General features: G+C 51.8%; 4 protein-coding genes and 1 long non-coding RNA gene across 13 annotated transcripts; 4 read left to right on the plus strand and 1 right to left on the minus strand.

The window, feature by feature from the left end:
* Positions 1-2,974: 2,974 nt before the first annotated feature.
* Znf574 (zinc finger protein 574) lies at positions 2,975-8,728 on the minus strand. 4 transcript variants are annotated; one of them, XM_021250926.2, is made up of 2 exons: positions 8,554-8,728; positions 2,975-5,929 (listed from the first exon to the last, which is right to left on the minus strand). In XM_021250926.2, exon 2 carries the CDS (start codon positions 5,913-5,915, stop codon positions 3,222-3,224), a length of 2,694 nt encoding a protein of 897 aa, XP_021106585.1. In that variant the 5' UTR covers positions 5,916-5,929; positions 8,554-8,728; the 3' UTR covers positions 2,975-3,221. The 4 variants fall into 4 exon arrangements, with proteins under 4 accessions (XP_021106585.1, XP_004873106.1, XP_021106587.1 ...); XM_004873049.4 differs by having other exon boundaries at positions 8,550-8,728; XM_021250928.2 differs by lacking the exon at positions 8,554-8,728 and adding an exon at positions 6,151-8,366.
* Positions 8,729-12,769: 4,041 nt separating this feature from the next.
* Positions 12,770-70,592, plus strand: Grik5 (glutamate ionotropic receptor kainate type subunit 5). 4 transcript variants are annotated; one of them, XM_087200688.1, is made up of 21 exons: positions 12,770-13,351; positions 16,840-16,968; positions 17,247-17,411; positions 20,224-20,321; positions 20,417-20,582; positions 22,689-22,867; positions 24,432-24,485; positions 24,578-24,739; positions 25,337-25,489; positions 25,912-26,016; positions 26,129-26,236; positions 36,293-36,496; positions 52,113-52,226; positions 52,416-52,525; positions 52,839-53,012; positions 62,515-62,680; positions 63,495-63,720; positions 64,039-64,113; positions 65,578-65,706; positions 65,810-65,931; positions 69,615-70,592. In XM_087200688.1, exons 2-21 carry the CDS (start codon positions 16,890-16,892, stop codon positions 70,041-70,043), a joined length of 3,018 nt encoding a protein of 1,005 aa, XP_087056814.1. In that variant the 5' UTR covers positions 12,770-13,351; positions 16,840-16,889; the 3' UTR covers positions 70,044-70,592. The 4 variants fall into 4 exon arrangements, with proteins under 4 accessions (XP_087056814.1, XP_004873107.1, XP_087056815.1 ...); XM_087200690.1 differs by having other exon boundaries at positions 13,165-13,351; positions 16,840-16,946; XM_004873050.3 differs by lacking the exon at positions 64,039-64,113.
* A 3,437-nt stretch (positions 70,593-74,029) lies between these two features.
* On the plus strand, positions 74,030-95,288 carry Atp1a3 (ATPase Na+/K+ transporting subunit alpha 3). 2 transcript variants are annotated; one of them, XM_004873051.4, is made up of 23 exons: positions 74,030-74,531; positions 78,559-78,645; positions 78,739-78,798; positions 78,942-79,145; positions 79,794-79,907; positions 80,004-80,138; positions 80,612-80,729; positions 80,852-81,120; positions 82,914-83,112; positions 83,189-83,298; positions 83,379-83,513; positions 85,940-86,132; positions 86,518-86,693; positions 86,776-86,912; positions 87,592-87,742; positions 87,884-88,052; positions 91,939-92,093; positions 92,164-92,287; positions 92,907-93,052; positions 93,489-93,619; positions 94,110-94,211; positions 94,524-94,615; positions 94,903-95,288. In XM_004873051.4, exons 1-23 carry the CDS (start codon positions 74,526-74,528, stop codon positions 94,929-94,931), a joined length of 3,042 nt encoding a protein of 1,013 aa, XP_004873108.1. In that variant the 5' UTR covers positions 74,030-74,525; the 3' UTR covers positions 94,932-95,288. The 2 variants fall into 2 exon arrangements, with proteins under 2 accessions (XP_004873108.1, XP_021106581.1); XM_021250922.2 differs by having other exon boundaries at positions 74,383-74,531; positions 78,520-78,645.
* A 6,009-nt stretch (positions 95,289-101,297) lies between these two features.
* Rabac1 (Rab acceptor 1) lies at positions 101,298-104,110 on the plus strand. 2 transcript variants are annotated; one of them, XM_004873052.3, is made up of 5 exons: positions 101,298-101,483; positions 101,783-101,995; positions 102,280-102,377; positions 103,575-103,676; positions 103,747-103,997. In XM_004873052.3, exons 1-5 carry the CDS (start codon positions 101,431-101,433, stop codon positions 103,833-103,835), a joined length of 555 nt encoding a protein of 184 aa, XP_004873109.1. In that variant the 5' UTR covers positions 101,298-101,430; the 3' UTR covers positions 103,836-103,997. The 2 variants fall into 2 exon arrangements, with proteins under 2 accessions (XP_004873109.1, XP_087056872.1); XM_087200746.1 differs by having other exon boundaries at positions 101,305-101,483; positions 103,791-104,110.
* Positions 104,111-115,343: 11,233 nt separating this feature from the next.
* On the plus strand, positions 115,344-115,914 carry LOC110347266 (uncharacterized). Its single transcript, XR_002391776.2, has 2 exons — positions 115,344-115,515; positions 115,843-115,914. It is a non-coding gene; the product is annotated as an uncharacterized LOC110347266 (long non-coding RNA).
* The last annotated feature ends 17,821 nt before the right edge of the window (positions 115,915-133,735 follow it).

Below are 133,735 nucleotides of genomic sequence, written 5' to 3' on the forward strand. Positions count from 1 at the left end.
TGATCAACCTATGACATGCGTGCCGCAGGTGTTTGTTATCATTCAAAGCTCTAGAAGGTTCACCATCACTGTTTTTTTTTTTTTTGGTACCGGAGATTGAACTCAGGTCCTTGTGCTTGCGCAGCAGGCAGTGAAACCACTAAGCTAAATCCCTGGCCCTGCCATCACTGCTATGGACCATCCTGTGACAGGGAGTTGGCACACTTGAGGGGTACCCTGGGAGCACTGCCTCAACTACATATCCACCTGTAACTATCGAATGTGTGCATTCTACATGTCCCACCTTCTACAAATACTCTTGGGCCTCCTCTTGTCAAAAATATATTCGGAGGGCCAGGGATTTAGCTCAGTGGTTCTGGTGCCGGCCTTGCAAGCACAAGGTCCCAAGTTTGATTCCCGGTACCAAAAAATAAACAAAAACAAAAACATATTGGGAAGTGGACATAGTGCCACACACCTGTAATCCCAGCACTCTGGGAGGCCGAGAAAAGAGAATTCCAAATTCCAGCCCAGCTTAAAGAGACCCTGTTTCAAAATAAAAGGGAAGGGGCTGGGGATTTAGCTCAGTGGTTCCACCACCTGCCTCACAAGTGCAAGATCCTGAGTTCAATCCCCAGGACCAAAAAAGAAAAAGAAAAAAGGGAGGTAGGGTGGTAGATGCAGCTCATTGTGAAGGCTCTGGGTTAAATCTCCAGTACTGCTTAAACAAAAAACCTGAACAAACCAAAATAAAACAATGAATTGGACACAAATGGAGCAGTGTTCTAGCCCCTATTTTGCTTTCACAAAACCCATTCATAATTTGCAGTGTACAAAATGCTGACTCCTGAATCTTATCCTAGATGTGTGGAATCCAAACCCCAGGGGAATTGCCCCCACCACATACACACTCACACTAAAGCTTGAGAACTTTTGCCTGTCCGCTTTGAACATCAGCATCCAACAAGTGATTAGTGCTTTTTTTTAGGACAAAGGTTCAACGACAGTCTGTGAAGTTTCAGTAGGGTAATAGGGAACAAGTCCCCTGAATTTATAAATGTGTTTGCACACTTAAAACTTTCCTCAGAGAAGTCTAAGCTTTTATTATAGAGTCCAAAACAGAACAATGGAGGGAGAGTTACTCCACCGCCACAGAGCTATTCTCTGCTGAAAGTACCTTTTATCTTGTGCCCAAACAGCATCCTAGTAGACAGCACCCTCTATTGTCCCTTTTCTTCATTCTGCCTGATTTTAATCTGGTTTTGCAGAGATAAATTTTTCAATTGTACTAAGCACTTATGTGACATGACTTTCAGGATATTACAGCTTTTTGAGAAGGGGCAGTTCAGGAATGTTTTTTTTCCTGGGAACCAGGGGATGGATTTGGCATGCTAGGCTACAATGGCTCAAGTGCTTCCTGCAGGGTATGTGGTTACTAAAGATGGTGTCCATGATCAACACACCCTGGTTGGAAACAAAATGCTCAATAAAGAACTAATCTTCATTAGGAGCTGCTAGAACACTAAATGCATAAAATGCTTTTTCTTTTTGAGATTAAAATAAGCATGTTGTTTAAAAGTTAGTAAAGAAGCAGTGGAGTTTGAAGAGCTGACTTCTAGTTCTGGTTCTATTGCCTGTGTGACCTTGGTAATTTTATTCCCTCTCTGACCTTTCTTATTTAAGCAACAGATTAAACCAATGGTTTTTCAAACGATGTCCTAGAGCATCTGTCCCCACAGAGGGCCAAAGACCTGAAGGAGGTGAAGGGGGTAGAGTAATAGGGAAGCTCAGCAGGCAGGTCTAGGTCTTTCCTTTCCCTGTGTCAATACCAAACTTCCCTTTTACCTCTCATGTACTGGGGTTCCAAGAGTTCTTTCCAATAGAAAGACCTTGAAAAATCTTGGGGAGTCTTAGAGGCAAGACTAGCAGAGCAACTGAGCCACCAGCCACAAGCTTCCCAATCTTGCTTCTACTGCCTTCCTCCAACTATGTCAAAGAAGCAGAGCAAAGAAAAAACCATACGGGTGGTTAAACTAAATGAAACCATGCTTAAATTTAAGCCCTTCTGTCTGTGGAGCTGACAAGGCAAGTCACCTCAATGCTTTTGACTTCAGATGCTTTCCCTGCAAAACGTTCTCTTCATGGGATAATGTAGTATTATTTAACATAATGTAAGAAAGTACTTGAGACACACTAAAAATTCAAACACTGGCCAGCCAGCCAGCCTAGCACTCCCTCTTCCCCAAAACAAAAATCTATTTGGCCCCGGGGATTTAGCTCAGTGGTTCTGCTGCCAGCCTTGCAAGTGCAAGGTCCCAGGTTTGATCGCCTGGTATGAAAAAACCCCGAAAACCCAACAAAAATCTATTGGCTATGCCAATGTCCAATTCCAACTGGCAGCGGCAGCAGGGGGTGGTGGTGGTGGAATGGGAGGGTGTTCAAGGAACCTCATGTTTCCTACCCCAGCTATACACACTATTCTCCGACTCCACTGCTGGGTCTGGCCCAGGAGCTACCCTCCTCTATTGCCCCAAAGATCATGCCTGACCTGTCAGCCTGGAGGGATCCAGTGAGAAAACCAGATGGCCTTAGGGAACAGGCCCACATCAGGACAGCAGTGGAGGACAAAGGTGATAAGAATCTCAGGAATGCTGGGCATGGTGGTACTTCATAGTGAGACTCTGTCTCAAAAAAACAAAAAACTCAAGATTTCTCTAAATGTTCCTGCTACATGCAAACAGCTTCAAGCTTGGGTGCAAGGACCTCTACTGGCAAGAAAGCCATACTGTCTATCTAGCACTACAAAGACATCCCCTTCTGAGAGCCATGCCCAGAGACTCTGCTGCCTTCTCTTCAACCCAGAGTTTACTGAGCTCCTACTACCCACTGGGCCTTGTTCTGGATGTTGGGAACACAGCCACAAGAACTCAGACCCAGTACCAGGTCCCATGACTCCCAAATTCCACTCTATACAACTGGGGCTGGCAAAAAGACATAAATGTTCAACTTAAGTCTTTATTGACTTCACTTAGGGGCCACCAGGTGGAAGAGGGGACACCTTTAAGCATAACAAGGATCCCACAGCATCCCCTTCTAAAAATAGAATATATCCAATTTTACAACTTACACGGCAGTAGGAGAGGAGGAGGAAGGGGCACAATATGTACAGAGGCTTAAGCAGATGTTAAAGGGAGAGGGCCTTCGGCAACAAGGTAAGGTTGCAGAAGAGGAAAATGGGGTAGTCAGCCACTGATCTGGACCCCATCAGCCTCAGCCAGAGGGTAGATCTCAATGGCTTCTACCAAAGGCAGTGCTTCCACTGCAGTCTCCATCACAGCCAGGCCAACAGCTGCTTCTGCCTCTGCCAGCTGCTGCTGCACAGCTGCCTGATGCTGCTGCTGGTGGGTTTTGCGATGCTTCCAGAGGTTAGAGAAGGAGCGGTAGCTCTTGCCACAGTCAGGGCAGGAGTAGGGCCGTTCACCAGTGTGGATCCGGCGATGCTCTGCCAGACGCATGGAGATAGCAAAGGCCTTGCCACACACTTCACAGGCAAAGGGCCGCTCACCTGTGTGCAGGCGCCGGTGATCTTTCAGGTGAGTACTTTGACGGAAGGCCTTACCACAGTCTGGACATGGGTATGGTCGCTCGCCTGTGTGGATGCGTCTGTGTACCTGCAATGACGTCTCTGTGCTGAACAGCTTCTTGCACTCACTGCACTCTAGGCCCCGGCGTCGAGCAGGAGCTGCAGGGGCTGTGGTGGCAGTGCCTCCAACGGCTGATGGGGAGGCAGTGACTGGTGTGCGAGTGGCCCTCGGGGCCCTAGGAGCTGGGGGCTCCTTAGCCAGGACCTCTCCAGGGCCAGCAGCTGCATGAGCTGCTTCGTGTGCCTGCAACCGTGCAGCTGAGCCCACTTTCTTGCCACAGGTCCCACACTCAAAGCGCTGTGGGGCTTGGGCAGCAGCTGCTGCACAGCGGTGCTCTCGAAGCCGTAGTGAAGAGGGGAAGGCAGCTCCACAGGATGGGCAGCGGTGGGGCTGGCGCCCAGCATGAGCCACAAGCTGGTGAACTTCCAGTAGCCGGCGCAGCAAGAAGGAGCGGGGGCACTCACGACACTTATAGGGATACTCACCTGTGTGGTGGTAGCGGTGCATGAGCAGGCGGTACGGGCGATGAAAACGCACCCCACATTCCTGGCAGCGGTAGGGGAAGTGCTGGGCATGCACCAGGCGGTGCTGCCTCAGTGTGGAGCTTTGTGTGAAAGCCTTGCCACAGTCCCCACATCGGTAGGGCCGTTCCCCTGTGTGTGTGAGTCGGTGACGAGCCAGGTTGGCAGGTGAATTGAAAGGCTTGGAGCAGTCAGGGCAGGGGAAGGGGCGCTCTCCTGTGTGGGTACGTAGATGGTTACGCACATGAGACTTCTTCTTGAACATCTTGCCACAAATGGTGCATTTATGGCGCCGCTCCAAGCGGTGCACAAAACGCTGGTGCCGGGTCAGCTGCAATGCTTTGCCAAATTCACGGCTGCACAAGAGGCAATGGTAGGTGCCAGAGGCAGCAGACTCTGCTGAGCTCTCCTCAGACACCGGGGGTTCTGGGGGCTCTGGTTCTCCAGTCTCTGCTGGGGCTGGCTCAGGAAAACTGATGACAGGCTCCTCTGGTGGGACAGGTGTTGTGGGCAGAGGGACACCCCCTGCTCCATGGGTACGCCGGTGATAAAGGAACTTGGTGAGGTTTACAAAGGTCTTTCCACATGGACAGGAATGCAGAGGATTTGGGGTGTGGGCGCGCCGGTGGGCCAGGAGGAGGGCCTCTGTACCAAAGGCCAAGCCACAGTCTACACACAGGAAGTGGGACTCGCTACTGTGGTCTCCAAGGTGCTGGTCCAGACTAGACGGGCTTGGAAAGACACGACTGCACAAAGGGCACTTAAAGACACCCTCCCGGTGACTCCGTAGGTGCTGCTGTAGCTGGTGGGGTGACAGAAAGAGCTGGTCACAGGCTGAGCAGGTCAGCTCCTGGGTGGCTGTCCCACCTGGCTCTCCACTGTTGTTCCTCCGCGCCCTGCGCCCACGGCGTTCTCTTCCGATGGCTTCACCATTTCGAAGTTCATAACTGTGGTCAGAGGCTGGCAGAGGGTCAGACTGAGACACAGGTATCTCTACAGGTGAGGGATTCAGAGTCCCTTGCTGTAAGGCAGGCTCCTCTGACTCTGGGGCAGGAGCAGGGAAGTGGGTAGCCTGATGCTCCAGGAAGTCAGCTGGCAGCTGGAAGAGCTGGGAACACTCCGAGCACTTATAGAGAAGCAGCTCCACCTCAGTCACTACTTCAGTGGTGGTGGCAGCTGCAGATGGGACAGCTGCCCCTTCCCCACCCTCTTCTGCCTTTCGGTAAGAGTGCTCCACAGCCACACGGGCCTGGCCAACAGGGGGACCTAGGACAACTGGAGACCCCAAGACCACTGGGGCAGGAGCCTTGGTAGGTGTGGTTCGGAGGTGGGTCTGCCGGTGGCTCAGCCAGAGCTCCTGACTGGCAAAGAGAGCCTTGCAATCCACACACTCATAATGGATGGTGCTGGAGCTCAAGAGGGGTGCTTTGGGTGGTGGCTCAGCTGGCACTGCCTCCTGGGGTGCCATCATTTTTAGGTGCAGCTCCTGGTGCTCCAGGAGCTGGCTGGGTGACATCAGCAGCTGCCCACACTCTAGGCACTGGTACTGACTCTCCTGTACTAAGGTCTGATAGAGGCCTGTGCCTGAAGCTGCCTCTGTGGCAACAGTAACACCAGGGTCAGCCACACCCACCAGCTCAAAGTGCTGCTGGGGCACATGGGAGTTCTGGTGCACAAGCACCTCCTCCAGGGATCCATACAGCTGGTTGCACTCAGAGCAGACATAACGGTGCTCAATGTACAAGACCGTCTCTTCTGACTCTTCAGTCATGGCAGCATCAAGGCCTACAAAAGGGCAGAGCAGGGACAAATCAGTTCTACAAGGGGCAGTTCTTTCCCCTACCTTCCAACATCTTACATATACTTCTTCCTTCACTGTGTTCCACTCCAACTCCCCACCCTAACAATCCCTTGTCCCTTGAACAAAAACATCAAACATGAAATCTTCCCCACACTCCCTCTACCCCAATCTCACCTCTCAATAACTCAAATCAAACATCACCCACCTAAGGGCTAGGGATTTAGCTCCGTGGTTCTGCCACCTGCCACACATGCGCAAGGTCCCAAGTTCGATCCCCAGTACCAAAAAAAAAAAAAAAAATCACCCACCTGATCCTGTCCACTTCCCTCATCTCTCATACCTCACAGTAGGTCCCCAAAGTTCTACCCCATACAGAGGACTGCCTTCTCCACTCAGAACTCAGACCTTCTTCCACTAACTCCTTACTAACTTCTCCCTATTCCCTCACCAAGGTGCCCAAGAGAGTTCACACATAGGCCTCTGCCAGTTGTTTCTCCCAGTCACACACTTCCCATAGCTTCTGGGTTTTTCTTCCAGGTTCTACTTATTTTTACACCCAGATCACTTGAACTTCCCCAACGCAATGCCACTTCATTTTTTTGGTTTTGTTTTCATTTTTGAGACAGGGTCTCACTATGTAGTCCAGGCTGGTCTCAAACTCACTGCAATCCAAAACAAAAACAAAAACACCTCTTTGCAATCTTTGCTTCTGCCTCTCAAGTGCTGCAATTACAGGCATGTGCCAACACACCTGGCTGCCAATTCACTTTTGACAAGACCCCTCTTCCTTTACACACAACCCCTGCAAACCAAACTCTCCCTCTGGTGCCCAGATTCTCCATATCAAACCAAGCCTTCCCCTAATCAAGTTTTCTCATATCAGCCTAACCCATCTCCACATTCAAATTTTTCCCATATTAACCACTTCCTAATGATACTCACATCCTCCTCTTGAAATTACCTAACCTTTTCAACAAATTAAGGCTCTTTCCAATAGCCAAGCCCCTTAGCCAGAATATCTAAATGCATCTTCACAAGAGCCTAATCCTTTCTTCATACCTAGACCTTTCCATAATCCTATGACATGTTTCCCGGGTACCCAGACACTCTTCATGTTAATCACTTCTCTGTACTAAGAGCAAATCTACAATTCTAATGTCTTCTGGGAACCTTCACATCTATTTAAATCCCTCGTCTCCTTTTCTTTCTTTCTTTTTTTTTTTTTTTTGAGACAGGGTCTCATTATGTAGTTTAAGGCTGGCCCCGAACTCGCTATGTAGCTCAGGCTGGCCTTGAACTCAAGTGATTCTCCTGCTTTTGCCTTGCCCTGAGATTATAGGCATGTGCCACCATGCCCAGATACTAAATCCCTCTTCTTCATACACAGCCATTCTATCTGGGAATGCCCAAATCTCTTATCAACGCAGACCCCTGTTTATGTAAAAGCCCATGGCAACCCTAACTCATTCCAGGGATTCCCACAGCCCCACTCCATCATCAGAAAGAGCCACTCCTTTACGAAAAGGTCCCCATACAGTAATTTAGTCTAGGAATATCCAGTCCACTCTTTACAATGACTTGAAACTCCCTTTTTACTACCCAGAATCCCTTCAGGGATACCCAGATCCCCCAAATTCATCTCATACAGACCCCTATCACCATTCTAACCCAGCAGACAGGTCTCTCTTTCCTTTACCCAAACTCCTCTCACCAGCCTGCTACTACGGGTGACCCAGACCCCTGACTCCTCTCATCCCAGAAATACCCAAACCATACCTCTCTAGCATAGATCTCTTTGGGATACCCAAATCCCATATTCACCTTGGCCTAGTTACCTGTACTTTAAAACAACAAAACAAAGCAACGACAACAACAAAACTACCTCCCTCCAGGTCATTTGCCTGACACAGAGACATTCTTTTCCCATGAACATAATCCTTTCTAGAGAGACGCTGCTCAACACTTCCAAAGGTTATCCAACCCTACTCCATTACCATTACTTTTGTTTAATGCCTCTTCACATTAATTTAACCCCGTTCTTCACACCTGGACCTCTCCCTTTAACTCTAATCTCCCTCTGAAGGATATCTGTTTCCTAATACCTTTTCACACCAAGACCCCTTTCACCGCCTTAATTCTTTCCAGGCATAATTAATTCCCCCTCCACGTTAACTTAATTACCTCTTTTCTTGCTCCCCGAACACCCACCCCACCGCACCCCCGACACCCAGAAGCCCTCTAGCCTCCTCGCTTCAGTCTTGGACTAGTCCTACTCAAGTCCTCTGCCCTTGTATCCCACGGCGCCTAGAAGCCTCCTCCTGAACAGCTATAAGGCCTTCTCGTCCCACCCAGGATCCCCCTACTCCCCGCCATTTCGCAGCCGGAGACCCGCCCCTCCGAGTCCTGCACTCGATCCTAGCCCACTTCCCACCCTCAGCCCTGCCCGGCCCCCCTCCGCGCGCCCCGCAGCCGTTGGTGCCGCTCCGCCCTTGCCGCCCGGCGCGCGTCCTCTTGGGCCCTCACTGCGCAAGCCAAGAGATTAGGGCAGGCCCCGGTGGCAGGGAAGGGGCCGAGCTGGTCCTCCGCGGGCCAGCTGGCACTTACTCGCCTCAGCCGTCTCGAACACTCCAGGCCCGGGCCGCGGCTATACTCGCACAGACACCTTAGCGCTGTGACCTCTCTAGCCCCCGCCTTCTCCTCTCGTCTGCTCCACCACCTAGCTCTCGCCCCCGGCCGCCCTCAACGACGCCCCTCCCACCTTCTCGGCCGCTGCACAGACGGCAAAAGGTGCCCAATCATAGCCCGTCTGGCACCTGCCGTTCGGCCAATCGACGCTCACATCTCTGAGGTTTGGGCCAATAGTGCAGAGGGCCGGGATCTCCCTCGGCCCCCAACCAATCCTCTATCGACGTTCCTTCACTGGCCAACCCTCAGGTTGATAGTGTCCGCCCCTCCAGCCCTGGAGGATGCTCCTCCTCCACCCTTTCTTCGACTCCGCCTCTGACGGCTCTAGAGAGGAGCACACGACGGAGGACAGCGCGATGACGTCAGGAAGCGGAACGAGGCTGTGGGCGCCATCTTGGGGGCCTCAGGCTGGAGTTGGCATCGGGGTTGGGTGGAAAGTGTTGGCAGTTGAGGCTTACGTTACCTCGACAGTAGGAGCAGGGGACTTGAACCTCTGGAACCCCCTGAGGACCTAAGGGAGAAAGTGAAACACCACCCAAAGTGAAGGAAGCGGGGGGGGGGGGACGGGGACTGGTATCAATCACAGGAAGGGAGTAAACGTGAAAACCGAGATACCAGACTGATTTTATTAGAGGCGAAAAGAAGGCAAGAAGGAAGAGGAATGAAATACGGATCGGGGCTCAGGGAAGGGTTGGACACAGTGTGTTAGCAAATTGAGGACTCAGGGAACGAGGAAAACCTAAAGGATAGGGGAGGAAATGGGAAATGAGAAAGGAAAGGCAGTCAGGAGGTTTCGTTCAAGAAACCTGAGGAGAGGATCTGGAAACAATCCGAGTGAGAGGCTGAAGGAAGTGATCCCGTAGCAGGAGACAGTTTTGCTTCCTGTCACCTGTCAGAGTGACTGACCTTGCATAGCTCAGGGAGGATGGGGCCATGTGTGTCCAAGGGGCTTCGGGGCCAGCACTGTTAGAAAATTTTCAGAGAGGGCTAGGGTTGTGGCTGGGTAGAAGAGCTGAGCACTTGCCTAGCCCACGCAAGGCCCTAAGGCCCCGGTTTAGATACCAAAACCATCACCACTACATTTTTCAGAGAGCTACTCCCAGAACCCAAAGACAGAGGAGTTGAAAAAAATGTACTTGGTGAAATCTCTCCTCCTTATTCTCTCATTTCTCAGATGAGGAAATTTCAGAATTATTAATCCATCTGAAGGCAAAGAGGTACTTAAAAAGCCAGTCACTTTTGCTTTGTCCTTCGTTACTTTCTAACTGGATGTCCTAACTTTCACTAAACTCCCTAACACTAGATCCATGTGATTATACAAGACTGCCTGGCCTGGAGTCCTGGCCCTTTCACTTCCTAGCTGTGACCTTGAGCAAGCCAATTCCCCTTTGCCTCCGTTTCCTCATCTATGAAATGGGGTAATATAACAGCCACTGTCTCAAAGGGTGGTTACGAGGCATGGAGCAATGGCTATGTATTTTCATTAATGTCTCAAGGAGCCTAATATTAATAGCTGACATTTTCTGAGTATGTTATGATATGCTAGAAATTATGCTCAGTGCTTTGTACGCATTATTTAGTTTAATCCTCTCAACAACCCTCTGAGGAAAAAATTATTATCCTGCGTTTACAAAGAAACTGAGGCCCAGAGAAGTTAAGTAACTTGTCCAAGTGCCTATAATTAGGAAGAGACAGAGCCAGGATTCCAAGCCAGGGTTGATCCCACCCAGGGTCTGCACTCTTGGCCCCTAGGCTCCTTTGCCTGGCAGGCAGGATGGTCTCTAGTTCCTTGCTGAATGGATGCACGGCAAGCACAGCAAGAAGTTGGTGGAAATTAATGGGCTCTTAAAGCTAGGGCCTGCGTGCACTCAAGCAGTCTGGGTTTGCCCTTAAGGCAATGACACTGAGTGTGGGAGGCAAAGAAGTGGAAACTGAGCTTAGCCTTGAACTGGTTCTATGCACTTGGGCAGCTTTTTGCTCCTGTTGAGGCCTCCTTTTCCCTACTTGAAAAATCAGAGGGACAAGTTTAGCTTCTCAGGCCCCTTTCCACTAGATTAGAACCTTCTGCTTGGACTTCCCAATTTATTTGAGTTGGTGAGATCTTTTCTCTTCAGATAATACAGGAGTAAGTAAAGTGAGACCTGGCCAGACATGTTGGGGTTTGTAACAGTGGACTAGGACTTCTGGGATAGGTTGCAGTTAGAGAGGATAGGTGTTCTGTGTTAGCGTCCCTGCATAAGCAAAGGCCTAGAGTTGGATGGACATAAGTCTGGGCCTGAGGCCTGGCTAGAGCTGTAGGAGGTGCTAGGAGGATGTAGGTGTTCCCCAAGTCGGTGAGGAGGTAGTGTGTGCAAAGTTAGTGGTCCTTTAAGGTCAGATGTATGTATCACATGTATGATGGGGATGGACCACATGCCAGCTGCAGAGGGCTCCCTGTGCCAGGGCCTGTGTGTGGTCTTAGATTTGCCATGTGCCAGGTGTGTGTGCAAGGCATGTGGTCACGTGTGCTGGGGGCTGCACGTGAGTGTGTCAGTGTCTCCTCCCCATCACGAGCATGGGGGTGGTGATGAGTCACGGGCTCAGCCTTCAGCACCAACTGTCATGTTCCTTTCCCCCAAACTTCACCCCCCCATCCAGCCATGCACCACCCACCCCCATTACAAGATCTGTGTTGAGATTTTCTCTTCCATCCCCCTGCCCCGCTCCTCTCTTCAGGCAGCAGAATGTTTTCTGGGAGGGAGGGACTTTCCAGCTTTGGCCTTTCCTTCAGGTCCCTACCCTTCCATTGACCCCCTTTCCCACAGCGTCTCTGCTCTGGTTACTCTGGTTACTGGCGAATGAAGCCCTCTTCTTCTCACACATCCCTGTGTGTCCCAAGGATTTCTCTATGCAGTATGGAGAATTCCCATATTTGCCACCCTTCCCCTGTACGGGTGCTATTTCTGTTTCTGGGTGCTTTTCCCTCATCTCCATGGGCCAGCCACTCCTGCCTCAATGGGTCTCCTGTTTCTGTGAGTCACATCTTGTCTCTGTGGGCCCCGGATGTCCATGGGTCTCCCCTTGCCCCATTTGTTTCTGTGACCTCCTCCAGATCTCTTGGCCCTTTCTCCCTGCTTCTCTGGTCTGCCTTCCTGTTGCTCTTCTCCGGACAGCTCCCCATGCCCAAGGAGCGCTTTGTGTTAGTGTGGGCCTCTCTTGTGTCTGGCCTGTCCCCATCTCAGGAGCCTCTCTGTCCACAAGCTGGCCCCTGTCTCTCTTTGCTTGTCTCCGTGGGCCTTTCTTATCCCTGGGCTTTTCCCTGTCCTTGTCCTTGTGGAGTTTGTGGGGCTTGGCCCACCTCCCTGGGTCTTGATGTCTGTCTTTCTATTTCCCTGCATTTTTCTTCATCTCTGTAACCCTCTCTCCCCATCTCCACGGCTGTGTCCCCAGGTCTCCTCACTGCCTCTCATCTCCGTGGGCTCCTGTGCCCAGGGCTGCCTGGGCAGGGCGGTGGCATGGTGTGGTGGAGGGGGTGGCCCGGGGGTGGGCCCTCCGTCCAATGCAGCTCCTTCCTCTCATCAGCATTCTCCTCGCGCCCCCCCCCCAGCCCCTACCAACCGACCAATACGGGCTACCCCTCCCCCGACTCCCCTCCCTCCTTGCTCTCTGCTCTCTGCCTGCCTCGCTCCCTTCCTCCTGCCCGCCCTCCTCCCTGTCTCCCCCCCCCCGCCCCCCAGCGCGCTCCAGGACCCAGCGCGGGCGGCGGGCGGCGGGCGGCGGGTGGGCAGGCGGCGGCCTCTGTAGGGAGAAGGAGCGGTGGTGGCAGCGGTGGCGGCGGCCGGCAGCGGGCAGGCAGGCCCATCTGGGGACACGGAGCCTGCAGGGCTGCTGCTCACAGGGGACAGGAGTCGGTGGCTTGGCCCTCCCTCCGAGGCCCTCTGAGGGCCGCCCCCGGACACCCCACCCTCCTCCGTCTTCCTCTTCCACCTGCTCCTCTCCATCTCCCTCCGCCCTCCTCTTCCTCCTCTCCCTCTCTCCACCTCGTCTGCCCCCTTCTCGGCCTCTCTGGGGCTGCCAGTGCCCCATCCTCCCCATCCGATCCACTGTCTGGCCTCTCCCTGTCCCCAGCATGCTTTTCCCTTTGGGGCTGAGGGCTTGAGGACTCCAGTCCCTAGCCTCATCCAGGGTAGGGCTAAGGCTCTGGGGGGAGGGGGGGAACGGGGTGACCCCCTCCCCCCCAAGAAGCCCTCCCCTCCCCCACTTCTCCCGATGGCCACCTTCCTCTTCTCCACCCAGCGCTCGCCCCCAGTGGCCCCCCCAGGCCGGCCTGGCTAGGGGAGGGGGCGGGGGCCCTTTCCCGGGCCGGCTTCCCCCTCCCCCGGCTTTGCCTGTGCCCCCTCCCTTCCGTTTTCACCTTCTTCTCCTCCTTTCCTCCCTCCTTCCCCTCCATTTGCTCCTTCCCCCTCTCCTCTCTCCCCTTCTCTCCTCCATTTTCTCCTTTCCCCTTCCTCCCCTCCCGGCCGGCCCTCTCCTTTTCCACCTGTCCTTCCTCCGGGCTCCTGGGGAGCCACCGTTTTGGATTAGTTGGGGGCCACTGCCGGCGGCGGGGGAGGGGGCCCGTGAACTGCCCTCTCCCCCTGCCCCAGCCACACCATCACCCAGAGCCAGAGGATCTCCCGGTTGTCGGTTGTTGTCGTTCCTCGGGCCTCGAGGGAGCCCAGCCCTCTGTCCCACCAGGATCCGTGAGTGTCTGCAGGGTGGGGATCGGGCTGGGTCCTGGGTCCTGGGTCCTGGGTCCTGGAAGGCTGGGCTCACTGGCCGCCTGGCAGGGTCCCCATGTTCCCTGCTCCCCAGACGGTAGGAACCTCCCCGACTAGGGGCCTGCTTCGTGCCCTCCTTCTCCCCAACCTCCACGCACCGCGCCGCGACCTTTTCCCACCCCTTCTCCGAGTACACAGTTCACACCTGCCCCACTCTCTTGGGCTCCTGGGATGTCCCTACCCCTGCTTTTTCTGAGCTCTGGGTCACGGTCCCACACCAGCTGCTGCTCGTTCTCACTCCGTTCCAGTGTCTCAGTCAGTCTCCCTCTCTCTGCCACATCCTCTGTGCCTGCCACAGGCTCTGTCCCCATCCCATCCTGCCTCTGTCTCCTCGAAATGTCTTCTTTCTGCTCTTGAGTGTCCATTTCGTGTGTCTCTTGGACCTCTCTCTGACCCTGCCCAACTTCTCTCTTCTTTGCTGTTAGCCTAACTCTGCCTGTGTGTCAAACTCTCACTCTTCTCTGCTGGAGGTACCCATGCCCAGTCTAGCCACCTTTCTGCTTCTGTTTTTCCGTTCAGGGCTTCTTCTCTTTCCAGCTCAGGCTCAGAGGCTCAGAGGTTGCCTTTTGACTCACTTTTCAGCATCCCTCGCCCAGACACACTCTGAGTTCCCAGCCCCTTCCTCACACTCTAGCTGCCCCTCCACTCCCTGATGCCTGGTGGTCTTGCTCTGCCGCCTTCCACCCTCTTTCCCTACTTCTGCGTTACCCTTGTTACCCGTTACCCGTGTGGCCTTTCTGCTTCATCCCTCCCCACACCTGGGGGCTTTCGGGCTCTGGGATCTTCTGGGCCCCGGCAAGCACCCTTGAGTACCTGCCAGGCGGTTACACCTCTGTGTGGGCTGCCTGTACCCCACCCCCGGCACTTTCATGCTTTCTCTCGGCCTCAGTTTCCCTCCTGGCTCTCCTTGTTCCTCTGCTTTAGTCTGTGAGCCCATCTTTCTCACTGTGTGCTTCTGCTTCATACTTTTTCGTTCATGCTTCTGCCCCTCTGGCCCCTTCCTCTTCTTTAGGCTGCTGTGCATTTTTTTCATGCATTTTTTTCAGCATTCATTTTCATGCCCTGTCCATCTTTCTCAGGTGAGTCCTCTTTTCAGAGTTTTGCTATTTCTCTCCTTATAGCTCTTGTACTTACTGTTATTTGTCATTTTGGGGGGCCCTCCCTCTCCCCCTATTTGCCTCCTCATCTTTGCTGTATCTTTCTGTTGTTGACTACCTTGGCCCCTTCCCCTCTTTGATTGACCGTGTTTGTTGGGTCTGTGGTCTCAGGCCTGCTTAGAGCCCATACCCACCTCTCTCACATCCTCTGCTCTCTGCCTCCGTATGTCTCACTTCTAGGGTGCTTGTCTGTCCCATGTAGCCCTGTTACCACTTTTGGGTTATCTGACTTTTAATCCATACCTTCCTGACCTCTGTGTCCATTTGCTGCACCCAGACCTGCACTGTTTCTGTCCTGTGTCCACCTATGCTTACCACCTGTGGGTCCCTGGGCTTCTGTCTCTTCTCTCTGGGTCTTTCTGTGTCTAGTCTCTGCTGCCCATTTGCCCCAGATATCCAAGGATGACCCACCTCCCTCCAGCCCTCTCCTAGGCCTTTTTTCCACCCTTCTCCCTGTGAGCTCTCTCTTTAGCTCTCCCAGTGTTGCTTGCTCCTCCACCCTTGACAAGCTCCCACCTTAGGTCTAAATTACAGTCTGCAGTCACCAGCCTGTCCAGCATGCCCTCCTGCCCCCTAGCCTCTCCTTTTCAGAGACCAAGAGAGTAGTGACTTGCTCAAGGTCACACAGTGAGGCAGGGGCACAGTTGGGACTTATGGGGTCTACTGTTGCCCTTGCCTGGGCTTTCCCAGCCCTGTCAGATGATCTGAGGAGTTGACCTGCGCCTTTGCCTATTCCTAGCAGTTCTCATTCTGGCATCTTAGAAGCCTAAGTCCTCTTTCTGTGGGGACTGGGTGGGGTGCAGGGAGACATGAGGCTCACCTCACAGCATTCTGGGTTTTACAACAACTCTCTTCATGGAAACCCAAGAATTGTTTCCCTTGGGGCACAGCCCTCTGCCAAAGAGAACTGCACGCACATCTGGTCAAACTCACCCTGCCCAGTGGTTACCCTGAGAAGGCCAGGCGCAGTCCTGGAGCAGTCCCTCCACTCTAGCAGTCCTTCACGCCCTGGAGTGGAGAGTTGTGAAAAGGTGCACTGTCTCTTTTTTCTCTTCAGCCCCCTAGGGCAGGGTGGGGCAGTGGTTTGGCATGCACTTCTGGCAGTGAGCTCACTTGCAGCCTTACTCACTTTCTTTTGACTCTCCTTTGTTGCATTTTGAGTTAGTGTCTCTCTGTGGTCTGTGTCTTCATGTTTTTGTGCCTCCCCTGTGCCTTGGTGTCCCCTTGGTCAGCCTGCTTTGCTGTCTTCCTCTCTCTGCTTCTGCCCTTTCTCTGTCTCCACATCTCCCCATCTTCCTGTCTCTTGCCTTTCTCTCTCCTAGTCCCGTTCTTAGCTCCGTGCAACTCTTCTGCTTTTCTCCATTTTTATCTACATTTTCCTGTTCCTTATATATCTGCCTGTTTTTCCTTACTTCTTTTTCTAAGTCTCTACTTTCCCCTCTTTAAGTCTCTGTGTTCTTTTACCTCACTTTTCTTCATTTTACCTTTTTTTCTTTTTTTTTTTTTTTTAAGGAGCCATTACTATGGGTCTATGCATCTGTGTGTTCTCTCTTTTTTCTTTCTCCATCTCTTCCTAAGTTTTTTTGTTGTTTTTTTTTTTGTACCCGGGATCGAACTCTGGACCCTGCGCTTGTGAGGCAGGCGGCGGAACCACTGAGCTAAATCCCCGGCCCTCTTCCTAAGTTTTTAAACTCATGGATAACCCCCTCCCAGACCCCAGATGTCCAGGCCTCTCTCCTCATGGGATTATGGGAACTAGGGACGTCAGAGAGGTGGCAAGTGAGGCTTGGGATGGAGTTGCCTAGCAACCACTGCATCCTCTCCAGCCGGTTTCTGTTGCTTAGTAACAGCTGCCTGCCCAGATACAGGGGTGGGACTGGGTGGGGAGAGGAGTGTGTGGGGTGTGTGATACTTCCTGGTTTCCTATTGGGGTGAGGCTGGTTCCTGGAACCACTCCTACCTGAAATCTCTAGTTACCTCACTCCTGCTTAGATCACTGTGCACATCTAGCAGTGCCTGTCCCATCAGCTCAGTGCTGTGAACTCCTTTCTAGCACCCCTCTAAACCTGGGCTTCCCTCCTAGTAGTGCCCTAGTACTATTGAGCTTGGAGTCAGATCAAGTCCTTTGGAGCTGTAAATTCCTCACCAGCAGTGTCCTGGGGGCTGTGCTTGCCACCCTGTCCAGCAATCCTCTTAAGGGACTATGTCCCCCTATATCAGCCATCTCCACTTGGGTCGGGGGTGTCCCTGCAGGTGGCGAGTGGGGGCCGCGGCAGGTGCGTCCCCATGAGGAGGGGAGGAAGATGCCGGCTGAGCTGCTGCTACTGCTGATTGTTGCCTTTGCCAGCCCCAGCTGCCAGGTGCTCTCATCACTGCGCATGGGTGAGGCCCTACAGTACCCCTGGCTCCACAGAGACCCTCCCACCAAGCCCTGGGATGCCTCTTTGGGAACTCAGGCATGCCAGTCCCCCGGGACCCAGGATTCTGGGCCTCAGTTCAGCTTTCCTCAGCAACAAGGAGACCCAAGCCCCTAGATCTTTCCAGCCTCAGATCCAGGAGTCTAGACCCTTACTCTATCTCCAGAGTCCAGGAGTCCAGGACCCCAGACTCTATTTCCTCAGGACCCAGGAATCTGGCCTCCAACCCCTGTGTCCCCTCAGCTGCAATCCTGGATGACCAGACAGTGTGTGGCCGTGGTGAGCGACTGGCCCTGGCCCTGGCCCGGGAGCAGATCAACGGGATCATCGAGGTCCCAGCCAAGGCCCGAGTGGAAGTGGACATCTTTGAGCTGCAGCGGGACAGCCAGTACGAGACCACGGACACCAGTGAGCAGGGCCGCGGGGGTGTGGGGTGAGACAGGGCAGGCTGGGCCCCTCAGTCCATCATTCTGCCCCTGGCCTCTTTAGCTCTGCCTTGTTCTCTTCTGGCTCCTTCTTCCCCCTTCCTTCCTGTCTGTCTCTGCCTTCTCTTTCCCAGAGGTGGTACTGCTGAGCCAGGGGGCTCAGGGGCAGGTCAGTAAAGGCTAGACTGGAGCAGAGCTTTAGCGGGTGAGCAGGATGTAGGAAGGGTAATGTTGTTTCCAGTATGCCCAGTGGTACCTGACTTGCCACTGGTAGGAGTGCAGAAGTGTTTACTGACTACAGACAGACTGAATGAATATTAACAAGTGCTAATTGAACAGATGTGCTAGGTCATAGACCTTTGTGAGCTGCTGCCTTAAAATATGTTTTAGGGTTGGGGGCATAGGTCAGTGGTAGAACACCTGCTTGGCATGCATGTGACTCTGGGTTCTGTCACCCCAAAAAACATGTTTTAGACAGGTTTTTTGCAGACCTTATCAGAAGCTTTATTATATTTATGTGTATTTGAAGTTATGGGGAAGGAGAATGGATACATTATTTTCCAGATTTTCTTTTAGGTAGTACTGAGGATCATCCCAGACTTTTATTTATTTATTTATTTATTTATTTATTTTGGGGCGGGGCTGATACAGAGCAATACATTATCCAGGAGAAGATTGGCTAGTGAGGAGACAAAAGGTGTTGCTGGCATGAATTTAGAGCTGGAGGGCATGGGGAAGAGTCTGGAGCCAAGAAATGGGGTGTAGGGTTCAGACCATCCTGACCGTCTGGATTTAGGGCCTGTTTGAGGGGATTATGAGTGACATCTGGGATAGAGTGTGACAGGGCACTGGGAGGTAAGGCTGGGCAGCCTGGCAGCCTGGCTGAGGGGCTGCAGTGCCAGGGTTGTAAGATGCCACCCGGAGCCAAGACCATAGGGAGCTGTCAGTAGGGAGACTGGATTTGGGTGATAAGTGAGGGGGCTGGTAGAGGTTGAAGAGAAGGGGACGGTTGCGAGAAAATCTGTGGACAAATAAGGGACAGGACTCGATGACTAATGGCTATTGGGAGAGAGAATGAAGGCCAGAATCATTTCCAGTCGTCTGGTCTATGTAAATGGTAGGACCTTTAGCAACTTGGAAGTCACAGAAGGAACAAGTTTGGGAGAAGATGGGATGCTCTTAGTTAGTGTGGCAGAAACTCAGCTTAGCCTGCTTTAATGAAAAAAAAGAGACACAGTGTTTTTGCTGCCTGCTGTGCAAGCGCAAGGACCCGAGTTCGATCTCCGGTACCAAAAAAAAAAAAGAGACATTATGACTGGGCTAGCTCAGTGGTAGGGTACAGTGGTACCTTGGCTTATGAACTCAATTCTTTCCACAATTCTGGTCACAAACTGAATTGGATGAGAACCGAATCAAATTCAGTGGGTGTTAGGTTCAGTGTTTACCTTATGGAGAAATTTGATTCAGTTCTCATCCAATTCGGTTTGCGACCAGAATTGTGGAAAGAATTAAGTTCATGAACCGAGGTACCACTGTACCTGCCTAGAATGTGCAAGGGCTTGGATTCAATCCTCAATACCAGCCCCCCTCCAAATAAATAAGCAAACAAACCCAAAACCCGTACATTATGAGATCATGTCACTAAGAGACCTAGATAATACTTTCGGGCATGGATGGATCCGGGTCCTCAAATGATGTTCCAGGATTGTTTCAGAAATGGCTGGATCCAGATGTTCAGATGATATTCCAGGAGACACTGTTTTATCTGTAGATCTTGCTTTCCTGTGAGTTGACTTCATTTTCAGGAATACCCTTCCCATGTGGTGACAAGATGGCCCAGCAGCTCAAAGCTCACATCTCACCAACTTAGCAAACCCAACAATAATTTTTTTTTTTTTGATACCAGGGATCGAACTCAGGTCCTTGCGCTTGCGAGGCAGGTGATGGAACCACTGAGCTAAATCCCCGGACCCCCGACAATAATTTTTTTTTTTTGGTACCAGGGATTGAACTTGGGTCCTTGCGCTTGCGCAGCAGTGGCGAAACCACTGAGCTAAATCCCCAGACTCCCGACAATAATTTTAACAGAAGATACAGGGAAGGCTCTCTCTGGTCTGATTTGAGCCCATACCCATTTTTTAACCAGTCATTGTGGCTCTGTGACTGGCTAGGCCTGAGCTGGGTACCAATCAGTCCTAAGAAGCACATGGACTGAGGGACGGGGCAGGTCTCCTAGGAAAAGTTAGGGATCTGCCATGAGAATGGGCACTGGGTGGAAAAAACACCAGCTGCCCACATTGGAGTCTTTTGAGACACATGTGTTTGAGAGGAAGAAAGGAAAAGAAGGAGCAAGTAGATGCAACAGAAGGGTATGTTTGGAGAATAGAGGACCCTGGGGCCCTTGGCTGGGGCTTCAGGATAAAGGAGTCCTGGGTGCCTCGTAGATAGTAGCATGGCTGGAAAGATTGAGAAAGATAAAGGCAGGGCAACTGGCACTGGATTTACAGGTCAGAAGGAGGCCCCTGGTGTCGCTTTTTCTTTGTCCTTTAATTTGTTTCCCTTGGTGTGACCTGTCCCTCTGTGGCTATGTCCCCCTGTCTCTCTGTCTTCTTCCTCCTTTTATACACTGCATTGAGCAGGGTCAGGGGTTGGCCCCTGGGTCTGTGGTGGTGGAGAAGGATCAGGCAACTGCAAGTGTCTGATCCTTTCCTGGACCAGGGTGGCCCTCGGTTGAGTGGGGCAGGGAGGAGACAGAGGGTTCCCTGATTCTGTGACCTCTTCTCTGTCCCTTGCAGTGTGTCAGATCCTGCCCAAGGGGGTCGTATCGGTCCTGGGGCCCTCTTCCAGCCCAGCATCTGCCTCTACTGTGAGCCATATCTGTGGGGAGAAGGAGGTGAGGCGGGGGAGTGTGGGGCAGCGAGGGAGCCATTCCTGGGAGGCAAGGCCGGGAAGCAGCAGGATGCAAACAGAAGTTCCCTCTCTATCCAGATCCCCCACATCAAGGTGGGTCCTGAGGAGACACCCCGTCTTCAGTACCTTCGCTTTGCATCTGTCAGCCTGTACCCCAGTAATGAGGACGTCAGCCTGGCAGTCTCCCGAATCCTCAAGTCCTTCAACTACCCTTCGGCCAGCCTCATCTGTGCCAAGGCTGAGTGTGAGGGAGGATAACTGGATATTTTGTTTTTGATTCCCCCAAACACCCCTCCCTGACCACTCTGGAGACTCACACAGTCACTCAATGCCCCCTGGTTAGAGCCCCTAGGTGACCCGGGCATGAGGCTCGCCTAGTCTCACCATCTCTTCCCTTTTCAGAAATTGAGATCTCTGGTGCCACAGACCCCTCCTGCCCCCAGGGAGACGCATTTGGCCCACAGATGGTGACTAGGGACCTACCCGTCTGGCCCCTGCTGGGCCCTGGGGGTGTGGCAGAGACTAGTGCTAGGCCTGGTTTCTGCTTTCATGGGACTGTAGGTCCAGGGGAGGCCATGGGTCATTGAGCTCTTGAGACAGAGTGATACATGGATCACCAGGCCGTGTGTGGGGATTCTGGGAGGGGCTCTAACCTATCTAGAAGGTTCAGAGCCCACACCCTGAGAAGGGGACATTAAGCTGAACCTGAAGGGTGTGGGGGAACCTGAGGGCCAGTGGAAGCAGAGGTAGAAGGCTGAGGACATGCGACCCCCACTGAGGCTCAAGAATGCTCCTGTGAGGGCGGGGGATTTAGCTCAGTGGCACCACGCTTGCCTCACAAGCATGAGGTCCTGTGTTTGATCCCCAGTACCGCAAAAAAAAGAATGCTCCTATGGTCAGAGTGTGGGAGAATGAAACAGGACTGAAGTTCATGTGGAAGCTTTCCGAGCAGAGTGGGGCTAGGGAACATGGCCAGAGTCATGTTGTAGAAAGACCGCAGACTGGAGAAGGACACAAATGTGCCAGGAAGACCAGTGAGAGGCAGGAGCTGGGAGATGAGGGCTTGGGCTCAGGTGGTGGCAGTCGAGTTAGAGACCCAGGACAGACTGAGGAGGAGAGTTTGACGTGAGATTTTTGTGGAGAGAAGGAAATCAGTCCATTCAAGGGGCACGTGCTGAATGTCGCGTATCTTGGAGACATTCAACTGAGATGTCCAGTACACTGGTGGGTTTGTGGGTATGAAGTTGAGAGAGAGCAGACCATGCCTCACAACCTCTGGAAGGAATTCCTCTTTCCAGAGAGGCTTGCTGAGCACCTGTTATATGCCAGACTGTTGGCATTCAGGAGATGGAAGAGAGTGGAGCAGATGGGAATCTCTGTTCAAACCTCCTATTCCAAGGATAGGAGTTAAGCAACAATTAAGCAACAAAAGCTATAAATAAGTGTGTAGTTATATTTAGTAAGTTGTATGGAGATGTGGCAGCAAGTAATAAGAATTGGGAATCAAGTGGGAGACAATTTTAAATGAAATGGTGAGTGCAGGCCTCACTGAGAAGGTAACAGGTGGGTAACAACCTGGAGGAGGTGAGGGCCTAGAGGAAGAGGGTTCCAGGTAGAGGGAACATCCAGGACCAAGGCTGCAGGACAGAAGTGAAACCGTTGTGTACACAGACCAATGAGTAGGCCAGGGAGGCCTGTGTGGTCAGGGCCTAGGGAGGGAGGAGATGTGGCGCCATCAGAGGGCTTGGCACAGAGTGGGTGCACATCTGTTTTCATCATTCTGGCTTCTGTGGAGGGAACAGACTTGGGCAAGTATGGCCATTGCAAAGGGAAGAGATGACGGTGGCTTGGGCCAGGGCGGTGACAGTGGCATGGTGTGATGGGCTCTAGTATGTTTTGAAGGTAGAGCCTAGAGGGACTGGGGTTGGATGAAGGAGAGCGAGAGAGAGGAAGCCAGACTACCTTCAGGGGTTCTGACCTAAGTGACTGGCAGGCTGCAACTGCTGTTTGCTCAGCGGGGGAGACAGGCAAGGGAGATGGTGGTTGGGTCAAGAAGGAGTGTTGAGTGTAATGTCAGACATCCCAGTGAGGGTCAGGATGGAGATAGGTACAGGAGTCTGAAGATCTGGGAGGAATCTAGGCTGGGATTTTGCTTGGAGCAGACTTAGGCATTGGGTCCTTAAAGCCCAGTATCTTGAGGTCCCCAGCTGCCCCAGAGTGTCCCTCTCTCCCTGGCATGTCTGCCAGTCCTCTGCCCAGGTTTCCCATGTTGGAGAGGAGAAAGGAGGGTATTCCCTGTACTAGGCACCCAGAAGGTAGAGCCCTAAGTTGAGGCCTAACCCTCCCTCAGGCCTGCTGCGATTGGAGGAACTGGTACGTGGCTTCCTAATCTCCAAGGAGACACTGTCCGTGAGGATGCTAGATGACAGCCGGGACCCCACACCGTTGCTCAAGGAGATCCGAGATGACAAAGTATCCACCATCATCATTGATGCCAATGCGTCCATCTCCCACCTCGTCCTCCGTAAGGTGGGCTTCCCCTCCATCTCATTCTGGAAAGGGTCAGAGCAGCAGTCACCTAATACCCAGGGGCCTCAGTAGTGGGGAGAGATTATCAAGACCCTCTTCTTATTTGCAGGTGCTTTCATGATCATAACACTTGTCTGGCAGCTTGGCCACTTCCTGGTCACGTAGCCCTGGAGGGCATCTCATCTCTCTGTAAAGAGAGGACAATGACAGTTCCTACCTCAGTGACTTGTCATGAGGGTTAGTAAGTAAGCGGAAAGAATAGCGCTTAGTGTGGTGTTGGCCCAGGGTGAATATGCCCAAGCCATGGCCCTTAGGAGTGCTCTTGGGCTCTGAGGTGAGGTGCTTTGCATGAATCCTTAATTTCAGATATGCTTTTTTTTTTTTTTTGGGTACTGGGGATCAAACTCGGGTCCTTGCACTTGCAAGGCAGGCGGTGGAACCACTGAGCTAAATCCCCGGCCCATGAGTCTTTAATTTGGCTCTCATCCTACCTTGCAGGGCTGGTGTCCTGAGCATTTTGTGGAGGAAGGAGCTGGGTTCAGGTGGGGGACTGGCTCAGGAGCACACACAAGGAAGGCTCAGAGCACTAGGACCTTCCCCTGTGGGCCTGGCACATTCTTTCCACCAGTGATCCCACTCATTAATCATTCATAAGCTTCCCTGCTCTTAATTTTTTTCATAATCAAATTCGTATTATTTTTCTCCACTTTTTTCTTTTTCCTTTTAATTAAAACCATATGTCACCACTGATAGTGGCCCATAGGAAGAAGTGTGAATGAGACAGGACAACTTAGGGACAAGGTTCTGGGCAGAAAGCAGGCCAGCCTGGGCAGGGGTCTCAGCTGCTTCTTCTAGTCTGACTTTCCGCAATGCCCACATGGAAGAGCCCAGGTCATGTAACTCAGGAAGTGGAAGCTGGCCCCTTGTAATGTTGTTTGTTTTTTTTCCTTTCTTTTTTCTGGTAATGGGAATCGAACTCATGACCTTGTGCTTGTGAGGCAGGCGTGGCACCACTGAGCTAAATCCCAGGCCTGGTACCTTGTAATGTTGCATTTGTCATGGGGGTCAAGATGGGACACCTCTGGCATGGAGAGGGCTTCTAGCCTTGTTCTTCTCCAGGACTGTGAGAAAGGGGACTCCCAAAATGAACCTCGAGATTTGAATTGAAGAGTACTTTTCTGACGTGTATGACCAGCCTGTGACCCACTTGATAGCAGCCCTTTTGGGCCATGTCGGGGTTAGGGTTAAGGTTCATGTCCCCGCCTACCCCATCTCTCTCGAGAAGGAAGTATGAATGCTCTCATGAGAGGGCCCCATTCTCTTCTCCAACAAATCTGTCCGCCCCCACCCACCCCTACCCCAGCACCAGCCAGCATGGTGGGATTCAAGGGACCAAGTCCCTCTGCCCTCACTTGTTTCCTCCCTGTCTTTCTGTTCTGGGCATCTCTTACTGTTTCCACTAGGTTTCTACACCAGGCCTGTCTCTAAATCTCCCTTGCTTTCTTGAGTTCCCCACCTTTGCCTGCCTCTCACACTGCCTCTTGGCCTCTCCTATGTTCTCCAGGCCTCGGAGCTGGGAATGACCTCAGCGTTTTACAAGTACATCCTTACCACCATGGTGCGTACTCCCTCTAGTCCCCATCTCCCTGCCTCCATGCCTGTCCTATGTGAAGCCCAGCCCAAGGTCTCACCACTTCTTCTTGGTTCCAGGACTTCCCCATCCTACATCTGGATGGTATTGTGGAGGACTCTTCCAATATCCTGGGCTTCTCCATGTTCAACACGTCCCACCCCTTCTACCCCGAGTTTGTGCGCAGCCTCAACATGTCCTGGAGGGAGAACTGTGAAGCCAGCACCTACCCAGGCCCAGCGGTGAGCACATACCCAGACACACTCAGACACAGCTTCCCCAGACACTTATAGGGGATCTCACTCAGATTAGATCATGCACAGAACTACCTGGCACTTCCAGAGGCTTCATGGTATAGCTCAGGGGTATGTCTGACCCATGTTTCCGTCCTCTCCACTTACTGTGCTGCTACAGCCACACCAGCTTCCTCTGGTGCCTTGAGGCCCTAAGCACAGGTGCACTTTCATGCCTTTGCACACGCTCTTCCGTCTGCTTCCCATGCACTTCTCCACAGAACAGTGGCTGCCCCTTCATTGCCAGGTTTTTGCTCAAATGTCCCCTTGGTTGTGGAGGACTCTTCCAACATCCTGGGCTTCTCCAGACATAGTCTTCTTGCACACATAGTCTGGCAGAGATACTCCCATCAGGGTATGAGCAATGCGCACCTCTTTCCCACTGTCTTCCATGTGTCCCAAGAAAGACAAAGAACCTCTTCCTCCTTCCTAAGCCATTCCTGTGAAGAGTTGTCCAAAGGCTTGGAGTAGCACCACAGGGGTACTTGGAGGATCCCTGGGCTAAGCTGCCTTTTTCCCATGCCCCCCACCTCTGCCCCTCCCCAGCTGTCTGCTGCCCTGATGTTTGATGCTGTGCATGTGGTGGTGAGTGCTGTCCGAGAGCTGAACCGCAGCCAGGAGATTGGCATCAAGCCGCTAGCCTGTACCTCAGCCAACATTTGGCCCCATGGGACCAGCCTCATGAACTACCTGCGAATGGTGAGCCAGGACAGAATGGAGCAGGGGAGAGTGGAGAAGCGGGGCAGTGACCACCTCAGGTGGGGGCACTCACTGTGTCCACCGTGCTGCCCTCTGCCCTCTCCCCTCCCTTCATTTCCACCTGCCCCTGCCTCCGGGCTTCCTCCTCATTCTTGTGTCTCATCTGTCTACTCTCGCTGTCCTCTACCTGTCTGGGCTGCATGCTACCTTTGGGTCTTGATCCTTGTCTGTTCCTTTGTGCCATCTGTCTCTGTTTCTTCATGTGCTGTCTTCTCTATGACTGTAATCCTTCCTGGTCCCTCTCTCCTGTCCCCTCCACCCCTGTCTCTGTGCCTTTCTCTGGATGTCTGGTCCCTCTGGGCCTTTCTGCCCATCTCTGGGCCCTGCTACCCCTCCCTCTGCCCCGCCTCCTGCCCTGCTAGGTAGAGTATGATGGGCTGACCGGACGGGTGGAATTCAACAGCAAAGGGCAGAGGACCAACTACACCCTGCGCATCCTAGAAAAGTCTCTGCAAGGCCATCGAGAGGTGAGCACGCCCAGAGCAATGTCAGAGCCCTGCTGGGATATGGCTGGGGTGGCCTAGAGGCTGCCGAGTCCCTGGGTAGTTCCTGTGCCGACAGTACTCTCTCTGCCCTCAGATTGGGGTGTGGTACTCTAACCGGACCCTGGCCATGAACGCCACCACCCTGGACATCAACCTGTCACAGACATTGGCCAATAAAACGCTGGTGGTCACGACCATCCTGGTGAGTGGTTCAGAGGAGAGGAGAGGTCGGTAGGGGAAGAGGTCCAAATGCAGGGCCTTCTGAGCAGGCCCAGCTTTGTCCTAGCTCCCCATGATGTGTGCAGGGCACTGTGGACTGGCTAGCAGGGAACATGACTAATGCATCCAATGTCCCAGACTGTGACCAAGGCGTTACTATCCTAACCACTGCCAGAGCAGGGGAAGGCACAGATTCTGCCATAGGAACTAGTTCAGCTCCAGGCTCCTTGCACAGCATCTGGCCCATGGGAGGCCCCCAGTAGTCATGAATGCTAGAACGGTCATTTTGTCACACTTATCAGCCTAGAGTGTTGGTACATGCCAATTTATGTAGTTTCCGTCTTGCTGATGTGGAATTTGAAGATCAGAGAGGTGAAACAACTAGCCTAGGATCACATGGCAAGTACATGGCATAGCCAGGACTGGAAGCTGTGTCTCTAAGGCTCCAGAGCCTTAGTCTTTAAGTGAAATGGTCTGAAGTTCCAGTCCTCACCATACTAGAGCCCAGCTAAGGACTTTGTCTGGTAGCCCCAGGGTTGCCATTCCTGGATTTACAGAAGCAGAGAAGAGGGGGTTGAGGTGTGTCCATTGTTCATTGAGCATCTGCTCTGCACCAGGCATGGTGTGAAACCCTTACCAGGTGTTGCTCTTAAAACCTCACAGCTAGCCCCTGAGGTCTTTATTTTCCCCCTTTTGAGGATAAGAAGACAATCACAGAGTCCCTGGGAGAGCCTGTGCCTTTGCCACTGTGGCCTGTTGCCTCCTGCCAGGTACTGTGGTCAGGGAGGTGGTGACATACAGGGCCTAGAGAGCAAGGGCTTCCCTGAAAAGCTAGGCCTGGAGGCTGGATATGCCAGGCAGCCACACTCTGCACTGCAGTCAAATCTGTGACCTACTGGCTTCCCTGATCCATGGGAGCCACTCAACAACACTGTGAGATGAGTCAGATCAGAGTTGGGGGCACTGACATTCAGAGAGGGTTTCTAGAGGGTTCCACAGGATGTCAGAGGCCCCTATAAGCAGCAAGTCAAGAGTCATTCCCTAGGGAGCTCCTGATTTGGAGTAGACCTTGTCCCTCTGGACAAGGGCCAGTGAACCTGTTGCGGAGGGACAGATGGGCTGCAGACAGGAAACCAGACTCTTGCTAACAGCCTCACCGAGGGGTCCAGAGTGCTGGCTGGCTAGGAACAGCTGGCACCTCTGCATGTGGTGCATGGTCAGTCCCTGAAGGTGGGGAGCAGGGTGCAGAAGTCAAGGAGAAGCAGTCAGGAGAGTCCGTTTCTCACACTCTCCTTCCCTTCTCCCCAAGGCTCAAGAACTAATGTTTTTCTTCTCTTCATGAGGTTCATTCTTCTCTTGATGGATTGGTTCACTCATTCATTCCACTAATATTTACTAAAGCTGCTGTGTGCCTGGTCTTACACAAATTCTGGAGGCACAGAAATGAGTCACGGGTGCTCTCAAGTGGCACTGGGGGAGGTGATCCCAGCCTGATGGAGGTGACGCACCTGGACATAGTCATTCTTACCCAGGGTAATAAGGAGTTCCCAGAGAAAGGAGGGACTGACACAGCTTTAGAGGTCCAAGAAAGGCCTCATGGAGGAGGTGGCATTAGACAGGGTTTTAAAAATTGTGCATAGGGAACATCCCAGGCAGCAGGAGCAAGGGCTCAGGAAGTGTTTGTCAGCTCAGTTGGGGAGGCAAGCAGCCCTGGTGTGTATAGCCCAATGTGCTTCATTTCATTCAACAAAAAATTTTTTTTCCTTTATCTTTTGCAATACTGGGGTTGGAACCCTGGGCTTTATGTGTGCTTTTAAACTGAGCTACATCCTTAGCCCTTTTTGTGTTTTATTTTGAGATAGAGTCTCACTAAGTCACCAAGTTGCCTAGGCTAGGCTCAAACTTGTAGTAACTCCTGCCTCAGGCTCCCAGAATGCTGGGATTACAGGCATATGCCACCAAACCCAGCTTTGTGTCAGCCTTTGTCATTATCACGTGCTACAGTATGTGCTCTCTTTTGTCTGGCTCCTTTTGCTCGATACTATGTTTATGAGATTTGTCTGCATTTTTGCATGTGATTTAGTTTCATCATTACATGTTCTGTGATGTGGATGCATCTACAGTTTACTTATTCATAAAATGTAGATGGACATCTGAATAGTTTCTGAGGGTGTTTTTTGTTGTTACGAACAGTACTACTGAGAACATTCTATGCCAGGGGTGTGGACCTATACCAAGCATGTTATTTGTTTTTCTTTTAAGACAAAAGATGTTAATGTATGAGTTGTTTTTTCTAAACTAACTCCTCAGTATTCAGGTTTAATTGGAGTGTTGGCACTTTGGGATAAATAAGTGGGTTTTGGGTTGCAATTTGACCACTCATCTCTAAAAGGTTCACTATTACTGTTCTCTGCCATGACTTTTGGGGATCTTGTATTGGTGTTTCTATTGGGTATGTTTCAGAGAGTGGAACTGTTGGTTGCAGGTGTGTCTTACCTTGCACAGATGCTGCTGAAGCATTTTCCACAGTGATTGTACTACTTGGTTCCCCTCAGCAATGTGTGATTGAGAATTTCATTTGTTTTTCATTTTCCCCAGTGGTGAGTGTATAAAGATACCAAGATATGTGGTAGTTTTCATTTTCATTTGATCACCTTTTTGTGTTTATTGATTATTTAGAAATCCTCTTTTGGGAAGTTCTTGCTCAAGTTTTTTTTTTTCTGTTTTTTTTAAAAAATGGGCTAGGGTTCAGGGATTTAGCTCAGTGGTTCCGCCACCTGTCTCACAAGTGCAAGGACCCGAGTTTGATCCCTGGTACCAAAAAAAAAAAGGCTGTATGATCTTTTTATTGATTTCAGAGTTATTTATACATTCTGGATACACTTCCTTTGTCAGCTATATGTATTGACAAGCCCTTTGTGGCTTGCCTTTTCACTCTAAGTTGTATAATTTTATAAAGTGACTGGTGTTTTAATTTTACTAAAGTTCACTTATCAGCTTTTTTCCTTTGTGGTTAATACTTTTAGAATTTAAAAATCCTGGGCCAGGGATTTAGCTCAGTGGTTTCACTGCCTGCTGCACAAGCGCAAGGACCCGAGTTCAATCCCCGGTACCAAAAAAAAAATCCTTTGCCTTTAACAAGTTCATGAAGATAGTCTGTTTTTTTTGTGTGTGTGTCATGCTCGGGATCAAATCCAGGGCCTCACACATGCAAAGCAAACACTATACCACAGATATATTTCCAGCCCCTTCTCTTACTTGTTTTCTAAAAACTTATTAATTTTTCCTTTTACATTTAAATCTGCAGCCAGGCATGCTGGTTTATGCCTATAATTCCAGCACTCTGGGAGGCTGAGGCAGGAGGAACATAAGTTCCAGCCCAACCTGGGCAACTTAGTGACTTAGTAAGACCATGTCTCAAAATAAAAAATAAAGAAAGGGGGTGGGGATGTAGCTCAGTGCAAAGGCCTTGAGTTTAATCTCTAATTTGGGATAAGGGTGGGAGGGACTTTTAAAATCTACAAACCAGGGCCGGGGATTTAGCTCAGTGGTTCCATCGCCTGCTGCACAAGCACAAGGGCCCGAGTTCGATCCCTGGTACCAAAAAAAATTAAATAAATAAATAAATAAATAAATAAATGAAATCTACAAACCAGCTAGAATTGACTTTTATGAATCATGTGAAGTAGGGGGTGGGGATCAGAATACATTTCTTTCATATGGATGTTTAATTGAACAGCACCACTTATTAAAACAATCATTTTTCTCTCTTCCTCACAGTTTTATCTTTGCTGGAAATCCATATCCATTTCTGGATGGGTTTCCTAACACTCCAGTCTCTTGTCCATCTTTAACACCATGGTGTTTTAATACCATAGCTTAAATTAAGTGTTAGTAGGCAGGGTAAATCTACCAATTTTGATATTCTTCTTTAGGATTCCCTTGGCTCTTCTTGGTCCTTTGCATTCCCATATACGTTTTTTGTGGGGTTTTTTGGTACCAGGAATCGAACTCAAGTCCTTGCGCTTGCAGGGCAGGTGGCGGAACCACTGAGCTAAATCCCCGGCCCTCCATATACTTTTAAATATACTTCAGTTTTTAAAAATTCATGGCACTAGAGGATGGACAGAAGGTAATATAAGCCTAAGTAGAATAGAAATCCAATGATAAAGGGAGTAAGGAGTGAAAAATCAGCCTCCTTTCCTCTGGTCCCTCATTTTCTTTTCTCAGAGGGCAGCGTCATTCCAGAAATGTCTGCATGTACAATCATGTCCCTGCTCTTTCTTCCACAAAGAATAGCATATTGCACACCATTGTTCTGTAGCTTGTTTTTTTTCCCTCTTAATATATCTTATAGACTTTGCTATTTTCGTAGTTGCCCGGGATTCTTTTATGACATCGATGATCTCTTTAACTTGTCCCAAATTAGGTTGTTACACTCTTTGTTCCCATCCTGAGCACTGCTGCAATGATTTTCTTGGGCCTGGATTTTTGTGCATAGATACACAGTGGTTGGATTCTTAGAATCTGACTTAGCAGTATTCCACTGCCTGTCCACAATGTTGGACTTCCACACAAGATTCTCTTTGATGATTAGAGGTGCCTTGAGAACCTTTGGTTGTGAGGCCCCAGTGCTCTAAATTGAGTCCTAGATCAGTGCTTTTAGATCCTGAGTTCTGTATGAGGCCCCAGTCTCTGTTTTTGTTTGTATAAGCTCAGGTCCTGATTCTGAGACTTTGAACCCAAATTCCTCAGTCTTGAATTTGGAGATCATCTTGGCATAGTGGAAGGAATAAGGGCTTCAGACTGTATAGAAACAGGGTTGTGAATTTCAGCTCTGCCCCATCTCCCTTCCCACAGCCCTGCTTTAGCTGTCTGGCCTTGGATACTTTACCCCCCTGGGCTTTGGTTTCCTCCTTTCTATATCAAGAAAGCTGTAAGAGGCTGGGCATGGTTGGTGCATACCTAATCTCAGCTTGGGAGTCAGGGGCAAGAGAATCACAAATTTGAGGCCAACCTGCGCAACTTAGTGAGATCGTGTCTCAGAATAAAATTTCAAAAAGTGTTGGGGATGTAGCTAAGCATTCCTTGGGTTCAATCTCCAGAAACACACACACACACACACACACACACACACACACACACACACACACAGAGCTGTATGAGAACCTTTCTGCTCTAGCATGTGTGCTTGGCTCTCAGATTCTTGATTTCTGATTCTCCAGCTTTGATACCCAAATGTGATGCCCCCTCTTTCTGTCTGATTTCTCTTGTGTCCACTGCTCTCTTTCTGTCCACTTGCATGCAGTTTAGCACAGGGTCAAAGAGTAGAACTTTGGAGTCAGACTGGCTTGTCTTTCTCAGCCACTTCTCACTTCACTTCTCTGGACCTGTGTCCTCATCTCTAAAGCAGAGGTAAGAATACCGACCTCCTACACTGATAGAAGAGCTGTCACACAGCAAGCCCACAAGAAATGCTAGCTGCTGCTGCTGCTATTATTAGTATTATCTCACATTCCTGCTCCCAGTTGCACAGTTTTGGATTTGGGAAGGCATCTTGGTAGAAAGAGAGAAGCACTGGTTTCTCTCCATCTCATTGTCCCTTAGCTGTTGGGCTCCATGGGATCTGGAGAGTCCAAGGCCTGTGACAGGACGTGGTCTCATGGTAGGTTATTATATCGTTGTGTAACAAACCACCCCAAATACCCAGAGACCTAACAGTGATTTATTTCTCGTGATTCTATGGGTCAGTTGGACTGTTTTCAGACAGTCTTACTGGAGCTCATGCAGCTGGTAGCCAGGCTGCCCTGGAGTGGGTGTAGGCCAGCTGCTGGCTGGCACACCCTCTCTACTCATCCTTCAACAGGCTGGCCTGGGCTCCCTTACACGGTCCTAAGAGCTGCTGTGAAGGCGAAAGTTCTGAAATCCACACAACATCATTTCTACCACATTCTTTGGGTCAAAACAAGTCACAAGGCTGGCTTGACTAAGAAGTGAGAAAGTGGACTCCATACATTGACAGGAGAGGAAGCAAAATATGTTCACATCTACCACAGAGCTCAGTAATTAGGAAAGGTGACAGAGGTCACTTGTCCTCTATGAGCCACAGTGTGCATGTTTATAGAACAATGAGTCTAATGATCCTTATTTTAGTGTATGGTCCCTGGGAGGAATTAAAGTGAGGTAATGGAGAGAACACGTACAGGGCAAGTGTTCAATAGACAGTAGCTGTCATGGATATTATTGCCAAAGAATTCTCCCCTGTGTCCTAAGCCTTTTTTTTTTTTTAAGTACTGAGGATTGAACCCAGAGCCTTGCACATGCTAGGCAAATGCTCTACCACTGACCTATACCCTCCAGCTCTTTTATTTTTTATTTTTTAATTTTTGGTACCAGATATCGAACTCAGGTCCTTGCACTTGTGCAGCAGGCGATGAAACCACTAAGCTAAATCCCCAGCCCTGAGCTCTTTTTAATTTTAATTTTATTTTAAGATGGGGGTCCAACTAAATTGTCCAGGCTGACGTCAAACTTGTGATCCTCCTGCCTGTGCCTCCCAAGTAGCTGGGATTACAGGCATCCACCGCTGCATCTGGCTTCCTAAGCCTTTTGTTCATTAGGTCAAAGAGGCACTGTTCTAACAACCATTTAGACAATAACTATATCAAGATAAGTTTTCCTTTTGTTATTATCATCTTCATATCCCTTATCTTACTAGCACTTGGGATGTTCTCTCTGCTTTCATGGTTCTTTGGCACACTGGGGTCAGTGAAGTATTGTGACTCTCAGAAGTAACCACCAAGGCAGAAGAAAGCCATAGACTTCAAACTGACCGGTGTGTTTGTTTGGCCTGCAAGACGTTTCTTTAAAAAAGAGTATTAGAATTTGAATGAGTCGCTAACATTTATAATCAGGAGATTTTACAAAACAATCTAGGTTTCCAAATTCTCTTGATGTTGCACCATCTGGCATCTCAAGCCTGCTTCCTTCGTAGTGGTGTAGGGCTGGAGATAAATTGTAGTGGGAGAGACACTCTAACCATTGGTGCCTCATGAAGTCAGTTCAGTGACTGCTGGCCCTGAGAAAAGGTGAATTAGGTGAATTAGAGCAGAATCAAAAATATCAGAGTGTGCTGCTCACGGTCAGTAGGGGCAGGGGCTGTTTTGTGGGGTTGAATTTAGTTGTCTGTGTGCATGTGGTGAGTGGGGGTGACTTGAGTTGCAAGGTAAACTGTATCTCTCACTGTGGGTCATAATAAAATATTTGGAAGTCCTATTCTAGCTTGGCACAAGTTCCCTCCAGTCTGGTTTTCTCTGAAGCTCTCTCCTGTCTTGTAGGCATTTAGGCTGGAGACCAATGAACGTCAGGTTGACTATGGAGATTAAAATGACTCCCTGCAATCTGCTAAAGGCTGGCAAGGTCCATGAGTTTTTTTCTCTGGCTCTCAGGCCTGTTGTCACTTTGAGCAATTTTTTTTTCCTGGTCCTGGAGATTGAATCCAGGGCCTAGCACTGAGCTACATCCCCAGCCCTTTAAAATTTTTATTTATTTATTTTTTAATTAAATAACTTTATTATCAAGCACACACACATACAAAAAATTAAAACCATTCGAAGAAGAATAATGCAAGGGGAAAAAAACTACAATAATATTCAAATACAGTAGAACTCGACCAAAACAAAACTGAAAAGCACCTAAACATTTTTTCATATAACTTAAAAAAGCATCTCAAGCACCAACAAGACGCCAGAGGATGTGATTTGTTTCAGAAAGGTCCCCAAGACTAACACTGAACAAATAATGATCTGGAAAAAAACTCCAGTTAGTTAGCAGACTCCACATAAGCCAAACTTCTACCATATTTAAATTTCGATACAGTCATATGACATGCGATGGAAACACAATCAGAGAAATGTGTTATTAGGCAAGTTTATCCATGTGTATCCTTAATTACACTCTCAGTTTCTCACACTAGAGAAACTATTCGGTATTTACACATGTGTGTCCTATTTATTTCACTTAAGATTATGGCCTTGATATGCATCCATTTAGCTATAAATGACTCTAGTTTTTCATTCTTTATGAGTAGTACTCCATTTTATAAAAAATACACATCTTCTTTATCCAGTCTCCAGTTGATGGGCACTTGGGCTGTTTCCAAGCTTTTTCTGTTATGAACTGTACAGCCATAAACATGGGTGCACATATATTGGTGTGGTATGATTCTTTTAATTCTTTTGTGAAGATACCCAGCAGGGGGATAGCTGGGTCGAATGGGACCTCTAGTCCTAGTTCTTTGAGGTATCTCCATACTGATTTCCACAGTGGCTGCACCAGTCTGCACTCCTACCAACAATGGAGAAGGGTTCCTTTCTCCCCACACCCCCGCCAGCATTTGTTATTAGATGATTTCATGATAGCAGCCATTCTTTGTGGGGTGAGGTGGAATCTCAGTGTTGTTTTCATCTGCATCTCTCGAATGACCAGTGATGTTTGTTTGTTTTGTTTTTGGTACTGGGGATCGAACTCGGGTTCTTGTGCTTGTGAGGCAGGTGACAGAACCACTGAGCTAAATCCCTGGCCCCGACCAGTGATGTTGAACATTTTTTTCGTATATTTATTTGCTGCTTTTACTTCTTTGTCTGAGAAATGTCTGTTCATTTCAGATGCCCATTTTTGAATTGGGTCTTTGAATTTGAGGGGTCTGACTTTTTTTCACTTCTTATATATTCTAGATAGTAGTCCTTTGTCTAAGGTACAGTTGCAGAAAATTTTTTCCCACATTGTAGGTTGTCTCTTAGCTCTGTTGGTGGTTTCTCTTGCGGTGCAGAAGCTTTTTAATAAGATAAGATCCCAGTTGTTGGTTCTTTGTGCAAGTTCCCATGCCACTGAGGTTTTGTTCATAAAATCTTTTCCTATACCAATGTCTTCAAGAGTTCTACCTAACTTATCTTCCAGCAAATTTAGTGTTTCTGTCCTAATATTTAAATCTTTAATCCACTTCGATCTTAATTTAGCGCATGGTGATAGGCATGGGTCAGATTTTAGTCTTTGGCAGGTTGAAATCCAGTTTTTCCAACACCATTTATTAAATAGGCTATCTTTCTTCCAATGAGGATGGTTGGCTCCTTTGTCAAAGATAAGATGGCTGAGCATATCTGTAGTTGTTTCTGCATCTTCTAATCTATTCCACTGATCCTCAGGTCTGTTTCTTTGCCAATACCATGCCGTTTTTATCACAGTAGCTTTGTAGTATAGTTTCAAGTTGGGGATTGTAATACCCCCAACCATATCTCTGTTGCCTAAAATTTCTTTTGCTACTCTAGGTCTCTTCTGGTTTCAAATGAATTTTTGGGTTGTTTTCTCTAGTTCTGTGAAATGTATTGTTGGAATTTCAATAGGGATTGCATTAAACCTATATAATAGTTTTGGAAGTGTGGCCATTTTCACTATATTGGTTCTTCCTACCCAGGAACAAGGGATATCTCCATTTTCTTATATCCTCCTCAATCTCCTTTTTCAAAGTGCTATGGTTTTCAGTGTAGAGGTCTTTTGCTTCCTTTGTTAGTTTGACTCCTAGATATTTCATTTTTTTGGATGCTTTTTAAAAGGAATTGTTTCCCTAATTTCTCTCTCAGTGAGTCTATTATTTGTATATAAAAAGGCTATTGTTTTTTGAGTGTTGACCTTATATCCAGCTACCCTACTGAATCTGTCAATTAAGTCTAGAAGTCTTTTGGCAGAGTATTTTGGGTCTTCTATGTAAAGTAAAATTTTATTTTGAGACAAGATCTCCCTATGTTGCCTAGGCTGGCCCTGAATTTGTGATCCTCCTGCTTCAGCCTCCTAAGTAGCTGGGATTAACGTTTCAAGCATTTTTAGGTGAAGAGTATATGAAATGAATCTGTCATCCCCCTACTTTGAGCAGATTCCTGTTCTAGCTGCCTGTTCTAGGTCCTCAGGCTCTGCCTGGCTCCCCAGATCCCTGACTCTGCCCTAAAATGCCCAGTCTGTAACTCCTCTTCTTTTTCTTCCCTAGGAGAACCCATATGTCATGCGCCGGCCCAACTTCCAGGCCCTGTCGGGCAATGAGCGCTTCGAGGGCTTCTGTGTGGACATGCTACGGGAGCTGGCTGAGCTGCTGCGCTTCCGCTACCGCCTGCGGTTGGTGGAGGATGGGCTGTATGGGGCGCCTGAGCCCAATGGCTCCTGGACTGGCATGGTCGGCGAGCTCATCAACCGGGTACGGCTGGGCTGGGGCTGGGCAAAGGGCCATGGAGCAGGCAAGAGAGGGAGGTTGGCCAGGTGGCAGCCCAGCATATAGCTCAGGGGGTCTCTCCACCAACCTGGCTGAGGGTACCAGGGCTGGGTAGCTGTTCCTGAGAGTCCCATGGAGCAGGAAGCCACCTGTGTCTCACTTTGTTAAATGCACTGGCTTAATTGTTGCTTAAAGATTTGTTGAAGCCAGTGTGGTGGCTCATGCCTATAATCCCAGCATTCAGGGGACTGAGGCAGGAGGATCTCTGAGAGTTTGAGGCCAGCCTGGGCATAGTGAGTTCAAGGCCAGCCTGAACTACATAGAAAGATCCTGTCTCAAAAAACAAAGACTTATTGAGTGAATGACAGTGATGTGGAGTGCAATCAGGCAAGGGTCTGAGGTGGTCAGTGGAGGCTTCCTGCCAGAGACAAAGGTAAAAGCAGGGAAGGTACCCTCTGTGAACTCCACCCGGTACCTGCTAGGGAGGGCTGGCGCACTGCAGATTCACATTCACTCGCTCAGTAGGTGTTTATGGAGCACCTATTGTGTGGCTCGCTTCTTGGTCAGGCTTGGTGAGTAGAGAGCACTGAGGATCTGGATCCTGCTCCCAAGAACTTCGTGTCCCTTTAAGGTACAGGAAGCAAACAACCCAAGCCAGAACCATGTGGGCTATGATGGAGGAAACTCAGAGGAGGGGCCCACTGACGGCACCTAACTAGGCATGGCATCCAGGGAGGGCTCCCCAGAAGAGATGATGCCCAAACTGATTCACAAAGGCTGTCAAGCAGCAGATGAGGGGTACGGGAGGTAGGAATGTACCTGGAGCAGAGGAAAGAGTACTTGTGACAGGGAGGAAGGAGAGGAGCCTTCATGTGGGTAGAACTTTGGTGGAGGTGAGGAAGGATGAGAGGCAGGGCCATGGGAGGTGGGAGGTAAGAGTGCAATGGGAAGAATGTTTGGGAGTCAGACCAACCTGGGCTGAGTGATTTCTCTGAACCTCAGTTTTCTCCTCCGTAAGGTGGGGCTAATACTTGATAGATCTGTATTGAGGTGAATGTTTCAGGCAACAGAGACAAGTTCCTCGCACATTGCTTGTCAGACAGTGGGAAGGCCAACATGTAGTTCCTCTTTTTATTCCAGGCAGAGAAACCAGATGGGGAGATGCCCAGAGGCAGGACTGTGCCATATAGGCCCCTGGCTAGGGCACACCCAGAGCTAGTATGGAGAGCAAGGAACTGCTACCAGGAGCAGTCAGGGTGGCCTTGACATTGGACTTTGCTGAGCACATCAGCGATTCTCACCTGCCTGTCTCTCCCATGCCAGAGTTTACTTCATCTAAGCTCCTGAATGTCACCAGAGTAGGCACGAGCAGGGCACTTTGCCTGACAAGGACATTTATCCCTTAGGGCACTGATTTTTAAAAGTTATTTTGAACAGCAGAACTTCTTCGATTGAAAGTTTCTTCAGAACCCTGGACAAAAGCGTAGCTGCCCTGGTGGAGGCGAGGGCGGGGGAGGGGGGCTCCCCCGAGTCAGAGTTGCTTGGTCTCCCCATCCTACCCCCCAGGCAGGCCCTGAGGCACTGCCCTGGGAGGCTCCCAGCTGGTTTGAAAGCTTCTGCTTCAGGGTGTGTTTTAAGGCCTGAACCCCAAAGAGGCCCCTGGTACAGAGGAGAGTAGGCCCAGAGCCAGTAGCCCTGCATCCACCTGGCAGCCAGGCTGCCCCATGGCCTGTTTCCGAAGCTGGGTCCTCAGTCATGCACGCTTAGAAAGTTTCTTACATTGGGACCCCCATCTATAAGCAGGCTCCAGGGGAGTAACCTCTATTCCAGTCCCTGTAAACGGGATGTCAGTTTATTCATCAACAAAGAAGAAGGCTGTCTGCAACAGTGCTCATTTACAGCTGCCTGACCTTGGGTCACACTTAACCTTTGTACCCCTGGGTCTATCCAGCAGGGTGAGGGAGAAGATTTGGTGCCTGGGGTAAGCTTTTGTGGTTGGTTGCCCTGATTTTGACCCCAGTCTTGAGTCCTGTTTGACTCTTGTCCACTGTGTATTAGCTTTGTGACCTTGGGCAAATTAACTTAACCTCCCTGTAACTTAGTTTCTTCACCTATAAAACAGGAGAAGGAGCCCCTGGCATGTATGTAGCACAGGTATGACCCCGAAATGAATGAGTCCACACCAGAACAGAACCTGGTGGGTAGGGGGCGCTATGTGCCTGTATCCTATGATTCCTTTTTTTTTTTTTTTCTTGTTACTGGGAATTGAACCTAGAGCCTTTGCACTGAGCTACATCTCCAGTCCTTTTAAATTTTGTCTTTTTTGAGACAGAGACAAGATCTTGCTAAGTTACTGAGTTCCCCAGGTTGAGTTTGTATTCATGATCCTCCTGGCTCAGCCTCCTAGAATGCTGAAATTACAGGCATGAGCCACCACACCTGGCTGTATTATTGTTCTCATTCCTGGCAGCATGGCCAGCTCATACATGTGGTCATGTGCTCATCTATCTGTTCATCACCCAGCTAGTATTTACTGATCACCTACTGTGTACCAGGTCCTGTGGTTTACCAGACAGTACAGTGAAAAAGCCAGACCTGACCTTCCCCTCACTGAGCAGGTTAAAGAGTTTGGGCCTCTTCAGGTCCATGGGATGTGCTCAGAGTGCTTTGAGCTGGCTTCAGTGAGAGGGGAGCATCAGTGGCAGCAGGACCAGCAAGGAGGTTCAGGGTGAGATGGTGGACCTGGGGCTAGGGCACAGCAGTGATGGAGACTCAGGGAGGGACTCCGAGCTCAGGACTTGGCGGATGCCTGTGTGTAGGGTGCAGGAGGAAGGAGGGGTGTGATGAGTTGGTATTCTTCCCGTGTCTGGCTGGGGCAGCTGGTGATGACATTTATGGAGAGAACAGTGGAGGAGGAGTGAGCTGGGAGCACAAAGAAGGGCGAGGCCTGGCCTTGCTGAGTCTGTTGCCTGCTGTAGGGTGGCCAGGCCTGTAGAGCCACATGGGAATTGTCATTGTGTCACCACAACAGCAGCAGCTGCTGTTGGTTGACTTCACACCATGCGCCAGGCACGTTCTAAGTATTACTTAACTTTGCCCTTGTAATGATCCTTCATGGCCCAGAGGATCGCTGCCGTCCTGCCAACATGAGATCTGGGGCTCAGCAGCAAAGGGACCCGCAGGTGTGCCTGTCCTAAGGCTCTCACCTGTCCCAGACCCCAGGAGGGACTTGGGAAGCCTGGGATAGGCCAAATCATGCTCACTATTGCTGATCAAGCGTTCAGGGCCAGCCAGGCCCTTGTCTAGGCTTCCTGACTTGTATTATTAACTCTTTAACTCCTCATAGCCCTCAGCAAGGGGAGGGACTAGTATTAGGCCCATTTTCTCAAATGTACAGAGTGAGGCACCAAGGTACCCTGTCCAGGCCACATGGCTAATGACTGAGAGAGCCAGGGCAGCACCCAAGTGGACTGGCCCAGAGCTGGAGAGTAACTTCCAGATGGAAGACAGCCCAGGGTACTGGCATCTCCCCACCCCAGCCACCTTTGGCTAGGGATCTTGGGCCAGTCTCAAATTATGGTCCATTTATTCCACCCAGTGGCTGCTGCTGGAATTGGCCTTCTCCCTCCCTGCCCTTCTCCCTGGCCTCCTCACTGGCTTCCTGGCTTCAGGTCTCTGTACTCCATTTCGTCCTCCAACAGGATCTCTCTACAGTGCAGATCTGACCTGTCACTTGGCTGCTTTACCAAAGCCCTGAGTGCCTTAGCAAAGTCTGCACCTTCCAGCCTGGCCCTCAAGAGCAGAGCAGAGCAGCTGCCTCAGGTCCAGGCAGAGGGAAGGGCTGAGCTGTGATGCAGTCATGGCTGGCCCTCAGCCTTCCCATGGCAGTTCTGGAGCTGGGATGACCTTCAAGGATATCCCCTCCCCTTGGAGACAAGGGGCCAGGCCTTTATACCCCACAAAGATGTCAGTGAACATGGCTCCCCTCGGGAAGGTCTGTCTTCCATTGATAGAACTGAGAGCCATCAGCCACCAAGCCTGGGCAGCTGGGGGAGTGAGTGCTGTGATCCCAAATTAGGGCCTAGGGGCTACCACAGCATCCACTACATCTAGGAGCCAGACAGCCGGTTCCATATTCTCACTGGTGCCCCAGGACCCCTGGCAAGCCACTTCATCTCCCTGAACCTCAGTTTCCACACCCGAAATGGGGCTGGTGTTAACCCCACCTAGAGTTTTGGGGGGATTAAATGAGAGAACATTTCCAAAGAAGGCCTGGCAATAGGTGGTCATTACTGATGGTCATCACTAATGAGATGCTATGTCTAGGAATGTGCTTAGAAGGATGGGCTTTGGAGTTGGGTAGCTGTGGGTTCAAATTTGGACTTGCTCCTTACTGGCTATGTGGCTTACAGACATAGGTGCCTGCTCCTGTCTCTAAAAATGGGGAGGAATGGCCCCAAGGGATAGATGAGATCAGTATAAAACGCAAATGCTGTCATGACCAGGACAATGCCTACCCAGTTTACTAGTAGCATCTTCCCCTGGGGGTGGAGCCTTGGCTGCTTAGCTCTTCATCTCAGCATGACACACAGTAGGTGCCCAATAAATTGCTGTTGGATAGAAGCTGGTTCTGTGGAGGGGTCTGTAGAACTGCCTCCACAGTCCCTCCATCAAGTGGGACACACACTAGCACAGTTTTTCCTCAGCAGAGCATAGCGGGTGATTTCAACTTTCTTGCTTACAGTCCTCGTCTGGCCCTGTCTCCAGGGGTTGCACCAAGTCCCTTATTGGCATTTTCAGGTAGCAAGTTGTATTTGTCTTCCAATTCCAGAATTTTTACTCATTGAAAAAAAAAAATCACAGGTAGGTGCAGAAAAGAGAGGGAATGTCACTCTAAGGTATCTCTGGTTTATGCTTTAAACAGTTATCTCATTTTATGTGTAGATTTTTGAACCCTTATTTTTATTGAACCTTTATTTTTAAAAATTGACATTCTATTATATTTCAAATTACAAAACAATATATATTAAGTATAATTCCATTTGCATAAAATGTGTGTGGGCATCAAAAAATACTGTAAGTGTTTCTGCATGTCATCAAAAGCTGTCACGTGCCTGGCTGGAGAAGCAGCTCAGTGGTAGATGTGTGCTTAGTATGTGCAAGGCCCTGAGTTCAATCCCTGGTACCAAAAACAAAAACAAAAAAAGTTGCAGCTGGGGATTTAGCTCAGTGGTTCTGGCGCCTGCTGTGCAAGCGCAAGGACCCGAGTTTGATCCCCGGTACCAAAACAAAAACAAAAACAAAAAAAGTTGTCATAGGCCATTTAGAAACAATCTTTTAGGGCCAGGGATTTAGCTCAGTGGTTCCACCGCCTGCCTCAAAAGCACAAGGACCCGAGTTTGATCCCTGGTACCAAAAAAAAAAAGAAAAGAAAAGTTCTGGAGATATAACTCAGTGTGAAGACCCGGGATTCAATCCCAGTACTGAGAGGAAAAAAAAAAAAAGAAAAAAAAAAAATATATATACACCCTTATTTGCCCTGATTACATATATAATACAGAGTGATACAAAGTCAAATAGTAGGGAGAAAGAGAAAACAAAAAGGGCTGAGAATTTAGCTCAATGGCAGAGTGCCTGTGGGTTGAATCTCCAGTACCAGGGCGGGGACCCACTGGGAAGAGGGTCACAGGACAGGAACTTTGTGTGCCTCACTTCTTTATCCCCATTGCCTAGCACAAGCTGACACTTAGCAGGTGCTCAGTAAATTCTTGCTAATGAACAGATGGGTCTGGGGAGGAGTATTTTCTGGCTAGAGGGCCGTGGGTGTAAAGCTTGGAGGTAGGAATGAGCTTGCTGTGTGCAGGGGGCAGTGAAGGGGCTGGGCCAGGGGTGAGTGAGGAGAGAGAGCAAGGGAAAGTAGGGGCAATGAAGTTCAAGAAAAGCCTCAGATCACTGCTTGGTGGGGTCTGGAAGACATAGGTAAAGATTTTGGATATTACTTTTATTGTGTTGCAAAGCCATTGTATAGTTGAAATGAGGAATGGACTTGATCTTTTTTCCCTCTTTTACTGAGGTGAAATTTATATATCATAAAATTAATCATTTAAAAGGTACAGTTCAATGACATTTGGCATATTCTCAGTGTTGTGTACCATCATTTCTATCTAACTCTAAAACACTTTCAAGACCCTCAGAAAACACCCTGAAGTCATTAAGCAGTCACTGCCCATTCTCTCTCTGTCTCCCCAAGCCCCTGGAGACCACCAACCTTTCTGTCTCCATGGATTTACCTATTATAGATATTTTATATGAATGGAGTCACCCAACATGTAGGTGCTTTCTCCTCCTCCTCCTCCTCCTCCTCCTCCTCCTCCTCCTCCTCCTCCTCCTCCTCCTCCTCCTTCTCTTTCCTCTTCTTTCTCTCTCTTGCTGAAAATTGCATCCAGGGCCTTCTGTATGCTAGGCAAGTGTTCACTACTGAAGTACATCTAGCCACAAACACCACCACCACCCCTGGCCTCCCCGGTTCTTATTGTTGTTCTCTCTCTCTCTCTCTCTCTCTCTCTCTCTCTCTTCCTCTGTGTCTTTCTTTCTTTTCTTCCTTCCTTCCTTCCTTCCTTCCTTCCTTTTGATGGCCTCCTATGTAGCTCAGGCAGGCACTGAACTTCATCCTACCTCAGCCTCCTGAGTGCCTAGCCTGGCCTTTTGTGTCTGGCTTCTTTCATTTAAGCATGATGTTTTCAAAGGTCATCCACATTGCAGCATGTATCAGTACTGCATTCCTTTTATGGCAAAATGAATGTACCAACTGGATCTTTTAAATCACTTAAAAATGATTATTCTGGCTGTTCTCTTGAGAAAAATAGCTGTAATGTGGCAAGAGAAGAAATAAGATGATCCACATAGGAGGTTGTTGGAGAAGGTATGGACAAGAGAAGTCACTGGGTGGGGCTTGAGTGGCAGTTATAGCAGGTGTGCTGCGAGACTGACTGTATACAAGGAATCAGGGAGACTGCAGGGTCTGGCTGGGGCAGCTGGATGAGTGGTAAGACTGCTTTCCACCATGGGGTAGTTGGATATGGATTCTTTGAGATGTTTGTTTGTTTGAAATTCAGAGGGAGAGGTACAGATTCCGCTGAGTGGCTGGAGCATGAATCATATAACTCATCCCATACTGATGAATCTCTGGGTGGTTTCCAGTTTGTGCTAGCATAGGCAATACCCCTATAAACTTGGCCTGTGGATTTGTGGGAGTGTTCCTGAGGGATACATTCTAAGAAGTGGAAGTCATGGGTCAAAGAGTATGAATAGCTTTTAAATATGTGCTGCCAAATGACTGTTCAAAAAGTTTCTATCAATTTATATTTCCAGCAAAAGTGCATGAGAATGTCAAATGTCCCATATTCTTGCCAACAGTGGGTATTATCAGTCTTTCAAAATAATCTTTGCCAACCCAAAAGGCCAAAATTAATACCTGAATATCTTGACCTAAACAGAATATTGCATAGATGTGTATTAATCTGCTTGTGGATGTGCTATTATTTACTTAACCATTCTTTATATTGAGTTTTTTCTCGATTTTAAAGCTTGTGCTATTATAAACAACCATAAACAAACATCTTTATGCACAAAAGCTTTGCCTGCATTGCAGCTTATTTTCTTTTTCTTTTTTAAGCCTGAGTCTTGCTACATTGCTCAGGCTGGTCACAAACTCTTGGGCTCAAATCATCCTGCTGTCTCACTCATCCAAGGGGCTGAGACTACAGGTGTACAACACTACCTCGCTTCTTTTCTTAAGATTGATTTTCTGCATAGAATAACTGCATGGCTGTTGTTATATATTGTTGAATTGCTTTCCAGAACAATGACACCAGTTTCTGTACAAGCTCCTTCTCAGCACTGAGTGTTTTGATTGGCTTTTAGTGATAGGCAACCCCGTCATTTTTATAGACAGCTAATCATTTTGATTGTTCCTGTTTTGAGTGGTGTACCACAGTCAGGCTTATGTGGTCAGGTGATAGATGGAGTCTGAACTCAAATTCAACTCAAAATGGGCCTGAAAGGGTCATGGACTCTCCCAGTTCCTGGCTTTATAATTGAAAGAGACATACATGGGAGCCAGCAGAATCCTACACTGGTGCACTGACCCATGGAGCCAGGGCCATTATGGTAGAGAGAGCCAAGTGGAAGTCCCTAGAATGCCTGTCTTTCCCAAGATAGTAATTCAAAAGCAATTCCGCATCCTTTAGGGGAATTGCAGAGATTAGTACCACTGTTAACAGCCCAAAAGAAGCATGGTAGTGACCCCACCCCCATTCAGTTTGGCCTATGCCGTAGGCAGATGGATCTTGGAGAATGACTGGATTATTGTCACTGTAATCAGGTGATGACTCCAATTGCAGTTGCTGTCCCAAGTGAAGTATCTTTCCTCGAGCAAATCAACATAGCCCTTGGTAGCTGGTGTGAGCTACTGACCTGGCAAATGCTTTTTTCTCCATACCAATTTCCAAGGACCACCCAGAAGCTAAGAGATTCATCTTCACAGATTTGCCTAAGGGCAACATCAACTCTCCCACTTCCTGCCATGATACAGGCTGCTGAGAACTTGATCTCAGGGGTCCCCACAGCGTCACACTGATCCAGATTGACAACATTATGCTGATCAGATCAGATGTGCAGGAATTAGTTTTGTCAGAGGAGTTGGCAATAAACCCCTTGCTGATATAAGTCTGGTCCAGTCTGGAGATGAAAATACCATCAGTTACTTGACTAGAATCATATTAGTTAGTTGAGCAAGGAGGATTTAATATAAAGAATTGTGAACTAAATATAAAGTTGTTAACCAGCTAACGAAGGATAAAAAAGAGTGTCAGACTCACGCAGTTAGCAACTGCAGGAAGCAGCTACCACACTTAGGGCTGAGGCAAGAAAAGGAAAAGGTTGAAAGGATGAAAACTTGGAAATCCAGAGGCGGGTCCTACAGAGCTCAAACTTCAAGCTCTGAGGAGGGGCCCTTTTGCTTGGTGCTGGTGACATTTGACAGGTTTTTGGATGTTGGTGGCAGCTTACACATTGGATTGTGCAGCTTCGATCCACTTGTCTTCCACTTGGTCCATACAGCTTTTCATTTTTCGTGAGGTCTAGAGTGTATGCTGGCTCTGCAGCAAGTCCAAGCTGTGTGCAAGCTGGTCTTCCCCCTGGGCCTGATAACCCACCAGATCCACAGATCTGCACAGTGCTGCTGGCAAACAGGGTGCTGTATGGAGCTGCAGCAGGCACCAGTAGGTGACTCATGGGAGCAGATCTCTGCCATCTGAGGTTAACTATTTCCCTTCGAGAAACCACTCGGGGCTCCTTACTAGGCCCCACTAGAGACCCAACATCTGCCCATACCTACGAGTGCCAATGTAGTCTGAGCTCATACCTGGACCTGGGTGTGTCTTGTCTGTGTCAGTCCAATTCTGCCAGGGGGACAAGCAGGTATTTGAGTGAAGAAAAAAATGTGTTCTAGGTATAAAGTTGTTAACTAGGTGAGTGAGAATTCCAAGTCAGGAATTGTGGCTCCTTCCTATGAAGGGCCAGGGAGTAAATGTTTTTGACTTTCATCCTATTCTGTCTTAACCACTCAGCCCTTCCGTTGTTTGGAAAACAGACAATAAACAAGTGGCTAGGCTGTGTTCCAATTAAACTTTATTTACAAATGCAGATGGGCTAGGCTAGACCTGCTTTCAGGTGTCAAGCAGAAGTGGCTGCGCCCCCTCTTTCTTTTAAACTAGGGATTGAACCCGAGGCATTCACACTGAGTTACATCCCCAGTGCTTTATTTATTTAAATTTTGAAGTGGCCTTGCTAAATTGCCCCGTTGCCATCCTCTTGCCTTAGTTTCCAGAATGCTGGGATTGTAATTGTGCATCACCATGCCCAGCTTCACATCCCTAGTTCTGACAGAACAAAGGGAAGAACTTATCAAATCGTTGGAAACTTAGAAATGGTGTGAAACTGAGGAGGGACACGCGCAGCTGGCAATGGTGTCCCCAAGAGGGGCTGGGCTCTGCAGGATGAGATGGGCTTGCAGGAAGATGCAAATTGGCTTCATCTGCTGCCCAGGAATGAGCCACTGCTAGGAGAAGTGCCTGAGCAGGCAGACACGGAAGGAGAGGATGGAAGGATCAGGCTCCCTCAGGCCTACAGTGTCCCATAACGCCCCCTACTGGCGAGCTGTCAGAGCGGCTGGCAGAGCAGGAAGGTGGGTTACATACACTAACCTGGTGTAGGGGTTGGGTTTGGAGCTGAAGAACAATCACAAGTGCTTTGACTGGCTTTTGAGCATTTAAATGATCCCCCTTACACTATCATTTCTTCCTGATTTCATTCCAAAGGTTAAACAACTGTAGGTATCCCACTGGGGTAAAATGGAGGTGTTTATTAAGGATGGGGAAGACTTCTCTAAAAAAGAGGTGTTTCTGCTGGGAAATGAAGGTGGACAGGGGGTGAGAGGGGGCCCTTGTCAGATCCTAGAATGGACTTGCATTTAAGGATCCCTCTGTCCTACATTCAGAGCAAACCCAAATTGATCACTTCTCGACCACCACTGCTGCTTCTAAGTCCCACCCCCAGCATCTCCCTGGGCATCTTCTGCTGGCACCCTGATCCCCATGTCCACTCCACTCTGTTGCCTGTGGTCTGTTCTCACAGCACCCAGATCATGTCACCTCTAGCTCACACCCTCTGACATGATGTCCTTCACTGCCTTTGGAGCAAAACCCAGTCCCTCACCACAGTCTGGCCTGAAGACCTGCAGAGCTCTTGCCCCTCTCTGCTGCATTCCCCACCCTTGCTGTTCTGCTGCCTCCTCCCTGAAGGCAGCAAGGAGCCTCGTACCCCGGGTCTGCACTTGCTGTCCCTTGGACTCTTGCCCCTAGCCTTCTCCTGCTTTGCCCCAAAATCCTTCAAATAAGACCTCCTTACAGTGGGGACTGTATCCATACAGTGACTTCAGCTGGTCTCCATAGCCTTGGTTTATTTTTCTTCATAGCACTTGTTACTACCTGACATTGTGTGTTTGTATTCACGGCTGTATTCCCAAAGCTAGAATTATGTGTGGCCAGTGCAGGATGATCAGCAAAGATTTGTTTAGCATTTAAATTAATGAATGAACAAATGGAATGGGCAGAGTAACTGCAATGCAGGGACAGAGGATAAGATGGAAGGGGATGAAGCAGGCTAGGTCATAGGAGCCATATGGAACAGAGCTTAATAGAGGGACAGGAATGATCAGGGTCTCTTGGGGCTCTGTGAGGATTTGGCTGATAGCTGGAGAATGATGTGTGTTATTACAGTATTTGAGCAGATTATATCTTACAGAGATGTCTCGGGCTACCAGCTGACTAGCCCAGGGCTTTTCAGTCAGAGATGATGGTCAGGGCAGGGACAGGCAGAAGGGGTAGAGAGGAGTGACTCAGTTCCACAAGTATTTGGGGCCAGAATCAGGAGGGCCCTAGGGTGGGAGAGGGAGATGGCTGAGTGCAGGACACCCTCTGGCCTTTTCGTGGGATGGAGTCAGGGAAGATGAAATTCAGAGCAGTCTAGGGGACAGGGTGGAAGCCAAGGCTACTGCATGTTCCTCAGAGGTTTGAGAACTTGCTTGTCCCTCCAGAGTCAGTCAGCACCCATTTCCTGAGCTTCCTGGGAACCAGGGAGGAGTCACACTCAGACCTGGCCTCAGATGCCCCCAGCCAGGGAGGGACAGGGCAGCAGAGAGAAAAGCCCCTCAGCGGGATAGTGGTTCCAAACCACAGGGGCTACTAGATCAAGGTACTTAGCCTGTCTGTGCCTCAGTTGCTGAGCGTGGAGAGTGGTGGGAATGGTGTCCCTCTGCATGGGGTTTTTCTGGGGACCAAAGGAGCCACTCCACTGAGGCACCAGGGGAAAAGAGTCTACATCTGAGAATAGCTAGGAGGCCCAGGAAACGGCAGGGCCTGTCTGGGACTCCAGCAGAGGACAGGATGGGATGTGGAGTGTACCCTGCTCTGAGCTGGCCGCTGGGCTGCACCGAGACACACAACACATCCAGCCAGCTCTGTCTTTGAAAGGCCTGTGGTTTTGTAGCAGAGGAAGGAAAGCGAACACATATTTTCCAGATTGATCTGAGACAGGTAGTGTCCAGGTACGTGGGGTCCCTGCAAGGCATCCAGAGAAAGGAAGGTAAGGCGGCCCCCCAGAGGGATGGGTGGGACCAGCTCTGGTATGTGGGGGGTGGATGAGGCAAAGGGAGTGGCCTGCTCAAAGGGGCAGTGGCCAGAAGGAAACTGGCAGGAGAGAGAGACGGTGAGAGGCCCAAGAATGTGAGAGAGAGGGTGGGGAGGGAGGCTTTATGTGGCCAAAACCAAGCAGCGCTTGGGGAGCCACTTCTGTGTAGGCTCTGGGGTACTAGACAGGGCAGGGCTTGTAATGTAGTGGGGAAGATAGCTCCTCCCTAAGCAAGCAAGCACTTAGAAGCTATAAATCAGGGTAATAGGTAATATGAGAAAGAGGACTCTTGGGTGGGTGCAGGGTGGGCCTGGAGGCTGTTGTGGTTTGATTTGAGTCCATTGGTAAAGAGGAGCTAGGGTGGACCAAGTGCAAAGGCCCTGAGGTGGAAATGAACCTGCTGTGTTGAAGAGCAAAGAGCAGGCCATAGTGCCTGAAGAGTGGCTCAGGGGGATAGGGCATGAGGAGAGACTGGCGAGGCAGGTGGGTCTCGGCTTATGTAGGGGCCTTGGACCATAAAAGGGTTTTGTCTTGGTCCCCATGATAATGCCAAAAAGGTCTTAAACAGGGGTTGATCCCTTTGGCTTATGTATGGGGAACAGATTGGGGGTTTATGAGAGGTGTGGAGGGTAACGAAGATGTAAATGCAGTTGCCACGAGAAGGACAGCAATGGCATGGGCCAGGGTAGTGGAGGTGGAGAGAAGTGGGCAAATCAAGGAGTGTTTGGGAACAGAGCCCTGCATTTGCTACTGGAAGGGGAGGAAGCAGCAGGGCCTTGCTGTGGGGGCTGGCGGCCAGTGAGGGATGAATAGAAAGGAGCAGCAGGGCCCTGCAGGCTTCTGAGGAAGTGGGGTCCTGAGCCTATGCTCTGGGGTTGATCAGGACCCTCCTGAGCCCATCTGAAAGGCCAGTGCTCCCTCCTTTCTGAAGTGAGGACTTGGGCCACCAGGGAAGCCTTGCTGGGACAGACTTCTATAGGTGCACAGAAAGAATAGGATTCCAATATTAGGCGTGATTCTTCCCACCATGATTCACAGCTTAGTCATAAAAGTGGCCAGTGCATAGGAAAGGGAATAGCCACTCCTCACATTCAGCACCTAGGAATTCCCACAGGTATTCTCAGAACCCAGTGGGGTTTGAGCCTCTGCCACACATGGCACTCTCGGGGTTTGCCTTGGAGCAGAGCAGTCTCTGTGTGCCTGTTACATTGGACTGGAACCATCTCTCTGGCCCTGCATTTGTTTTTTAACCTGTGCAGTCTCTCTCTGCTCTGGTTCATCATTTAGGTCTGTGTCTGCTGTCCCGACCCTGAGGAGTTGTTTGGGGAGCTATCCCTTTTCCCCCTGGCACTGAATTTCATATGGAGCCCATCTGCTTCCTCCTTGACCTTGGGTTTTATTTTCAGCCTGTGCCACCTGTCTCTACCCTTTGGGCCTGGGTCATCTCTCAGTGACTTAGCCTTGTGTTTGGATCCCCTGCCTCCTGTTCTTGACTGTGTTATGTTTTGAGTTGGGGCCACCTCTGTCTCATCAGGGCTGTGTTTTGGTACCTGTGTCATCTCTTGACCATGGGCTGTTTGGGGCTTGTGCCCTCTCCTTGACTGCAGACTGGATTGGGGCCTGGGTGGCCTCTCCACTGACTGTGGGGAACTCCGTCCTGTCCCCCTCTCCCTTCCTCAGGTCATTTCTAAGGCCTGTGACCCCTCCCTGCCTTAGGTTCTGCCCGGACCTTTATTCTCTTGTATGTTCTCAGTCGGCCCCTTCAGGACCTTGGCTTTTTTATTTCAGCACCCTAGGGAGCTTTTCTCAAACTTAAGTTTAGGGGCTCCCACCATCCCAGCATCAGGACCCAGGAGATGAAGTCAGGGTATCTGGAAAGGAACATCCTGGGAGCCTGGTTCTCGCCTCAGGACCAAGAGAGCTGTGGGAGACATGGCACCCAACCCCCTCTTTATAGGTGCACACACTGATGCTCAAAGGTGTAGACGCTCTTGCCTAAGGTCATGCTGCAAGCTGGGGCACAGCCAGGGCTCCCTACTTCTTGCCTTCTGTAACATGTACATGTGAATGCAGGTACAGTGTGTGTGTGTGTGTGTGTACACGTGTACACACATGTATGAGCTGGGCCCCGAGGGTCTGTCTCCTGTGTGTCTGTTCTGTTGAACTGTATCATGAGTGGTGATGTTGCTACTTTGGCCTGTGTCTTGGCACGTGTGTGAATGTGGTGTGTTGAACACACATCAATGATGGTGTAGAATGGCTCCCACATGTACTGTGTGTGCATGTTGGTCTGCAGGAGGATGTGTGAAGTACAAGGTTTTTTTTTTTTCCCAGCCTTGTGTCCAGCCCTCAGCTGAAGGCTGGCTAATGTCCCCATGAGACAGAGTGAAATGTCCCTTTTGAATCAGCCAGCACATTCTGAAAGGGGTCCAGGATATACCAGCCAGGCCTCAGGCCATACCCTTCTCTCTGTCCCCCCTTCTCCACTCAGACCTGGACCCCAGCACCGTTGTCCCTCGGGACCATGTGTATCCTCCCCCAAAACCATATCAGTTGAGCTATTCCCTGGCCCTGTGTGTAAGGGGTGGGTTCAGACATCTGCATCGCTAGTGTCTGCCATGGTCAAGAAAGTAGTGCTCATGCCCTTACTTTGTGGTCCCCAGGTCCTGCTTTTACTCACTAGAACCTTTGCCTTTCTGAGACTTGGTTTCCTCATCTATAAAATGAGCTAGACATGGCTCAGGGAGCTATTAGGAGGAACATAGAATATAATCTGTATGAAGTGCTATCCAGCAGGGAGCTTGGCATGTAGGAAGCACCTAATATCTTCACCTGTTGCTAACCAGTACTACAAAGAGGTAAAACCAAGGCCTGAAGTAGGTCTCAGAGCAGGTTGGTGTCCAAGGTGTTTTGATACCAGACTTAGGCTGTCTGCATGACACTGGGGCAGGAAGAGGGACTGGCGTAAGTAGTGGGTTTTATAAAGCACCCTAATGATGAACTTGATGGGAGAGAGGACAGGGGAATGGCTGGGATGGGACAGCCAGGCAGGACAGAGGTGGCAGGAGGCTCTTACAGAGCCAGGACAGCCTGGTTGGCCCAAGGTGAACTCCTGGAGCCAGTCCAGGCTCCCAGCTCCTTTTTTCTTTCTTTTTGGTACCGGGGATTGAACTTGGGACCTTGCACTTACAAGGCAGGCAGCAGAACCACTGAGCTAAATCCCCGGCCCCTTTTGATCTTTTCTTCTCTCTTCTTCAACCCTCTCTCTCAATGGTGAATGTGATCCTCTCTAACTGCCCATCTCTGTCTTCCACTCCTCCCCCTCTGCCCCTCCCTGCTTCCCTTCCAGCAGAAGGCAGACCTGGCTGTAGCTGCATTCACCATCACAGCAGAGCGTGAGAAGGTTATCGACTTCTCCAAACCCTTCATGACCCTGGGGATCAGCATCCTCTACCGAGTGCATATGGTATACTTCTTCTGGGGACTGTGGGCTGCAGCCTGACATGGAGGCTAGAAGCAAGGGCTGCAAGTGGGAGCTGGACTCCCACCGGACCTTGAACGGGGCATTCTGGCTCCTGGGTCCCTGGCAGGGGCAGAGGTTGAACACATGGCTCAGGTCTGGAGTGGCTCCGGGTTTCACTCCCTCTCCCTACAGGGCCGCAAGCCTGGCTACTTCTCCTTCCTGGATCCCTTTTCCCCTGCTGTGTGGCTCTTCATGCTTCTTGCCTACCTGGCTGTCAGCTGTGTCCTATTCCTGGCTGCCAGGTGAGTCCTCAGGCTGCAGCCTGGGAAGGAGGGATGGCGTGGAGGCATGAGCTGGGCCGTGCAACCAACCTGCAGGTTTCCTCTTCTGCTGGACCCTCCACTTTAGGGTCTCGGGTCCTCTGTGCTCTCCTTCCTCTCTTTCTTTCCTTGCCCGTGTGTCTCTGCCCATCTCTCTGTCTCTCTTTCTCTCTCTCTTCCTCCCCTTCTCCCAACCCTCCCCTTCTTTTTTGATCACTGTGACTCCATCTCCTTCCTCCTTTTTTCTCCTTTACCTCCATACCATGGCTCCATCCACCTGTCCATTTCTCCACAGGCTGAGCCCCTATGAATGGTACAACCCCCACCCATGCCTGAGAGCACGCCCTCACATCCTGGAGAACCAATACACGCTGGGCAACAGCCTCTGGTTCCCTGTGGGGGGCTTCATGCAGCAGGGCTCAGAGATCATGCCCCGGGCACTGTCCACGCGCTGTGTCAGCGGAGTCTGGTGAGATGCTTTCTATTTGCTCTGGCAGGGCTGGGAGGGACTCTGAGTTCTGGAGGCTAAGGGCACTGCTGTGTTCTCTCATAGGGTTCCCTGCTCCACATCCTGAGCTGTATGATAGGGAACTGGTTGAGGAAAGCTGAGCCCCAGAGTAGCCACCACTATCTACGTGACCTTGGGAGGCCACGTCCCCTCTCTAAGCCTCAGTCTCCTTCATCTAAAAAAATGGGGATTAAAAAGGCTCATGTCTCAGGGCTGTTCAGGTCTTACAGAAAAGTGCTGGTTGGCCTTGTGCAAACTTGAGGCATTATAGTCACAAAGGGCATTGCTATTGCTCTCGTGGGCATTGCTTTATCACCACAGAGACAGAGTCCTAGAAGTTCCACAGCAACCCAGTAGCCTAGGTGAACTTCTTGTGCCCCTGGGACAATTTCCAGGAAGCTTCATGTTGGGGGACAACTAATGATGTCTGCCTCATAGTTTCAAAAAATTCAGGTTAGATATCAACACAAAAACCAGGTAAATTCACTCGCAAATTTGGGAAATCTTGTGGCACTGGCCAGCATCCTCGTAGGCATCAGCCTCATCCCACTCTCCCCTCTTCTGCCCCCTGGCCAGGCCTTGCATTTGCTGCCCTGGGCGTTCATACAGCAGCTGGAATTGGCTGTAGTTCCTGCAACTCCTGTCACCTTATTCTCAGTAGGAACACAGAAAAGAGAGATCTCTTAGGATGGGGAATGTTCTCCCTGTTTTATGGATTAGAAGATCCAGGAAGAAGGAGTAACTTGTTAAAGAGCATGCATGCAGCTAGAGGAAGGGCCAGGCTGGAACTTGGCCCACTCTCGTGCCAGCCCTCAGATCTGCCTAGGCCCAGCCTGGCTCCTGGGGCCCATGGTAGGTTCTCCATGGCCACCCAGGCATCTGGCCTTCCAGAGTCTGCCTCCTCACCTCCTCCCCATCAGGTGCCCACGTCCATGGCCATTCCACAAGGGTCTGTCCAGCTCTTCCACGTACCAAGTGCTCAAAGGAGGAGTCCGCCCCATCCCTGCCCCCTAGAAGCAGAGGAGCTGAGACTAAGCAAGCAAACACATAAATACTGGATGTTATATTTTATTTAAAGGATATGTCCCAAAGAAAATGTCTAATTTGAAACTTGTTCAAGACTAACCTTGATGGGCAGCAGATTTTCTTCTCTCCCAGCTAAGTGGAACTAACTGCCATATGGCAGTCATTTGCAATTCACTTGGTCCACTGGCTTTGAAACTTTCAAGTCTTAAAGATTTTTATATGTTTTTGAATTTGCATCATTTCCGATGGTACCCTGTATTTCTATCCTGTGGCTGAAAAAAAAAACCACATGGTTTAATAGTATATGTGCTGCACAACACATGGTTTAAAACAATATATGTATTATCTAACAGTTCTGGAGGTCATAAGTCCAAAAGAGATTGCACGGGGCTAAAAGCGGATTGTTTGCAGTGCTGGTTCTTTCTGGAGGCTCCAGGGGAGAAGCCTTTTCTTTCCCTTTTGCTTTCTTGGCTCACAGCCCCTTCCTCTGTCTTCAAAGCCAAAAACGTAACACCTTCAAATTTCTAACTCTGACTTCCTTTTTCCACTTACAAGACCCTTGAGATGCTGTTAGGCCCACCTAGTCATTGTCTTCCCTTCTCATCTGCAGGCTTAAATCACATCTTAATCACATAACTCAGTCACACCTGCGAAGCATGTTTTACCATGTGAGGTGACATACTCATGTCTTCTAGGAGTTAGGATGTAGAGATCTTTGGTGGTGGGAAGGGGCTTATTCAGCTACCACACACCCTAAGTGAAATGTATTAATATGTTCAATATAATGATGTATCAGTTGTGCATAAGATGTACTGTTGAGAAACAGACAGGGGGGCTGGGATTTAGCGCAGTAGTTCCACCACCTGCCTCACAAGTGCAAGGTCCTGAGTTTGATTCCCTAGTACTAAAAAAAAGAAACAGTGACAGAACAGCAGAGAATGGCCTCCTGAGGTATCCAGACTGAGTCCTGAAGGCTAAAAATGGAGTCATCCACACCAAGGAAAGGGAGGCACATTCCAGACAGGCAGGAGAGGGTGTGTGTGTCCGAAGAGGACATAGAGAGTGCTTGAGGAGAAGCACCGCACCAAAGCTAGCCAAGTTTACACATTAGGCAAGGGGACCAGTAGTGTCCCCTGGCCCCATCTCTCTTAGCAGTGCTCTGGGCCTTTGCACTGAGCTGTATCCCAAGCCCTTTTTAAATTATTTTATTTTGAATAGTCTCCCTAAGTCACTAAGTTGCCCAGGCTGAGCTTGGACTGTGAACCTCCTTCCTCAGCCTCTCAGAGTGCTGAGATTACAGGCACTGCCCCTGGCTGAGTGGCCTCCTCTCTGTTGGCCATCCTTCCTGCTCCTTGGTCAGGGACCTTTCCCTGAGGATCATGTTTTTCAGCTAAGTATTCTCTGCCTCTTCCCATCACTGTCACCCGGGAAGTCCCTAGTCACACTCCCTCCCTCACTGGTGCCTTTGGCTCCAGGACACACTTTTCTACACTCCAAGTCCTCCCACACATCTGCTCATTTGACAGATGTGTGTCTCCAGATGTGACCCCAGCACAGTGACTCAGCAGGCCAGGCCCCTGCCCTTTTGGGACTGACAGCCCAGGGGTGGGGTGGTGGGGAGTTTGCTGGCACCTGCCCCTGGGCTTCCTTCAGTGCCTATTCAACCCACAGCCTCCTGCAGCCACACCCATCATTCAGCACAGCTCTGCCTTGGAAATCAGCATTTCCAAAGCTTCTCTCTGACCACATCCCCTGTCCCTCCAGATTGCCCCTTGGTCATACTGTTAAGTGAGTCCCTTGACCTCCCTCTCCCTGTTCTCTATGCTCTCCTTGCCTTCATGTCCCCCTCTCTCCAGGTAGGCTCCTAAGCCATCTCCTCAACCCTTCCCCAGGCCCTCCTTTCCTCACATCCTCCTGAAAGGAAACCCTAGAACTGCAGATCTAGCTTCAACGTGGCCTCTCCCCTCCTTCCATTACTGACTCCATAGGGTCAAATGTGACGGGTTATTTATACATTCGATCCCTGTCTTACCTGCAGGCAGTCTGTGTCTATAGTCGCCTCCTTCTACAGACTCTGTCCTTGCTCCTAGGCTGCCCTGTCCTCTTGTTTCCTCTGTCTGCTTGGTTCTTAGTTTCCTGTGGATTCCTTTTCCTCTTGCTATTGCTCACGTGAGCTTCTCACTCCACACTAGTGATGGCTCAATGCTCACACCTAATGCCCTCTTTCTTTTTATTTTATTTTTATTAGTACACAGTTGCAGTACATAGTGACTGCATTCATTGTAGGGGTTGGCATATGTACATAGCACATCTCTTTTTTTTTTTTTTTTGGTACCGGGGATTGAACACGGGTCCTTGCGCTTGTGCAGCAGGCAGCAGGCGGCGAAACCACTGAACTTAAATCCCCTGCCCTTACATAGCACATCTTAATTCTTTTTATGTCCCCTTCCCCTGCCTCCCTCCATCTCTTGGTCCCCTAATGGCCTCTTTTTGAAACAATTTTTTTTGGTACCTGGGATCGAACTCAGGACCTTGCACTTGCAAGGCAGGTGCAGCACCACTGAGCTAAATCTCTGGCCCAAAACAAATATTTTTTAACATTTCCTTTTCTATCCTGAGCTGATATTCAAAGGTAACATATTTATCTGCACACATAATTTTTTAAAAAAATCAATATGATATCCTAATTGTCATATGAAGGAGAAAAAGAAGAGAAGCTATTTCTAATAAAATTGTATGATAGCAATACATAAATGCAAGGCTGTGGCTATACCAGAAGACAAAATGCAAAATTTGGAATGACAAGAAGTAAGATCATTTATTAGAATTTGATGCTTATTATTGGACACTTAGAAATAGTTGGCAAATGAGTGTGTTTGTGCAAATATAATTCACTGTGAACATGATGACTTACTAATGCAGCTGGTCCAAGCATCTCAACTGAGGGACTTAAATACAAGTGGAGTTGTCTGAGACGCAACTTGCCAACACAGGGAATGGTTCTCGGCAAAGTTCCACACAAAGTAGCATGCAGTTGTTCCTCAATTTGAACAAGGCATGCATTTCTGGAGATTTTGGTTTATATTATAACCATGCAAAAATATGTGTTTTCTTATACCAAGGAGTCATGCTAAGCATATGTACTTGCTGGCAATCACATACTCTCTTGTTCAGACTGACTTACCACTCCTGGACTGTCAGTCCCAAAAGGGCAGAGGCCTGACCTGCTCAGTCACTGTGCTGGGGGCACATCCAGAGACACACATCTGTCAAATGAGCAGATGTGTGGAAGGACTTAAAGTGTAAAAGAGACTGTCCCTCTCTCTTTTGAGGGAAGGAGTGTGACCAGGGGCTTCCTGGGTGACCAGCTGGAACCAGCCTGACTGGCAGGGTCCCCACACTTTACCAAACACCTCCCCTGCTGCTCCCATCCACACCCCGCCAGAGACCACCACTCTGCATTCCTTCAGGGGGCATCTCGCCCACTCCTAGGCTTCCCCAGGATCCTTGTGTATTCAGCCAGCTTGGGCTGCTCCTCTTGAATGCCGGACAGGCATGTCCAAACTCCATGTATTTGCCCTCAAATCTGACTCCTCATCTTTGTTCCCCCTGCTGTCTCTCTGTGAGGGCCACTACCACCAGTCAGCCAGACTGCATCCTTAAGGGCCAGCATGATGTCTGGTGTACACTAGCTCTGGATAATGTTTTGAATGAATGACAACACTGACCCAAGGGGTGGTTCTGGAGAGACTTGGTGTCCAGAGAGGTCATGTCATTCCCTGTCTTGGGTGTTGGGGTTTGGGTTTTGTTTTGCAGGAAGCTGTATTATTATATTTCTGTTAAGGTCTGCATTGCACCCCCACCCTCACTTAGTGCCTGGCAGTTTGCAGAGGCCAGCTGCTGTTTTTACTTTTATCTATCCTGGTTGGGGGTTGGAGCCTGGGAGGCCCTTAGCCTCTGTCTTCAGCCCCTCGGGTCTGTGTGGTCTGCAGGGACCTGGCCCTTCTTAGTTACCAAGAGGGAGAACAGAGAGGGCTGGCATAAGACAATGCTGCCCTACAGTCCTGTAGCCAGGTCCGTGAGTAGCTCTCCTTCCAAGTCAGTCTTGTATCACCACGACAATAAGAGCAGACACTTAGCACGGCATGGTGGCACATGCCTGTAATCCCAGCATTCTAGGAGACTGAGGCAGAATAATGGCAAGTTCAAGCTCAGCCTGGGCAACTTGGTGACATAGCAAGAGCTTATCTCAAAATCAAAAAGGGCTGAGGATGTAGCTCAGTGCAAAGGCCCTGAGTTCAATCCCCAGTGCCACACACACACACACACACACACACACACACACACACACACATTCTGTATGCCAGACTGACTCACTCTTCAAAAAACTCTGTGAGGAAGGTTCTGTGTTTGTACTTAACTTCACAGGTAAGGAAACTGAAACTCAGTTCCAAGGTCATCCAGCTACACAGTAGTTAAGCCACAATTTGGGGATTTTCCAGAGATCTTTCTATTATTGATTTCTAATTTAAGTCCTTTGTGGTCAGAGAACATTCTCTGTAGGACTGTAATCCTTTTAAATTTAGAGACTTGTCTTATGGCTCAGCATATGGTCTGTCCTGGAAACCATTCTGTGTATACTGGCACTGGGCGTGTATTCTGCTGTTGGTGGGTGTAGTGGTCTATAAATGTCAACAAGGGCCAACCGGTTGATGGCGTTATGCAAGCCTTCTATATATTCTTACTGATTTTCTATCTGGTTGTCCTAATAATACTTGAGGGAGGAATGAATTGCAGACAAATTGTGTGTTTCTCTTTTTAGTTCTATCAGTTTTTGCTTCATGAATTTTGAAACTCTGTAATTAGGTACATAAATGTCCAGGATGATTATGCCCTCTTTTTTTTTCCTTTCCCAATACTGGGGATGGAACTCGGGGACTCTGAGCTAAGCAGGCACTCTACCACTGAGTTATATCCTCAGCTCACAACTTTTAGAATTGTTTATCTCCACTATTAACTTGTTAACTACTTATACTTCTTTGTTTTATTTTTTTTAGTGGTTGCTCTGGGTTTATAATTTGTATCCTTTTTGTTTTCTTTGCAGTACTGGGGATTGAACCCAGTGCCTTTGCACTGAGCTACATCTCCAGCCCTTTCTATTTTTTATTTTGTGTCAGAGAAATAAAAAATAAAATCTCACTAAGTTACCTAGGCTGGCCTCAAACTTGTGATCCTTCTGCCTCAGCCTCCCAGAGTGCTGGGATTACAGGTTTGTGCCACCACACCCTGCTTAATAAGTATCTTTAATTTATTACACAATAATTTGAGGGCCAGGGATTTAGCTCAGTGGTTTCGCTGCCTGCTACGCAAGTGCAAGGACCCAAGTTCGATCCCTGGTACCAAAAAAAAAAAAATAATAAAAATAATAATAATAATAATAATAATAATTTGAAGTAACATTATACCACTCCACATAAGATGTAAGACCCTTCCAACAGTATACATCCATCCAATCCTCCATCTGTTGAACTTTTATCATTTATATTACTTTGCATATCTTATGAACCCCACAGTATTAAATTTGTATATGTGTGTTTGTTTTAAATAGTAAATGTCTTTCAAAAAAGTTTTTAGGGATGGGGAGATAGGTCAGTGTCAGAGTATCTGCCTAGCATGCAGAAGGCCCTGGGTTTGATCCCCAGCCCCACAAAAAGAAAGAGGAAGGGAGGGAGGGAGAGAGGATTTTTAAAATGAGGAATACCTTTTATATTACTTGCATATCTACCATTTCTGGTATTCTTCATTCCTTCTTGTGCATCCACATTCCCATTTAATATATTTTCCTTTGGAAGAACTTCTTTTAACTTTTCTGGAAATGCAAGTCTGCTGGCAGTTAATTTCCCAGCATGTATATGAAAAATACTTTCACTGGGCAGGCGTGGTGACACATACCTATAACCAGCTTCTTTTTTAATTTTTATTTTGAGACAGGGTCTTCATAAGTTGCCTAGGTGGGACTTGAACTTGCAGTTCTCCTGCTTTGGCCTCCCAGAGTGCTGGGATTATAGGCATATGCCACTGTATCTGGGTATGCCCAGAATTATTTGATTTTTCTTTCGGCACATTGTTACACTGTCTTGTCTCACATGCTCTGATGCTATGTGTTCTTGCTGTTATCTTTGCTTTACTGTATATAATGTTCCACCCTACACCTACCCCAGGCAGCTTTTAAGGCTTTCCTTTTATTGGTGGCTTTAAAAAAAATTTTTTTCCCCAGTACTGGAGATCGAACTCAGGACCTTGCACTTATGAGGCATGCACGGCACCACTGAGCTAAATCCCCAGCCCTATTGCTGGCTTTTAACAATTAATTGTAATGTGCCTTAGTGTGTTTTGTGCATACCCATATTTATATTATTACTAAGGGTTTATTGAGTTTCTTAGGTCTGCAAGATTAGAGTTTTTGTCAAATTTGAAAAATGTTTAGCCATTATGTCTTCATATATGTTTTCTGTTAACCCTTCTCCCTGTGTAGGACTCCAGTTGCATCTGTAAGGCCACTTAGATACTATTCCTCGGGCCACGGAGGCACTCTGCTCAGCTTCATTTTTGCTATTTGTTACTTTTGTTTTGGATGGGTTCTATTGCTGTCTTCAATTTTCTTGATCTTTTCTCTGCAGTATCAATTCTGTATAATCCTGTCCAGTTAACTTCTACTTTCAGATAGTGGGTATTTTATCTCTAGAAGTTCTCTTCATTTCTTTTTTATGTCTTCCATTTCCCTCCTCATTATTTCCATGTTTTTCTTCATATTTCGAGCATTACGGTTGTATTTGTAATAACTGTTTTAATGTCCTTATCTGATTTTTTCATCATCTCTGTCAATTGTGGGTCAGTTTCAGTTGAGTGATTTTTCTCTTGGTCCTATCTTCCTGCATCTTTGTGTAGGGAACAGGGAAAGGGGACATTACTAGAACTTCTGTAGTAAATCCTAGTCTCCTGCGAGCCACGGCAGCACAAGGCGAATTACAGGAAAGGTAGAAAAATGAGACTAAGAAGAAGCTGAGCTTTGGGTCTGATCAGCGCTGCCCTGGGCGGCAAAGACGAAAGCCGCGGCGCCCCGCCCGCCGCCCCCCCCCCCGCCCGTTTACCGTACATCAGGAGGAACAAATGTAACAAATGACTTGCAGAGAGTTCAGTACAAGATGTAACAATCCAAGAATAATGAGGAACTGAGTAGATGTTTGCTCCTCCCAGGATGTTTTCAGCTGGTGTAATTTTGTCCTGGGAAATCACAGCATCACTGGATCATTAAGGTCTCAGTTGTGACCCAAAGCCAAAATGGAATTATGTCTCGGAATTCCATAGCTGGGCTGTATGCAGAAGAACTAGGCTAACCAAATGATTTTACCCTAAAATTATGTAGCATTGCTCCTGACACCTTTGTAGATCTGGTCATTTTTTAATTAGATGACAGACACTGTGAATTTTACATTGTTTACATTGTGCAATGTGTTTCTTTTGAACTTCTGGTTTGGGGTATAGCTGAGTAGTAGAGTGTGTGTCTAGCACCACAAAAACAAACAAACATTGCAAGTCTCTTGGACTTTTTCTGGCAGTGATTGGTGAATTATTTTGATCCTCCTAGGCCAGTTTTTGAGCTCTTATAGGGCAGGCCTAATGTTGCCTTTATTTTAGGGTCCACTTAACCCTATTTCTGATAAGTTGCACTTCTGGTTCTCTAATGAGTGTCTCATGTATTCTCTCATGATATCTCTACTTTGGGTGGAGGAAGCTCTGACAATTCCCAGCCCTAGGTAAACCCTGGGAATTGTTCTTCCTTTGAAAGCTCTTCTTTTCTGGCTCCATAGTCTTTCACCCAACACCACTCACAGATTGATATTCAGCCAGAGACTCAAGGGGACCCTCCCTCTCTGTGTAGCTCCCTTCTCTTGAAGATTCTGTCCCTGACCCACAGATCCCAGCCCTTTTGCCCCTCATCCTGCCCTGTGATCTCCATCTCGGACCTGTAGGGTTCCCTTTATAGTGCCGGGGTCTGTAAATTCAATCTAGCAGGACAGCCTGGAGAGTGATGAGGCTCACTTTTCACTTTTCTTGGGGATCACAGTCCCATGATGCCTCTTGTCCTCTGTCTTTAAAGAGTTCCTACATTCCATCCAGCTTTCTAGCTGTTGACAGCAGGAGGGCATTTCCAGACCAGCTTACTCTATTATATCTGGAAGTGGAAGTCTTCAGAATCAATATTTAAACCCAGGGACCCTGGCTTCAGAATTGTAGCCTGTCCACTGATCCGCAGTCACTGGACCTTCTGGATGTCAGGGTCACTGTGGGGGAGAGAGCCACCCCCAGTGGGCACATGGTCTTTGTCAAGGTGGCAGGGATGGCTCCAGCCTGTAGCTCACCCCTCCCCCCCCAGGTGGGCCTTCACCTTGATCATCATCTCGTCCTACACGGCCAACCTGGCCGCCTTCCTCACCGTGCAGCGCATGGAGGTGCCTGTGGAATCGGCCGATGACCTGGCAGATCAGACCAACATTGAGTACGGCACCATCCACGCTGGCTCCACCATGACCTTCTTCCAGGTGGGGCCACCCTGAACCTCCCTGCTGTGCACAGTAGCTCCAGACAGGACTAGGCAGGGCCTCCACAGTAGTCAGGGAGGCTGAGGAGCAGAAGGTACACTCATGCCCTCATGGGAGCATTGCTGTGTGATGAGGACCTGGGCTTTCAGTGGAGGAATGAGAACAGATGTGGGAGCTGAGGTTGAATTGGTGCCATTCAGTACAGGACAAGTAAGGTCTAGGAGGCTGCTGAAAGGGTCAGGCCTAGGACCACGCGTCAGCAGGGAGGAGGAAAGGCCCTGCATGGTGGAAGGAGCTTGGCACCTTGTATTTGGGATGGTGGGAAGGAAAGGAAAGGGAAACCAGGCAAAGGTCAGAGACTCAAAAGCCTCAGAGGCCGGGGTAAGCAATAAGATTGGACCTTGTACATGGGCAGGTGGGCCAAAGAGTGTCCATTTAGAGTCAGAAGTTCCCTTACAGCTGGGTTGGGGTAGACCAGTGGTCAGGAGGAGGCCATAGATGTACAGGGGCCACTGGGTGGAGAGTTAGGGAAGAGGAAGTTGAGGTGAATTCCTGAGTCTCCCAGGTAGAGTCAATTAGGTGGCTGCTATGCCAGTGGGGGCCTTTGGGGTACCTGGGAAGAAGAGGTATGGGGATGACTTGGACCTGCCTTGGATAGCATGTCTGTTTTCCCTCTATTTTCAGTTCTTTCTATCTCCCTCTACTCTCCTTGCTCTCAGGTTGAGGGAGACCCTCAGAGAGTAGGGGACTGGACTCAGGGGACAGGACCAGTGGAGGGGCCCTCACCTGTCTCCCTTTGTGCTTCTCTGCCCAGAATTCGAGGTACCAGACGTACCAGCGCATGTGGAACTACATGCAGTCAAAGCAACCCAGCGTGTTCGTCAAGAGCACAGAGGAGGGCATTGCCCGGGTCCTCAACTCCCGCTATGCCTTCCTGCTTGAGTCCACCATGAACGAGTATCACCGGCGCCTCAACTGCAACCTCACCCAGATTGGGGGCCTCCTAGACACCAAGGGCTACGGCATTGGCATGCCACTGGGTATGGCTGCAGGACAGTGTGGAGCGGGGGCCTTGTGAATCTGGAGTGGAGACGTGTGAGCAGGCTTGGGAGTGGGCCAGGCCCTCCCTGAGGCAGGCTGGGGTGTCATCATCACCCTGAACATCTGCACTCTCAACCTGCAAAACTGGGCCAAGGAGCAATCTGTTGCAGCTCTCAGGTTGTTGGGAGGATCTAGTGAATCTTTGCGTGTGCAGCTCAGTATATGTGGGTCATGGGCCTTGCTGTCTTCCTCCATTGGCCCAAGGGGCCTCTGGGGGTGAGAACTTGGTTTTATTTGCTTTGTATGCTCTGTACCAGGCCTACAGCTTGGCTCAGAGCAGGTGCTCAGAAAATGCTGGACAGATGGAAGGATGAATGGGAAAAAGAAGGAAGGTAGGAGAGATCTGCAGGGAGACTTGGACGTGCCCATTTATTTTTCAGGACTTACATCCAGGGCTCAGTGCTGGAAATCCACTACCAACTTGGCTCCAAAAAGTTTTCAGTACTAGGGATTAACCCAGGGATTTTGCATTGAGCTACACCCCCGCCCCTTTTTTATTTTTTTTATTTTGAGACAGGGTTCACTAAATTGCTAAATTGCCCAGACTGGGCTTGAACTGGTGACCCTCTTTCGTCAGCATCCCAGTGCTGGAATTATAGGTGTTCGGTGGCATTTTGGCTTTTAAAATCATTTATATGCAATGGTGCCTGCATTAGTTACCTGTGACTACCCAACAAATGTACCCAGCAGATCCTAGCACCTTTGCAGGAGACTCGATACTATGCTAGGATGTAGTGTAGCCTGGTCCTTTAGGGACAGGCTCTGGAGTCACACCAACCTTCATTCAGATCCCCCTTTGCTCCCCGACTCAGTACATAACCTTAGGCAAGAGAACCACCTCCTCATTCAGAAATACCTGTCCCAGGTGGCAGTGTCTGCCTCAAAGGATCATTGTGAGACTTGAGTGAATCTCTGTAAACCCAGGGTCTGGGATGTAGGAGATGCCTGATAAACATTAATCATGCCCACTCAGCCATATCCATACTTCCTGGCCTGCGGTAGATGCTTAGTAAACAAGGAGAGAAGTACAGGCAGGGTGTGGAGGGGCCCAAGGGTGATTGAAAGGGAGGACAAGAGAGTGAGGAGGACAGAGGAGATGAGAGAGGAGGGGAGGATGGGATCGGTTCTCTCAGCAGATTGGTCTCTGTCCTTCCTCCACACGGGACTCTGGGAAAGCACAGCAGGTCGACTGCCGTGCCCCAAGCTCTGCTGCCTTCCAGGGCAGTGGACAGCAGAGACCACAAGCACAGAGCCGTGTCCCGTGACATGAGGTGGTGACAGGTGTTCTGACACAAATACGGGAGAAGAGATTGACAGGAAGTGGGGTGCTTGGTGCCATTTAAAATAAAGTGGCCTTAGAAGACTGCTGAGAAGCCAGCGTTGAGCAGAGACCTGGATGATGAGGGAAAGGACATTCCAGGCAGAGCCAAAGGTCCTCAGGTGGGACTTTGCTTGGCAGATTTGGGAACCCGCCAGGAGGCCATTGTGCCTGGAGTTGAGCGAGCCTTGAGCAGGGGCCCCCGCGAGTGGTTGCCTGTGAATGCAGCCTCTTGTCGGCCAAGGAAAAGGCCTCCATCTAGCAGCAGGGGCCGCCTTGGGAGAGGTCTCAGCAAGACAAGGCCTGACTGACTGCACCCAAAACTGCCTCCCTGGCTGCTGTGTGAGGAAGAGACTGGGGAAAAGTGGCAGGGAAGACTGAGCACTTAGCAGGGGTCAGGGAAGGCTGTGGTAAGAGGGAGTTGGGGTTTAGGGTGAGCAGTGGCCCAACAGCACCCCCTCTTATGTGCCTGGCTCAGGCTCCCCATTCCGGGATGAGATCACACTGGCCATCCTGCAGCTCCAGGAGAACAACCGGCTGGAGATCCTGAAGCGCAAGTGGTGGGAGGGGGGCCGGTGCCCCAAGGAGGAGGACCATCGAGCTAAAGGTCAGCCACCCTCACATGCGGCATGCCCTTCCCAAGGAGTCCCCTTGAAGCTAGCCACTATGCCCACACAGCCCCAACCCTGTGGCTCTCCCCTGCCCCCCAGGTTTGGGCATGGAGAACATTGGCGGCATTTTTGTCGTGCTCATATGTGGCCTCATCATCGCTGTCTTTGTGGCGGTCATGGAATTCATCTGGTCCACGCGGAGGTCAGCAGAGTCCGAGGAGGTGAGAAGGTTGGGAAAGTGGGGGCAGGGAGAAAAGGCACCCAGGCCCAAGGCATGTGAAGGCTGCAGCATCGGGAGCCAAAGCTGGCAGGTGGTGGGGATCTGGAGGAGGAGGAGGGACCTAGGGAGCCAGGAGGTGAGAGGACTTCTTGGATAGCTCCTCTTCCCAGGAGAGGTGAGACACAGCAGATAGGGACAGAGAGGCCAGGGCATGGAAAGCAGAGAGGCCAGGAGAGCCCAGGAAGCAATGTGATACAGGGAAGGGAGGTGAGGGGGCACAGGAAGAAGGGTGTAGGGAGCCACCGAGGTGGTAAAGCAAGAAGAGAAACAGAAGTGACAAGAACACAGATGTGCTGATCAGCCCCATGCTGTTGTCAGGATCGCTGCTTCCAGAGGTCCTTGGGTGCTGCCAGGCCATCCCCTTGCATTTCTGGCCCATTCCCATTCTTATCCCCAAGACTGTGAGTCCCAACTGCCTCTCTCTGCCGGCCTTCCCTCCCCACTTCTGGCAGCAGGCTTTGAGTCTACTTGCCAGACCCATAGCTTGCATCCAGCCACCGCTGGATGGCTGGATCCATCCAGCCAGCGGATTGGGCTATCCGCTCCTCAGAAGGTGCTCCCACCTGTGCCCAGATCAGCCCCTCACCTTCCTGAGAACAGCCCCCCAACAGGTCTCAGCCATTGACCTTTATCAGATTGAGCCATCAGTATACAAATGTGCTATCATTCCTCCTGCTGTACAGAAGGCCCATTGGACCCCACCCCTCCCATGCCCTGTACTGCCTGATCTCTCTGCTTCTTCAGTCTCCAAGGATTTGTGTCTCTCTGCCCTTTTCAGTTTCTCTCCTCCCATTCATTCTGGGGCCTGCTCTAATTCAGCTTCTGTACCCACCACTCTGTTCTTGTCACTAGCAACCTCCATGTCTGGTATCCAGTGCCTGGGCCTCAGCCTCATGCCTGTGACGCCATGGCAAGCTCCGGTACTATTCATTATTCTCTCCTCAACACTCTTTGCTTTATGCTTGTCCCTCCTTCTCTTCCTCCCTCTCTGGCCACTCCTTCCCAGGCCCATTTGTCCTGTCCCTCTTTCTCCCCAGAGAAAGGGGGAGGGCAGGCTCCATCCTCAGATTGCTTCTCTCTTTCTCCATTTGTCCCATGAATGGCTTTTAAGACCATGGTGTACTGATGACTTTGGTATTACTTCTATTGCTACTGTAACAGATTAATAGCTTTAAGATAGGAAATTTGTATCAGGTCAGTTTCGGGGACCAGCTTAGCTGGATGGTGCCCTGAGGTCGCTGGTGAGGTCAGTCACGTTGGCTATAGCTGCTAAGGTCTAAACGCAGTGATGGCGAACCTTTTAGAGACTCAGTGTCCAAACTGCAACCCAAAACCCACTTACTCATCCCAAAGTGCCAACACTGCAATTAAACCTGAATACTGAGGTTTCAGTTTAGAAAAAACAGCTCATACATTTGGCTCATGTGCCAACAGAGAAGGCTCTGGTTGCCTGCTGTGGCACGCATGCCATAGGTTCGCCACCGCTGGTCTAAAGGCTCTACTGGGGCTGCAGGGTTCCCTTCCAAGATGGCACACTGTCTCAAATGTACCCATCAGGTTTTAATTTATGAGGTGACTGAATTATGGCACAGGGGCCAGCACCATCGAAAGGAGATTCTTATTATTTATGTTTCCTGAGATGAGGGCAGAACACCACAGAGAGTCACAGAGGAAGCCCCACATCAGGTCAGGAGGCAGTGGGAAGGAAAAGGCAAGGCAGGAAGTACATTGTTTAGAATTGGCCAGTTGGAGTTGGTGGAATCTTAACTATCGGGCTGTCCCTAGTTGTTTTGTACCTGCCCAGATTGATTTAGGGCAGGATAAATACTGGTGGTGTGTGAGATCAGGTAAAAAGGGTGGTTGCAGTATAGGCTCAATATTGTTTGGTTTGTACATGAAACGTGGCTGAGCTCTATGCTACCTAGGATTTGCTTAGGTCTGGGAGAGGCACTCTCTTCCCAGCCTGTGAAATTTTTAAGATTTAAAAACATCAAAAAACACGATGAGCTGGGCATGGTGGCCCACACCTGTGATCCCAGCACTCAGGAGGCAGACGCAGGAGAATCACTGAGTTCGAAGCCAGCCTGGGCTACATAGTGAGACCCTGTCTCCAAAAAAAACCCCCCAAAAACCCCCACGATGAATACACTCAGGGGCAGTTGGCAGGAGGCCTCAGTTCCTTAAACAAGAACCTGTTCACGGGGCTGCTTGAGTGTCCTCAGCTATGGCAGCTGACACCCCCAGCGCAAATGATCCAGGAGACAGAGCAAGGCAGGGCTGAAGTTTTTAGACAACGTGGCCATATTCTGTTGGTGACACAGACCAGCCCTGATTCAGTTAATTCAGTGACAGAGATCACATGAGACACGTGATCACAGAGGCAGAGGGTTGGAACTCAGAGGCCATCTAACATAATTCCCAAGTGTGCATGTCTTCTGAGCCAGGGGTTTGTAAATTCAGCTCCATACCTGACATCGCACCCGGATGTCTGATATGTGCATAATGTTATGTCCCACGCTGAGCTCCTGCCCACCCACAAGGCGACACCAGCCGTCCAGTTGCTCTCACCACAGCATGTGGAGTGAGCCTCTACTCCTTCCTCTTTCACACTCTTAGCAAATGCTGTTAGTGCCGCTTTTCCAGGATACCCAGGCGATGGCTCACATCTGCTCACATCACTCTGGTCCAGCCACCAGCCCGCCCTGCGTGGCCCATCGTAGCAGCCTCTCTCATGAGCGTCCTGCTCTCGCCTTGGCCTCCCTGCAGCCTGTTCTCACACAGCTCTAGCAATCCCATGGAAACCCAGCAGCCCTCTACTTCAGTCTCTTCAGTAGCTCCTGACCGATTCCCAAGTAAAGCCAGCAGCCTTACGAAGGTCTACAGGCCTTGTGCGAGCTGGCCCCTGACCCCCGCTCATATCCTCCATCTCTCCTCTCAAAGGCCCCATTCCGACCCCTGGCCTGCACTGATTCCTTGGACCTGGTAAGCTGCTCCCACCTCAGTGCCTCTGCCCTGCTCTGTGTCTGCCCACAATGCTTCCTCCCTGGGCAGGCTTGCCCAGTCTTTATGTAGAGGCCTTCTTAACTGTCTGTCTCAAAATTCAGCTTCACTCCCTACCACACCACCTGCCTCTCTTCCCTCTTTTATATTCTCCAAAGCGCTCATCACCATCTGAACACTGCATACATTTATGTATTTGTTACTTCCTGTCTCTCCCCACACTTGACCGTAACCTCCATGAGGGCTGTGCTTTCTGTTTTGGCATCTGGCACACAGTAGGACTCTGTAATCTGCCTTGCAATGACGACTTTCTCATCAGAAAATTTAGATGTGAAGACAAGAGGAATGAAAGGAGTCTTCCTAAGAAGGGAAGGGCAGGTTACAGGGCAAACCCAAGGAAGAAAGAAGACCGAGGTGGAAGGAGGAGACAGAAAACAAGCCATACAGGATTGAGTGAAGAACACTAGGATGGGAGAGGGTGAAGAAAGGAGATGGGGTGGGGAAAGAGGAGGTGCAGAGAGGAAGAACGGCGTGGGGTGTACAGAGAGGCGGGCTGGGGGGGTAGGAAGCTGAAGCAGGTGAGGAGCGCCCCGCACGGTGACCGATGCCCCGCGCCGCCCCCAGGTGTCGGTGTGCCAGGAGATGCTGCAGGAGCTGCGCCACGCCGTGTCTTGCCGCAAGACGTCGCGTTCCCGCCGGCGCCGGCGCCCCGGCGGCCCAAGCCGGGCCCTGTTGTCGCTGCGTGCCGTCCGCGAGATGCGGCTCAGCAACGGCAAGCTCTACTCAGCCGGCGCCGGCGGGGACGCGGGCGGCGCGCACGGGGGCCCGCAGCGCCTCCTGGACGACCCGGGGCCGCCGGGCGGAGCTCGGCCGGCCGCCCCCACCCCCTGCACGCACGTGCGCGTGTGCCAGGAGTGCCGGCGCATCCAGGCGCTGCGGGCCTCCGGGGCCGGCGCGCCTCCGCGAGGCCTGGGCGCCCCCGCCGAGGCCACCAGTCCGCCCCGGCCGCGGCCCGGCCCCGCCGGCCCCCGCGAGCTGGCCGAGCACGACTGACCACGGGCGGGGCCGGGCCGGCGCCCAGACTGACGGCAGGTACGGGGCCCGCCCCAGGCCCCGGCCGCCCCCACTTCCCCGGGGGCGAGGGACAGGACTTGGGGCCCGGAGCCCCCGACGCCGCGATTTTGCCTTCGGTTCCCTCTGGAGTCCAAGGCCGGGCTCCGGAGCTGGCCTGCGCCCCCTAGTGGACCCGCGAGAGGGCGCCGTGAGCGACCGCACTCTGCCCCCCGCGGCGCGCAAAGAGCGCAGGAGCCGAGGACTCCGGGCCCGGGACTGCGGGGCTTTCCCCAAAGCGGGGAGGACTGCAGCCAGGGACTGCTCAGGCGCCCCAGGACTTGACGCGGACCTTCTCTCTGCTGGAGGTGGGGAGGACCTCTGGACAGACGGGTGTCCCTTGGCACCCCGCCGCTCTTCTTTCTTTTTTGGGGGGGGGAGAAACCTCAGAATTTCTATGAGAACCCCCGGGAAGGGGTCAGTTGGGCCCCTATCCCTCCCCCTGCCACATCTCAGTCCCTGTTGGAATAAAAAAAGAACAAAACCCCAAAACTGGGGATTCTGGGTCTCCTTTCCTGGGGCGGGGTGGGGGACCCTTAGAGCCTGCCTGGAGCCTCAGGCTCAGGCCTCTCTCCACCGGACCCTGCCTGCAGCCGCTGCCCCCTCCACTGACCTCCCGGGACAGGGAGGCTGAGACAGATGGAGAGGTGCAGGGATCCGGAGAGGCGGAGACAGCCCGAAACCAGATGGGGGGGGGGGGGGAAGGCCGGGTGAGCGGTGCACTGTGTCGGAGCCTGGGGTGGCAGCTACAAGGCCAGAGCGATTCGGCGACTTGTGATCGTGAGCAAGTGTATTCGTCCGTGAAGGCATCTCCAGTGCCAGTGACCCCGTGTTCTGCTGAACACGGGCCTCCCCGGACCCCAGGAGGGGAAGTGGGGAAGCCCAGTGGCGGCCGAAGGGCTGGTTAAGCGAGGAGAAGGGTGGGTCTGCCTTCTGTCCCCGCTCCCGGACGCCCCGCTGAAGGTTTCTGTGGAAACTGCAGCTGAGCAAAGACGAGCGAAGGTCAAACAGCGAGAGTCAAAACGAGGCCGAGCAGAAAGAGATGAGAGGGTTGGGGAAAGAGCGAGACAAGGGGTTGGGTCGAGGGGAGAGACAAGGAGGGAAGTAGAGTGGGATAGACAGGGATGGCAGGGAGATGGGGCGAGGAGATACTGATGCGGTGAGAGAAGACAGAAGGGGAGAGGAACAAGGCCGAGGGAGAGATAAAGCAGGAAGTCAACGGAACCCAGGGAGCTGGGAAAGGGGCCGGAGCCCGGGAGCTGTCCGTTCAGCACCCGCCCGCCGCCGGGGCACAACGGCCTACGCTCTCGCTTCGGGGGCTGCCCGCTTTCCACAGGCAGGCGGGGCACAGCCCGAGACGCCCTCCCAACACAGCACCCCCAGCCTGGAGCCTGGGCCGCTTCGCACAGAGTCCCCTCCTTGCCCTCTCTGTGTCTCAGGCCCCTGCTGTGTCTGTGTCCTTCGGGGCTGCCGGCAGCATCTCTCTGTTGTCTCCACAGCTCTTGACAATCAGCGCCTCTGCCCTTGGGCTGGACTCTGAGGTGACTAGACTATGACTGCAGACAGTTCTGGTGTCTCCCTCTCTGTCCTAATATCATCGGGCCGATCGTCTCTGCGGTCTTCCCATTTCTGAGCCATCTTCCCTTACCAAGTTTCTGCTCAAAGTCTCTGTCTTTATCCCCAAGTCTCCCCGGTTTGCCAAAACTTGTCTTTGCTTGGCTTTTTAAGTCGCAGTGTCTTTCTGTCACCTTCACTGAGTACTTCTTGCTGTCTCCCTGCTTTCTCCTCTCTGCCTCCCCCCCCCCCTTCAGTCTCAGTCTCTCTGGTTTTGGACTGTGTTTGTTGTTTCCCCTCTTATGTCTCTCTTTCCACATCTCCCGCGTTGCCCTCCATCCCTGTGACCTTCCTAAGTCTCCCCTCCCCCTGCTTCCTCAGAGCTTTGTGCTGGGAGCCCAATGCACAGCCTTCAGTCCAGCCAGGCATGTGTCTCAGGAGGGAGTACATGGGGGGCCTAGGCCTGTGTCTGAGGTGGGACACGAGGGCTCTGTTCTCCCCCAGCACAGCTGGAGAGCAGGAAGAGAGCCTACATCTCCTGGGACCCAGATTTCTCCCACCTCCTCAGACTCCTCTGTCTCCCCAGTCCCATCCTCCGTGGTCCAGGCCTAGACCTCCAGGGCAAAATGTCAGGAGAGGGAAAGAATGAATGTTGCCGAGCTCTCTTCCAGGAGAAGGGGCCAGAGTTGGGGAGGGGGTGTCTGGAGGTGATGCACCTGGGTTAAAAGATGTGGCCCCTCCTCTTTTCCTAGTCTCCATGGGAACAGCCTGGCCTGCAGACCCAGCCTCCTCTGCTGCAGAGTCAGCCTCCCCGTTACCATGGCAACAAGGGACAGGAGGAGGGATGAAGACAGGTCAGAGAACAGGATTGGAAAGAGGCTCTGTGTGCTGGGGGAAACCTCCCTGCCTCCTTCCACTCTGGGCTCTCTCTGTCCCTGTCCAAGGCCATCTCTCTGTGGCTCTGACTCTGTCCCTCTCCATCTCTGTGCCTCTCATGCTGGCCTCCAACCTCTTACATATTTCCCTGGCTGGGTCCTTAGTTTTCAGCCCCCTCTGCCCCTACCAAGCTCACTCCCTGTCCCTTGCTTGTGTCCCTCATGTCTCTACTTCCATATATGGGAAGGATGCCCCATTCTAAGAAAGCCACAAGGTCAGGCACTTCCCCCACTCCATCTTCTACCATCTCCAGGGAAAATCTGGGGTGCTCCTCATGAAGCTGGAAGCTGGGTGGTGTCTGGGTGAGGATGGGAGGCCCTGACTCCTCAGGCTCCTGTAGGGTGGCTAGTGTTTGGATGTCGTATATGTGTGCGGGCCTGGGATGTGGGTGCCAGCTGTGTGACTGTGTGTGTGCATACACTTACTGCTATGGGAGTGTGGCCTGCGGGTGGGGGTGTTGGTGTGTTGGGAAGAGCAACAAAGCTATATGTGACAGTGCTGAAATATGTGCTATGTGAGAGGTGCAAGGGATGGTGTCCTGTGACATTTCTGTGAATTATTCTGCCATGAGTGTGTGCACCTTTTGGTCTGTCATTCACAGCAACAATTTAACAGTTTTTTGTTCTTGCTTTTGTTTTTTGATTTGGCAGTTTTGCACTGTGATCTTTTGTTCGTGGCCAGATACACTGGGGAGCAGTGTGTGCAGTTGTGTGATAACACAGTAGTGTCCACAAAAGCTCTTGTGGTGTGTCTGGAAACTGACATCTGTGCATATGTGATGGTGCTGAGGGAAGCTATGTGTGGATTCAAGGGTTGCACAGTGTGGTCTTTGTGAGATGGTGCAAGGCCAGGTGTGTGGAGAGTGTGATGTGTGAGTCTGCAATGTAGTGTTCTGAAGGTGTGTGGATCTACCTGGTACTTCATGACTGTGATTGCGATTCTGTTGTGGTGTGGTGGGTGAGCAAAGTGTGTGCTCTACGTGTGCTGCCTATGTTTGTGAGCCTCTGTGTGTATGTGAGGGTCTGGCTAATGTGTGATGGAATATGATTGTGGCCCTGTGGTGGTGGATGTGGGGGCCATGGTGATGCATAACCACAGTGCTGGGCATTTCCTGGGCCTCCTGGTGTGGTCTGGCTGTTGTCTCCTGTGTGTTCTGTGTGGTTGTATCTCATTGCATGGCTCCGTGTTGGAGGTGGGGGGACATGCAGTGAAGGGATCTCAGGGCTCTCCTCTCTGTACATCACCCCTCATCAATTTGGGGGGCTTCCTTGCTCTCTTGTGCTCCCCAGCTTCCCCTTAGGGTGGGCTCAGATGTGGGCTCTCCAGCTGGGGGCTCTGCAGGGCTCTGCTCCTGAACAGCACCCCACCCAGACTCCAGCCCCTCCCCTGCCCTCCACACTGCGGAGAGGGGTGCTGTGGAGCCCCTGCCTTGTTACTGCAGTTCACTGTGGCTTTCTCCCACCTGGTGTCCACCCACTCAGTGTGTCCCTCTCCTTGCAGCGCACCCCACAACGAGGGGATTTCCGGAATACTTCCTCTTTCAGCGCCCCCTCCTCAGAGGCCCCAGCGGGGTCTCCGGGATCCCCTAACCCCTCGCCCCCCGCAGCGCTCCTCCCTCTCAGCGGCGCCGCCACTTTGCAGAGACAGGGTGGTGAGGGGGGAGGACAGCTGCAGTACCGGGGGCGGGGGCGCGGGCCGTCCATCAGCGCAGCGGCGCCTCTGATTGGCCAGCGCCACCTCCCCCTACGGGCGCGGGCATATGAGGAGGCGGAGGCGTCGGGCACCGCAGCCTCTGTGCGGTGGGACTGACAGACCGAAGGACGCAAGCTCGGACCCAGGCGCGGGCGCTGCAGAGGCCCCAGCCCGAGCCCGCGCCTGAGCCCATCCAGAGGCCGCCGCCCGCCCACTTGCCCTTCTCCCCAAGGAACCGCCAAGATGGGGGTAAGTGCCGTCTGCGTGTGTGGCATTGGGGGTCCAGTGGCATTGGGGGCGGGGGCTCCAGACCCCCATGAGTTCGGGGTCTGCGGGGACCTGTGAGCCTGCTGACCCAGCCTGTCCTTGTGGCCGTGTGGCTGCTGTCTGGAGCCGCTGGGTCTGCGGGGATCTGTGGCGCATGTTGGCCTGGCTTTGTGTGCTCGGGCCCGCGGGAGCGTGGGCCGGCCCTTCGCATCTCCGCCTGACCTTGTGGGGCTGCATGCGTGTGGCTGCATGGGTTCCGTCGCGCGGGAGCATGAGTGCGTGTGAGACTCCCAACTCTCTCAGGCCCTGGTCTGCCCGGGCTCGGTGGGCTCGCTGCTGTCTTGGAGTCTGCACCGAGTTTAGGGTGTCTAAGGGCAGTGTTAGTGTGTCTGGGGTACTGACTCCCCCGTCCCCTGGCCGGGTGGATTTAGGGCCAGGCTCGGGGATGGACACCAGATGACCTCTCTTTCTCCTTCCAGCTCTGGATGGGGGGAATCTGCAGTGCGCCCAGACCAGGGTTGCGGAGTGTGTATGCAGCCCCTCATCCGGGGGAGCGGACACGGGGCCTGAAGGAGCGGGAGGGCGATGGCTGAGACTGAGTGCCTGGCTAAGCGTGTGCGAACGCAAATGTGCGGGGGGCGGGGGGGAGTGCTCGCCTGCTGTGCCCTTGTCTCCGTGTCCGTGTGTCCTTCTCTGTCTGTGAGTCTCTCCAGCAGATGCCGCCTCCTTCCCTGGCTGACCACCTGACCCTTGCTGCAGCCCTGGATTCCTCCCTGTGTGTCTGGGCGGGGCCTGGGGGGGAATCGGGGAAGGTGGGTGGGATAGATGAGATTAAAAGAGAGCGTCGTGGGGACGGCAGAGGTTGATAAAGGGAAGATGAGGGATGGGGAGAAAGATGGCGGAGGAAGGCTGATGGGCCTGGGATGGAGGTGGGGGGTGGGGCGGGGTGGGGTGGGCGATGGGGGATGGGGAGGAGAACTGGGCGGAGGGAGGAGAGGGGGGAAGAGGGAGGTGGGAGTTAGTGGTGGCTTTCAGGTAAGTGGAATGGAGGAAAAAGTGAGGGAGGGTTGGGGGAGGGGCCTGAGGCCAAAATGCCTTGGAGAAATGAGGGGAGAGGGTCTTAGGGAAAGAAGTTGAGACTGAGGGGAAGCGAAGGGTTGAGACATGGGAGGGAGAGACACAGACAAGTGGAAAGGCAGAAATGGGCTGAGGCAGGGAGAGACACTGAAAGAGCAAGACAGACCGAGACAGAGGGGCCAGGGCTTTAGCTCAATGGTTCCACCCCCTGTCTTGCAAGTGCAAGGTCCCGAGTTTGATCCCCGGTACCAAAAAAAAAAAAAAAAAATACAGTCAGAGACAGAGACAGGCAGAGACATGGAGAGATAGAGTGAGATGGAAAGACACTGAGAGACAAAATGAGAGGCTGAGGCTGAGCTGAAGGCACACAAGGACAGACATTTTCTATCCAGAGACAACCCAGTAAGCCTGAGTGATAGGAAGACGAGGCAGAGGGAAGAAGGGGAGGTCAAGGGAGAAGTGCTCAGAAATAATAGGGACCTGAGGTGGAGGCACTGGCGAGGTGCAGAGGCTGTGTGAGCGCTGCATTCAGGGAGGGACAGCATGGAAAATGGCGAGGAGCTGCAGAGGCGGGCTACAGCGAGACAGGCGTGTCCCCCATCCTCAGAGGTACTCCCACCCTGCAATGCACCCATCTGGGCCCCCTGCCTTGCCTGGGAAAGCCTCAGCTCCCCACTCCAACAGATGGAAGCCACCCCCAAAGGAGTCTGGTCCTGACAAGGGCAAGCAGGAGCCAAGGTTCCCTTGCCAGGGACCTGGGTGCCTCAGCCTCTCCTCCCTCAGACCCGGGGTCCAGGCTCAGCCCCTCCTCTTCCAGACCCAGGGGTCCAGGCCCGCAGCTATTCCTATCTCGAGATCTAGAGGTCAGGTCCCAGCCATAGCTCTCACAGGGACCTAAGCTGCAGTTCCCCAGCCTTCCCTAGGCTGTCTGGAGTGGGCGGCTGGTGTCCTCTATTTCTGCCAGACCCCTAACTTCCCCAACTCCTTGCTCATTTCTCCACCTTGACCTCTTGACTTGCTGTCCCCAAGGCACATCTCTCCATCTATGTGTTTATCCTATCTGGGAATCTCGAGACCCCAGCACTTGGGATGGAGGTGAGGATGGAGGATTGGCCTCCTTGTCCCCCAAGCCTCTGTGAATCTCCTAAGACACTATGCCCTAAGCGTCTGTGCCTCCATGTCTGAGATGCAGTGCTGTTGCAGGGCTGACCCTCACCCAAGCCTCCCTCCCACCCCCCTACACCCCTCCATGAGGCTCCCAGTCCTCAGGCTCAAGCCCTTCTTGCACCCTTGGTTTCAGCCTCAGGTCTGGGGGCAGTTAGCAGGCAGCTCAGGCCTCTTCAAGGTCACAAGGAGATTAGCGCTGAGCCTCGCTGAGCCTCGGATACCAGCTTGGCCCTGGCCCACGGGATCTGTCAGCAGCCCGATACAAGCACCTGGCTTCAGCCCACCCCTCCTGCCAGCTTCAGACACCGCCCTTCTCATCTGCCCAGGCCCCCAGGCTGGAGGCTCAGTCCCCCCCATCATACCATGCCCATTTCAAGCCAGGCCTGATGCTTCTGCCTCTTGCTCATTTGTACCCCAAATGCCTGCCAACTCCTTCTCCATCCGCCAGAGATCTGACTTGCCCATCCCCTGTTCAAGACCATCTGTGGCTCCCACAAGCCCCCAGGAGAGGTGCCAGGGTCCACATCCTATCTGTCAAAGCCCTCAGGACTGGCTGCTTGTGCAGAGCAGACTGCTTCCCCACCTAGGCCCTTGTCCCAGATGTGACCAACATCTGAAGTATCCTTTCCTCTCCCTTTTTGCCAGGCCTGTAAGGTCTGCCAAGATTTTCTGGTCCTTTGACTGAGACATCCACGGGGATGGAGAGATACCCAGGAAAAGAGAACCAGGCCAAGAAGACATGACATATGGGGAGACCTGGAGTTGGAAGGACAGAGATAGCCGGGGTGGAGAGAGAGAGATGGGGGGTGTCATTGGGGGGGGAGAGACAGAGAGAGAGAGAAGGGTAAGTTAGGAGAGAACCAGGAAGACAGAGACATACATGGAGCATCACAAAGGAGACAGCTTGAGAGATGAAGAGAGGCATAACAGACACAGAAACAGAAAATACTGAACCTTAGAGACAACCTGAGGTCCCAGCAGATACCACCTTGGAGAAAGATAGAACCAGAGTCACAGAAACTCAGACAGATTTGGAGAGAGATCTCTAAGAAATGGAGATAGATACCATGTGAGACAGAGACCTAAAGAACAAGAGGTCAGAGACAGACAGAGACAAAAATCATAGGGAGAGACAGAGACAGAGAGATAGTGATGAGGAAGAGAGATCAAGGGAGACAAAGAGCCCTGAAGAGACAGAGACCAATATGGGAGAGATAAAGAAATAGAAGGAGACATAAAAAGGAAAACAGCAAAAAGAGAGAGGCACAGAGACCTGGAGATGGCACAGGGGTAAGAGAAAAAGAAAGAGTAAAGAAAGACAGATAAAGACAGTGACAGATCGAGCAAAAAAAAAAAAAGACTTCTGTCTCTTCCACGGGAAGGTTGGATGGGCTCAGAGAGAGGGAGAGAGAGAAAGAAACACCCTGAGATAAAGAGACAGAGACCGAAGAGAAGAGACCCACAGAGATAGGGAAAGAGAAAGACACAGGCCAAAGCCGGAGACATTAAGGGACAGAGTCCTAGAGACACCCGGGCCCAGTGACAGTGCAGCCAATCTGATAAGACAAATCTCTGAGGTCCTGAGAGACTCAGAGACACAGGGAGAGACAGGGAAGCCCTGAGAGACAGAGGGAGCCCCACAGCCAGAGATGCAGAGACCTGGGGGCAGGAGGCAAGCCGGGGCACGCAGGGCCGGTGTCCCTCTGGAATCCCTTCTCGCCCACAGTCTGGTGGCTCTGACAGCTATCATGTCGCCACCTCGCAGGACAAGAAAGATGACAAGGGCTCGCCCAAGAAAAACAAGGGTAAGGAGCACCGGGATCTGGATGACCTCAAGAAAGAGGTGGCTATGGTAAGTCCCACTTCTGTGGCCCCTTCTCAGAGCAGCCCCCGCACACCCTGGCAGGCCTTTTCCCACCACCTCCCCCAAACTTCTGTTCCTCAGACAGAGCACAAGATGTCAGTAGAAGAGGTCTGCCGGAAGTACAACACAGACTGCGTGCAGGTGAGGACTGGGGTGGAGCCCTGGGTCTGAGGGAGGAGGGCTGGGCCCTGGTGTCCCGGTGATCCGTGATTGGTGGGGTTGGCGGTGGGGTGGGATGCTGGGGCTGCTCAGGGAGTGTTCTGAGTGAGTCCTGTGTCCCTCAGGGTCTGACACACAGCAAAGCCCAGGAGATCCTGGCCAGGGATGGACCTAATGCACTCACACCGCCACCAACCACGCCAGAGTGGGTCAAGTTCTGTCGCCAGCTCTTTGGGGGCTTCTCTATCCTGCTGTGGATAGGGGCTATCCTCTGTTTCCTAGCCTACGGCATCCAGGCAGGCACTGAGGATGACCCTTCTCGTGACAATGTGAGTACTGTGCACCCCGCCTTCTGCAGGGCCACACACATTTAGGGATACACAGAGCCCCCTTGTCTCCCTGTCCCTTTAGAGTTCTCAAAATGCACTTTCCTCCTGTTTCTTTATCACGCAGGGCCAGTGTCGCCCTGGAGTCCCCTGTCACCCACAGTCTGGTGGCTCTGACAGCTAACTTTCACAATCGCCTAGTGACAGAACCAGGAAGGGTGAACCCAGACAGTCACACTAGGACACAGATTCAGATGGACACACAGAGGCAGACTGTCAGGCAAAGGCAAACCAACAGAGAGGTACAGGGGTCCACATACAGAGATTCAAACACAGACAGTCCTGTAAATGCAAGGCCAGGCGTGAAGAAAGATACACAGACACACAGACAGACAGGACAGACAGTAGCATACACCCAGCTTGTTGAAGAGAGGCAAGGAAACATACAGGTACCCAAACAAAATAGACCCAGAGATTCAAACACAGCCATGTACATAACACAGACAGACAAAGAGACTCAGACGCGCAGTCTCTCAAATGGGCACACAGGCAGGCCCCCGCTGACATGAAGCGCTTCCCCAGACTACAAAGGCGGGGTGGTGGGAGTGGCTCCGGGTGACTGTGACCCTGAATCCCAACGTCTCCCCACAGCTGTACCTGGGGATCGTGCTGGCGGCTGTGGTGATCATCACCGGCTGCTTCTCCTACTACCAGGAGGCCAAGAGCTCCAAGATCATGGAGTCCTTCAAGAACATGGTTCCCCAGGTGAGGGGTGTGCAGAAAGGGCCTAGAGGAGGGTATGGAAGGGGTCATGCAGGCAGAATGAGTCTGGGAGGTAACCCTTCTCCGTACCACCCCTAGCAAGCCCTAGTGATCCGGGAAGGCGAGAAGATGCAGGTGAATGCTGAGGAGGTGGTGGTTGGGGACCTGATAGAAATCAAGGGTGGAGACCGAGTGCCAGCTGACCTGCGCATCATCTCAGCCCACGGCTGCAAGGTGAGCTGCACCCCAGCCATGGCTCCTCACCAAGGAGTCTACTCACCATCGATCCTGCCCCACGACCCAGCCGCTTCTCCCTCAGAACCAAGAGTCCGGGCTGCAGCCTTCCTCCTTCAGAGTCAGGGTCCAGGCCTCAGCCCTCCTCCCTCAGACCCAGGGGTCCAGGCCTCAGCCCTCCTCCCTCAGACCCAGGGGTTCCGGCCCTGACCTCTTCCCTTAGACCCAGAATTCCAGGTCTCAGCCCTAGTCTTCTGAGATCTTCATGTACCTTAGAGCTGGCAAGCATCCTTGCACTTCCCTGCCTCAAAATCTGGGTCTCTGGCCTCCCCAGATTCCACTGGTCCACCTGGCCAACCAGGCTTCTAGCTGTGACATCAGAGTCACAGGCTTCCCCCCTAACCCCCCTCGATATATGGCCCTCTGATCCCAGGCCTGGGACAGAGCCCTGTTTCCGTTGTCTCCACCCCCAGGTAGACAACTCTTCTCTGACCGGTGAGTCCGAGCCACAGACCCGCTCTCCTGACTGCACACATGACAACCCCTTGGAGACTCGGAACATCACCTTCTTTTCTACCAACTGTGTGGAAGGTGAGGTGGGCTCACTGGGAACACCCAGATGAGGCACACAGAGAAATCTGCCTCAGAGTGCTGGGTTCCTCAAAGCCTTCATGAGCCTCACCCCACCTGGTCCTAACCTTCTGGCTTCACAGGCACTGCTCGGGGCGTGGTGGTGGCCACGGGTGACCGTACTGTCATGGGCCGCATTGCCACCCTGGCTTCAGGCCTAGAAGTGGGCAAGACACCCATCGCCATCGAGATCGAGCACTTCATCCAGCTCATCACTGGTGTGGCTGTCTTTCTGGGCGTGTCTTTCTTCATCCTCTCCCTCATTCTGGGATACACTTGGCTGGAGGCTGTCATTTTCCTCATCGGCATCATTGTGGCCAATGTCCCAGAGGGGCTGCTGGCCACTGTCACAGTAAGACTGGATTCCTGGGAGGAGGCTGGGCCTGGACCCCCTGGTCTGAGGGAGGAAGGCTGGGGCCTGAAGTCTTGGGTTTGACAGAAGAGGAGCTGGGATCCTGGTTTCTGGGTCTGAGGAAAGGGGTTGGGGCCTGGACCCCTGGAATTGAGGGAGGAGGGCTGGGACTGGATTGCAGTGTTCTGGATAAGAATACCTTGGGCACTGAGGGCTGAGCCTCCTATTCTTGGATGAGAAGGGGCCTAGAACTTGGAGAGCCTCCTAATCCAAAGGAATAAGCAACAAGCAAACATCTAAAGAAACACTGCAGGATATAAAGACCTTCAATCCTATTACTTTTTACCTTAACTTATAGAATTAATATGTACACACACACTCATGGTTACGAAGTCTAAATATTAGGTCAAGTTCAAAAATTATGATGTACAAGTCCCACTATTGCAAAAATAAATAAATAAATGAGTGAATGGATGAGCAAATATATAAGGTAATTATCTTCCTCCTAGTACCCAGCCCTCAGCCCTATCTGTAAAATATGTGAAGGGCGCAATGATTAAATGTGGTCTCCTTCATTCTTTTGTTTGAGTTGCCGGGATGGAACCCAGGCTTCATACAAGCGGAGCATACGTTCTACCACTAAGTTCCAGCTCCAGCTCCCTCTTGTTTTCAGGGTACACAGACGGGGCCATCCTAGGAACATGATGCTGTTCTTTGATCCTCTATTTAATATGGTGCAAAGTTGGCCTACCACCATTCCAAAGGCTTCTTACTGGCAATGACATACATGGGAAGTCTGCACATGTTGTGGACACAGATCTGCGGCTGCAAACTGAAGCCTGTGTCGGCTGCTCCCTGGTCAAATCTCCCAGAACCCCCTTCACAAGTTCAGTCAGATGCTATCCCCCAGTGAAGAATAACTGGGGTAAAGCTGGGCATGGTGGCATTTACCTGTAAGCCCAGCCCTCTGGGAAAATAAGGCAGGAGGGTTGCGAGTTCCAACCCAGCATGGGCAACTTAGTGACATAGCAAGGACTTGTCTCAAAAATAAAAAATAAAATTAAAAAGTTGGGGATGTAGCTCAGCGTGAAGGCCCTAGGTTCAATCGCTCATAATGAGAAAAAATATATAATAACCCCTAAATCTGGCTACTAACATCTTAGATTAATTTTGCCCTGTTTTCAAACTTAATTATCAGTGGCATAATTCTGTAACAGCTCTTCTCTGACTCTTTTTGCTAACATTTAAAAAAATTTTTTGGGCCAGGGATTTAGCTCAGTGGTTTCACCGCCTGCTGCATAAGCACAAGGACCGGAGTTCAATCCCTGGTACCAAAAAAAAAAAAATTTTTTTTTAATGCTAAGGACCAAACCTAGAGCTTTGCACTGGCTAGGCAAGCACTCTACCACCGAGTTAAATCTCCAGCCCCTTTTTGCTAACTTGTTTTTGAGCTCCATCCATGCAGCTGCAGGCAGCAGTCATTTATACTTTTTTATCCATGTATATTATTCCATTTTGGTTCCCCAGTTCCTCCTTTCTGCTTTTAGTGGACACTGGGGTTGTTTTCAGTCTGCACCTATTAGAAATGTTGCCACTGTGAACATTCTGGAGCATGTCTTTGGGGAGATATCTGTTGATCTGTGCCCAGGAGCAGCCTTGCTGGAGGATATCCGCCCTTTTCAGGCCATCTAAGATTCTCCGGGGGCTGGTCAGGTGGCTGTGGCATTCACGCTGCTCACCCACACCTGCCACTCGCTGCCACTTGCAACCCACTTGCCCATGCACCTCCCCAGGTGTGTCTGACCCTGACCGCCAAGCGCATGGCCCGGAAGAACTGTCTGGTGAAGAATCTGGAGGCTGTGGAGACCCTGGGCTCCACGTCTACCATCTGCTCAGACAAGACGGGGACCCTCACCCAGAACCGCATGACGGTCGCCCACATGTGGTTTGACAACCAGATCCACGAGGCCGACACCACCGAGGATCAGTCAGGTCAGTGGGGGCCCGGGGTGAGGACCATAGGCTCAGGGCCCCAGGAGCCCCTCGGCTTCACACAAGCCTCCTTCAGGGACCTCGTTCGACAAGAGCTCGCACACCTGGGTGGCTCTGTCCCACATCGCTGGACTCTGCAACCGTGCCGTCTTCAAGGGCGGCCAGGACAACATCCCTGTGCTCAAGGTGGGTGCGCTGCCGCCTCCCCTCGGCCTGCTCGAGGCCCCTGCTCCGCGCTCCAGCCTTGACAGCATTCTCTCCCTCAGAGGGACGTGGCTGGGGACGCCTCTGAGTCTGCCCTGCTCAAGTGTATCGAGTTGTCCTCTGGCTCTGTGAAGCTGATGCGGGAACGCAACAAGAAAGTAGCTGAAATTCCCTTCAACTCCACCAACAAATACCAGGTGTGAACAGGGCTCTGGGGGACAGTGCCCTGGCACTCAGTTTCTCTGCCCATGCAACAGTCACCTCTGCTCCGCTTCCCTCCTGCTTTAAGCAACATTCAGGACCTCATTTTCCCCATCTGTTAAGTGGGAGTGAATGATAATACCCTGCCTGTGGGGAACTGGCCAAACCCACGCATGAGATCTGGGCAGGGAGCACAGAGCCCCATGCAGCAGAGGATGGGCACCAGCCAGAGGTCTCCGGGGCAATGTTCATGCGTTCATCCAATATTCTTTTTGAGCAGCCATCACGTCTTGACCCTGTTTTAGGTGCTGAGAGTACAGATGGTAGTGAGCAAAACAGCAAGGCCCTTCCCCTCTGCAGCTGACACTAATGCTAAAAGACAGCCAGAGACAAAGGCACGAGGAAATGCCATGCTGAGGGAGAGCCCTGCAGATGTCTAGCTAAGTGTTCAGGTGACAGATGGCCTGTACAAAGGCCCTGAGGCAGGAGAGCAACTTGTCTGAAGAAAGGCCAGGCAGCCAGTGTGTTGGGAGATGGGGGGAGTGGGTGCTGAACCATAGTGTTTGGTTGTGACTTTGAGGGGGACACAAATCATGAAAGGGTCCTGAGCAGAGGAGAGACAGGACTTGACTCACATCTCCTGCTATTTATTTAGTTAGTTACTTATTTTTTTTTCTTTCACTTCTGGAGATTGAACCCAGGGCTTTTGCACTGGGCTACATCCTTCACCCTTATTTTTATTTTTTATTTTAAATCTCACAAAGTCACTAGGTTGTCCAGGTTGGGCTTGAACTTTGGTTCCTCCTGCCTCAGCTTCCCAGAGTGCTAGGATTACAGGCGTCAACCTGTGCCAGGCTTCATCTCTTTTTAAATAGCTTTGTGGAGACATAATTCACATACCATGACCATTTATTTAAAGTATATAATTTGGTAGTTTGTATTCATAGATTACATGCATCCATCTAAATAGTCAATTTTAGAACATGTTTATCCCCTCAGAAAGAAACCCCGCACCCCTTAGCTATCACCCACCCTCTCTTTCTCCATCCTCCCAGCCCGAAGCAACCCCTAACCTACTTTCTGTCTCTGTGGATTTACCTATTCTGGACATTTCATAAAAATGGAATCCTATAGCAGGTGGCCTTTTATGTCTGGCTTCTTTCACTTAGCATAAAGTTTTCAAGATCCAGGGCTGGGGATTTAGCTCAGTGGCACCGCGCCTGCCTCAAAAGTGCAAGGTCCTAAGTTTGATCCCTGGTACCAAAAAAAAAAAAAAAAGAAAGAAAGATCCACCCATAGTGTGTATCCGAGCTTCATTTCTTTATCAGGTTGACTAATATTCTGTTGCATGTATAGACCCTGTTTTGTTTAACCACTCATCTGCTGATGGGCATTTGGGTTCTATTCACCCTTTGGCTGTTATGAATAATGCTGCTGGGGGCATTTGTACACGAAATTTTGCGTATTTGCATTTCTCTTCCTGGGAAGTTGCCAGGTTATGTGGTCATTTTGTCTAGCCTTCTGGGAAACTGCCAAATTGCCTGCAAAGTGACCTCCCAATTTTCCAGTTGCCCAGATTTTTTTAACTTTTTGGGGTACTGGGGATGAAACCAGGGCCTCATTCATCTAGATAAGTGCTAGCCTGGCTAATGTGGGGAGGGTCAATGTAGGGCAGTGGTGGCGAACCTATGGCATGCATACTGCAGTGGGCTGTTTGTTATCATGAAAAGCTCTAAAAGATCCGCCATCACTGATCTAGGGATTCCAGAGGGCATGATTGCAACTGGGCCAGGGTTGGGGGCAGCCATGGAGGTATGAAGAGGCCAGATTCTGGGTGCATTTCAGAGGCAGGATGACAGGATGTGGTGATGGGTCAGCTGCAGGATGAGAAAGAATGGACAGGGTAGAGAGAGTGGGCACAAAACCAAAGGAAAAGAGTTGGGGGTTCTGGGAGATACTGAGTAAAAGAGAAGGAGAGACGGAAAAGGACAGTGATGAGCAGAGATCTCTATGAGAGAATCCAGAAAACAGTTAAAGCTTCTCTAGAGTATGGCCTGGGTATGCAGAAAAAAAAAAAATAGACATGATCTCTTAGCTGGGCATCATGGTACTGTAATCATAGCACTCTGGGAAGCTGAGTCAGGAGAATCATAAATTCAGGCCCACTCTGGGCAACTTAGTGACCCTGTCTCAAAAGGGTTTGGGATGTAGCTCAGTGTGAAGGCTCTTGGTTCAGCCTCCAGTACCACACACACAAATAAAAGATCCTAGGCCAGAGAGACGTGGGCAGTGCTCCTGGAGGACTTCTATCCTGGCACCCGTGGCTCTGGGCAGGATGTGGGGACAGTGTCCTCTCCAGGTGGACACAGGCAGCCTCCAGGCCCCACCGTGGCTCAGGGATGCTGCCCTTGCTCTGTCACAGCTATCCATCCACGAGACTGAGGACCCCAATGACAACCGATACCTGCTGGTGATGAAGGGCGCTCCTGAACGCATCCTGGACCGCTGCTCCACCATCCTGCTGCAGGGCAAGGAGCAGCCACTAGACGAGGAGATGAAGGAGGCCTTCCAGAACGCCTACCTGGAGCTCGGCGGCCTGGGCGAACGAGTGCTCGGTGTGCAGTGAGGCTGGGGTGCAGTTGTGGGGTGCAGTTGCTGGACCAAGATCTGGACCCGCTCTGGGGGCTCCTTGGAGGCAAGGAGGGGCATGAGGCTGCCCAAAGCCTAACTCAGAGCAGGCCCTTCCAGAATGCACCACAAGTGGGATGAGTGAGGGCATGTTTAGAGAAGGAATTTTTTTTTTTTTTTTGGTACTGGGGATCGAACTCAGGACCTTGTGCTTGGAAGGCAGGTGCCGGAACCACTGAGCTAAATCCCCGGCCTAGAGAATGAATGTTGATTGACCATTTACTTGGGGAGATGGCTGGGACCTAGGGGCCACAGGCATGGAGGTCCCTAAGTGAAGCCTTCATGTCTTTGCCACGCTGTCCTTGCCACCAGGTTTCTGCCATTACTACCTGCCTGAGGAACAGTTCCCCAAGGGCTTTGCGTTTGACTGTGACGATGTGAACTTCACCACCGACAACCTCTGTTTTGTGGGTCTCATGTCCATGATTGACCCTCCCCGAGCAGCCGTCCCTGATGCAGTGGGCAAGTGTCGCAGTGCAGGCATCAAGGTGTGGCCCGGGACAGCTGGGGGAGGCAGGGCCGGCAACCCACAGGGGTGGCTGGACCATCCCTGAAGAACAATTCCTGCAGGTCATCATGGTCACCGGCGATCACCCCATCACTGCCAAGGCCATTGCCAAGGGGGTGGGCATCATCTCTGAGGGCAATGAGACTGTGGAGGACATTGCTGCCCGGCTCAACATTCCTGTCAGCCAGGTCAACCCCCGGTGAGCGGCCCTGGCCGGCCCTCGAGGCTGTTGCTGCAGGGGGAACCACTTTCTTTCCTTCCTGTCCTCCTCCATGTGTGAAGACGCCAACCCGGTGCTGGAGCCACAGGGGTTAGCAGGGTGGGGGTCACCTCCCAACTTTGCTACCACCAATGTGCAGCCTTGGATAAGTCATGTAGCATCCCTGACCCTCAGTGTCCTCCTTGCTAAAATGGAACACTAGGGTTGCAGGTGTCGTTCAGGGTTAGAGCTCTTACCTAGCATGCACGAGGCCCTGGGTTCCATCCTCAGCACCAAAACTAAATCAAAATAACATGTATAAAATGGACTACTAGTACTTGCTATTTCAGAAAATTCGATGAAGCCCCATATTTCTCTGCATCTCTGTCTCTCTTCTTCGTGTCTCTCCCTCTTCTCCATCCTATCTTTCTGACTTCCTCAGCTTTCCCACCTCAGGCCTAGCTATGTGTCAGCCTCCCACAGATCTGTCCACGTATCTATTTCCTCTACATCACTGTCTCTCTGTCCTTCCTGAGATCTGTCCCCCCACCCCGACCCCTTTCTTCTCTTAGCCCTGGCCCTCTGGCTCTCCTGTCTGTGTCTGGGCCCTCTGTCTGTCTATCAGCCTGCACCCCTCCTCACCCTGACTTTGAGCACCGGCTCTCTCTGCCCTTCCCAGGGATGCCAAGGCCTGTGTGATCCACGGCACTGACCTCAAGGACTTCACCACAGAGCAAATCGATGAGATCCTGCAGAATCACACGGAGATCGTCTTTGCCCGCACCTCCCCACAACAGAAGCTCATCATTGTGGAGGGCTGTCAGAGACAGGTGGGCTGGACCCCTGGTCTGAGAGAGGAGGCTGAGCCCGGACCCCTGGTCTGAGGGAGGAGGTTGGGCCTGGATCCCTGGGTCTGAGGGGGAAGAACAGTAGGGGTCTCTGGGTCTCATTCTTTCCCTCTGTCCCTCCAGGGAGCAATTGTGGCTGTGACTGGTGATGGTGTGAATGACTCCCCTGCTCTGAAGAAGGCTGACATCGGGGTGGCCATGGGCATTGCTGGGTCTGACGTCTCCAAGCAGGCAGCTGACATGATTCTGCTGGATGATAACTTTGCCTCTATTGTCACTGGTGTGGAGGAGGGTGAGTCAGCCTGGGGTGTTGCTGGAGTCTGAAGTCACTGCAGAGAGCCAGAGAAGGACCAGGACGACAGGTCACAGCTGCAGCAGGATGCATAGAACCTGCCAGGCCCAGGGGTGTGGTGGAGGAGCTGAGCTTACCCTTTTCTATCTTCCCTGCTCTCAGAGCTGGGAGGTTCCTGGGGCAGGACTGGGCTGATGCATTTCTGGATCACTCCACTGCCACGCACAGACCCAGTGTGTTGGATGAAGCTGACTTGGAAGCATTTAAAAGTACAGTACTACTCAAGCTGGGCATGGCGGCACATTCTTGTAATCTTAGGACTCTGGGAAGCTGAGACAGGAGGATGGAAAACGTAAGCCCAACCTGGGCAACTGATGTGTTAAGGAGACTCAAAATTAACAAAAGGTGAAGGGGGTGGGTATGTAGCTCAGTGCAAAGGTCCTGGGTTCAATCCTCAGTATTGAAAAAAAAAAAATCACTACTCCTTGTAGTGTGGTGGCGTATAACTGTAGTCCCAGCAACTAGGGGAGCTGTGGCAGGAGGATCATCAGTTTGTGGTCAGCCTGGGCAAGACCCTGTCTCAAAATTGCAAATAAGCTGGGTATGGTGGCGCATGCATGTAATCCTGTGGCAGGAGGATTGCTGTGAGTTCAAGGCCAGCCTGGGCTACATAGTGAAACCCTGTCTCAAAAGACAAAACAAAACAAAATTAAAAATAAAAAGAGATGCCGGGGATTTAGCTTAGTGGTTTCGCCCGCCTGCTGCACAGGCACAAGGACCCGAGTTGATCCCCGGTACCAAAACAACAACAAAAAAACAAAAAAAAAAGAGATAAGGGTATAGCTCTGTAGTGGAGGCCCCTGGGTTCAGTCCCCAGCACCACAAAACAGCTACACCAACAACAATAAAACAAAAGGAACAAAACCAAACCAAAAACAAAACACCTCCTTAGTGCAGAGGCTCTTGGGAGGTTCAAGGTCAGCATGACCTGGGGGTCAAGGAAACTCCTCCCAATGTGGACTGGGAGTTGGTGGACCACACTGTTATTTTCACGTGGAGGGGCTGGAGGTGGGAGTTGAAGGCAGAGGAAACTGTAGCTGGACAAGGCGGATGAGGGAGCCAGGACGTGCAGCTGGCTGGGGCCGTGCCAGAGGTGGGGCAGCTAGCTATTTCATTTTATTCTTATCATCAGTGTAATTCCTTATAACTATAGAAAATGCATCAATGTGGAAAAAGTTAGAATTACCCATCCAGAAATAAGCATTGTTCATACTTTGGTGATTGTTCTTTCCATTTCTCTTCCCATTTGAAATGCCACTGTAAGCAGCAGCTTATGGCTAGATGCCCTTAGCCCTTGTTTCCCATGTCCCAGAAGGAACCTGGGCCAACTTCCTTGAGCCCAGACAACTTCTGTGCACACGAAATGCACCCACTCCCATACACCTCCGTCAGGCCCCCAGTCCTTCCAGGCACTTCCTGGGCTCCTGCCTCGCCCAGCACAGACTCCAGGGACAGGGTCCCTGCTCTCCTGGGCTGGGAGACCCCCTTTCCCCAGCCCACAACAAAGACATAATTACAACTTGTGACAGTTGCTAAAAGGAAAATACTGAGGGGCCCGGATAGCCAGTGACAAGAGTCCAATATAGGTAGTGTGGGCAAGGACAGCCCCACTGAAGTAGAAAAAAGTTTAACTTTCATTAGGGGAAATTCCAGAGATACCCAAAGAGGAATAACTGGCCTCAAGACATTCCTGCCACCAATGCCCACTCCAAGTGACCAAGGCATGGGCAGTCTGGTTTCTTCCCCACCCCTCGTCACATGCTGGCTTCTAGTAAACCACGCCTAAGTCATCATTTCGCCCAGGAACGTTTTTCTTTTTTGGTACCGAGGATCGAACTCCAGTCCTTGTGCTTGCGCAGCAGGTGGTGAAACCACTGAGCTAAATCCTGGCCCTCAGGAATGTTTTGAGGAGAGAAGCAAATAGTTTGTGAGGAGCGGGGAGAAACAATGACTGTCAGATGGGACCTAGGGATCTTTGGCGCACAAAGGTGATCAAGTCATGCATCCCTCTGCAGCCCATGAGGCCTTTTGTTTTAAATGATACATAAATGATACATAATATCATTATATATACATACTGTCATAGTATACATAATATCATTAAATATACACAGATACTTAAATGATACATAAAAACATAAAAATCATACATATTAATGCAGTACCACGTGATCTTTTGATACATGTACACTTGTATAATATTTCAATCAGGTTAAGCATATCTACCTCCTCAAACACTTATTGTTTCTTCTTTTCTCCTCTTGCCCCTTCTTTTGTGGCACTGATCGTTGAACCTAAGACCTTCACACTTTTTTATTTTTGTTTTGAGACAGAGTCTAACTTGCTAAGTTGCCAAGGCTGGGCTCTTAACTTGTGGTTCTCCTGCCTCGGCCTCACAGAGTGCTGGGATTACAGGCATGGACCATAATGGTGAAAACATTCAGTATCCTTTCCTCTCATTTTTTAGCGCTTCCTATTCCTTTCTACTCTTTTTTGTCTTTTTTTCTTTTCTTTTTGGTGCCTGGAATGGAATCCAGGTCTTCACACATGCTCAGCATGTGTTCTGTTTCTGAGCTCTCCCTCCAGCCCTTTACTACTGTCCAACCTTAACTCAGTACCCATTGATCAACCTTTTCTCCATCCCTCTACCCTCCCTAAATCTTTCCATAGTAACCACCATTCTGGTCTTAATTTCAATGAAATCGATTTTTTAAAATTCTACATGCAAGTGAGAAGATGTGCTACTTGTCCTTCTGTAACTGGTTTTTATCTCATTCATCAGGTGACGTTTCCAGTTCGTGGCTATTGTCAGTAGTGGGAGTACAGATCTCTCTCTGACAGACTGAGTTCATTTCCTTTGGACATAGACTCAGTAGTGGATTGCTGGACCCTATGGTGGTTCTATTTTTTTTTCTTTTTGGTAGTTCTATTTTTAAGTCTTTGAGAAACCCCTAGACTCTTTCATAATAGCTATAGTAATTTACATTCATACCAACAGTGTATGAGAATTCCCTTTTCTCTACAGCCTCACCAGCCCTTACTATCTTCTGTCTTTTTTTATAATAGCCATTCTTACTGGGTTGAAGTAATATGTCATTGTGGATTTGATTTGCGTTTCTCCGATGATTAGTGGTGCTGAGCAGTTTTTCATATGGCTGTTGGCCATTTGCACGTCTTCTTTTGAGAAAGGTCTATTTAGGTCACTGCCCATTTTTTAATCAGGTTATTTGTTTTTAATGATTTGCCCAGTGGCTCGTGGCCTCTCAGAACATGGGGAAAGCTAGAGGATGGGGCCCGTTAGGTCAGATTTTTACTAGGCACACACTGTACTGATCACAGTTTTGAGATACACATACAGTGAATGGGGTTGGCGGGGCCACCGTGCTTTTCTTTTCATGCTGTACTTTGCCCCACTGCATGGATGCCCGTGGATGTCCCACAGCTTATTCATCCACTCGTCTGTCATGAGCACTGGGCTGACTGGTTTTGAGCTATTATGTTATGAATGATTCTATGGTGAACATTCTTGAGCTTGGTTTCGGGCGGACATGAGCACTTGTTTCTCTTGGGTACAAAGCTGGGAGTAGAGGTACTGGGCTGGTGGGGTAAAAGAATGTTTAACTTTTGATAGAAACTACCAAGTAGGCTTCCATAGTGGGTAATATTTCAAGAAGGTTGAACAGGGCATCATGGTCCGAGGTGTGTGTGCAAATGTGAATGGATGGGGGATAGATTACAAAGGATGCAAGGACTGGGAGGGGAGAGGCAGGGGATGGGGCTCCCTCCTGCGGTGGTCAAGCCCTGAGCCTTCCCCAAACCCCCATAGGCCGCCTGATCTTCGACAACCTGAAGAAGTCCATCGCCTACACCCTGACCAGCAACATCCCTGAGATCACACCCTTCCTGCTCTTCATCATGGCCAACATCCCACTGCCCCTGGGCACCATCACCATCCTGTGCATCGACCTGGGCACGGACATGGTGAGCCCATGGCGACAGAGGGGGGCAGCGGGATCCTCCCCTCTCTGCTCACCTGGCCCCTCCCGCCCAGGTCCCTGCCATCTCCCTGGCCTATGAGGCTGCTGAGAGCGACATCATGAAGAGACAGCCCAGGAACCCACGCACAGACAAGCTGGTCAATGAGAGGCTCATCAGCATGGCCTATGGACAGATTGGTGAGGGGCTGGGGTGCCAGGCCTGCAGGGCACCCACAAGCCTTGTGCTAACCCAGTGGGGTGGAATCAGGGTGGGCCCAGCCTGAGAATGATCCGAGGAGCCCCAGCTACTCCCCTTCTTCCTCCCCTGTGCCTGGGGACGATGCCTGCAGAGCCCTAGGGGCGCAAACCAGCTGTCCCTGGGATATCCCAGCAAGCGGAAGCTTCCTTGTGATGGTCAGAGGCCTGGAGGAGGTCATCCTGGGTCAGGGGCAGGGGCCCCAAGATATCCATCCAGGAGAGGGCCCTCCCAAGGCAACTGACGGCCCAGGTGCCCGGCTCAGAGGTTCTCCCCTGGGTCCTCCAGATGACAGCTCCCAGGCATGGTGGTCCACACCTGTAATCCCTGCACTCAGGAGGCTGAGGCAGGAGAATCACTGAGTTCGAGGCCAGCCTGGGCTACACAATGAGACCTTGTCTAAAACAAAACAAAACAAAACACCCAGATGACACAGTTTGGGCAAGAGGACTGGGGTGGCCCGCAGACCAACATGAGGTCTCAAGGGGTCTCACGGATGCACTGAGCCTGCTGCTGACCCCAACCTGAGCCTCTTCTCTGCTCCCTTCCTTCCTCCTCCAGGGATGATCCAGGCTCTCGGTGGCTTCTTCTCCTACTTTGTGATCCTGGCAGAAAATGGCTTCCTGCCCGGCAACCTGGTGGGCATCCGGCTGAACTGGGACGACCGCACTGTCAACGACCTGGAGGACAGTTATGGGCAGCAGTGGGTGAGTGAATCAGGATGGGGGCCCTGAAGCCAGCGTCCCTCCCCATCCAAGGGCCCCCGAGGCAGGCTGTGCAAACCACGAGGGGCCAAGTCCTACCATGGCGCCTCTGCCCCAGCAGCAGCGTCCTGACCCTCGCCATGCATGCGCACTTAGCTGGAACTCGTGGCCCAGCTTGGGCCCCAGTCCTACTGGCCACGCTCGACCCTGCCAGGCCTTCTTCTCATCTCTGTCTGTCCCTTCAAAGCCTGTTGTCTGTCCCCTTTGGTCCCTGGGAGACAACTGAGATGCCCACCTTTCTCCTTCCAACATCTGCTTCTCCCCCGGGCCTACGAGCTCTGAGACAGGATTCACATCTGAGGCCCGGGACAGCCTGTGCAGGGAGCAGGCAAGTGGGTATCTGGGTGGTGACGCCTGCACCCCGTGCCCGCTCCTACAGACATACGAGCAGAGGAAAGTGGTGGAGTTCACGTGCCACACGGCCTTCTTTGTGAGCATCGTGGTCGTCCAGTGGGCCGACCTGATCATCTGCAAGACCCGGAGGAACTCGGTCTTCCAGCAGGGCATGAGGTGGGGACCACTGCAAGGCGGCTGCACAGCCATTTCCTGTCCATGTGTCTGTCTGTCTGCGTCCCTCCACTCACGCCCTGAACTTCGGTTTCTGCCTCTGAGCAAGGGTCACATGGGTCTGGGATTTGCTCTCAGTCTGTCTCTCCACGAGGTGCAGGGGTACTGGAGAGTGCCCAGGTCCCCGGATCTGCTTCATCTTTTTATACCTCTGTGTCTGTCCACCTGTCCTCTCTTTCCATGTCACCATCTCTGTACATGTGTCTCTGCCTGTGTGTCTCTCTCTGTCTTGGGATGTCTCTCTCCCTGGGCCTCTGCCCCCTGGCTCACTATCTCTGTGTTCCTGCCGCCCTCTGCGCCTGCATCGCCATCTCTGGGTGTCTCTGGGCTGTCTTGTTCCACCGGCCTCTCAGCGCATCTCCAGGTATCCGTCTCTGGCTGGGGTGCCAGGCGGGGGGTTCTCCAGGCTCAGCCCTACCTCACCTGTTTCCAGGAACAAGATCTTAATCTTTGGCTTGTTTGAGGAGACGGCCCTCGCTGCCTTTCTGTCCTACTGCCCTGGCATGGACGTGGCCCTTCGCATGTACCCTCTCAAGTGAGCACCTTGCCCCTCCTCTGCCCTCCAGGGAGCCTTCCCCCGGGCAACATCCTCACAGGCCAAGCCAACCAGAGCTCCCAGGCCACAGCTCTGGACCTCTGGCCCCACTCTCTGTACCCATTGCTGCCCCTCTTGTGATGCCACTGAGCTCCTACTAGCACTCCCAAGGGCCATCTCCAAGAGGGCCACTCTGTGGGCCCCAGGGCTCCCCGCTCTGCTGCCCCAAAGGATCCTGGGAGACCGATCTTGCCATCCCCACAAGGACTCTGCCCTGTGTCCCACTCTCAAGCACGCCTCTCCGCTCTGCAGGCCCAGCTGGTGGTTCTGTGCCTTCCCCTACAGCTTCCTCATTTTCGTCTACGATGAAATCCGCAAACTCATTCTGCGCAGGAACCCCGGGGGTGAGAGGCCAAGATGGGACAGCTGGGGGCCAGAGGGGGTCAAGTTGTCATGGGTGGCCGGCTGTCCCAAGTCACTAGACTCTGTGCCTCCCGCCCCGGCACCCTTCTGCATGTCTCTCCCTTCTCTCTTCTCTCTCCCTGTCTCTGAGCCTCCTCCCGTCTGTCTTTCCAAGAGTGCCGTCCCTTTTGGGTTCCTGGTTACTATTTCCATGTCCTCCCCCCCATTTGTCCTTCTGTCTTCCTGTCTGTCCCGTCTCTCATTCCATTTCTCCTCTTTTTCTCTCTAGGTTGGGTGGAGAAAGAAACCTACTACTGACCTCAACCCTGCCGCGTCGCCCATCTCTTCCCTGCCCCCAAGCCCAGGGCAGCCCCTCCGGTGCCCCGTTTTGTATTCTGGGGGAGGTGGCCTCTCTCCCTGTGGCCCCACCTCGGCCCCCACCCCCTTGGTTACCTCCTGCTGTCCTCGTCCCCTCCCTCTGGCTGCTTCTGTCACCCACGGCCCTGCCTCTCTCCTCCCTCTTTTCTGTCTGTTTCTCTCCTCTCCCCACCCCTCTGTCCTTGCCTCTCCCAACCCCCTCCCTGGGCTCTTTTTTACTCCCCTTCAGCCCCCATCCCTGGCTGATGCCATCTCTGGTTCTGGACAATTACGAAATATATCCGAGGGGAGAGAGCAGTGGGCTGTGTGTCGTGCTTGCTTTCCAGCTGGGGCCCTGGGCGGGACACACTCCCGGGTGACTCATGCCAGCCCAGTTTAGCCTGGCATCAGCTTAGGACTCAAGGAATCTTAGAGTCACTGAATCATGGAGTTTTAGACTCCATGGAAATCAGGGAGAACTCTCTGGGTGATGGATTATGGAACAAGATCAAGGAGAGGGGAAGAATGGCCCTTGGGTGGGAGGAGGGTGCTCTCGTGTGGGAGGAAGACCCTGGGACCATGGCGTGTTGAGTGATGACGGTAGTGATTGCTGATGCCCCTTCTAAGCACTCTGCGGGTCTTATCTCATTTAATCTTCAGAAGGCCTGAGGCATGGAGAGGACAGTGCCTTGCTCACAGTCACGCAGGAGGTAAGAGTGAGTGAGACCAATCTGGGATCTGAACCAAAGCTGCAGAGCTCTAAGTCACTATGCCAGTCTCTCTTGTTTTACTGAAGTCAGCTTTCAACAGCAAAGCACACAAAACTTTGCTGTTGTTTTTTTCTTTTGGTACTGGGAATTAAACTCAGGGCCTTGTGCTTGTCAGGCAGGCACAGTGCCACTGAGCCACATCCCTGGACCAACTTTGAGGTTTTTGGTTTTGGGGTTTTTTTTGGTACTGGGGATTGAGCCCAGAGCCTTCATACTAAGCTATATCCCCAGCCCTTTTTATTTTATTTATTTTTTAGATGTAGTCCTGCTAAGGTACTAAATTGCCCAGGCTGGGCTCAAACTTGCGATTCTCCTGCCTCAGCCTCCCGGAGTGCTAGGATTATAAGTGCATACCACATCTCTGCTTCAAAGCACATACATCTCAAGGATAAAACTCAGCAGTATTAAAATTTCATCCATGTAATCACCTCCCTGACAACAGGTACAACATTTCTTTCTTTCTTTTTTTTTTTGGCACCGGGGATCAAACTCAGGACCTTGTGCTTGTGCAGCAGGCGGTGAAACCACTGAGCTAAATCCCCGGGCCTTACCTTGTATGTTCTTGAACTTCATGTAAACAGAATCTTACAACCCATAGTCTGGTGTGTGTGACTCTGTGGCCCCCCACAATGTATTTGTGGACATTTCCACACTGTCATGTGCATCAGTCGCCTGTTCCTCTTCACCCCTGTGTAGTGTTCCACTGTGTGGCTATAACAGTTTATTCATTCTGTTACAGACATCTATTTTTTCCCCAGGTGGGAGGGAGGCTACTCTGATGAGGAATAGGAATATTCCTGTCATTTTTCCCCTTTATTTATGATAGTGAGATTGAACCCAGGGCCTTGACATTGAGCTATATACCCTAGCTATGTTTTGTAGATTTTAAAATGTTTTTATTACTACGTGTTTGCAGTACATAATGATTACATTCACCACAGGAGTTGGTACATATACATGACACATCTTTTTGGGGGGGGGTACTGGGGATCGAACTTGGAACCTTGCGTTTTTGAGGGAGGCGGCAGAACCACTGAGCTAAATCCCCAGCCCCAACATGACACATCTTAATTCTTCTTTCGTCCCCTTCCACTCCTCTCCCTCCATCAGTTGGTCCCCTTCCCTTTTACAAATGATCTATCTCCTTGCTTTCTGTCTTTTATTTTGCTCTGTAATTTCTTTATATTTTAGACTGAAACAGGGTCTCTTTAAATCACTGAGTCACTCAGTCTGGTTCAGAATTTGCAGTCCTGCTGCCTCAGCCTCCTAGAGAGCTGGGATTATAGGTGTGCACCACCACACCTGGCTTGGTTCTGTCTTTCCATGACACACTCACTCATCTCTGTTGGGTACAGACCTGCCTAGGAGTGGAAATGCTAGGTCATAGTCAGGCCGTGTTTAGCTTTGATAGAAACTGCTAGACCCTTTCCAAAGCACTGTGTCATTTTGCACCCTATAGTATGTGAAAGTCCCCAGCTGCTCACTCTGTATTGTCCCTGCCTCCAGTCAGCATCACCAGTCCTTCCATGTTAGCCATTCTGGTTGGACAGCTAAACCACTTTTCTCGAAGCTGCCCTTCTCCCACAGCCCAGAGGTACAAGTGAGAGGAGGGGCTGGCCCAAACCAGGCTTATTTGCTTCCCTGTGCAGGTGCAGGTGTCTGGGGCTCGGACATAGACAGCTGCTGAGTGCTGTGTGGGCACATGCCCATGCTGCACACCGGCAGCCCCCAGAGAAGCCCCGGAACGGGGCCAGGAGGCCGTGGGAGGGCAGGGGCCCTGTGTGCTGGTACCCCTGGTGGTCACAGGAGGAGCTGCATGACTTCTGGGATGCCCACAGACACTGCTTTATTCATGGAATGCAGGGAGGAAACACTCCTTTAACAGATGGGCAAACTGAGGCCCAGAGAGGGAAGGGACTTTCTTGTTTTCGATCAGCAGGGACCATCGCCCAGGTTTCTGGTTCTATGTGCTAGCATCTTCCCGCCCTCCTGGCTCCACTTCCTCTGGGAATCCAAGAGGCAAGAAGGAAGCTTCAGAGCCAGCGCCTGTCTCCCATAGTCTCCCACCACCCCCTAACTCAGGGCCCATCTGCCATAGGGAGCCTCTCAGGGATGCATCACCCCCATCCTGCACACTGTCTCAGCCGGGGCCCTCTCTTCCACTAGTCCTTCTTCAAAGGGCTCCTTTGCCAGTTGCCCCTGTGCCAAGGCCCCATCTCCCAAAGTCTCTTATCCAGGCTTCCTTCCACCCTCTCACTCAGAAAACCCCTGTGTCCAGTGTCCCTGACTCTGGACCCCACTGTCCCCGCCTCCAGACCCCACTGTCCCCCTCCCCTGCAGACCCATGTCCGGCCATGACCATGTGGTGGCACCTCTAGGTTTGTGTGTCTTCTGCTAGGAGCAGCTGGTGGAATAAAAAGCCTTTCACCCACTTCTCCTGAGGAAACTGAGCAGCTCCTGTAACCTCAGGCAAACCCAGATTCTCCAAGCTGGGATGGAAAGAGGCAGCTGGACCTCTGCCTCTAACCCAGTTCCCGAGATCCCTCTGTTCTGGGGGCTCTCTGATGGTTGCCTCTGCACCCCCATCCCTTTGAACACTAGTACTGCTCCTCCATTAATTCTCGGGCTGGTTGTACCTTCACAGTCCTTTTGATTTCTGAATCAAGACTAGATCCAGGTTGGAAGACCTGAGCAAAATGTACTAACAGCCTGGGGTGACAAAAGGAAAATAAATAGAAACTGCTTAAACTGGTCTTCAAAAGTCATCTATTTGATCAGTTTGGAACCCACCCAGTGGGGCCTCCCTACCAACTGCCCACCAGAGCCTTTGGCAGAGACAATCTTCCCCCATCCCTGAAGAAATATCTCTTAGCAGGCCCCAAAATACAAAATCTAAGGGTTGTGGACCTTGGAAGAAAAGAACTGGGGTTAAAAAATTCACCTGGAAGATAAGCATGGCAGCACATGCCTCTCATCCCACCACTTGGGAGACTGAACCAGGAGGATTTCGAGTTCAAGTCCACCCTGGACTACGTAGTGAGTTCAAGACCAGCCTTAAGTACACAAGGAGACCCTGTCTCAAAAAAGAAAAGAGAAGGAAGGAAGGAAAGAGAGAGACAGAGAGACAGAGAGAGAGAGAGAACTCACTTGGATATTCTGAACTACTCCACCCAGTTTTGGAGAATTAGAATCTGAGGGGAAGTGAGGGAAACTGCCTCATCTGGAAGGCTCTCCAGTGGAGTAGGGCTTTTTTTGTTTGCTTGGTTTTTTGTACTAGGGATGGAACTCGAGACCTTGTGCTTGCCAGGCAGGGGAGGTGCCACTGAGCTGAATCCCGGGGGAGAATTAGAACCTGAACCCAGTAGAGAGCCCAGTCTTCCTGGCACTCCCAGGCACACTTCTTCAGGGCCTGCTCTGAGATGCCTCCTGTAGAGCTCTGCCCTTGATTTCCCACAGTTCACCCAGGCAGGGGCAGTCCCTGGAGGAAGTTCTTTAAAGACTGAGAGAGGACCATGGTTGTGGGACTTGGGGAAGAGAATGGCCCAAGCCTCAGACACTAGCCACTCTTTGGGACATCCAAGGGCCAAGCAGCCCCTAACATGTTACTGTTAAAATTGAGGAGACTAGGGCCAGGGATTTAGCTCAGTGGTTCTGCTGCCTACCTCGAAAGCGCAAGGTCCTGAGTTCAAACCCTAGTACAAAAAAAAAAAAAAATTAAGGAGACTTAACTGTAGAAATAACCAGAATATTCATAATATACTGGCAATAATGCCTACATTTATTGAGCAGTTACACAGTGTTGGGGCTCTTTCAAGCACTCTACATGCACCATTTAACTGAAGCACAGTAACCCCATTAGTGTGGTACAGTTCAGATGAAGACATTGAGGTACAGGGAGGTGACTAGATCAAAGCCTCAGCCCTTAGGGCCGGGGATTTAGCTCAGTGGTGCCGCTGCCTGCCTCAAAAGCGCAAGGTCCCGAGTTCGATCCCCAGTACCAAAAAAAAAAAAATGAATGAATTCTAAGGAACAATGGAGGTCAAGAGTAGAAAATATTTAGTGAAAGGAAGAGATTTTGGCTCCTGCAAGACAGGAGGGGCCCCGAGTGGGTTGCCGGGAACCCCATATCACAGGGAAAGTTTTATAGAGCAAAATCACGAGGTGGCTACAATGCGGAACAACAAAATTATAATCAACCAATCAGATTACAAGTAGAGCTGCTTAGGTAATATTAATCCAATGGGGAAGCAAGTCACATAGGAAGTGTACATGGAAAGAACAAAGAACTTTTTAGGGAAAGGATAGATCCAGAGGTCTTGATCACTCACCTGGGTGACTGATGTCTGTCTAGACTTTATTGGGCTGGGTAGGTGTTACCACTTATCCCTTGGGGAAATATGTAGGCCTGGTCATTTCATCTTTATCTTGAGGCCTGGCCTCCAACAGATGCACCTCCAGCCACAGTTGTAACATGTTTTCGTCTCCTGCACTGACTCTCTCAATGGCCCAGCCCAATCTGACTGCCTATAATATTTCTACCTAACTTAGCTGTCTATAACACTGTCATCTTTTAGTATTTTGCTCTTTAAGTTATTTATACTTTGGTCTCTCGGATGAAAGAAATCATGTGATATTTAACCTGTGTCTGACTAACTTCACTTAGGATAATGGACTCAAGGTACATCCATATTGTTACAAATGACTCAAATTTATCCTTGGGCCAGGGATTTAGCTCAGTGGTTTCACCGCCTGCTACGCAAGCACAAAGACCCGAGTTCGATCCCTGGTACCAAAAAAAAAAAAATTTATCCTTTATGGCTGAGTAGTACTCCATTGGGTATATTTATCACATGATAATTCCATCTTTTAAGAATTCTTGACCCCTCCTTTTTCTAACTTCCTCCTATCCAGAGGTATGGGGGTGGTACTGGGACATCTTTAATACTAACCCATTCATCCCTGGAAGTCCAAGGGTGGGAGAGCTTCAAACCAGCAACCACAGCCCCCTCCCCAGCACGAGCCTCTTAAGGAAGGAATTTACTCCCACAAATTGTCTACAATCGTTTTTTTTGTTTGTTTGGGGGTTTTTTGGTACCGGGGATCAAACTCGGGTCCTTGCGCTTGCGCAGCAGGCGGCGAAACCACTGAGCTAAATCCACGGCCCTTGTCTACAATCTTGATACTCAAAAAAATGTGGTCCACAGACCAGCAACAGCAGCATCTCCTGGGAATTTATTAAAGATGCAAATGATGGCCTCACTCCAGACACACTGAGTCAGAACAGCTGGTTGAGCCCAGGAGCAGTATTTTATCAAGCTCTCCAGGTGTTTTTTATGCTCTGTAGAGACAGGAAGACAGCTCTGAGAGGAGGCCATAGTGTCCCCTAAGGGAGTACACAACATCCGGTTCTGCTACCCACTTATTTAACGCCACACCTGGGTCTTGGAACTACAAATCCCACAATGCCCAGCGTCTCTCGTCCTTTTCCGGGACTACATTTCCCTGGGTGCCTTGTGAGCCAGACCGCTGAACTACAACTCCCACAATGCTAGGCGGCACAACTACCTCCCCCTGCGGCTCGGGAGCGGCGCCACGTCGGCTCCGCCGGGTGAGGCCAGGCTCGGGAGGAGCCGGCGGGGTCTGCGGGGCTTGGGGCTGGTTACAGCAGTTGTACCCCTCACAGCGCAGACATGGCAGCCCAGAAGGACCAGCAGGATGCCGGGGCGGAAGGGCTGAGCGCCACGTAAGCTACCCGGCTCCAGTCACCCTGACCCGAGACCCGGGAGTCCGTCTGCCTCTCGCTCGAATCCCGGGAGTCCCAGCCCTCAGTCAGAAGTCTGGTCCCTGGATCTCCTCTTCGGGAACCCTGGAGTTGGGTCCCCAGCCCCCTCCTTCTGTGGCACCTAGGAATCCTGGCCCTGTCCTGGGACCTGTCCCTCCTGGAGCGCGGAGTCCACCCCCCGTTACCCCGTTATTCCCCGCGGGTCTGGGCACCCATCCCAATCTGCCGCTGACCTGCCCGCCCCACCCCTTCCCCGCCAGGACCCTGCTGCCGAAGCTGATTCCTTCTGGCGCAGGCCGGGAGTGGCTGGAGCGGCGACGGGCAACCATCCGGCCCTGGGGAACCTTCGTTGACCAGAAGCGCTTCTCACGACCCCGCAACCTGGGCGAGCTGTGCCAGCGCCTCGTGCACAACGTGGAGTACTACCAGAGCAACTATGTGTTCGTGTTCCTGGGCCTCATCCTCTACTGCGTGTGAGTGCTCCGTCCCGCTCGGTCCTGCCCGGTCCCGCCGCATCCCGCGCCCGACCTGTCAGATGGCCCCGCCCCACGGCAGGCCCCGCCCCCACGGCGTAGCTCTGCCACTGGGTCACCCAAGGGCCAGGTCTCTACTCCCCCATCAGGCAAGCCAAGATACAGTGTCACCACATGTAACTCAGCCTTCCCTGACCTCCACCCTCCAGTATACGCGGCCAGGGCCCCTGGCTGGCCCATCCCTCACTCCTGACCTCTGCTTCCCTGCATTCTTCTTCTTCCAGGGTGACATCTCCCATGCTGCTGGTCGCTCTGGCCGTCTTCTTTGGCGCCTGTTACATTCTCTATCTACGAACGTTGCAGTCCAAGCTTGTGCTCTTTGGTAAGAGAATCCCCTGCCCAGGTGGATCCCTAGTCCCTCAAATCCTGTTCTCTTGGAATGAAAACCTCAGACCCCGGGGCCGGGGATTTAGCTCAGTGGTTTCGCTGCCTGCTGTGCAAGCGCAAGGACCCGAGTTCGATCCCCGGTACCAAAAAAAAAAAAAAAAAAAGAAAACCTCAGACCTCAAACTGAAGTCCTTGGAACCCAAGTCTGCCCAAGCCCAGATGTACACTAGATCCGACTAACCCGATCCGTAAAATGTCAGCCACACCTGATCTTCACATCCAGCATCAGCTCCCCAAATAGCTATTCCCGAAACCCAGAATGAGATGCCCCAGAACCTACCCATCACCAGACTCCTGTGAGGTGAACCTACTCCTCTGCATTCCCTCCTCCCTAACTTCTGCGGAAAGCACCCGCCGCAGGTACTCACATTGGACACCAGGTGGCGACGTCATGCAAACCTAGGTCTGTCCAGTTTCCTTTCAGTGTTTCCTGGGATGGACCAGGCAGCTCTTGCCCCTTCCCAAAGAGGAAGCTGAGGCCTGACTCATGTGGCCCCAGAATGCTACTGAAATGCATGGAAAGAAAGATGCCAGGAGAAATTTGACCCAGGGAAAATCCCAGATTTGCCATGAGGACAGGGATTTGAAATCAATCAGACAGACCTAAGACATGGTCCTCCAGGGGCCTTCAAGTTATGTTCACGAGAAAGATGGGCTGGCATGGAAGGTTATGGAAGGAGCCCTTGAATCAGCCACAACTTTCGGTCACCGGAGCATGCAGACCAGACCTTCCAGTCTTATGTGAGAGGCCAGAAAGCTGCATTTTATGGGAGATCATTCAGTGTATTTGTTGGCCACAAACCAGATTCTTGTGAAACATCTCAAGAAACACATCCTCAGGTCAGACTTAGCCCTGGGGCCACTGGTTTGAGACTTCTTCCTTGTGAGTGCAGGAGGGCCCTGGGCTAGGGAGCAGGCGCCTGAGGCTTTATAGGGCAGATGGGGCTGAAGGGCAGGGGCAGGGTCTGAGAAAGGCTTATTCTGTGGATCAGGCAGGAGGAGTCTGGGTTTAATCCTGAAGCTTCCAGAGCTTGTGACACCAGATTGTTGGGGGGCAGCAGGGGTCTCTCTGGGAGAGTGCACCCACCAAAGGCCAGGGTTGGAACAGCTGTCCATTGTTGTCTGCCCTCAGGCCGAGAGGTGAGCCCAGCCCATCAGTACGCTCTGGCCGGAGGCATCTCCTTTCCATTCTTCTGGTTGGCTGGTGCAGGCTCGGCTGTCTTCTGGGTCCTAGGTGAGTATGGGGTCTTGGTGGGGGGAGATAAGTGAGGGCAGGCAGCCCTGAACTGCTTGTTCTCCTGCAGGAGCCACTCTGGTAGTCATCGGCTCTCATGCTGCCTTCCACCAGATCGAGGCTGCGGATGGGGAGGAGCTGCAGATGGAACCTGTGTGAGGTGTCTTCAAAGACCTGTTGGCCCCTGGGGCAAGCTGCCTCATCCCTGTCCACCCATCTGGGACCACCCTGCTGCTCCAGCCAGAGGCCTCCCTCCCAGCACAAGCCCAGGGAGGGGCTCCACCTTTAGAAATAAAGCTGTTACAGTTGCCATTCTGCAAATATCTCCCTATGTCTTCTGTGGGCCTCTGCAGAGGGATGCTGGGAATGCTGCAGATGAGGGGAAAACAATAATAGGATATGTAAGTAAAATATTATAGGAGGTCAAGTGCTAAGAAGGAAAAGAATTGAGAAGGGAAGCTGAGTGTTGTAGCACACATCTGTAATCCCAATACTCAGGAGGCTAAAGCAGGAACATCAGTAGATTGAAGCCAACCTGGGCTACACAGCAAGATGTTATCTAAAAAAAGAGATTTGGGCCGGGGATTTAGCTCAGTGGTTTTGCTGCCTGCTGAGCAAGCACAAGGACCCAAGTTTGATCCCCGGTACCAAAAAAATAAAAAATAAAAAAAGAGATTTGAGGTTCAGTGATGTACTAGGACTCAGGACTTCATGCATAGTTGTCCTAGGAGCTGTGATTATCATGAAAGGACACAAAGCAAAATCAGGAGGAGGCACATGGGGCCAGGTTAAAGCAAACCAGGCTCAGCTCTCCCAGTGTGGTCACACAAGCTGAATTCCTCCCTCCAGCAATGAATTGGGACAACACATGTAAAATGTTAGGTCTCAGTACCTGGGATCATTATTGGTACATCTATGTTCCAAAATTCCAGACTCCCAGGAGGAAGTCAGGGCTTGATGTAAAGAACGTTATTTGCACAAGCAGTGTAGACACAAGGAGCCACACTTACCAGGGAACGAACAGCCTCCTGAATCCAAGTTCCCAGACACCAGCCAGGGAGCCAGCTGCACACATAGGCCTGTCCAAAGACAGTGACCTCAGGTGGCTGTTAATGCTCTTCTTGCCAGGTGTGGTGGCACATGCCTGCAATCCCAGCACTCTGGGAGGCTGAGGCGGGAAGTTTGCAAGCTCAGTTCCCACCCGGGCACTTAGGGAGTTAGTGAGATTCTGTCTCAAAATAAAAAGAGCTGGAATGTAGCTCAATGCAAAGGTCCTAGGTCTAATCCCTAGTACAGAAAGAGAGAGAGAGAAAGAGAGAGAGAGAGAGAGAGATTACACCCATGGCTTGGGTTCTGTTTCTGTGGCGCTCTGGCATAGATGCTGGTAAGCAGCAGTAGTATAAAGGAGCCCCTATCCTCCTGGAGTTCACCTTTGTGGGAGAAGCTCATGACACACAAGCAAATCAGGCTACCAGCAAGAAAACCCTCAGGAATATTTCCGAAGCCAATCAAAAGGGGCTGGGTGGATGAGACTAGAGAGGCGGGGGGGGTGGGGGGGGTGGGCTGACTTGGAGCGCAGAGGCAGGGCCTTGCTGGAAAATGAGCGGCTTGCCCTTTGGAAGTCTGGGGTGAGAGTATTCTGGCCAAAGGGAACATGAAGTGCAAAGGCCCCAACATCAGATCTGTTCAATGACATGATGGTGTTATTGTGATTGTGGCTGAGGTGAAGGGAGTGAAAGGAGCAGCCTTAAGAGATGATGTTGGGGAGGGTACTGGGCCAGATGGCACAAGACCTGCAGACCTGGGGGAGTTCTTTGGATTTTAACTTAAGGTAATGTGGGGCCACAGAAGAGTTTTGTGCAAGGAAAAGACAGGATCAGGTGCGGATACAGAAATGTCCCTTGGGGTTTCATGGAGGATGAGCTGGAGGAGTGAGATCAGGGAGGATGAACCAAGCTGGGGAAGATGAGGTGGGGATGAGGGGTGAAGAGGAAGGACAGGAAGACACATTCTGAAAGAGGAGGAACAGAGTTTGGCTACTGACCTGTGTGGGAAATGAGTGGGGAGTAACAGGTAAGGATGAACTCCCAGGTTTCCAGCCTTCGGCACCATGGGAAGATAAGGAGGCCTCTCGGTCCACACAGGACCTAACAGCCAACTACGGATGCACTTCCAGCACGAGCCACGAGAGAGCAGACAAGTGCTTCCTCTGCACTGGATCCTGCGGGAACCAGGAACTGACTTCTGGTCTCTCCTGGGAGAGACCACAGCAGGCTGGGAATCTGGGGGGCCTGAGGCCCAGTCAGATCATCTAGGTCTGCTTAAAGGCCAGGGTCCCCAAACCAATTTGTGGGTAGCATAGGGTGTTTTGTTTGGTGTTTCAATGCAAGTGTTCTCTGGGGAAACTGAGTCTCCATGCCCATCTCTGTCTGTGTATGGTCTGGCTGTGTTGTCTGGAGGTGATTGAGGCCACACATTTGAGACAGACCCCTGGGGCATAGGGTCAGCAGGCTGCGGCTGAGGGTAGCGGGATGTTGAGACTCAGACTAAAAGCCAAATCTGGGAGTAGTATTATAGGTCCTTAATTCTGGTGGTGATTCATTGAGATACTGAGACTAGAAGCTTCTGTTGGGGTTGGTGAAAACTGGGGGCCCATTTCCCCATCTGTCTCCTCCAAATAACCTTGGGTTTAAAATATCTGGCTTGGGATGACAAATAGGAAGTCTTGTTCTTTGATTGGGGGACCAAAATCTAAAGGTCTGGTTGTCTATTTTGGGGAGAGTGACTGGGGTCCAGTTGGCTGGCAGAGTGACATAATGGGAATCCAGTTATCTTGTTTGGGCTGACAACATTGGCTTCTGGTTTGGGGTAATAGAATGGAATCTATTACCAAATTTGAGATGAGTAGTCAGATGACACAGAGGATTCCTGAGGCCTGAGTGTCTGGATGGAAAATTTTGAGTGGTGAGGAAGAGAATCCAGGCTCTTTTTTTTTTTTTTTTTTTGTCTTCTGGTACCAGGGATCAAACTCAGGAACGTGAGCTTACGAGGCAGGTGCAGTGCCACGAAGCTAACTCCCCAGCCCGACTGAGCTAAATCTCTGGCCCCCAGGCTCTAGTTTTGGGATGACAAGGTAGGGTGTCCTTTTGGCTGGAGATGATCCAACGGGGGTGGCTGTGACCTTGAGCCAGGAGACACAGGTGATGCTGTCTAGTTTGGCACCCAAGTGGTTGAAGTTCTGAAGTTCTGGCTGGAGACAGAGCCTGAAGATCCTGATATATAATTTAAGACAACAGAGACTGGGGAGGAGGTCTCATTACCTAGTGTGAAATGATAGCAACTTGAGGGCTCTCATGTCTTAGTTCGGGGTATGCCTGGTAACCTAGTTTGCAGTTAAAGACGCAGTGGGTACAGTTCTCACCTTTTAAATGACAGATCAGGGATTCATATCTGTTGGAAGTGACATAAACTTGAGTTCGAGGTGTCTTGGAGTGAGTCAACAATGGACTGAACCATTTGAAACCATGAGCCAAAATAGGCCTCTCTTCTCTTAAATTCTGGGTGTCACATATTACGTCCCTGAGATGGGAAAGAGACTAATACATGGTAACAGTTTGGGGTGTAATTGTCTAGTTTTGGGTGATCAAGACTGGGAGTCCTGGCATCACCTTAGGGCAAATGGAGTCTAGCCTCTTTTGGGTTGACAGCTAGGTTAAAAAACTGAAATTTACAGTTTGGGGTACCATATTGAGGGCTCAATGACTAGTTTAGAGCAAGAAAAATTGGGGTCTTCTATACTCCATAGAGCTACCTGAGACTTGTACTCTGGTTATCTCATGTGGAGTGCTAGAGACCCCAAGGGTAAGGGTCCAGCTTGGGATTATAGAGACCAAGAAAATATTATCTAGTTTGGAGTAATGACACTGGGGTTTAGGGACTTGGCTTAGGGTGAGAGATCTTGAGAAATAAGTTGGCGATCTTAAGGGTACAAAAACTATAGGTCTGGTTCCTGCTTGGATGACAGATTTACCGGGGCCTGGCTGAATGGCTGGAGGTAGATAAAGGAGGTCTAGGTGTCTAGTTTGGGACAATCAAGTAGGAGTTTGTTTATCTAGCTTGGGGTGGAGGAGACTGGGAACTTAACTGTCCAGTTTGTAATGACAGAGACAGGTCCCAAGGTCTGTCTGTGGTAACAAAAACTGAGGGTTTGTTACTTAGTTTTGTAGGATGAATCAGGGGTACCAAGGAATATTGGCGTTGATTGACTCTGGAAGTCTGGCTGCCTAGTTTTGTGGGACAGAGATTAAGGTCCCTGGGTATATTTGGAGTGATGAAGACTGGGGTCTGGTTGTCTACTTTGGAGGATGTGGTGGTTAAGCCTAATGTTGGCTTGATTGGAGTGGGAGCCACCTAGGAATTTAGTAAAGCATAATTCTAGATGTGTTGGGGTGGGTCATGGAGGTATGACCTTGGGTATAATAGGTCCTCGGCCCCTTCCTCTCTGGTCCTGTTAATGGTACTGTTACCCCAATCTGCTTCCTGGCTGCCATGAACTAAGCCTCTTTGCTCCACCATGTCACTCTGACATGATTTTTCTCCCTTGAAGCTAGCTGACCATGGAGCGAATCTCCTGGACACATGAAGCAAGTTTAGCCTTTCCAACCTTTAAGTTGTCTGGTATTGTGTCCTAGCAATGGAAAAGGTAACTAATATGGGGGTCTTAGATACATTTTGGGTAAAATAATGGGGTCCGGTTTTGTAGGTTGTTGGACAGAGTCTGGCATCTGAGGACATTTTTTGGGTGCTAGATGGTTAAGCCTGGAAGTTTAGTTGTATGATCTTGGTTGGGAACTGGATGCTCAGTTTGGTAATGTGTGATAACATTTGCCTATCTTGATGTCCCAGACATTATCCACCGATTGTCATGTTTGGGGAAATACAGTCTCTCAGATCCAGGTGACAGAGATGGCCCATCTTGGGGTACAGATATTGGGAGTGCAACTGGAGGTGGTGAGGCTGAAAATTATCTTTTTAAATCTGAGGTATCACGAAATGTCACTCCAGTCCCCTTCCTAAGCCTGAGGTCCTGGTGCCTGCTCATAATGGCTGAGTCTGAGAGTACTAATACCTGAGTGTTGCCGGGTCAACTGAGTCAGAATACCCTTGCATCAAGGTGTGGGAGCTTGAATAAATGTAGACCTCTTATTTAAGTATAGCCCGGGGAATGAAGCACTGTTTGGGGATTACTGAATATACCAGTTAGTCTTAACTGTCAATTTTACTGGATTAAGAGACTCTTGGAGAGATGAGAGGATCATGGGGATACTACACTCATCAGTGGATTATTCCAGTCATGTTTGTTGCTAAATGTGCTGTTAGGAGGCAGGGCCAGTTGGAAGAGGTTGGTTGCCAAAGGCATGCCTTCAGAGGATATGTCTCTCACTGATGCTCTTCCCCTCTGCTCTGCTTCATGGCCACCAGGAAGCGAGGAGCTTTCATCTACCATGATCTGAAATCATGAGCCAAAATAAACCTTTCCTCCAATAACTTGTGGGTATCCCCACAATGGGAAAGCTGACCAACTCAGAAAACTGGTACCAGAGAGGTAGGGTTTTTGCTGTGACTACACCTGACAATATGATTCAGAAACCTATTTTCCAAGAGGAAATTGGAAAAGTTTGAAGAAGTGGGCTAGAGAAAGCCTAAAATGCTATAAGCAGACCCTGATGGGTGATTCTTGTGGAAGCTCCAAAGACCAGAATGCTGATAGGAATGTGGACAGTAAAGGCCAGGCTCATGAGGTTTCAGATGGGAACAGGGACTTTATGGGGATTTGGACTACAGGCCTTATGTACTATACTCTGGCAAAAATTTTGTCTTCATTTTGTCTATGTCCTAAGACTTGTATAAGGCTGAATGTAAAGGCAGACTAATTGATCTGGCAGAGGAATTAAGGCAGTCCAACATTCAGGCTGTAGCATGAGTACTGCTGACTGCTTTTAGCCAGATTTATCGTGAGAATTAGGAGCAAAAAGCCTGGCAGGAATATTTGAAAAACCTAAATTTTGGCCCAACAAAGAAACAGGTGTAAAGTTGTGGCCAAAGGAGGTCTGGTTGCTGAAGAGATTAGCGCCATTAAAAAATACCAGGTACTGCAAGGACCTGAGTTCGATCCCCGGTACCAAAAAAAACCCCACAAAAAAAACAGGTACTGGGCCAGAGATTTAGCTCAGTGGTTCCACCACCTCCCTTGCAAGCGCAAGGTCCCGAGTTCAATCCCTGATACCAAAAAAAAAAAAAAAAAAAAAAAAAGAGTTATGGGGTAATGGAGGCTCCTACACAGATTTCAAAGGAAGGCATGGGAGACCAGACAAAAATACTTCACAGGGTCAAAGCCCCTTTGAGGAGCCCCTAACAGGACCATGCATGAAGGTATGAGAGTGAGGCAGAAGCTGCACTGGAGACCCCAGGAAGTTAGAGATGCCAGGAACATAGCACATCTGCCAAAGAAAGCTAAGGTAGTGAACAGAACCAGCACCAGAGAGAGGCCATATGGGATGAAACTAGAAAGACTCCAGGGCTGGGGCTGCCCAAGCCTTTTCGAGCTCACATAATGCTACCCTGTGGCCTGGATGTTCAATATGAAGTTCCAGGACTTAATGTTACAAACAGACTAATAAAAAATGAAATTAAAAAATAATAAATTTGTACAAGGATGTGGAAAAACAATGAACCTCTCTCCACTGCTGGTGGGAACACAAATTAGTACAGTCACTATGGAAATCAATATGGAGGTTCCTCAAAAATGAAAAATAGAATTATAAGCTACACCACTCCTTGGTACATATCCTAAGGAATTAAAGTTAGCATACTATAGGAATGCCTGCACACCCATACTTATTATAGCACAATATACAATAGCCAAGGTATGGAACCAGCCTCAGTGCCCATCAACAGATGAATGGATAAAGAAATCATGGTACTTATACACAATAAGGTATTATTTAGCCATAAAGAACAAAATTCTGTCATTTGTAGGAAAATGAATGGACCTGAAGACTACCATGTTGAACAAAATAAGCCAGACTCAGAAAAACCAGTATTCAATGTTCTAACACATGGAATCTAAAAATGAGAAAGTAGAGGGCCGGGGATTTAGCTCAGTTGTTCCACTGCCTGCCTTGCAAGTGCAAGGTCCTGAGTTCGATCCCTGGTACCAAAAAAAAGTAGAAGGGAGACTATTATTAGATAAGAGGATGGGAATAAGGGGAGGAGGGGTGTAAGAGTGGGAAATGGGAGGATGGATAATGACCAAAGAATATTATACACCTATATAAATACATTGTATGCTTTGAAATTCCCCCAAAATGTGAAGCTAGTGGGGAGGACAAGGCAAGGAAGGAGTGGTGAGAATGACCAAAGTATGTTATGTGCATGTACAAATCTGCCTGCCAGCATGAAACCCATTAATTTCTATAGCCAATTTTTTTTGGGAGGGGGTACCGGGGATCGAACTCCGGTCCTTGCGCTTGTGCAGCAGGCAGCAAAATCTATAGCCAATATTTTAAAAGTCTAGAAAAAGAAAAGAAAAAAAAGGCTGGAATGTAGCTCAGTGGGTTGAATCTCTAGAAGAAAAAAAAAAAATGAGTTTGAGGTGACCGGAGTCCCTCCTGCCATGTCATGGGTATTTGGGGACAAGCTTCCTGATGTGGGTGGCATAGAGCTGGCCTCTAGATGTCTGCAGCATTTCAGGGGCATGGGGGGGCTACCCATGTTCATATTAGTGATGACAAGTGACAGTTGGGGACCTAATGTCTAGATGAGAAGTGACTTCCTGTGGAGTTTCACCTGCCAAGTTTGCTGTGAGTCTGGAGATTCACCTGCCAAATTTAGGGTACCTGGCTTTATGGTTTGGCGATGGTGACTGGGTTTAGCAGTCCAGGTGCTGATTCTGAAGTCTTGTTGATTACTTCAGAGCTGACTACACTTTAGAGTTCTCATGCCTAGTTTGGGGATCACTGAGCCTGAGTCCCAGACCCTGGTTTAGGGGGAATCTGTGCCTAGGAGGCTAGATGCTGAGTTTGTGGAGGGTGTGGAGTCACGATGCTTAGTTTGAGTCACTCTCTGCTTCACTCATGGAGGGGCCCTGAAGGCAGAGGCAAGAGATTTTGGCCTAAATCCTAATTTGAGGACTGACAAAGGCTTGGGCCCTAAATCCAACTTAGAGGTGACTTACCACACTGTCAAGATGGGGGTTCTGGGGCTGCAAGCTCAGATCCCTAGATTGGGGTGAGTGAATTTGGGGCTTAGGTTCCAAGTAGGTTTAGTTTGTGAATAGCTGAGGCAAACACAAGTGTCTAATTTAGGGGTTAAACTAAAGTGGGCCTAACATACACTGCCCAAATGTTGAGAGTAGGGTGACCAGCTGGGAGTACAAATGTCTATTGTCAAGTTGAGCGGTGGCCACCTTGGTGGGCCCAGCGTCAGCAGGTGCTTCCTGGGGGGGTTGTCATTCATGTGAGAGGGGAACATTTTGGAATGAGATGACCAGATGCCTAGTTTTGGGGTTCCTAGTTATGAATTCCTAATACTTCCATTTGATTTGGGGCTCATTAAGCCTCAAGATCCATTGAGGTGCCTGTTGTTCCTTGTATCTAGTTTAGGCATGATGGAGTTTGCCTGATATGGGGTGTCCCAGGCTAATCCTCCAGATGCCTAGTTAGGGATAACTGACAGGGAGCCCCAAGTCCTGGGGAGCCCAGAAGTCTAAATTAGGAGTGGCTTAATTTCAGGGTCTTGGCACCTAGTTCAAGGGGGAATGATTTGGGGGCTCAGATGCAGAAATTAGAGTTTAACACTAGAGAGGCCTGAATGCTTATTTTACTTTAGAGGTCCTGAGCCTGGAGGTCCAGCTGCCTCCTTTACTGCTATCTCCCAAGTCAGGTGTCTGCTGGGGAGGCTGTAGTGGTGCAGGAGGGTCCTGTTGCTTATTTCAGTGGTGGTTGTGAATCCATACATGTGCTGTGGAACTGAATGAGACTCTGGACATAACTAACAAATTTGGAAGTGACTTTGGGTCCCTGATGCTACTAAGCTGGATCATTGATCTGAGATCCAGAAGCCTACTCTGGGGAACTGAAGCTAGTTTGGGACACGTAACTGTGAGCCACATCTTTATTTTTGAGGGGTGGGGGGGAAATCACTGAATCAGCCTAGGGGCCCAGAGGCTTGGTTGGGACATCATATGTGGCTGGTGTACCAGTCTTTGTGGCTTAATGCAGCAGAAATTTTTTCTCAAAGTTCTGGAGGCTTGAAGCCCCAAATTAAAGTGTGACAGGTCCCTGTAGGCTCCAGAGGAGGGTCCTTTCCTGCCTCTTCTAGCTCCCAGTGGCTCCCAGGATCACTGGACCTGTGGCTACAGCCTTCTGGCCTCAACTTCACATGGGTTTCTGCTCTCCTGTCTGTCCCTGTCTTCTCTTCTGTCCTTTATCAGAACACACATCAGTGACTTTAGGGCTGGTGCAGGAAATCCAAGATGCCCTAATCTCAAGAGCCTTCCCTTAGCTGGGTCCAGTGGCAGAGGCCTGTAATCCCGGCTACTTGGGTTACTCAGGCTGGAGGATTGCAAGTTCTAGCCCAGCCTGGGCAACTTAGCAAGACCTTGTCTCAAAATAAAACTGAAAATGGCTGGGGATATAGATCAGTGGTAAAGCACCCCTGGGTTTGATCCTCAGTACCACACACACACACACACACACACACACACACACGCACACACCCTCTTAATTACATCTGCAAAGACCCTTATCCTAATAACCTCACATTAGGAAGTTCTGGGGCTTACGAAGTACACATATCTTTTTTTCTCCTGATGCTGAAAATTGAAACCAGGGCCTCATACAAGCTAGGCAAGTGCTCTACTACTGAGTTACATCACAAGCCCTTTTTATTTTGAGACAGGGCCTCAATAAATTGCTAAATTGCCCAGGCTGACCTCAAACTTTGGATCCTCCTGCCTCAGCCTCCTAGAGTGCTGAGATCACAGGTGTGTACCTGTCAATCCCATATTCTAGTTTGAGAAAGGGAGTCACATGGTAAATGGAGTGCTAGGGCCCATTTGTTCAGATCATGGGTAATTTACTGCGGGTTCCTGATGCTTGTTACAGTTCAGTGAGGAAAGCCTAATTTAGGTGTGCCAATTTTGATGCCTTAATTTTGGGGTGATTGCCTAATTCCTGGGTGACTCAGGAAATTACTAGTACTCATTTAGGGATGACTAAGCTAAGGCCCATTTCACTTGTGTCATGAATGTTGTGGCCTGGAGGTCTTGTGTAGAGATGAGCTGGACCAGAGCCCAGAATCCTCATTTTGGGGTGTGTGAAACCGGGGTACAGTCTTTGATTTTTTATTTTTTATTTTTTTGAGACAGGGTCTTGCTATGTAGCTCAGGCTGGATTTGAACTCACTGTATAGGCCAGGATGGCCTCCAGCTGGTGTCAATCCTCCTGCCTCAGCCTCCAAGTGCTGGGGTTACAGGCCCAGGTGTCCCGGTGTTTCTGACTCTGGGTTGTATTCACGTGATGTGGGATGATCCAGCTGGAGGTCTAGGTCTGACCTGGGGCCTTCTGAGGGAGGCTCACAGGTCTGATTTGTGGGTATCTACACTGCTCCTTTAGAGGAATCTGACACTGGGGCCCAGCAGTGCTAGAGACCTGGGTCCACCATTTGGAGGTGGGGCGTCCCAGCCCACTGCTGACCTCCAAGGCTGGGCTCCTGTGACCCGGAGATAAGACGTCTGGGGACGACTTGGGGGGAGGGTGTCACGCGCCTAGGCCGCGTGGTCCGGAGGAGGGCTGCGGGGGTCGCGGAGGGTGAAGCGGGCCCGGGAGCGGCTGCAGCGGGGGTTCCCGCGGGAAGCGGAGCGCGGCGGGGCAGCCGGCGGCGGGAGGGCGAGCGCCGGAGTGACAGGAGAGGAAGAAAAATGGGCCGAGAAATCAGAGTGGACGCGCGGGGGGCGCGAGTCCGGGAGCGGGCAGCGGCGGCGACGGGTGGGGGCCGCGCCTCGGCCTCGGGGGACCTTCCCGGGCGCCCGCCCTGCAGGTCGGGGCCCGCGTTCCGACCTCGGCCCAATTCCAATCCTGCCCCTGCCTTGTGCCAGCGCCCCCTCCCGCAGCCCCTCGGCGTCCCGCGCCCTCCAGGGAGCGCTGTTCACTTCCCTCGCGGCGCCCGCCCTGCGCCCGCCTTCTGCCCCAGCCGCCCGCGGTCTAAGCCGTCCCGGCCGCCGGTCCCCTGCCTCTTCACGCCCCGGGCCCCCGCCTGCTTTGCTAATTCTGCCCCTGCATTCCGAATCCTTCTTTCTTCTCCCCCCAGGGGCCCCCCAACAAAGTCTCTCGCCAAGATTTGGAGCGGAAATGGGGCGAGCGGCTGCGGCGGGGGAGGGGCGGGGCGGGACGGGGGCGGCGGCCAATGGAGCGGGAAGCAGGACAAATGAGGCCCGGCCCGCGCGGCCGACAGGCCCCTCCATCTTCCCATTAGCGCCTAATGGCCCCCCCGCCGCCGCCTGATGAAGATTTATCGGCCCCGGAACCCCCGTCCCCCGCCCCCCGCCCCCCGCCCCCCGCCCCCCGCCCGGCCTCTCTGCGCCCGGCCCGCCCCCGCCCCCGCCCCCACCCCCACCCCGTGGACACCCGATGAAGCCGTCACCCGGCCGGAGGGGCTGCGGCCCGGACCCCGACGTCTCCCGGTCTCCCCGCCCAGGCCTCGCGAGACAGCCAGACAGAAGCGAAAGACGACCACGGAGAGAAAGTTCCGGGGACCCTGAGAAGGAGTTAAGGGAAGGGTGCGAACAGCAGCCTAGGGAGCCCCGTACAGTGAACGTGACCTGTTCTGTGCCCCAGAGCCTGGGAGGCTCGGAAGAGTGGCTCAGGTCGAGGGGGTCCAGTGGGCCACCTGGAGGCTGGGCCTGGACCGCTGGGTCTCAGGCTGGAGGGGCTGAGATCCTGAACTCTTGAGTCTGATGGAGGAAGAGCTGGACTCAGAGTCCTGGGTCCTGGGGGGAAAATGAGGCTGGGCGCCTGGACTCCGGGGCCTAGGCTGGGAGCTCGCCATGGGGGGGGCTGGGTTGGGAGGCCTCTGATTGATTTCTGTTTACCGGCTGTCCCCGCAGGCGGAAGAGCGAATCGCGCCCCATCCATCAACAGGCCCGCAGCCTCCCTAATAAAAACATTTTACTCCTAAATGATCTCGAACTAATTAACTCAAAGTGTTAATTAAAGTTTGCGCAGACAGCATTGTCATCAGGGAGGGCGGTGGATCCATCTTCCTGAGAGAGAGACGGGGTTGGGGGCATCTGGAGAAGGGGGGCTCCCCATCCCCTCTCCCACTCTCCGAGCCCTGTCCTCGGCATCACCCCAGTGTCCTCCCAGCCTCCCCTTGCCCCTGCAGTCTTTGCACTTGTTTCTACTTTTTGAGTTTTTCTCTTTTGCTCTTTATCAATCTGAGACTCTTCTGTCTCTGTCACTTCAGTCTGTCTCTTTTTTTTTAGTTTCTGTATTTCTGCCTCTTGCCAGAATGCTGTCTCCCCATTGTTCCTACTTCCCACTAATGTGGCACCCTTATGTATCTGTGTGCTTTGAGGTTGTGTATGCGAACACATGTGTATATGTCTGAATTTATTTATGGACACATATGTCAAAGGATATTGTGTGAATGTGTGTCAGAATTTGTGTGTGCACATATATGAGTCGGGGGGGTGTATGCATGTGTGTTGTTTGTGTGTTTATGTGTGTCAGTTTGTGTGTGCAGTGTGGATCCAGTGGTGCATGGATACACATGTGAATCCAGGGCGTGTGGTACACATGTATACGGGGTTTGTAGATGTGTGTTAGCGTTTGTTTGTCCATGTGTGAATGCAAGGATGTGTGTGGACACATATATGTTGTGTGCGTCAGGGTTTGTGTGCACAGGAATGTGTGAGGCCAGGAGTGCTTGTATTGGCATTTGTGTGACCAGGGCTGACAAGCAGGCTTTGGGACTTCCTGGGGGGTCCCTGGGCCCTGCAGCCTCCCTCCCAGCTTTGAGGTGGGGAGGCAGGAGGAGGGAGGGGCTCGAGGTGCACTAGTGAGTGAGCAGCCAGGTTCAAGTTCACTCGGCCCATCTCCTTCCCCTCTCTCATAGCCAAGAGCCAAGGGGCAAGAGAGCTCGGGCCAGGACAGGCCACCAGGCCATGGGCATCGGTGGGGTGGCTGGCTGGGCGGCCCCGGTGTGAGCTCATACATCAGGGCTGACAGGCTCCGAAAGCCCCGGAATTAAAACCTAAATCGAATATTGATCACCCGCTCCGGCCGTGGCGCCCACGATGCCCCCCCAGCTGCCTCGTGCTTGCTCCCTGCTCCCCTGCTCTCAGGCGTCACTGCTGTCCTGTCTTTCTCTGTCTCTCCTGCCTCCTCTCCCCCAGCTTCTCTCCACTGTGGCCTGGTGACTTCTCTGGCCCCAGCAGGTACCCCCTTGGCCAGAGACAGAGGCAGAGACTGAACTAGCGACACAGGGGCTTGGAGACATGAAGATGCACAAACAGGCCCAGACACAGTAGTAGTTAAATCTCAACCCACAGACAGACCCAGAGCAAGCGGCATGGAGACGTAAACGTGGACAGACAGACAGAACACAGGCACCCACAGATGCACATACCGTAAGTCGCCAGTCACATCCTGAAAGTCACATTGACATAGACACCCCACATAAAAAGACCACACACAAGAAGCACACAGAGAAAGTGACAGACAGACAGGTGAACCAACACCCACAGACCTACACACAGGCACGGGGTAATGACAGAGAGTCAGGCACACTCACAAAGCAAGTCACTTTGACAGAGCAAGACAGAGGTAGATAATTCAGTCATCCATGCAGGCAGACAGACTCACAGACACACGGAGTTCCTGGGTGCCGGAGAACACACATGCTCTCCCTGTCTCCCATTTCCACTCATCCTGACTTCATGGCCACCTCCGTCTGACTCATACCCAGGAACCACCCCTAATCCCTGGATGCAGAACCCAGAAAGACTCCCAACACCGGGAGCCCCTCTGTGCCTGAGGCTGGTCCATGAGAGAGCTGAAGAAGGGGACTCAAAGGGCACAAAGATTCCACATCCAAGAGAAGCAGGGACAGTACCAAGGTCACGCTGCCCAGGCTGGTCAGGAAGCTGGGGTCCCTGTCTCAGACCACCTGTGCGATCGTGGCCAGACAGTGGGGAGGGCTTCCCTGGGCCATGTGGGCAGAGGCCCGGCGAAGTGGACAGGGGTGTTGCCCCAGCCCCCACCCCCACCCTCAGGCTTCCTGGCTGGGGTGGGCAGCAGCGGAGGCGGGTGATGGCGGCTGCCGGGGAGAAGATGAATCTTTCATGAGTGATTTGCGGCCGCCTCTTCTCGTCCCGTGTTGTTTAATGTTTCAATTTGGGCGAAAGCAAAACATTCAATCAGGCGGATTAAGTGCGTAATGCGTCTCATCGCTCAATCTGTCGCCTCCGCCGGGCAGCCCGCCGGGTGGGGGGGGTTAGGAGAGGGTGGCAGCCAGAGACCCCCAGCCAGGGGAGCCCCATTCCTAGCCCTTCTCCTAGGCTTTGCCACAGAGCCCCTCAGCCTGGAACCCCTGGCAGGTCACACTCTCTCCTGGTCCTGTCTTGTCTGGTCCCCACATGCCACTCTGCGGCATCTACAGTGTCCACTTGGGTTTGAGGGCCCTGCCTTCTCTGCATCCCCCTGTCCACCTGCCTGCGTCTCTCTCTGTGTCCATCTGTCCATCTCTTTCCCATCTTTCTGGGTGTGTCTGCCTATTTCTTCCTCTCTGTCCTCTTGCCACACATGTCTGCCCTTCTGTCTGTGTCCTCCTGCACCTCCGGGTCTCTGTCTGCCTGGCTTCTCTCTGCTTGTCCCCTGGGTTTTCCCTCTTCTTCTCGAGACCTATCCCAAGCCGTCTGTCACCCTAACTGTCCTGTATGCATGACCTCCATCTTGTCTTTCACACTATGTGGCCACAGGTCTTGCCAGCCCCACCCTGTGTGCCTGCCAGCAGTTTGCTCATTCTCTGCCTTCATCTATGGGTGCCCCATCTCTCCCTATCCCTCTCAACTTGTGTCCTGTCTCCGTGACCCTTCTCTGTCTCTCTTTTTTCAACCAGGCTCTCAATCCTCTGTCTGCCTGACCCTGACCTTCTGTCTCTCTGTTTCCCTGTCTTTTCTATCCATACTTGGTCCCAGTCTCTGCTTTACTTGGGTCTGTGTCCCTCAGTTCTCTCCTGGGGTCCTTTGAAGAGTCAACTTGTCCCTGGGATGGCATAATTCCATGTCCACTAGGGGGCAGCAGGTACAGGCTTTTATGCTGGGGAGGCTGCCCATGGCTCAGAGGCTTCCTGGCTAGCACCAATCACATGCCCGTCTGCCCACTGTGCTATTCATTCGGTGCTCAGGCCCCAGTCCTCCTCCCTCAGACCCGGGGTCCAGGCCCCAGCCTTCCTTCCTCAGACCCAGAAGTCCTCTCCTCCAGCTTCTTCTCCCATGTCTTCTTCTCACAGGCATCCTGTGACCTGCTCAGGGATAAATGGAGATTTCAGCTGGGGGACTGACAGCCACTAACCAGAAATGTTGTCACCACGGCCTGTTACTGAGTCCCATGGGGTTGCCAGGCCAGGGACCCACAGCTGCGGAGGCACAGGAATAGAGACACACAGATGGATTCCAGGAAACACACAGGTAACAGGATACAGTCACCAGGCAAGGACACACACAGACTTCAGAACTCAGGGACACCCGTGCACACAAGACCCCAGTCACCTCCCTGCAGGCCCACTCAGACTCCTTGGCCTACAGAGAAATCTGCATACAAATCCACACACACACACACGCACACAGGCACACAGGCACACAAGCACACATGCTGAGCATCACCTATCACAGTGACTTTGGGGCACAGCATAGATAGGCGGGGAGGGCGGGATGGCCCCATTCTGCCTTAGCCCTCTGTGGACCCTGGGCCTCTGCCCTCCGCCCTTCCCTGGACACTTGGCTCCCTCCCCTCCGTTCTCCACCGTTGCTCTCATGGGCTCTGGCCGCGTGGCCCAGTGCTCCCCACCCCTCCTCTTTCCTCTCTTGTCTCCTCTGGGGTGTGCACACCTCCCTCAGCTTCTCTCCCCAATTCTAAGTTTCTCCTTCTCAGTCTCTATTTATTTCTGTGTCTCTGTCAGTCTGTTTCTCTTGCCTCTGCCTCCATGTTTCTCTTTCCCTGAGTTTGCCTTTGAACATTTCTTGGCACCTCTGTGGCAGGTCACCAACATCTGGGTTTTTCTCTTTGAGACACTGAATTTGTCTCTGTGGCACACACTCTACTGTCTCTGTCTCTGGGGTCTCTAAATGCCTCTCCTTCTCTGCTGCCTCCAAGTTCCCCTCCCTCTCTCCCTTTCTCTCTCTCTCTCCCTCCCTCCCTCCTTCCCTGCGCCTCCATCTCTGGGCCTCTCCCTCGGTCTCTCCCTCTCCTGGGCTCCGTCTCTCTGTCCATCCGTCTCTCTCCCCCCAGCCCCTCCCTCCCTCCCCCTCTCTCCCTCTCTGTCTCACTCTTCGCCTCTCTCTTTTCTCTCTCAAGTGTTTTCAATTTTATTCTGAGTGGAATTAACTACCCCTGATGTCAAATTGCCGCCGAAATCGATAATAATATCTTTACAAAAGAGGATATTCTTCTCTCGGAGAACGGCCTCTGAAAAATGGAAAATTTAGTCGAAATTGATTCATTACTTGACACTTTATAGAACGGCTGCGTATTGATCGCACCTGTCATGTCCCATCTCCCCTAATCGAAGCTGAAGGCCGGCTCCGATGCCTGCTATTTTTCATAATTCCACCGCAGCCGACAGCTCCACAAACACCGCCGCTCGCTCAGCCTCCGCCTCCCCGCGCCGGCCGCCAACGCGCGCGCCCTCGGCCTGGCCCCGGCCTTACAGGCCACGCCGCGGTGGCCGTCCCTCCGTCCATCTGTCCACCAGTTCCCAGGGTGCCCTCTGTCCCCCCTCACCCGAGGTTGCGCTCCCCTGCCTCGTGCCTGTCCTGCTTCCTGAACCCCAAGCCTGTCTGTCCCCTCTTCCCTGAGACCCCTTCCCCAGCCGTCCTCCAATCTTCTCAGCACCCTGCGCACCCTTTCCTGGGAAGCTGTGCCCTCCCGCCGGTCCCGCTTTCTGACACCCGGCCCTCTGCTCCAGGGCTGCCTGCCGGTCTTCCCCGAGCAGAGCAGTGAGTCCTGTGGGCCAGGGAGGAGTGAGGGGGATGGGGATGCTTCTGCCCTCCCCCAGCAGACTCCACCCCCAATTCCCCTGGCTCTGGCTCTCCCCAGCGTCCACAGCCCCCAGTCCCCAATCCCCTCCCCAGCCCTCTGCCCCCAAGGAGCCCAGGGCTCCCTCACCTCCCTGCCAGCTTCTCCTGTGCCCTGTGCCCAAGGGCCAGGCTTTGAAAGAAGCCTTTCAAAGAAGAGACCCAGGCCCTGCCCTCAGGGAGCCTTGAGCCCTGCAGGGATGGGATGAAGCTGCTCTGGAGATGAGGGGCGTCGGCCTCGGTCAGACCTGGTTTGGATGCCGCTAGTCCTCCACTAGCCCCGGGAATTGTGGGGGTGGGGTGGGGTCCATACAGCAGGTCTTCTAGCTGGGTGGTTAAGACCACAAACCCCTCACCAGGCTGCTCACTTCCAACACAGTGCCTCAGTGGGCAAGTGACTTCTGTGCCTCAGTTTCCTCACTGATAAACCAGGAGACAACTCTAATAACAGCACCTACCCCACACGCTGCTGTGAGAATTAAGTGAGTTAAACTCCACAAGCAGAGTTCAGGCCAGTGCCTGGCATGAGCAGGACCATCCAAGTGCTACCTGCTTCCACCGACCCCATTCAACACCTAACCCACCCCCTTGTGCTTCTGGGTGGCTGTGGAGCAGATGGTTAGGGAGATGGGCTCTTGGGGTCATCTCCCCTCACCCTGATTTCACCGTCATCTTAGCCCTGTTAGTTGCTCCTGGAGTAAGTGTTAAAAAGCATTCTTCAGGGAGGTGGCAGCCCTCAGGAGAGTCCTCTCACTTCTAGGGGTTTGGAGTCCGATGGCTTTTACAGATCAGAGATGCTCTTTTGCCTTTGTGGGTAATAAATTCAGTCCATTGGGTGCTGCAGGCTGATGAGGAGGATCTCTCTCTCCCTCCCCCTCCTCTCTCTCCTAGGGGGCATTAAACACCCTGAGGGTGTCCTCTCTCTGTGGGGTATTAACTACAGTTTTCTGCTCTTGCAGCCTCCCTGGGGATGTTAACTACAGCTTAATGATCTTCCTCCTGTGAGACGCTTCCTTCAGTCAAGTAGGTGTTGGTGATGCCACTAAGGAGCGAACACAGAGCCTCTGGCGGGCGGGTGGTGTGGACCACCCCCCCACCCCCCGCCCCGGCCCTGGAATGTTGTCTTTGAGCTGTGTCACTTTACTGAGCACCTACTATGTGCCTTACACAGCACTGCACACTCTGACCACTGCCTTTTCAGGAATCCTCAAGATCCCAGAGGTCAGAGAGGCTGTGTAAACGGTCCCAAAATTCACAGCACAGTAGGTGCTAGAGAAATCAGGGAGATACTTCTGGGGAATGGAGACAGAAGATGTTCTGGCAATCACACTCAGGTGTTGGTTACACCTGCAGGGAGGTGATGTGCAGCCTAGTGAGTCTGGACCCTTGAGGGTGTCAGAGCTGTCCTTGGGGGTGGTACACATCTCGACTGGGCATCACAAGCTACTCGAAGGTGTTACAGGAGTCAACAGGGTGTTTCTGGTCTCCTAGAGGCAGAGGTTTGGGTGGAGCTACATGTCTACTTGACTGCTGCTCTTTGCTGTCTCAGGGTGTCACTAACATTCCCAAGATATTCTACTTTCTGGAAGGATCCAGAAAGTTCTGTCTGATAGAAGGGTGGTTACCTACAGTCCGAAGGTGTTCTCTCTTCATAGGTGTCTTCCAGAGTGCAGTTTGTGGTCAGAAAATGCAGTCTAAATTGGCGTCCTTCATTCCCTGATGGGTTCCAGCCTGCTTGAAGCCTATACCAAGATGTAGCCTACAGACCATGGAGTCACACATACCCAGAGGGTGTTTGTTGTCTTTCTTCCCAGGGGCGTCCTGCACAGCTGAGGCATCCTACCCAAACAGAGTGCTCCAGAACCTTCTCCCAGCACTCAGAACCATGCCCTGGGAAGGTGCTGGGGATGCTTTCTACAGTCAGGAGGGTGCTACAGACACCCACAGGGACAGGTCTCAAAGATCTTCTAGCAGGTGAACTGTCTTTAAGGAGGCTGTGTACTGTCCTAGTGCTGGAGTAGACAACCCAGGATCAAGGCTCTCAGAGAGGGCCTTATGTGTAGCCTAGGGAAGCCTACAGACACCTAGTATGGGCTGCCTGTGGTTCCTTCGGTGTTCCCCAGTCTAATAAGAAAAGGTATAGGCAAGCAAGCAGATCTTTTTTTCTAGCAAAATTTTCAGTATTTTTAATTATTTTCAAGCAGCAATGCTCAAAGCAAATGTTTATTTGTGCTTGGCATGGTACCAACTGCTCTACACATGTCCTGTCGTTCTACTCTTCCAACAACCCTCGGATGTACCTGTCATTGTTGCCCGTTTCACAGATGAGAAAGCTGAGGCTTGAGGGTGTTTAGGGACTCCATGGAGTGCAGCCGCTCCTCCCTTCCCGCTCTGCAGCCCTGAAGCTCTCTCTAGCCCCTCAGCACCCTATGTCAGTGCCTGGGAGCCACCAGGGTTGGTGAGATCCCACAGAGCTATCTGGGCCTTGGTCACATCACTTGGGCATGGCTGCCTTACCTAAGATAGATGTGACCCCCACACACACACCAGCAGGTGCTCCAGGGGCTGTCTCTGTCCCTCGGAGAGCTGCCTGGGGGCTTGGGGTTGTCCCAAACTTGGAAGTTCTGAAGCAAAGTAAGGGAGTGCAGTGGAAAGGGGAGAGGGAGGAAGTGTGAGGGGCGAGGGTGGGAGAAGGAGGCTGGTAGGCCAGGGGTGAGGTGGGACTGGGGGGCTCCTTGGGGCAGTGATCTGCTATCCCGCTGGAGGCCAGGTCTTGGGAACTTGCTATTTCTAAGGAGGCAGATCCTGCTGGGCCGGGCTCTTCCCAGTCACTGCAGGTGTGTGCAGCGTGTGTCTGGGAGCAGTTGGAGTATACGGGAGAATGGCAGTGTGCCTGCCCTGTGGGTCACTGGGGGCTTGTGGGTCTAGGCTGTTGTGTCAGAGGATGGGGTGTGCGTTACTGTGGATCTGTGCGTGTCCTTGTGCCCAGCTGGTGAGTGAGAGGGTCGGGAAATGGCTCTGGTTAGGGTAGGCATGTGTGTGTGGGCTGTGTGTCAGTTTGTCTATGTTTCTCTGTGTGCATCTGCATAGTACACAGGCTGTGTTTTCACTATCTCTGTGTAGGCAGAGGGCAGGTCTGTGTAACTGTGTGTGTCCTGGGTCCGTGTGCTCACCAGCTGTGTCCTGTGTGCGTGCGTCTGCACCGCCCCTGTTACTGTATCCATGTGGCCCTACGTCCCTGTGTCTGCGAGCCGGGGTATGTGTGTATCTGCGGGTCCAGTTCCGAGCCCGAGTCAGGCTCTGCGTGTCCTGCAGGGGCCTTGGCTGCGTTGTTGCTGCCTTCGCTGGAGCCTGTCCTTCTGTCCGCGGGTCCCCCTGGGCGGGGGCGGGGCGGAGGGGAGGGAAGGGGAGCGGAGGGGGGGGTCTCTTCTCCCCCACCCTACTCCCTCAGTCCCGGGATCGAACCTTATTTAGAGTCGCGATTCGACATCTGTTTTCAAATTTGATCAGCTCTGAACTTTATTTTCCGAGTTTGAGGAAAATTATATTCCATCGATCGTGCTCCCGCCCCCTCCCCCGCACCGCCCGCCGCCGCCGCCTCCATATATCTGCGCGCAGAGCGGGGCCGGCGGCCGCGAGGGCGGGAGGCGCGCGGCGTGGAGCAGCGAGGGAGGAGGACGGGGAGGAGGAGGAGGAGGGGGAGGAAGAGGAGGAGGAGGAGGAAGAGGAGGAGGAGGAGGAGGAGGCCCAGGGGAGGAGGAGGAGCAGCAGCAGCAGCAGCGCAGGCCGCCCGCGCCCCGCCGCCCTCCGGCCCGGAGCCGGTTCCCGCTCTCCGCCTCTCCCGCTCTCTCTGCGCGTCTCGGGTTCCGTCTCTCTCTGCGTCTCCCAGTCTCTGCCTCCCTGTCTCTGGGTCTCTCTGTCACGCTGTCTCAGCGACTCCCTGCCCCCGTCCTCTCCGTCTCCGCGTCCCCCGGGCTCCGGGCACCTCCCCCGCCCCGCCCGGTGCCCCCTCCCCAGGACGCCGCGGGGCCATGGCTGCGGGATCCGAACTTTAAACACTTCTCCCCGGACCGGAGCGGACGCGCCAAGCCGGGAAAGTGAGTGAGCGCCGCGGGCTGGCGCAGGGGCGGGGATGGGGGCGGGGGCGCGGGGGGCGCCGGCCAGGCGCGGCTGTGCCCAACTCTGGGGAGGGGCGGCCTCGGACAGGCAGGGGGAGAGCGCTGGGGGGGCGGCCTTGGGACCCGGCTGCGACGGGTAGGGCAGCGAGGAGTGTACGCAGGAGCCTCCTAGATGGGGTGGGCAGAGAGGGCTCTGGATATTTGGAGACTGGGACTTGGGGGCCGACCTGAGGGTGGGTCCGGATATTTGGGACTGAGGAGTCCGGATAGTTGGGGCCAGAGTGAGGGTTAGAGGTTAGGGTTAGAGGCTTGAATATTTGGGACCTGGGGGCTCTGAGCTGAAGACCTAATAGATATTTGGAGTTGGGAGCTGACTCCTTGGGGCAAGGGGTAAGGGGTGGGGGTCAGCATGAGGGCGTAGATTTAGAGGGCTGGAGGTCTGAATTTGGGGCTGAAGTTTAAGACTGAGTATGATATTTGGGGTCTGGATATTTGCCCTGAAGGGTCACAGGTCAGGCTTAGTGGGAAGGACGCTTGGACCATTCCTGGGGTCTGCATACTTTGGGACGGGGCGGGGGGCTTCATCTCTCTGGGACATCATTTCTATCCATCATTCCACCAGTCACAGGGCCTGCTGGGCCATCTCTCCCAGGCTGGGTCTCTTACTGTTTCTGCCTCAGTTTCTCACAGCACCTCAGTGTCCTCCTCCAACTCTCCCTTAATCTCTCCTTCTCTGTCTCCTTCAGCATCTCTATCTCTGGGGTTCAACTGTTAGACCTCACCCCCAATCTCTGTGCCTATTTCTCCTCAAATCTCTCTCTACCCCTGCATCTCTCTGTCTCTGCCTCTCTATATCTCTCACCATCTCTCTATCTCTGTCTCTCCCAGCGTCTCTGTCTCTGTCTCCCCCTCGCTGGTTTCCGCTCAGATTAAGCCGGGGACCTAATTCCAGGCCCAGGATCGAATTTTCTGGCAACAAAGGGAAATAGCGAATCGATCGGTCGCTCCGGAGATTAAGAGACAAGCGGCTCGCGGATCTATCACGGCTAAACGGCCCCCCCCCGCCCGCTCCCCCCGCTTGGCCGGCCCGCCAAGGCCCAGACGCGCTCCGCATCATCAAGCAGCCTCAGGAGCCCGGCTGCCCAGAAGGCTGGGCCTCGCCAAGCCCAGAGCGAACTGCGTGCCCTTCCCCGGGCCAGCCCGAGCCATAGGAGGCACAGGAGAGTCGCAGCTGGCCCCTGGGGAGGGGACGAGAGGGAAGCAAGAGAAAGTGAGGCTGCAAACCACCTGGGCAGAGTTGTGCTGCACATACCTGTGGCCTCAGGTAACACTTTTCATTCACACCTGCCTATTACACACCTGGCACACCCTTGTCGCCTCTTGGGTTCCCCACATCTGGACCTCCAGGTAATAGTCTTCTTACACCTGTCCCCTGCAGGTGGTAATCCCTGTTCTCCACATCTGTTCCCGTCAACGTCTCTGTAGGTTACACAAGTTTCCTCTCAGCTGACTCTCCAAGGAACACACCTGTTTTCCACAATCTGCCCCTCCACCAGAATCCCTGCATCTCTCAGCTTTCAGGCCACATTGTCCTCTTCCTGCCTGCGCTTGCACTGCTCTGCCTGTGCCCTCTGGATGTTCGTGCTTTCATCTTTGCCTTCCTTCCCGCAGTACCACCACTCACCACACACATGTGCCCACGTGTGCTCACACGTCCTCTCCGCCTCTGCCTCTCTCAGTTTCTCACCCTCTCTGACTACATGCACCCCTTACTTCTGTTCTTGGCCACAAATACCTGTCTCGACTGTGTACTTGTTTCTCCATACCTGTTCCTCAGGTACTATCTGTCTACTTCTCCCACACACTAATTTCCCGTGGTTCTCACTTCTTTCTTTGCTCCCCAGGATCGTGCCAGTGCCTCCACACACCTGCCCATTCCTCACCTGTTTACCTTAGGCATTGCCTGCTCCATCACTACATTCGCTCATTTCTTCAGCAAACAGGCACTGGGAATTCCAGACATCCACCCACGCTGCCCTTAACCTGTCTCTGCTGAACAGGTCTTCTGCTGCACTGGGTCTCTGTCATACTCCTGGTCTCCCCATCCTGTCCTCTACTTCTGGAGGCACCCTTGTCCCACAGACATCCACCTGGCTCCCAACACTGCTTCTGCCTCTCTCCTTTTCCTCCCCCTAAACATCCAGTTACCGTGGAACCCCGTGAGCATTGTGAACCCTCTGCATAGCCCCCAAACCTCTCGCTTCAGATCTCATCTCCCATGTAACCTGTCGCAACCTTTGGGTCTCTTATCCCTGTCTCAAGCCTGCTCCAAAAGCACCTGTCCTTTTCCACAGCATGTCTCCAGCCAGCAATCTTGGCATATAAACACTTGTAGTGTTTGTTAAACACATACAGCATCCATCCATGCCCCACTGCCCATACACCTGCACACCTGCTCCCTGCACTGTAAGAACCTCCTTAAAGCAGAAGTCGTCAGACATCGGCAGGTATCAGAGACACCTGCAGATCCCCCAGCTTCCCATTGGTCAGGTGGAGCCCGAGGGTCTGCATGTCTGACATCCTCAGGTGACTGACGCCACTGGTCCACATACCACACTCTGAGCGGCACCTGCTCATATGTGTTCTCCCCCAGTTTCACTGCACCTGCTCGCCCCATGCATACCGATGGCCATGATGACTGCCACTGATGACTAAAACTGCCCCTGTGACAGGACGCAGGACATCCATCATCTCACTTCCCCTCATGGGGCCCTTAGAAGGCAGATACTTAACCTCTGTCCCCATTTTACAGAGAAGGAAACTGAGTCCAGAGAAGTGAAGTAATTGTTTTTTGAGATCTCAGGAAGTGCGAGCTATTGGAGAGTTGAGTGAAGCTGGGGCAGTCTGACTTCCTTGTCATCCAGGTTTGCCTGTCCCCCGTACATACCTGCCCATCAGGTGAACCTCTTCCTCCAGACACACCTGTCCACCTAGTTGCTTTGCCTGCACTTGCTGCTTCATCGTTCTGGTCTTCTCACCCTCAGGCCCTCACCCTCCATTCCTGCCCCCACCCCAGGTGCCCCAGCCTCTGCTCAGACACTTGGCTCCCGTCAGTGTTGATTCCTGGGGCCAAGGTTGACGCCCCACATCCTCAGCCCTGCACCTCCCAACACCCTCAGTCTCTGCAGCTGTCCTCCGGACATGGACACGCACCTTGCCCCCCTCCACTGTGTTTCCTTTCTCTGTGACCACCTTTGTCCCCATCTGCTTAGCTCTCCCTGCCCTGTCTCCTCTGCCTGTCCTGCACCTGGTCTCCATCTCTCTGTAGCTCTCACTCTCTTTTGCTTCCTAATTGCTCGGTCCCTCCATATTTCTCCATGTCCATCTCTCTCTGTCTCTTTATAACTTTCTATTTCTCTGTCTCCTCCCCATATCTCACTGTCACTCACACTGTCTCTGTCTCTGTCTCTTCTCCCCTTTTTTTGGCCCCTGTCCCTTGCTTTCTCCTCTGACAGTAGACATAGCGGGGAGCGTGAGGTCATGTTGACCTGCATTCAGGCCCAGGCTCCAGTTCTCAGCCTTGTGGGACTTCGGCCAAGTTACTTCCCATGTCCAAGCCTCAGTTTCCACATCTGTGAACTGTGGTAGGTCCTACCTTCCAGGTGGTGGTGAAGATGGGGTGCTGAGGGAAGCGAGAGGGCCTGGGTCAGATAGGGGCTGGGCTTCTCTGTGGGCCCCTTTCTGGTCCTGTGTCTTCCTGGAGATGACCACCTGGCCTGGCCACCAGTGGGAGTGAGTATATGGAAGGGAGAGTGGAGGGAGAGGTGGCAGAGGTGTTCAGGCCAGCGAGGCCTGGACATGGGACCCGGTGTGCGGCTGGGGACGGGGATCGATCTGCCTGGGCGGCAGTGCAGGGGCCAGGATTGCATCTTGTCACAATAATTTATTGCTCTCATCCCATCTGATCGATGGCGCTGAATTAGCACCGAGCCTGATGCCCCTGGAGCCCCAGCCTCCCCCAGCCCAGCCGGACCCTGGCCCATGTGGGATCCCCACCTGGGCCGGCCCTTGGATCTCCCTGCTCTGTTTCCTTGTCCTTCTGAGCTTCTTGCCCCTGTTCCCTTGCCTCTCTGCCCCTTCTGTTTGCCCTGGGGGACCTGAGACTCATTTCTCTGTTCCTGACCCTCAGCTCCCCCCACCCAGCTTCCCCCAATTCTGTCCCATCTCCTTGTCCCTCTGTGTTCCGGAGTCTCAGTCTCTCTAGCTCTCTGCTGCATCCCTGTCTTCCCCTCTTTCTGTCCCCTCTCTCCCTGCCCCTCCTGACTCTGGCCCTTTGATCCCTATCTCTGTCTCTCTCAGATTCCTCGCCATGCCATTGCCATGCTCTTTCATCCGGACTCCACTCAAGCACAGTACTTCCTGAGCACATCCCAGGTTGCGTGAGCAGGACACACAGAGCCCCTGCCCTTGGCCATCAGTGTAGAAAGACTCAGGCCCAGTCATGCTTTTCTTAGCACTCTGTCCCTCGGGCACCACGAATGACCATCATTTCCCTACTCATCTGTCACTGGGTGATGGAGGGATGGGGACCAACAGGCCTGACCCAGGAGGCAGGAAGTCTGTGGGGATGGAGCTGGGAAGGGGCTGGGGCTCACCGCTGAGGTAGGAGCGGAGGAGGGGGTTGAGGATGGTTGAGGATGGGTTGGGGAGGAGGACCAGGATGAGCCCGCGGTTGGAGCTGGGCCAGGGGCTGGACCCCTGGAGGTGAGGGGTGGGCGGGTTTTGGAGCTGGGGTGTGTCAGGCCTGCAAGGGACAGGACCGTAGGGGGAGAGGTGCGCTTCTCACACCCAGGAGGCTGGGAATCCACCTTAGCTGGGTCCTCAGGGCTCCTGCTCTGGCTGCCTCCTCTCTCCCTCATCCCCTCTCTTGCCTCTGCCCTAATCCCTCAATTTTCCGCATCTCTGCCCCCTCCTCACCTTCCTCCCTGACCGGGGTCTCTGGTGCCCTCGCTCCCGTGACCTCCAGCTCTCTAATTTACTTGGTCTCAGCTTCTCTACTTGCTCCCTCTTTCTGGGTTTCCCTAATTCCTGCCTCCCCTCTGCCTCTCAGTGTCTCTTTTCACCTGTCTGTCTGTTTCTGGTCTTGGTGTCTCTGTCTCTGTGGGTCTCCCTGTCCTACTTTGTCTTTCTGCCTTTGGGGTCTGCCACTCTCTCTGGTCTTGGATCTCTCTGTCTCTCTCTCTCCTCCTCTCTGTGATGCTCCCCCCTTCCTCTCTGCTCTTCATCTCTCTCACTCTACCCCTCTGCCAGTCTCTCCTTGTCTCCTCCGTGCACCCCTCCCACCCCCCAGTTCCTCCAGCTCTCTGGGTGTCAGCAGGGAGAGGCCATAGCTCTGTCGGGCACTAGGCTGTGGTTGCGCTCTGCCTCCTTCTCCCCTCCCCCAGTGCTGTTTGGTAGGCGGGGTGCGTGGCACTGCAGCTCCCACCTCCCTGGGGACGCTCTCTCCCTCGCTACCCCCCACTGACACTGTTCTGCGCTGCTCTGGCCGCAGCCCCAGGGACATCCGTGCAGAGACTGGGACTCCAGGAGAGGGAGAGACAGAGACCCAGAGAAACACACATGGCCCCAGAGACACCCAGCCAAAGGGAGAGACAGACCCAGGCAGGTGTGGTCTCTATCCTTGCTCCCTGCACGCTGCCAGCAGCCACCCAGCCTCCCAATTACCCCCAACCCAGACACACCTCCTCCTCCAGGCCTGGATGTCCCTGCCCAAGAGTTCCCAAGTCTGTCCTACACAGTGCAGCCTTAGTAGAGGTTCCTGTAGGTGTGTGCTTGTGTGGCTTGTGTTGTTGTGCATGTCAGTGTGACCTGTGTCACTGCTTGCATCCCTGGGCACAGGCAGGGGACTAAGTGTGGGTATGAGGCCGCATGGGTGCCTGAAGCCATGTGTGTTGTGTCTGTGAGCACATCTGTGGGATGTGTGTGGTACTCAGCTGTGCGTGTCCATTGTGACTGTCCACACCTCTGGGGTTGTGCTGTGCATGGTGTTTCAGCACCAGGTGGCCATGCGGGGTTTGTGGGTGACCAGGGCGGAACCACCCACTTGCCCGAGGTTAGGGACGAAGAAGTGAGAAGCTCAGGCCAGGAGAAGCAGGATGAGGGGCCAAGCAAGTGGGGCCTGAGAGGACCCCTGAGGCAGGCTGGCGAGTGGAGGTGTGAGGGACACAGCCCCGAGGTGTGCGGGAGACACTGGCTGTGTGAGTCTGTGTGGCGGTGTGACTGTGTTTGCTGTGTCTCAGCCGATCTGAGTGGATTCAGATGCAGCTGTAAGAGTGTGGGGGGGGGGTCATTGGAGGAGTGGAATGTACCAGGCTGGATAGAACACACATGTGGATGACCAGCCCAGACAACTATCAATGGCCATATGTGTATGTGTCATGGCATGTGTTTGTGTGGTTGTGTGTTCATGTGATTGTTGGATGGTGGATGTGTGGAACTTGTGCCCAGTTCAGTGTATAAGGCTGTGTGTCTGTGATGATGCAAGCACTGATGGATGTCTGTTGGGCTCACTGGGCATGCATGTGTGTGTGTTTTGTGAGTCTCTGTTTTGTGTGACTGTGTTTCAGTTCCCATGTTTTGTGTGTCCCAGTGAGAATTACAGTGTGTGGCACCAGAGAAGTGGTATGGAGTCTGTGTGTGCGGTATGTGTTATGGGGGGATCTGTGTGTATGGTATGTGCTGTGTGTGGGGGTTGTGGTATCTGTGTAGTGTGTGTGTTATGTGCAGTTGTAATGTATGGTATATGCATGGTCCGTGTGTAGAGTATGTGAAGTGCATATGGTGTGGGGGGCATGAATGCATGTGGTATTGTGCAGTATGTATATAATGTGTGTGGTACACGTATGGTATGTGTGTGCATATGTGCCAGGTGATATGCGGTATGGTTTGTGTGTACTGTATATGTGACATACGTGGTATACAGTGTGTGTGTTTGTAAGTGTGTATGTACCCCAGGCACATGACCATCCTTCCCAGAGCCAGGCCAGAGCACTTGGTTGATGTGGGCAGGGATGGGAATGGGAGTGACATCTGTGTTGGGGCACAGGTCCTGGCAGGAAAGCCCTTGCCTGACACCCGCCTCACCAGGGCAGCCATGGAGGTCTCCTGGTGTCTGTGTCCGTGAAGGGATGGTCCCTGAGCCTGGCTGTGTTACACATGGACGTGGCACTAACCTGGATGGACAGATGAGTGTGAGCCAGTGCACACGCAGCATGTGACAGCAGGGAGGCCGCTGCCTGAGTGGGGTGGGGCAGGGCAGGGTGTACATGGAGACAGTCTGGCAGGGGCTGGTGGCTCTGGCCCAGAGGTGTGTGTGGGGGTGTGTGCCTACTGGTGGGTGTCATCATCGTGAGTCTGCTGTGTGCATAGATGTGTCCTGTACAGGTGAGTATGTGTCCCTAGACCGCGTCTGAATATGTGGCCATGGGTGCAGTGAAGGTCTGTGTGTGTGTGTGCGTGTGTGTGTGTGTGTGTGTGTGCACGCGCGCGCCATGCAGGGGTGGCGTGGCAGTGGGAGAAGGGTCTTGGGCTGCGTCTCTCTCTCCTCTTTAGACAGAGCCCTGGAGAAGATATGAAATTTAAAAAAAAAATCAATTTTCATTCCACTTGTGCAGATTGTGTTAAGGGGAGGTGGGGATGGGGGGCTGGGTGAGGGATGAAGGGGCTGAAGGGGGGTGTGAGGCCCGAGGCAGCTCCTGAGGCCGCCAGCGCAGCTTAGAGAAATCAAAACAACTGGTTAAACCCCAGCCCAGGGGGCCGGGGTGTTGGGGTAAGGAGACAGAGGCGGAGAGGCAGACAGAGGCCCAGAGACAGGGAGGGCCAGACAGAGACACAGAGAGATAGAGGCAGACAGAGAGATTAGCAACACAGACTCTCAGTGAGAGACAGACAGACAGGTGGACAGATGGACAGAGAACTGACATTCAGAGGAGTGCTGAGAGAGGAGGACAGGAGCAGCCTGAAACAAGTGCACACTTCACATATGCACACCCACACGCACACACACGCACACACGCACACAGACATGCTTACGAAGTCCATGGATGGATGGATGGACAGAGATGGGTAGCAGAGATGGTAGAGAGAGGGTAGCAGCAGCAGCAGGGACCCTGGGGTGGGGTCACCTCTGAGTGTGCACCCCAACCAAGCCTTGACTTGTGTCTGGGGAGGGGCCACAGGCTGCCTGTGGTGCTGGTTATGTCTGAGACTGTGATCTGTGTGTGTGTGTGTGTGTGTGTGTGTGATTGTGACTGTGTGTCTGTGAATGAATGTGAGGCCCTGGGTTTGCTTCCTGGCCTTGGCTGTCTGTTGGTCATGTGCGCCCCTCTATGTCACCATGTGTGACCAAGAGCATGTATGCTTAGAGCCTCCGGTGCTTCTCTGTGTGACTCTGCTTTCCTGGCATGGCTGTGTTGCTCTGTGTTGGGTTGGGTGTGTCTGTATCTCTGTGCTGTTGTCTCATTGTGTGACTGTGCGTATTGCTGGTAGATCTGAGCGTCTGTATTTGTGAACTTGGTGTCTGCCAT

Source organism: Heterocephalus glaber, unplaced genomic scaffold (assembly GCF_053883595.1).
Source record: "Heterocephalus glaber isolate CG9 unplaced genomic scaffold, H.glaber_assembly_v1.0 deba00001744, whole genome shotgun sequence".
Lineage (NCBI taxonomy): Eukaryota > Metazoa > Chordata > Mammalia > Rodentia > Bathyergidae > Heterocephalus > Heterocephalus glaber.

Bases quoted from the DNA above. Each gene is read 5' to 3' on its own strand.
- Znf574 (XM_021250926.2), bottom strand. From the start codon at position 5,915: ATGACTGAAGAGTCAGAAGAGACGGTCTTGTACATTGAGCACCGTTAT.
- Atp1a3 (XM_021250922.2), top strand. The intron at 92,288-92,906 runs GTGAGGGGCTGG...TTCCTCCTCCAG, and splicing joins CATGGCCTATGGACAGATTG to GGATGATCCAGGCTCTCGGT. The intron at 94,212-94,523 runs GTGAGCACCTTG...TCCGCTCTGCAG, and splicing joins CTTCGCATGTACCCTCTCAA to GCCCAGCTGGTGGTTCTGTG.
- Grik5 (XM_087200688.1), top strand. From the start codon at position 16,890: ATGCCGGCTGAGCTGCTGCTACTGCTGATTGTTGCCTTTGCCAGCCCC. The intron at 16,969-17,246 runs GTGAGGCCCTAC...GTGTCCCCTCAG, and splicing joins GCTCTCATCACTGCGCATGG to CTGCAATCCTGGATGACCAG. The intron at 62,681-63,494 runs GTGGGGCCACCC...TTCTCTGCCCAG, and splicing joins CCACCATGACCTTCTTCCAG to AATTCGAGGTACCAGACGTA.
- Rabac1 (XM_087200746.1), top strand. From the start codon at position 101,431: ATGGCAGCCCAGAAGGACCAGCAGGATGCCGGGGCGGAAGGGCTGAGC. The intron at 101,484-101,782 runs GTAAGCTACCCG...CTTCCCCGCCAG, and splicing joins GCGGAAGGGCTGAGCGCCAC to GACCCTGCTGCCGAAGCTGA. The intron at 101,996-102,279 runs GTGAGTGCTCCG...TTCTTCTTCCAG, and splicing joins GGCCTCATCCTCTACTGCGT to GGTGACATCTCCCATGCTGC.